A 142441-nucleotide genomic window follows, 5' to 3' on the forward strand; every position below is an offset into this window, starting at 1 on the left:
TGTTCAATTGCTTGCTGTTGATTTGGAGTGTTGCACAAAGAGAAGCTTTTCGAAATGTGGATGATTCCACTGAACCACCTCTGAAACTCTCCTTGGTTATCTCGTTCCTTGGAATGGGGAAGATGGGGCAAGAGTGGGATGTTCAGGGATTCTTTCCTTTCTCCAACCCTGCCCATCCTTGTGTTTTGTTTTATTTCTCTCACATGTGCATGGTGTTGGTAAGAGTGGATAAGATGCAGACTGCTGAATGTTGGCAGCTGTCATGTGTCAGGTATTTGGGCCATTTCCCACCAGTGTGGAGGATGTCTACTGTGCTCTACTGAGCTAAGTTACACTTTGAGAGAATGCCCTTAACTTTCAAGAGTACTTCCTTGCTCGTCGTGTGATAGAAGTGCGTAAGTCACACTGTGAACTCTCCAGTTTCTGCGGGAAAAGCAGAAACATTTGTTTCTGCCCCGCTTGCCCAGAAAAACGGATCATGCTAACCGAAAACATAATGTAAAATCAATACTTGTGTTCTCAAAAGATTTCATTTTCTGAAGATCAAATCAATGACGCTATAGGTAAGTCACTCACTCATAAAGTGGATGAATCTGAGGGATAGATATACTTTTACTCCTTTTCAGTTTGGATTGATTAAATATTGACTCTTGGATGAGCGCAGCACCACCGTCTGCACTTGTTCTTTTCCTGCTGATTCCAGGCACACCCTGAGTGTGTGACAGCCAGCAGGGATGGAGGAAGGAGCACAATCCATTTCGTGGAGTTGCTGTGTTTGGAGTCAAGGGGATGTTCTCAGTGAAAATGCTGTGGCTTTACCTTCATGGCTTCAGTCTGGCTTCGTGTCCGGCTGTTCATGCTGATGGAGCCGAGGCTTTTGGTGGGGACTCCTGCCCCTGGATACCGAGGTTCTTCAGGTATTGCCGTGACAGTACATGCCTTCCCAAAAGAGAAAGCAAGAGCTTAACATTTATTGTACAAGTAGAAGATGAGGCAGAAGGACAGCTCTTCATTGGCATATAGGAACAGTACTTGGAAGCTGTGGTTGCTTTTTCAGTATTCTGGGAGGATTTGGGCTCTTTGTAGTAGCCACACATGCACAAGTGTCTGGGGCCTCGATTTTCTTGGATTCTGTTCTTATGTAGGAGAGCTCTTCTCTGCCATATGGTGCGATGTGCACAGAAAGGACCAAAAGGAGAGAAGAAAAAGAAAGAGTAGGGAAGGATGGAAGGACGCATGAGTTTACTGATATGTCTCAGATGGTATCGCTGTACACAGAAAGGGAGGAGGGTTAGAAAAGGGGTTGTAAAAAAAATGAGAGAAGAAAGGAGGGAAAGAAAACTAAAGGAATGACAAGGAGGTAACTAAAGATGAAAGATGCAACGAGAAGGAAGAAAGGAACAGCAAAGGAGATGAGAAGTAGTTACTGACCTTACCTCTAATCGCTGGATGAAGTAAGTTCCCAACAACCTCTGCGTCGATTAGAACACTCTGCGGTGTGCCGTTTATGCTACAGAAGAAGTGTTGGAGGATGCGACTGGTGTTCTCTGCAATTGGGCGCCGGAAGCCACTTAACAGTTACCAAGACGATGAAGGAGGAGAGCAAAGAGAAAAGTACAAAGAATAAAATGAAAGATAATCAGGGTCGGAAGAGACTCCTGGAAGAGATGCTCATCTCGAGTCAAATACTCCGCTGGTATTGCGAGCAGTTTAGGGCGGCGGAGCAGCGCACGGTGTCGCTGCAGGCTCAGGAACGGCGTGTGGGCGGCTCCGCCCCGGTGCGGCGGAGAGCCCGGCTGTGAGCGCGGGGGGGCGGCGCGGGCCGGGCAGCAGAGCCGCTGCTGAGCTCCGGGCGGCGGCGGGGAGCCGTGCGGGGCCCGGGCCGGGGCCGGCAGGCACAGGCAGAGCGGCAGAGGCGAGAGCGGCGGCGGCAGGGATGGAGGAGCGCTGCTGTGCCGCGCTGCTGCGGCTGCTGGTGCTGCAGGCGGCCTGGGCGCTGGCGGGCGGGCAGGTGCGCTACTCGGTGCCGGAGGAAGCCAAGGCCGGCACGGTGGTGGGCCGTCTGGCGCAGGACCTGGGCCTGGAGGCGGGCGAGGCGGAGGCGCGGCGGCTGCGGCTGGTGGCGCAGGGCCGGCGGGCGAGCGTGGAGGTGAGCGGGGCGAGCGGCGCGCTGCTGGTGAGCTCGCGGCTCGACCGCGAGGAGCTGTGCGGCAAGAGCGCGCCGTGCGCGCTGCGCCTGGAGGTGCTGCTGGAGCGGCCGCTGCGCGTCTTCCATGTGCAGCTCGAGGTCACCGACATCAACGACAATGCCCCCGTCTTCCCCGCCGCCCGCAGAAACCTCAGCATTGCTGAACTGACCACCCTGCCGGGGTCTCGTTTCCCGCTGGAGGGCGCGTCGGATGCGGATATCGGAGCGAACGCGCAGCTCTCGTACACACTCAGCCCTAGCGAGCATTTTACACTCGAGGAAGAAAACATTAAATCTCGCAGTAAGTCCTTGTTTCTTGTACTCACGAAATCTCTGGACCGCGAGACGATTCCCGTGCACCGGTTGGTGCTGACGGCGACTGACGGGGGTCGGCCGTCTCTGACAGGCACCATGGAGCTGGTGATCTCGGTGCTGGATGCGAACGACAACGCGCCCCAGTTCAACCAGTCGGTGTATAATGTACAGTTGTCTGAGGACGCCATACAGGGCACGCTAGTTGTGCGTATGAATGCCACGGACCTGGACGAAGGAACTAACAGTGATGTGAAATATGAAATCGATACTGTTGTTCCTGCCTCTGCCTCCGATTTATTCAGCATTGATGCGAACACTGGGGAGATCAGATTGATGGGCGCCCTGGACTTTGAGGTAGTTAATTTATACGATCTAAATATTAAGGCAACAGACAAAGGAACACCCCCACTGTCAGGTCACTGCAGTGTGGAACTGGAGATTCTGGACGTGAACGACAACGCGCCGGAGGTGTGGGTGACGTCGCTGTCGGTGCCGGTGTCGGAGGACGCGTCGGTGGGGACGGTGGTGGCCCTGCTGAGCGTGTCGGACCGAGACTCGGGGGCGAACGGGCGCGTGCGCTGCTGGGTGTGGCCGGCGCTGCCGTTCGGGCTGGAGGCGACGTTCGCGGGCTCGTACTCGCTGGTGCTGCGCGAGGCGCTGGACCGGGAGCGGGTGTCGGAGTACGAGGTGGAGGTGCGTGCGGAGGACGGCGGGGCGCCGGCGCTGCGCGCCAGCCGCGGGCTGCGGCTGCCGGTGTCGGACGTGAACGACAACGCGCCCGCGTTCGCGCAGGCCGTGTACACGGTGCTGGCGCGGGAGAACAACGCGGCGGGCGCGGAGCTGGCGCGGCTGTGGGCGCGGGACCCGGACGAGGCGGGCAACGGGCGCGTCAGCTACTCGCTGTGGGAGGGCGGCGCGGGCGGCGGCGGGGCCGCGCCTTGGAGCGGCTGGCGGGCGGCGTCGAGCTACGTGGCGCTGGACGCGGAGAGCGGGCGCCTGTGGGCGCTGCAGCCCTTGGACTACGAGCAGCTGCAGGTGCTGCAGTTCGAGGTGCGCGCGGTGGACGCGGGGGAGCCGCCGCTCTGCGGCAACGCCACGGTGCAGCTCTTCGTGCTGGACGAGAACGACAACGCGCCGGCGCTGCTGCCGCCCGCGGGCTCGGCGGCGGAGGCGGGCGCCGTGGCGGCCGAGACAGCGGCGGCGGCGGCGGCGGCGGAGGCGGGGGCGTTGTCGGGGCCGGGCTCGGGCTCGGGCACGCTGTGGGCGTGGGCGGCGTGGGGGGCGCCGGCGGGCCAGGTGCTGGCCAAGATCCGCGCCGTGGACGCCGACTCGGGCTACAACGCGTGGCTGCGCTACGAGCTGTGGGAGCCGCGCGGCAAGGGCCCGTTCCGCGTGGGGCTCTACAGCGGCGAGGTGAGCACGGCGCGCCCGCTCGACGAGGCGGACGGCCCTCGCCACAGGCTGCTCATCGTCGTGCGCGACCACGGCGAGCCGGCGCGCTCGGCCACGGCCACGCTCAGCGTCTCGCTGCTCGAGCCCGCCGAGGCGGCGCTGGCCGCGGCCGCGGGATCCTCGGCGGCGGCGGCGGCGGCGGCGTCAGGCTCGCGGTCGGCGGCGGCCGTGGAGCTCGGCGCCGCTGCGGCCAGCGCGGCCACCAACGTGTGGCTGGTGGTGGCCATCTGCGCCGTGTCCAGCCTCTTCCTGCTGGCGCTGGTGCTCTACGGGGCGTCGCGCTGGGCGCCGCGGGCGGCCGTGCTCTCGGCGCCCGGGCCCACGACGCTCGTGTGCGCCAGCGAAGTGGGCAGCTGGTCCTACTCGCAGCGCCACAGCCGCAGCCTGTGCGTGGCGGACGGCGCGCCCAAGAGCGACCTCATGGTTTTCAGCCCCAACTTCCCTCCGCCGCCGCCCGGCCCCGCGCCCAAGGACACGCAGCCGGAGCCCTCCGCTCTCCTCGACACGGTCAGTGCTCCTTCCTTCCTTTCTTCCTTCCCTTCTCTGCTCTTTCTCAACCGTTCCCTTGGTAGCTGCTGTTTGAAGGCGGGCTCGGTTTCCACGGTTTATGCAAGCTGGGTACTTGGCGTGTGTTTCGGGATGGCAATGACACCTTTGCATCTGTCATCGTGTCCTTGCTCAAGTCCCCGTCTCTTTCTGGGAGGGGTCCAGGGTGTAGCTGTGGCAGCGTCCTCGAGCAGTTACTATAGGCTGCTGAGGTTTGGTGCTGTCGATGGGAATTGTTCTGCTCTAGAACTAAATTACTGTCCGGCGCAATAGGAGGTTTCCAGAGGCGTGAGATTTGGAGACAAGGTGCTTCTGGTGCTCATGTGTAGCATTTTCACTTGCTTTGGGTGAAGGAGTTTAAGACAGCCAGGCTGTGCTGGTGACAGTCTCGCAGGCGCTCTATTCCACCTCACTACCTTTGCAGGCTCTTTACCGTGCTGTTACTCGTTTGTCTTTTTCTTAAAATCTCCCCTCCTGCACTTTAATTGTGGTCATGTGAAAATATGATGCAAGATGAAAAGTAAATATAAAAATAAAAAAGTTTACTGCTATGAGACTCAATTGGTAAATAGGGTAGTCGTGGCAAAGATATCCTATGGTCTTCCCATGATCATTTTGTAAGTATCATGTTGTTCTCAGTAGTAGTATAAAGTATTTAGGGAGAAGAATGTGTGCTTCAAAAGGGAAATTCATAAGTTGTTTTGCCACTGCCGACGTTCCTACGGATTTGCAATTCTGACCTGAAACCTCGTGTGACTTACATTGTCCTTTTTTGATGTTGTTTCAAAAGTTACATTGTCGTATCAATAATCAAGTCTTCAAAGGGGTTTGTGAGGGAAAATCTACACTTCTGTAATGAAGGAACAAACAAACAAATATTCCCCACCCAAATTCAAAGAATCACCTTTCCCCATCAATTCTCAAAGAATATTCTCCTTTACAGGCAGAATCATGCGTTAGAGTGGTGTCCTCGCCACAGTTTTGGTTCTTATCTTGGAGCACAAAATCAATGCCATTGCTGTTTAGAGGTACGAACATCAGCTTTGGAAATAGTATTCCCTTTGAGCAGCATTAGAAAACATGAGGTGTCAGTAGCAGCAGAGAGAGCATCTGCCATACACTGTGTTGATGATACCACCCGTGGATTTTTATGGTGTTTCATTATTGGGAAGGATAAACAATAGTCACTTTGAATCTTGTGATTGGAAAGGAAAGTGTCATGTGTTGTATAGAGTAGGGCCTGGCCCTTTTCTGACCGGAGGGGTGACCATGAGCAGCAGAAAGACTTGTGTGGGGAAACTGAAAATCCTTGGGGAGACCATGGATCGTGTCGTAAGGAAAAATAACCAGATTATATATTTGTCTTTGGAACACATCTCAGAGAGGGGCAGGGAAGAATTTGTACAGGAAAGGGTGAGACAGGATGGGAGCAGAGTGTTCTTGCTGAGGATGCTTTCCTAGGTGCTAAGGGTCTGTACTGGGAGGCCTTCCTGATAATGAGACACTGTTTGAAAGTGAAATCTCCAAAATGTCCTTTGCAGTTACGAGTCTCTCCACCAGAGACTGTCTCTTCTGCTGCGTGCCTGGTGCAGGTCATGTGTTGGTAAGGGCTGGAGAGATGGAGAGTGCTGAATGTTGTCTGATGGAACAACTTTTTCATGGTCACGGTTTCAAGGTGTTGTGCGAGGGGAATGCTTGGACTTGCTCTCCTTGTCCTTGAGTGCCTGACAGGATCTGAAGGATATCAACAGCACCTTTGCATCTGCCATGGGTGGGAAATTGATGTAGTATGGGCTCTTGGATTAGTTCGGGTGTGAGGCTGAGGTTTGCTGGTCTGGGTGTGTGGTTCTGCCTTTGAGTGAGATCACTGCCCATTGCCCTGAGAAATACCCGGTGGTGTCGGTTTTGCAGACAATTATTTGGTTTTGCTTTCTAGTGTGTAGAGTTTCCACCCGAGCTTGCTTGAAGGGGTGCAAGAACACTCAGGCTATTGTGGTCACTGTCCCCCAGGCACCTCGTACCACTTTATTTCCCTTTCTATCTGCCAACTTTGTAATATGAGTCAGGGTTATTTTCGGAATCTTTCTCCTTTCTTTTCCCTCTGCAAAATATTTGTTGCGAGATGAACTAGAACTTCAAGAATATACTTCCCATTTTGGTTTCTTCAATGGCGTCAGAAAGAAAGTAAGGACAACAGGAGGAACATTTGCTATGTTCATTTTTTGAGGTATCTTCTTGCTTTGCTTAGTAGCATAAGATTTCAGGCAGAGGAATATGCCTCGAGCTAAGTGTTACAAAGGGGCAATTTCTTTTTGTGCTGCGTATGTTCCTCTGGTTGAAGACTGAGAAGTATCTTGAAAAGCACTGGTCTGTTTGATGTTATTGCAAAATTTCCATGGAGTGCCACATTGTTTCTAAAACGTAGTGAGGGTTCAGGACAGGCCAGAAAGCGCAAACCCAACTGTAGATGATTAAACACTGCTAAATGCAACCTCCTGCCTCTGGGACTCAAGAGCCCAAGGTAGTTTCCTCTAGTTTTAACCTGCAATGGTGGCCACACTAGCAGTGGGATGTTGTCTTGTTGTCACTGTGTTGAGATACGTGTATGTGCACGTGAAACCCTGCACAGCAGCACAGCCCTGGTGTTCTGTGCTAGAAACTCTCCCAGCCACCTGATATCTCTGTTGCTGTTGTGTATGGGCATTTGTTGTGGTTCTCTTGAATAATAAATCCACCTAGACTGGGATTAGACCTCACAGCTCTCATCACAGAATCTCAAAAAACTGGAATGTACAAGTCATATACAACTCGGTTGTATTTCCATGTGAGGTTGTTGAAAAGGCAAAATCATTCCAGGTGAAGCTCAAAAAGCAGCAGGAAAGTCTGCTTGCTAGACAGTGGGTGGCTGTGCAGGCTTCTTTATACTCCTAGTGCTGATCATGGGGGAAGATGAGGATATGCAAAGGCCTGGATCATGCTCACAGTGGGGTTTACAGCTGGAGCTTGATGTCAAGGTGGAGCAGTGTCTGAGTATTCTGGCAGTGGTCCTGCAAGTGGCACTGAGTAGCATCTGGAAATGCATCACAGGGAGAGTGACTATGAGTAGAGAACAGTCTGGAATGACTGGAATGGAGATTCTAGGTAGAATATGGTCTGCATCATTGGGGATAAAGTCGAGAACATTTCCTTAGATGTGGAGATGCCATTTCCCATGGCACGAGGTGCAGATCTACTGTAGAAGATCTCTGTAAGAGTCCCGCACACAAAGCTGCTTGCCCAGGATTCTGTCAGGACCTCCAGAAATTCTGCTTAATTTATGGTGCTCTTGTTCTTCATGGTATTGCTGTTTGAACATATCTGCCATTCTGCCTTCAATTAGTTGCTGTTGATTTGGAGTGTTGTTGCACAAAGAGAAGCTTTTCGAAATGTGGATGATGCTGCTGAATCACCCCTGAACCTCTCCTTGGTTATCTCTTCCTTGGGAATGGGGAAGATGAAGCAAGAGTGAGATGTTCAGGGATTCTTTCTCTCCTTTCTCCAACCGTGCCCATCCTTGTGTTTTGTTTTATTTCTCTCACATGTGCATGGTGTTGGTAAGAGTGGATAAGTTGCAGACTGCTGAATGTTGGCAGCTGTCATGTGTCAGGTATTTGGGCCATTTCCCACCAGTGTGGGGGATGTCTACTGTGCTCTACTGAGCTAAGTTTCACTTTGAGAGAATGCCCTTAAATTTCAAGCGTTCTTGCTTGCTTCTTCTGTGATAGAAATGCATAAGTCACACTGTGCACTGTCCAGTTCCTGCGGGAAATGTCAGAAATTTTAGTTTCTGTTCAGTTTGTTCAGAAAAATGGATCGTGTTGACTGAAAATATTATTTAAAATCAATACTCATGTTCTTAAATTATTGCATTTTTTTTGAAGAGCAAATCAATGATGCTACAGGTCAGTCACTCTCTCATAAAGTTGATGAATCCTGAGGATAGATGTACTTTTACTCCTTTTCAATTTGTATTGACCAAATAATTGACTCTCTTGGATGAGCGCAGCACCACCGTCTGCACTTGTTCTTTTGCTGCTGATTCCAGGCACACCCTGAGTGTGTGACAGCCAGCAGGGATGGAGGAAGGAGCACAGTCCATTTCGTGGAGTTGCTGTGTTTGGAGTCAAGGGGATGTTCTCAGTGAAAATGTTGTGATGTTACCTTCATGGCTTCAGTCCAGCTGTGTGTCAGGCTGTTCGTGCTGATGGAACCGAGGCGTTTGCTGGGAACACCTGCCCATGGATACCGAGGTTCTTGATGTGTTGTTGTGAGAGTGCATGCCTGCCTGAAAGGGGAAGCAAGAGCTTGACATTCATTGTACAAGTGGAAGATGAGGCAGAGGAATAGCTCTTCACTGAGATATAGGAAGAGGATTTGGAAGCTGTGATTGCTTTTTTAGTATTCTGGGAAGATATTTTGTATTAGCCATGTAGGCACAACTCTCTGTGGGCTCGATAGTATCGACCTCTGTTGTTATGTAGGAGAGCTCTTCTCAGCCATATGATGCTATGTGCACAGAGAGGAGGAAAAGGAGAAGAGGAAAGAGAAATGATAGGGAAGGACGGAAGGACGGTTGAGTTTACTGCCATGACTTAGTTGGTACGTCTCTACCCAGAAAAAGAGAAGGTAAGAACGGGGAACATAAAAGGAATGAGATAAGAGAAAAAAAAGCAAGGAGGAATTGCTATAAAGGAATTACACAAGGAGGTAAGTAAAGATGAAAAATGGCAACGAGAACGAAGAAAACAACAGCAAAGGAGATGAAAAGTACTCACTGACCTTAACTCTAATGGCTGGGCGGAGCTGATTCCCAACAACCTCCGTCTCGATTACAATACTCCGCAGAGTGCCCCTGATGCTATGGAAGAGGGGTTGGAGGATGCGACTGCATTGCTGTGCAATTGGGTGCCGGAAGAGACTTGCGAGTTACCAGGAGGACGAAGGAGGAGAAAAAGGAAAAAAAACAATAATAAAATGAAAGACATTCAGGGTCGGAAGACACGCCTGGAAGAGATGCTCATCTCGGATCTGATGCGCGGCCGGTATTGCGAGCAGTGTAGGGCGGCGGAGCAGCGCACGGTGTCGCTGCAGGCTCAGGAACGGCGTGTGGGCGGCTCCGCCCCGGTGCGGCGGAGAGCCCGGCTGTGAGCGCGGGGGGGCGGCGCGGGCCGGGCAGCAGAGCCGCTGCTGAGCTCCGGGCGGCGGCGGGGAGCCGTGCGGGGCCCGGGCCGGGGCCGGCAGGCACAGGCAGAGCGGCAGAGGCGAGAGCGGCGGCGGCAGGGATGGAGGAGCGCTGCTGTGCCGCGCTGCTGCGGCTGCTGGTGCTGCAGGCGGCCTGGGCGCTGGCGGGCGGGCAGGTGCGCTACTCGGTGCCGGAGGAAGCCAAGGCCGGCACGGTGGTGGGCCGTCTGGCGCAGGACCTGGGCCTGGAGGCGGGCGAGGCGGAGGCGCGGCGGCTGCGGCTGGTGGCGCAGGGCCGGCGGGCGAGCGTGGAGGTGAGCGGGGCGAGCGGCGCGCTGCTGGTGAGCTCGCGGCTCGACCGCGAGGAGCTGTGCGGCAAGAGCGCGCCGTGCGCGCTGCGCCTGGAGGTGCTGCTGGAGCGGCCGCTGCGCGTCTTCCATGTGCAGCTCGAGGTCACCGACATCAACGACAATGCCCCCGTCTTCCCCGCCGCCCGAAAAAACCTCAGCATCGCGGAATCATCTGTGCCGGGGTCTCGTTTCCCGCTGGAGGGCGCGTCGGATGCGGATATCGGAGCGAACGCGCAGCTCTCCTACACACTCAGCCCCAATGATCATTTTTCTCTGGATTTACATCGGAGTGAGGAATACCGAGAATCTCTGTTTCTTGTACTCACGAAATCTCTGGACCGCGAGACGATTCCCGTGCATCGGTTGGTGCTGTCGGCGACTGACGGGGGTCGGCCGCCTCTGACAGGCACGATGGAGCTGGTGATCTCGGTGCTGGATGCGAACGACAACGCGCCCCAGTTCAACCAGTCGGTGTATAAAGTACAGCTGCCCGAGAGTGCTGAGGTAGGGACGCTTGTGGCGCGGGTGAACGCAACGGATCCGGATTTGGGAAGTAACGGTGAATTGGCATTTAGTGTGAGCAATACTTTTCCGGAAAAAGGAGTAAACATTTTCCTTTTAAATGCGAGGACGGGTGAAATTCATCTGGCGGGTATGGTGGACTATGAAGATACTCCTTCATATGAGATACAAATCGAAGCGACGGATAAGGGTACACCTCCGCTGTCGGGTCACTGCAAGGTGGTGCTGGAGGTGCTGGACGTGAACGACAACGCGCCGGAGGTGTGGGTGACGTCGCTGTCGGTGCCGGTGTCGGAGGACGCGTCGGTGGGGACGGTGGTGGCCCTGCTGAGCGTGTCGGACCGAGACTCGGGGGCGAACGGGCGCGTGCGCTGCTGGGTGTGGCCGGCGCTGCCGTTCGGGCTGGAGGCGACGTTCGCGGGCTCGTACTCGCTGGTGCTGCGCGAGGCGCTGGACCGGGAGCGGGTGTCGGAGTACGAGGTGGAGGTGCGTGCGGAGGACGGCGGGGCGCCGGCGCTGCGCGCCAGCCGCGGGCTGCGGCTGCCGGTGTCGGACGTGAACGACAACGCGCCCGCGTTCGCGCAGGCCGTGTACACGGTGCTGGCGCGGGAGAACAACGCGGCGGGCGCGGAGCTGGCGCGGCTGTGGGCGCGGGACCCGGACGAGGCGGGCAACGGGCGCGTCAGCTACTCGCTGTGGGAGGGCGGCGCGGGCGGCGGCGGGGCCGCGCCTTGGAGCGGCTGGCGGGCGGCGTCGAGCTACGTGGCGCTGGACGCGGAGAGCGGGCGCCTGTGGGCGCTGCAGCCCTTGGACTACGAGCAGCTGCAGGTGCTGCAGTTCGAGGTGCGCGCGGTGGACGCGGGGGAGCCGCCGCTCTGCGGCAACGCCACGGTGCAGCTCTTCGTGCTGGACGAGAACGACAACGCGCCGGCGCTGCTGCCGCCCGCGGGCTCGGCGGCGGAGGCGGGCGCCGTGGCGGCCGAGACAGCGGCGGCGGCGGCGGAGGCGGGGGCGTTGTCGGGGCCGGGCTCGGGCTCGGGCACGCTGTGGGCGTGGGCGGCGTGGGGGGCGCCGGCGGGCCAGGTGCTGGCCAAGATCCGCGCCGTGGACGCCGACTCGGGCTACAACGCGTGGCTGCGCTACGAGCTGTGGGAGCCGCGCGGCAAGGGCCCGTTCCGCGTGGGGCTCTACAGCGGCGAGGTGAGCACGGCGCGCCCGCTCGACGAGGCGGACGGCCCTCGCCACAGGCTGCTCATCGTCGTGCGCGACCACGGCGAGCCGGCGCGCTCGGCCACGGCCACGCTCAGCGTCTCGCTGCTCGAGCCCGCCGAGGCGGCGCTGGCCGCGGCCGCGGGATCCTCGGCGGCGGCGGCGGCGGCGGCGGCGTCAGGCTCGCGGTCGGCGGCGGCCGTGGAGCTCAGCGCCGCTGCGGCCAGCGCGGCCACCAACGTGTGGCTGGTGGTGGCCATCTGCGCCGTGTCCAGCCTCTTCCTGCTGGCGCTGGTGCTCTACGGGGCGTCGCGCTGGGCGCCGCGGGCGGCCGTGCTCTCGGCGCCCGGGCCCACGACGCTCGTGTGCGCCAGCGAAGTGGGCAGCTGGTCCTACTCGCAGCGCCACAGCCGCAGCCTGTGCGTGGCGGACGGCGCGCCCAAGAGCGACCTCATGGTTTTCAGCCCCAACTTCCCTCCGCCGCCGCCCGGCCCCGCGCCCAAGGACACGCAGCCGGAGCCCTCCGCTCTCCTCGACACGGTCAGTGCCACTGCCTTGCTCATTCTCTTCCCCTCTCCTCCTCTGCCTCTCTTCTCCTCTACTCGTTCTCTCCCGCCCCCTGGGTAGTTCCTTCTTGTAGCGAGGCTCCGCCCTCGCAGTCTAAGGGCAGTGGGTGTTTAAGGGTGTTAAGGAGATATTTCCGTCTTCAGCCGTGTCGTATCCTGATTTTGCAATTTCTGTGATGTGCAAGTAGGGATAAGGTGTCACAGCACCGCTGAGACTCATCACCCCCAGCTGAGTTGGGCAGGAGTTGTACCCTAGAATTAAATCATTGCCTATTTCAGAGAGGTTACAGCTTTGCAGGCAACTTTCTTGCTTTTTTGTGTGTGGTGTTTCAGTGTGAGCTTGGTGCAAGAATACAAAACACGGTGTAGTGGTAGCAGTCTCCCAATCAATTTGGATTGACTAAATGCCTTTGCTGACTTGTGACCATGTTGGTATTTGATCTGGATTCTTATTGAAACCTGTTCTCTTTCATTTTCCTTGAAGAGATATGACACAAAGTTATAATTGGCACTTCAAATTTTTTGGCTGCCTCTGGAATCAAGAGTTCTGCCTTTAGGTTCTGTCATCAGACTCATTAAGAATGTAGGAGAGGCAGCATGGGCTTTTATTGTCATCTTTTTCCTTGCATCTTTCTTCCTTCGTTTACAAGAAGGAAACTGTAGCACGTTTATTTGAGTGTGGCAATGGCAGAGTAAGGCACGGATTTTTTTTTGTTTTATGTGACCTTGTGGAACGGGAAGAGTTACCTATGGAAGGTGGATTCATTGGGAAGGCCATGGGCCATGTCTTAAGACAGGAATGAGTGATGGTGTGGTTGTCTTTAGAGCTCATGTCCCAGAGTGATGAATGAAGGATACTTAGAGAAATCTGTGAGGCAGGAGGCACACGCAGTGCTTCTGCCTGGGATCATTTGCCAGGCTCTAAGGTCTGGAGTTGGAGGCTTTGTGAACCTTGAGGTGCTGTGTGGTGTTGAAATGTCCATAACTTTCTTGGAGGCAATGAATATCTCCCTCCAGAGGAAATAATTTCTGCTCATACATCATTATTTTACAAAATGTGAGGTTAAGAAGAAATGCAATGCTGAATATTGTTTGATGAACCACTTCCCTCCTCTTTTGAGAAAGGCATATTTGGAGGGTAGGAATTCAGCTTGCTGGAGTTCCTGTGCAGATATTCACGTCTATAGCAGCTTCCTCATCTCTTGGTTTTGAGACAGTGACTTCTTTCTCCTTGTCAAGTGGGATTTACAAGAGGATGTAATGAGGAGGAGGAGGGTATAATCTGTGTGCCACATTTCTCCAACTTGAGAACTTGCAGTATCAGCCTCAGTAGAAATGGGATGTCCCTTTGTCATGAGCAACCTGATACCTGCACAACCACTGAAACCTTCCAGAGCAGCCCAGCTCTGATATTATCATAGAAATTCTCCCCCACAATTGATATAGTGACTGTGTTCATGCTTCAGCATTTGGTGTGGTTCTCTCAAAACCAAATTAAGCTGGACCAGGATCAGAGCTGTTACTCTGATCGCAGAATTTTAAACACCTCTCATGTGTAATTCTGTTTTGAGAACACTTCAGTTCCATATGAGATTCCTGGAAAAGCATAGAACATTTAGGGTGAATTTCAGGAAGACATTCTGCAAGGTATTCTGTGGTTTTGCATCCCTTCATAAGATATTTGTGCAAATTGCAATGGAAGGTGGTTGTATGTGAAGGCCTGGATCGTGCTCTGAGTGGGTTTTATTGCTGGGCCAAGCTGTTGTGTTGGAGTACTTTGGCTGCTGCAGCTGCAATTCTCTGAGTGGCATGGAGTATTGCTTGGGCCCTCTGTCATGGGGAGGGTGACTTTGAGTGGAGAAGTTTCTTTTCTGAGGAAATGGAGATGCTGTGTAGAATAAGCGCTGTCATTGGGGAAGAAAGCTCCAACTGCTCAGCTGGAGATTCATTTCCCAGAGCTTGGGATAGAGGATTCCATTGGAAAACCTTTTAAAGATACCTGTCCCTTGGCTTTGCCTGTCTGATTAATCAGGGTACCTCCTGATGTCCTGTGTATCCTTAGTATTCTCCATGCTCTTCCTGCCAGATGTGAGGATTTCTTCGATACATACATACCTGGAGCACTTGCTTTTCAAAATAAGGTGTTGATGAAACAAGAGCATTTCCAAGTATCAGTCTTGCTTGCTCAGCCTTTTGTGAAGCTCTCCTTGTTTACATCTCTGCTCTTGTCTTGATAGGGAGTGGGAAAAGTTCTGTCCAGAATCAAGAAATTGCCAGACCTGGCATTTTGATATAGTGGAACGGGTTCTTGTAGTTTTTTTATCTCCATTTAGCAAAAACTTCCATCTTTTAAAATTTTTTATTTTTTTGCATTGGCAATGATTTGTTAACAGTGGATGAAATGCAGACTTCTGAATTTTGGCAGCTGTCAGGTAGCAGAGTTTCCATCAGTTGACCATCAGTATGAGGGGTGGTTTTTTCTAGTCTTCTCTAATCTGTGGTTGATGTTGGAGAACATCCTTAGATATGCAGGGTCTCTCCAACCTCATGTGTAATAAAAGTGCATGAAGAAGCTTTGTGATGTTCAGTGATTTAGATGCTTTTGCAGAATGTGGGTCATTTTCCCCATTCATCTTCTCCAGAAATTTCTGATTATATTAAAAGAAAATATGCTTCAGAAACAATTCCCTCCTTTGAAAGTAAATCTTTTCTGAAGAAGGAGCCAGGGATGCTTGAGGTAAGTTTCTGTTACCTAAAGATGAGTCTGAAAGACAGTTGTGCCATTATATACTTGTCTTTGGTCATGGATTCTTCATTTTGTATTGGCTAAATATGCCTGGATTTGGAGTTGGAGTCGATGATCCTTACGGGTTCAAGCCTTCCTGTTTGAGAAGTTCTAGGATTCCTTTACTGGATCAGCAGAGCACCACTGCCTCCTCTCATTTCTGTCTTCTTTGTCCAGACACAGTACAAGGAAACAGCTGAAGCACGGATACAGGTGGGACCCTAAAACATTTCTCAGGGTGGATATGTTGCAGTCAGGGGTGTGTTCCCAGAGAAATTGACAGAGATAAAATGACTTTGTTGTCCTGACCTTGTGGATCAGGCTACACAGAGGCATTCCATGGGGACTAATGGTCCTGGGGCTGGACATTCTCGCTTGTGTGTTTCTGACTGTGCTGGCCTGCCTGGAATATGAAGGCAGAAATTTCCATTCATCATGCAGATGGCAAATGAGGCCAGAAGAATAGTTCTTCACAGAGATATATGAAGAGTGTTTGGAGCTGTGGTTGTTCCGTATTTTTTCAGCGTTCAGAAAGGATTCATGTGCTGAGCTGTGCTGGGGTTGAATCCCTGAAGAAAAGATTGCCCTGGGTTGTTTGTGCTTATTGAATTCTGTTTGCACTAATGTCCAAGTACCTAATAATTTGACCTGTCAGTCTGTGTGCTGTGAATTCTCTCCCTGGAGAGGATGAGGCATGAACAATGTGGTTTCCTTGCAGAAGGTGAGTTGAAAGAGCGCTCTGTCAGCCTGGCAGAGGCTTGAAATGAGGAGGAAGTTTGTTCCTTGAGTGGAGATATGAGAGACGACAGCAGAGAGGAACGGGAACTGTTCCCTACGACATGTTTGTGCTTCATGGAGAGTGTGATGTAATCATGTGGAACAATACATTGATTAATGAGACAAAGAAGAAGCAAAGCAAGAAGACGAGAGGAGAGTGTGTGTGTTAGGACAGTGGAGAGAAGAAATGATTCCAGGAAGGATTCCAGAAAGGAAGGACGAGTTTACTGGTATGATTCTCACTGTACACAGGAAGGGAGGAGTGCAAGAATGGAGGACATAAAGGAGTGAGAGAAGAGAAAGAGAAATGATGCTATGAAGGAGGTAATTAAGAATTGAGGCTGTCAAAGAGGGGAAAGAAAAAAACAGCAAAGCGTTACACAACGATCTTACCTGTAATCGCTGGGTGAAGCTGGTTCTGAAGAGCCTCTGTCTCGATTAGAATATTCTGTGTTCCAACACTAATGCCAGGTAAGTCGAGCTGAGGGATCCGGGTTGTTTTTTCTCCTGTCTGGATCCGGAGCCTTTTGGCCAGTTACCCGAGGGGGTAAAGAGAAGAAAAAAAAAAAAAAAAAAAAAAGGAAGATGGAAGAATAAAAGGAAAGACCAGCGCGGTTGGAAGAGAAACCGCAGCGGACATGACCGTGCCGGACTGGAGGTAGAGGCGATGTGGCGGAGTGTGCGAGGCGGCGGAGCAGCGCACGGTGTCGCTGCAGGCTCAGGAACGGCGTGTGGGCGGCTCCGCCCCGGTGCGGCGGAGAGCCCGGCTGTGAGCGCGGGGGGGCGGCGCGGGCCGGGCAGCAGAGCCGCTGCTGAGCTCCGGGCGGCGGCGGGGAGCCGTGCGGGGCCCGGGCCGGGGCCGGCAGGCACAGGCAGAGCGGCAGAGGCGAGAGCGGCGGCGGCAGGGATGGAGGAGCGCTGCTGTGCCGCGCTGCTGCGGCTGCTGGTGCTGCAGGCGGCCTGGGCGCTGGCGGGCGGGCAGGTGCGCTACTCGGTGCCGGAGGAAGCCAAGGCCGGCACGGTGGTGGGCCGTCTGGCGCAGGACCTGGGCCTGGAGGCGGGCGAGGCGGAGGCGCGGCGGCTGCGGCTGGTGGCGCAGGGCCGGCGGGCGAGCGTGGAGGTGAGCGGGGCGAGCGGCGCGCTGCTGGTGAGCTCGCGGCTCGACCGCGAGGAGCTGTGCGGCAAGAGCGCGCCGTGCGCGCTGCGCCTGGAGGTGCTGCTGGAGCGGCCGCTGCGCGTCTTCCATGTGCAGCTCGAGGTCACCGACATCAACGACAATGCCCCCGTCTTCCCCGCCGCCTGCAGAAACCTCAGCATCGCGGAATTATCTGTATCTGGGTCTCGTTTCCCGCTGGAGGGCGCGTCGGATGCAGATATCGGAGCGAACGCGCAGCTCTCCTACACACTCAGCCCCAGCGAGCATTTCTCTCTGGATTTACAAAAATCAAATGAGCGAAATCTTATACCGGAGCTCGTATTAACGAAATCACTAGACCGCGAGACGATTCCCGTGCACCGGTTGGTGCTGACAGCGACTGACGGGGGCCGCCCTTCTCTGACAGGCACGATGGAGCTGGTGATCTCGGTGCTGGATGCGAACGACAACGCGCCCCAGTTCAACCAGTCAGTGTATAAAGTGCAGCTGCCGGAGAACGCTGCCGTGGGGACGATCGTGGCGCGGGTGAATGCCACTGATGCGGACGAGGGAATTAACAGTGAGGTGACCTATGCCGTGACGAGCTTCATTCCCCCGAGTGGAAGAGATGTGATTTCCGTTAATTCAAAGACAGGGGAGATTCACCTTACAGGAGGCCTGGACTACGAAGAAGTCAGTGTATTTGATTTTCGCATTGAGGCGAGAGACCAAGGGATACCTCCCTTATCCAGTCATTGCAGCATGGAGCTAGAAGTGCTGGACGTGAACGACAACGCGCCGGAGGTGTGGGTGACGTCGCTGTCGGTGCCGGTGTCGGAGGACGCGTCGGTGGGGACGGTGGTGGCCCTGCTGAGCGTGTCGGACCGAGACTCGGGGGCGAACGGGCGCGTGCGCTGCTGGGTGTGGCCGGCGCTGCCGTTCGGGCTGGAGGCGACGTTCGCGGGCTCGTACTCGCTGGTGCTGCGCGAGGCGCTGGACCGGGAGCGGGTGTCGGAGTACGAGGTGGAGGTGCGTGCGGAGGACGGCGGGGCGCCGGCGCTGCGCGCCAGCCGCGGGCTGCGGCTGCCGGTGTCGGACGTGAACGACAACGCGCCCGCGTTCGCGCAGGCCGTGTACACGGTGCTGGCGCGGGAGAACAACGCGGCGGGCGCGGAGCTGGCGCGGCTGTGGGCGCGGGACCCGGACGAGGCGGGCAACGGGCGCGTCAGCTACTCGCTGTGGGAGGGCGGCGCGGGCGGCGGCGGGGCCGCGCCTTGGAGCGGCTGGCGGGCGGCGTCGAGCTACGTGGCGCTGGACGCGGAGAGCGGGCGCCTGTGGGCGCTGCAGCCCTTGGACTACGAGCAGCTGCAGGTGCTGCAGTTCGAGGTGCGCGCGGTGGACGCGGGGGAGCCGCCGCTCTGCGGCAACGCCACGGTGCAGCTCTTCGTGCTGGACGAGAACGACAACGCGCCGGCGCTGCTGCCGCCCGCGGGCTCGGCGGCGGAGGCGGGCGCCGTGGCGGCCGAGACAGCGGCGGCGGCGGCGGCGGCGGAGGCGGGGGCGTTGTCGGGGCCGGGCTCGGGCTCGGGCACGCTGTGGGCGTGGGCGGCGTGGGGGGCGCCGGCGGGCCAGGTGCTGGCCAAGATCCGCGCCGTGGACGCCGACTCGGGCTACAACGCGTGGCTGCGCTACGAGCTGTGGGAGCCGCGCGGCAAGGGCCCGTTCCGCGTGGGGCTCTACAGCGGCGAGGTGAGCACGGCGCGCCCGCTCGACGAGGCGGACGGCCCTCGCCACAGGCTGCTCATCGTCGTGCGCGACCACGGCGAGCCGGCGCGCTCGGCCACGGCCACGCTCAGCGTCTCGCTGCTCGAGCCCGCCGAGGCGGCGCTGGCCGCGGCCGCGGGATCCTCGGCGGCGGCGGCGGCGTCAGGCTCGCGGTCGGCGGCGGCCGTGGAGCTCGGCGCCGCTGCGGCCAGCGCGGCCACCAACGTGTGGCTGGTGGTGGCCATCTGCGCCGTGTCCAGCCTCTTCCTGCTGGCGCTGGTGCTCTACGGGGCGTCGCGCTGGGCGCCGCGGGCGGCCGTGCTCTCGGCGCCCGGGCCCACGACGCTCGTGTGCGCCAGCGAAGTGGGCAGCTGGTCCTACTCGCAGCGCCACAGCCGCAGCCTGTGCGTGGCGGACGGCGCGCCCAAGAGCGACCTCATGGTTTTCAGCCCCAACTTCCCTCCGCCGCCGCCCGGCCCCGCGCCCAAGGACACGCAGCCGGAGCCCTCCGCTCTCCTCGACACGGTCAGTGCCACTGCTTTGCTCAGCTGTTCCCCTCTCCTCCTCTGCCTCTTTTCTCATCTGCTCTTTCTCTCCTGCCACCTGGGTAGTTCCTCCTTGCAGCGAGGCTCCGCCCCCGCAGTCTGAGGGCAGTGAGTTTTTAAGGGTGTTAAAGGGACATTTCCATCTTCAGCCTTGTCCTATCCTGATTTTGCAATTTCTCTGATGTGCAAGCAGGAATAAGGTATCATGGCACCGCAGAGCACTCATCATCTACAGCTAAGTGTTGATACGTGTGACAGAGTTGTATTCTAGAATGAAATCACTGTGTATTTCAGTAAGAGGTTACAGCTGTGCAGGCAACTTTCTTACTTCATTGCATGTAGTGTTTCAGTATGAGCTTTGTGCAGGAATACAAAACACGTTGTGGTGGTAACAGTCCCCCAGTCACTTTGATTATTTTTGAAAACTCTCCTCTTTCATTTTCCTTGTAAGAGATGTGACACAATCTTTCCATTGGTACTTCAAAATTTTGGCTGCCTCTGGAATCAACAGTTCTGCATTTAGGTTGTGTCAGCAGACTCATTAAAAAAGTAGGAAAGGCAGCATGGGCTTTTACTGTCATCCTTTTTCCTTGCATCATTTTTCCTTCTTTTACAAGAATGTAACTGTAGGATGTTTATTAAAATGGCAGTGATAGTGTAAGGCACAGATTTGATCTTGAGCAGATGGAACAGTTGCCCAGGAAAGTTGTGATTAATTGGGGAGACCATGGGCCATGCCTTAAGTCAAAAATGAGTGGTGATACGGTTTTCTTGGGAACACATTAACGAAGGATATTTATGGTGAATGAGCAATACCTAGAGAAATCTGTGAGGCAGGAGGCACATGCTGTGCTTCTTCCTGGAATCCTTTGCAAGGCTCTGAGGTTCTGGAGTTGGAGGCTTTGTGGACCTTGAGATGCTGTGTGGTGTTGGTGGCCACAAAGTCCTTTGGGGTGGTGAAGATACCCTTTTAGAGGAAATAATTTGTGCTGATACATCATTACTGTCCAAACTGTGTTGGTAAGAGGAAACACAACGCTGACTATTTGATGTAGTAGTTTGTAATAGTTTGACTAACTACTTCCCTCTTATTTTGAGAAAGGCATATTGGGAGGGTAGGAATTCAGCTTGCTGGAGTTCCTGTATAGGCATTCACGTCTATAGCAGCTTCCTCATCTCTTGGTTTTGAGATGGTGGCTCCTTTCCTCTTTGTCAAGTGGGATTTACAGGAGGATGTGATGATGAGGAGGATGGTATAATCTGTGTGTGCCACATTTCTCTGAATTGAGCACTTGCAGTATCAGCCTCAGGAGAAATGGGATATCCCATTGTCATGTTCAACCTTGATACCTGCACAGCCACTGAAACCTTCCAGAGCAGCCCTACTCTGATATTATCATAAAAATTCTCCCCCACGATTCATAATGTGACTGTGCTTGTGCTTCAGCATTTGGTGTGGTTCTCTCAAAGCAAAATTAGTCTTGATCAGGATCAGAGCTGTCACTCTGATCACAGAGTTTTAAACATCTCTCATGTGTAATTCTGAGGTAAGAACACATTAGTTGACATTTGAGATTGCTGGAAAAGCATAGAACGTTTAAGGTGAATTTTAGGGAGCCTGACAGAAATTCTGTGGTTTTGCATCCCTTCATAAGTTTTTTACACGAATTGTGAGGGAAGGTGTGGATGGGCAAAGGCCTGGATCATGCTCAGAGTGGGCTTTATTGCTCAGCCAAGCTGTTATGGTGGGGCACTTTGGCTGCTGCAGCTGCAATTCTCTTAGTGGCATGGAGTATTGCTTGGGCCCTCTGTCATGGGGAGGGTGACTTTGAGTGGAGAAGTTTCTTTTCTGAGGAAATGGAGATGCTGTGTAGCATTAGCACTGCCATTGGGGAAGAAAGCTCCAGCTGCTCATCTGGAGATTCATTTCCCAGAGCTTGGGATAGAGGATTCCACTGGAAAACCTTGTGAAGTCACCTGTCCCTTGAGGCTGTTTGCCTGGGATCCTCTCAGGTCCCTCTGATGTCCTGTGTGTCCTTGGTATTGTCCATGCTCTTCCTACCCAATGTGAGGTCATCTACCATACACAATTTGGTGCACTTGCTTCTGAAATTACAATGTTGGTGTTGATGAAACAAGAGCATTTCCAAGTATCAGTCTTGCTTGCTTATCTTTTGTGAAGCTCTCATTGTTTACATCTTGCTCTTGTCTTGGTAGGGAATGGGAAAAGTTCTGTCCATGATCAAGAAGTTGCCAGACCTGGCATCATTATTATATGGTGGAATAGGATCTTGTAGCTTTCTTCTCTCCTTTTACCAAAAAACCTCCATATTTCAAAATTTTTTCTTCTTTTGCATTGGCAATGTCGTGATAACAGTGGATGAAACGCAGATTGCTGAATTTTGGCAGCTGTCAGGAAGCAGAGTTTCCAGCAGCTGACCATCAGTATGAGGGGTGGATTTTCCAGTCTTCTCTACTTCCTGGTTGACATTTGGAGAATGTCCTTAAATTTGCAATGTGTCTCCTACCTCACATATAATAAAAGTGCATGAAGAAACATTGTGATGTTCAATGATTTAGAGGCTTTTGCAGTATGTGGGTCATTTTCCCCTATTCACCTTCTCCAGAATTCTCTGATAGCATCAAAAGAAAATGTGCTTCAGAAACAATTCCGTCCCTTGAAAGTAAATATTTTCTGAAGAAGGAGCCAGGGATGCTTGAGGTAAGTTGTTGTTTCCTAAAGATGAGTCTGAAAGACAGTTGTGCCATTATATACTTGTCTTTGGTCATGGATTCTTCATTTTGTATTGACCAAATGTGCCTGGATTTGGAGTTGGACTCGATCATCCTTATGGGTTCAAGCCTTCCTGTTTGAGAAGTTCTAGGATTCCTTTACTGGATCAGCAGAGCACCACTGCCTCCTCTCATTTCTGTCTTCTTTGTCCAGACACAGTACGAGCAACAGCTGAAGCAAGGATGCAGGAGGGACCCCAAAACATTTCTCAGGTTAGATTTGTAGGGAGTCGGGGGTTTTTTCCCAGAGCAAACAACACAGATAAAATTACTTTCTTCCCTTGACCCCGTGGATCAGGCTACACAGATGCATTCCAATGGGATTAATGGCCCTAGGGCTGGACATTCTCACTGTGTGTTTCTGACTGTGCTGGCCTGCCTGGAATATGAAGGCAGAAATTTCCATTCATCATGCAGGTGGCAAATGATGCCTGAAGGATAGTTCTTAATCGAGATATATGAAGAGTGTTTGGAGTTGTGGTTGTTCCGTATTTTTTCAGCGTTTAGGAAGGATTCGGGTGCTGGGCCATGGTGGGTTTGAATCCCTGAAGAAAAGATTGCCCTGGGTTGTTTGTGCTTAGTGAAGTCTGTTTGCACTAATTTCCAAGTTCCTAGGGATTTGGCCAGTGTTTCAGAGGGCTGTGAATTCTCTCCCTGGAGAGGATGGGGCATGAACAATGTGGTTTCCTTGCAGAAGGTGAGTTGAAAGAGCGCTCTGTCAGCCTGGCATAGGTTTGAAGTGAGCAGGAAGTTTGTTCCTTGAGTGGAGATATGAGAGACGACAGCAGAGAGGAACAGGAACTGTTCCCTACGACATGTTTGTGCTTCATGGAGAGTGTGATGTAATCATGTAGAACAATACATTGATTAATGCGACAAAGAAGATTCAAAGAGACAAGACGAGAGGAGAGTGTGTGCGCGTTATGACAGTGAAGAGAAGAAATAATTCCAGGAAGGATTCCAGAAAGGAAGGATGAGTTTGCTGGTATGCCATATATGTTCTCACTGTAGAAGAAAGGGAGGCAAGCAAGAAAGGAGCACATAAGAGGAGTGAGAGAAGGGAAAGATAGAAGATGCTATGAAGGAGGTAATTAAGAATGGAAGATGCCAAGGAGGAGGAAAAAAAAAACCAGGAAAACGTTACGCAACGATCTTACCTGTATTCGGTGGATGAAGCTGGTTCTCAAGAGCCTCCTTCTGGATTAGAATATACTGTGTTCCATCACTAATTCCAGGTAAGTCGAGTTCGTGGATCCGGCTTGTTTGTTCTGCTGTCTGGCTCCGGAGGCTTCTGTCGAGTTACCAGAAGGCATAAAGCTGAGGGGAAAACAGAAAAAAATAAGCAGACAGTATAATAAAATGAAAAACGAGCGCAGTTGGAAGAGAGAAAGCAACAGACGTGGCCATGCCGGAGCGGAAGCAGAGGCGATGTGGCGGAGCGTGCGAGCAGTGTAGGGCGGCGGAGCAGCGCACGGTGTCGCTGCAGGCTCAGGAACGGCGTGTGGGCGGCTCCGCCCCGGTGCGGCGGAGAGCCCGGCTGTGAGCGCGGGGGGGCGGCGCGGGCCGGGCAGCAGAGCCGCTGCTGAGCTCCGGGCGGCGGCGGGGAGCCGTGCGGGGCCCGGGCCGGGGCCGGCAGGCACAGGCAGAGCGGCAGAGGCGAGAGCGGCGGCGGCAGGGATGGAGGAGCGCTGCTGTGCCGCGCTGCTGCGGCTGCTGGTGCTGCAGGCGGCCTGGGCGCTGGCGGGCGGGCAGGTGCGCTACTCGGTGCCGGAGGAAGCCAAGGCCGGCACGGTGGTGGGCCGTCTGGCGCAGGACCTGGGCCTGGAGGCGGGCGAGGCGGAGGCGCGGCGGCTGCGGCTGGTGGCGCAGGGCCGGCGGGCGAGCGTGGAGGTGAGCGGGGCGAGCGGCGCGCTGCTGGTGAGCTCGCGGCTCGACCGCGAGGAGCTGTGCGGCAAGAGCGCGCCGTGCGCGCTGCGCCTGGAGGTGCTGCTGGAGCGGCCGCTGCGCGTCTTCCATGTGCAGCTCGAGGTCACCGACATCAACGACAATGCCCCCGTCTTCCCCGCCGCCCGAAAAAACCTCAGCATCGCGGAATTCACCACCCTGCCGGGGTCTCGTTTCCCGCTGGAGGGCGCGTCGGATGCGGATATCGGAGCGAACGCGCAGCTCTCCTACACACTCAGCGCAAGCGAACATTTTAGAATCGAGGAAGAAAACAGTAATTCTCGCAGTAAGTCCCTGTTTCTGGTACTCACGAAATCACTGGACCGCGAGGCGATTCCTGTGCACCAGTTGGTGCTGACAGCGACTGACGGGGGCCGGCCGTCTCTGACAGGCACCATGGAGCTGGTGATCTCGGTGCTGGATGTAAACGACAACGCACCCCAGTTCAATCAATCGGTGTATAACGTTGTTTTGCCAGAAAACGCATTAGAGGAGACTCTTGTATCGCGAGTGAATGCCACGGATGCGGACACAGGCATATACGGAGAAATAATATATGAAATCGATAGTATTGTTCCTCCCTCGTCCTCAGATTTATTCAGCGTCGATGCAAATAGTGGAGAGATCAGATTGAAAGGCGCCCTGGACTTCGAGTCAGTTACTTTATACGAACTTCATGTTAAAGGAACAGATAAGGGTACACCTCCGCTGTCGGGTCACTGCAAGGTGGTGCTGGAGGTGCTGGACGTGAACGACAACGCGCCGGAGGTGTGGGTGACGTCGCTGTCGGTGCCGGTGTCGGAGGACGCGTCGGTGGGGACGGTGGTGGCCCTGCTGAGCGTGTCGGACCGAGACTCGGGGGCGAACGGGCGCGTGCGCTGCTGGGTGTGGCCGGCGCTGCCGTTCGGGCTGGAGGCGACGTTCGCGGGGCTCGTACTCGCTGGTGCTGCGCGAGGCGCTGGACCGGGAGCGGGTGTCGGAGTACGAGGTGGAGGTGCGTGCGGAGGACGGCGGGGCGCCGGCGCTGCGCGCCAGCCGCGGGCTGCGGCTGCCGGTGTCGGACGTGAACGACAACGCGCCCGCGTTCGCGCAGGCCGTGTACACGGTGCTGGCGCGGGAGAACAACGCGGCGGGCGCGGAGCTGGCGCGGCTGTGGGCGCGGGACCCGGACGAGGCGGGCAACGGGCGCGTCAGCTACTCGCTGTGGGAGGGCGGCGCGGGCGGCGGCGGGGCCGCGCCTTGGAGCGGCTGGCGGGCGGCGTCGAGCTACGTGGCGCTGGACGCGGAGAGCGGGCGCCTGTGGGCGCTGCAGCCCTTGGACTACGAGCAGCTGCAGGTGCTGCAGTTCGAGGTGCGCGCGGTGGACGCGGGGGAGCCGCCGCTCTGCGGCAACGCCACGGTGCAGCTCTTCGTGCTGGACGAGAACGACAACGCGCCGGCGCTGCTGCCGCCCGCGGGCTCGGCGGCGGAGGCGGGCGCCGTGGCGGCCGAGGCGGCGGCGGCGGAGGCGGGGGCGTTGTCGGGGCCAGGCTCGGGCTCGGGCACGCTGTGGGCGTGGGCGGCGTGGGGGGCGCCGGCGGGCCAGGTGCTGGCCAAGATCCGCGCCGTGGACGCCGACTCGGGCTACAACGCGTGGCTGCGCTACGAGCTGTGGGAGCCGCGCGGCAAGGGCCCGTTCCGCGTGGGGCTCTACAGCGGCGAGGTGAGCACGGCGCGCCCGCTCGACGAGGCGGACGGCCCTCGCCACAGGCTGCTCATCGTCGTGCGCGACCACGGCGAGCCGGCGCGCTCGGCCACGGCCACGCTCAGCGTCTCGCTGCTCGAGCCCGCCGAGGCGGCGCTGGCCGCGGCCGCGGGATCCTCGGCGGCGGCGGCGGCGGCGGCGTCAGGCTCGCGGGCGGCGGCGGCCGTGGAGCTCGGCGCCGCTGCGGCCAGCGCGGCCACCAACGTGTGGCTGGTGGTGGCCATCTGCGCCGTGTCCAGCCTCTTCCTGCTGGCGCTGGTGCTCTACGGGGCGTCGCGCTGGGCGCCGCGGGCGGCCGTGCTCTCGGCGCCCGGGCCCACGACGCTCGTGTGCGCCAGCGAAGTGGGCAGCTGGTCCTACTCGCAGCGCCACAGCCGCAGCCTGTGCGTGGCGGACGGCGCGCCCAAGAGCGACCTCATGGTTTTCAGCCCCAACTTCCCTCCGCCGCCGCCCGGCCCCGCGCCCAAGGACACGCAGCCGGAGCCCTCCGCTCTCCTCGACACGGTCAGTGCCACTGCCTTGCTCAGCTTTTCCCCTCTCCTCCTCTGCCTCTTTTCTCATCTGCTCTTTCTCTCCTGCCACCTGGGTTGTTCCTCCTTGCAGCGAGGCTCCGCCCCCGCAGTCTGAGGGCAGTGAGTTTTTAATGGTGTTAAAGGGACATTTCCATCTTCAGCCTTGTCCTATCCTGATTTTGCAATTTCTCTGATGTGCAAGCAGGAATAAGGTATCATGGCACCGCAGAGCACTCATCATCTACAGCTAAGTGTTGATACGTGTGACAGAGTTGTATTCTAGAATGAAATCACTGCCTGTTTCAGTGAGAGGTTACAGCTGTGCAGGCAACTTTCTTACTTCATTGCATGTAGTGTTTCAGGGTGAGCTTTGTGTAGGAATACAAAACACGTTGTGGTGGTAACAGTCCCCCAGTCACTTTGATTATTTTTGAAAACTCTCCTCTTTCATTTTCCTTGTAAGAGATGTGACACAATCTTTCCATTGGTACTTCAAAATTTTGGCTGCCTCTGGAATCAACAGTTCTGCATTTAGGTTGTGTCAGCAGACTCATTAAAAAAGTAGGAAAGGCAGCATGGGCTTTTACTGTCATCCTTTTTCCTTGCATCATTTTTCCTTCTTTTACAAGAATGTAACTGTAGGATGTTTATTAAAATGGTAGTGATAGTGTAAGGCACAGATATGATCTTGAGCAGATGGAACAGTTGCCCAGGAAAGTTGTGATTAATTGGGGAGACCATGGGCCATGCCTTAAGTCAAAAATGAGTGGTGATACGGTTTTCTTGGGAACACATTAACGAAGGATATTTATGGTGAATGAGCAATACCTAGAGAAATCTGTGAGGCAGGAGGCACATGCTGTGCTTCTTTCTGGGATCCCTTGCAAGGCTCTGAGGTTCTGGAGTTGGAGGCTTTTTGGACCTTGAGATGCTGTGTGGTGTTGGTGGCCACAAAGTCCTTTGGGGTGGTGAAGATACCCTTCTAGAGGAAGTAATTTGTGCTGATAGATCATTACTGTTCAAACTGTGTTGGTAAGAGGAAACACCACGCTGACTATTTGATGTAGTAATTTGTAGTAGTTTGATGAAGCATTTCACTCTTATTTTGAGAAAGCCATATTGGGAGGGTAGGACTTCAGCTTGCTGGAGTTCCTGTATAGGCATTCACGTCTATAACAGCTTCCTCATCTCTTGGTTTTGAGATGGTGGCTCCTTTCCTCTTTGTCAAGTGGGATTTACAGGAGGATGTGATGAGGAGGAGGAGGGTATAATCTGTGTGTGCCACATTTCTCTGAACTGAGCACTTGCAGTATCAGCCTCAGGAGAAATGGGATATCCCATTGTCATCTTCAACCTTGATACCTGCACAGCCACTGAAACCTTCCAGAGCAGCCCTACTCTGATATTATCATAAAAATTCTCCCCCACGATTCATAATGTGACTGTGCTTGTGCTTCAGCATTTGGTGTGGTTCTCTCAAAGCAAAATTAGTCTTGATCAGGATCAGAGCTGTCACTCTGATCACAGAGTTTTAAACATCTCTCATGTGTAATTCTGAGGTAAGAACACATTAGTTGACATTTGAGATTGCTGGAAAAGCATAGAACGTTTAAGGTGAATTTTAGGGAGCCTGACAGAAATTCTGTGGTTTTGCATCCCTTCATAAGTTATTTACACAAATTGTGAGGGAAGGTGTGGATGAGCAAAGGCCTGGATTGTGCTCAGAGTGGGTTTTATTGCTGGGCCAAGCTGTTTTGTTGGGGCAGTTTGGCTGCTGCAGCTGCAATCCTCTGAGTGGCATGGAGTATTGCTTGGGCCCTCTGTCATGGGGAGGGTGACTTTGAGTGGAGAAGTTTCTTTTCTGAGGAAATGGAGATGCTGTGTAGCATAAGCGCTGTCATTGGAGAAGAAAGCTCCAGCTACTCAGCTGGAGATTCATTTCCCAGAGCTTGGGATAGAGGATTCCACTGGAAAGCCTTGTGAAGTCACCAGTCTCTTGAGGCTGTTTGCCTGGGATTCTCTCAGATCCCTCTGATGTCCTGTGTGTCCTTGGTATTGTCCATGCTCTTCCCACCCAATGTGAGGTCATCTACCATACACAATTCAGAGCACTTCCTTTTGAAAGTACAATGTTGGTGTAACAGGAGCATTTCCAAGTATCAGTCTTGCTTGCTTAGCCTTTTGTGAAGCTGGCCTTGTCTACATCTCTGCTTTTGTCTTGGTAGGGAGTGGGAAAAGTTCTGTCCATAATCAAGAAGTTGCCAGACCTGACATTTTGATATGGTGGAATGGGATCTAGCAACTTTCTTCTCTCCTTTTACCAGAAACTTCCATCTTTTAATATTTTTTCATTCATTTGCATTGGCAATATCGAGATAACTGTGGATGAAATGCAGATTGCTGAATTTTGGCAGCTGCCAGGTAGCAGAGTTTCCAGCTGTTGACCGTCAGTATGAGGGATGGATTTTCCACTCTTCTCTACTTCCTGGTTGACATTTGGAGAATGTCCTTAGATTTGCAATGTGTCTCCTACCTCACATATAATAAAAGTGCATGAAGAAACATTGTGATGTTCAATGATTTAGAGGCTTTTGCAGTATGTGGGTCATTTTCCCCTATTCACCTTCTCCAGAATTCTCTGATAGCATCAAAAGAAAATGTGCTTCAGAAACAATTCCGTCCCTTGAAAGTAAATATTTTCTGAAGAAGGAGCCAGGGATGCTTGAGGTAAGTTGTTGTTTCCTAAAGATGAGTCTGAAAGACAGTTGTACCATTATATACTTGTCTTTGGTCATGGATTCTTCATTTTGTATTGACCAAATGTGCCTGGATTTGGAGTTGGACTCGATCATCCTTATGGGTTCAAGCCTTCCTGTTTGAGAAGTTCTAGGATTCCTTTACTGGATCAGCAGAGCACCACTGCCTCCTCTCATTTCTGTCTTCTTTGTCCAGACACAGTACAAACAAACAGCTGAAGCAAGGATGCAGGAGGGACCCCAAAACATTTATCAGGTTGGATTTGTAGGGAGTGGGGGGTTTGTTCCCAGAGCAAACAACACAGATAAAATTACTTTCTTCCCTTGACCCCGTGGATCAGGCTACACAGATGCATTCCAATGGGATTAATGGCCCTAGGGCTGGACATTCTCACTGTGTGTTTCTGACTGTGCTGGCCTGCCTGGAATATGAAGGCAGAAATTTCCATTCATCATGCAGGTGGCAAATGATGCCTGAAGAAAAGTTCTTCATCGAGGTATATGAAGAGTGTTTGGAGCTGTGGTTGTTCCGTATTTTTTCAGCGTTTAGGAAGGATTCGGGTGCTGGGCCATGGTGGGTTTGAATCCCTGAAGAAAAGATTGCCCTGAGTTGTTTGTGCTTAGTGAAGTCTGTTTGCACTAATGTCCAAGTTCCTAGGGATTTGGCCAGTGTTTCAGAGGACTGTGAATTCTCTCCCTGGAGAGGATGGGGCATGAACAATGTGGTTTCCTTGCAGAAGGTGAGTTGAAAGAGCGCTCTGTCAGCCTGGCAGAGGCTTGACATGAGCAGGAAGTTTGTTCCTTGAGTGAAGATATGAGAGACAACAACAGAGAGGAACAGGAACTGTTCCCGACGGCATGTTCGTGCTTCATGGAGAGTGTGATGTAATCATGTGGAACAATACATTGATTAATGTATATATAATAAGAAGATTCAAAGAGACAAGACGAGAGGAGAGTGTGTGCGCATTAGGACAGTGAAGAGAAGAAATGATTCCAGGAAGGATTCCAGAAAGGAAGGATGAGTTTGCTGGCATGCCACATATGTTCTCACTGTAGAAGAAAGGGAGGCAAGCAAGAAAGGAGCACATAAGAGGAGTGAGAGAAGGGAAAGATAGAAGATGCTATGAAGGAGGTAATTAAGAATGGAAGATGACAAGGAGGACAAAAATAAAACAGGAAAACGTTGCGCAACGATCTTACCTGTAATCGCTGGGTGAGGCTGGTTCTCAAGAGCCTCCTTCTGGATTAGAATATACTGTGTTCCATCACTAATTCCAGGTAAGTCGAGTTCGTGGATCCGGCTTGTTTGTTCTGCTGTCTGGCTCCGGAGGCTTCTGTCGAGTTACCAGAAGGCATAAAGCTCAAGGGAAAACAGAAAAAAAAATAAACAGACAGTATTATAAAATGAAAAACGAGCGCAGTTGGAAGAGAGAAAGCAACGGACGTGGCCATGCCGGAGCGGAAGCAGCGGCGATGCGGCGGAGCGTGCGAGGCGGCGGAGCAGCGCACGGTGTCGCTGCAGGCTCAGGAACGGCGTGTGGGCGGCTCCGCCCCGGTGCGGCGGAGAGCCCGGCTGTGAGCGCGGGGGGGCGGCGCGGGCCGGGCAGCAGAGCCGCTGCTCAGCTCCGGGCGGCGGCGGGGAGCCGTGCGGGGCCCGGGCCGGGGCCGGCAGGCACAGGCAGAGCGGCAGAGGCGAGAGCGGCGGCGGCAGGGATGGAGGAGCGCTGCTGTGCCGCGCTGCTGCGGCTGCTGGTGCTGCAGGCGGCCTGGGCGCTGGCGGGCGGGCAGGTGCGCTACTCGGTGCCGGAGGAAGCCAAGGCCGGCACGGTGGTGGGCCGTCTGGCGCAGGACCTGGGCCTGGAGGCGGGCGAGGCGGAGGCGCGGCGGCTGCGGCTGGTGGCGCAGGGCCGGCGGGCGAGCGTGGAGGTGAGCGGGGCGAGCGGCGCGCTGCTGGTGAGCTCGCGGCTCGACCGCGAGGAGCTGTGCGGCAAGAGCGCGCCGTGCGCGCTGCGCCTGGAGGTGCTGCTGGAGCGGCCGCTGCGCGTCTTCCATGTGCAGCTCGAGGTCACCGACATCAACGACAATGCCCCCGTCTTCCCCGCCGCCCGCAGAAACATCAGCATCGCAGAACTGACCACACCGCCGGGGTCTCGTTTCCCGCTGGAGGGCGCGTCGGATGCGGATATCGGAGCGAACTCGGAGCTCTCCTACACACTCAGCCCCAGCGAGCATTTTACACTCGACATTAAATCTTCTGATGAAAACAGGAAGTCTCTATTTCTGGTACTCACGAAAACCTTGGACCGCGAGACGATTCCCGAGCACCGGTTGGTGCTGACAGCAACTGACGGGGGCCGGCCGTCTATGACAGGCACGATGGAGCTGGTGATCTCGGTGCTGGATGCGAACGACAACGCGCCCCAGTTCAACCAGTCGGTGTATAAAGTGCAGCTGCCGGAGAGTGCTAGAGAGGGGACGGTCGTAGCGCGTATGAATGCTACGGATCCCGACGAAGGAAGCAATAAGGAGTTTTTTTACAGTATCTTGAGTTCAATTCCTGTCGGAAAGAAAGAACTCTTTACCATTGACGCCAAGACGGGCGAAATCAGACTAGCGGGTCCTTTGGACTTCGAAGACGTTCGTTTACACGAGCTCCATATAGAAGCGACAGATAAAGGATCACCCCCACTGTCTGGTCACTGCAGCGTGGAGCTGGAGGTGCTGGACGTGAACGACAACGCTCCGGAGGTGTGGGTGACGTCGCTGTCGGTGCCGGTGTCGGAGGACGCGTCAGTGGGGACGGTGGTGGCCCTGCTGAGCGTGTCGGACCGAGACTCGGGGGCGAACGGGCGCGTGCGCTGCTGGGTGTGGCCGGCGCTGCCGTTCGGGCTGGAGGCGACGTTCGCGGGCTCGTACTCGCTGGTGCTGCGCGAGGCGCTGGACCGGGAGCGGGTGTCGGAGTACGAGGTGGAGGTGCGTGCGGAGGACGGCGGGGCGCCGGCGCTGCGCGCCAGCCGCGGGCTGCGGCTGCCGGTGTCGGACGTGAACGACAACGCGCCCGCGTTCGCGCAGGCCGTGTACACGGTGCTGGCGCGGGAGAACAACGCGGCGGGCGCGGAGCTGGCGCGGCTGTGGGCGCGGGACCCGGACGAGGCGGGCAACGGGCGCGTCAGCTACTCGCTGTGGGAGGGCGGCGCGGGCGGCGGCGGGGCCGCGCCTTGGAGCGGCTGGCGGGCGGCGTCGAGCTACGTGGCGCTGGACGCGGAGAGCGGGCGCCTGTGGGCGCTGCAGCCCTTGGACTACGAGCAGCTGCAGGTGCTGCAGTTCGAGGTGCGCGCGGTGGACGCGGGGGAGCCGCCGCTCTGCGGCAACGCCACGGTGCAGCTCTTCGTGCTGGACGAGAACGACAACGCGCCGGCGCTGCTGCCGCCCGCGGGCTCGGCGGCGGAGGCGGGCGCCGTGGCGGCCGAGACAGCGGCGGCGGCGGAGGCGGGGGCGTTGTCGGGGCCGGGCTCGGGCTCGGGCACGCTGTGGGCGTGGGCGGCGTGGGGGGCGCCGGCGGGCCAGGTGCTGGCCAAGATCCGCGCCGTGGACGCCGACTCGGGCTACAACGCGTGGCTGCGCTACGAGCTGTGGGAGCCGCGCGGCAAGGGCCCGTTCCGCGTGGGGCTCTACAGCGGCGAGGTGAGCACGGCGCGCCCGCTCGACGAGGCGGACGGCCCTCGCCACAGGCTGCTCATCGTCGTGCGCGACCACGGCGAGCCGGCGCGCTCGGCCACGGCCACGCTCAGCGTCTCGCTGCTCGAGCCCGCCGAGGCGGCGCTGGCCGCGGCCGCGGGATCCTCGGCGGCGGCGGCGGCGGCGGCGTCAGGCTCGCGGGCGGCGGCGGCCGTGGAGCTCGGCGCCGCTGCGGCCAGCGCGGCCACCAACGTGTGGCTGGTGGTGGCCATCTGCGCCGTGTCCAGCCTCTTCCTGCTGGCGCTGGTGCTCTACGGGGCGTCGCGCTGGGCGCCGCGGGCGGCCGTGCTCTCGGCGCCCGGGCCCACGACGCTCGTGTGCGCCAGCGAAGTGGGCAGCTGGTCCTACTCGCAGCGCCACAGCCGCAGCCTGTGCGTGGCGGACGGCGCGCCCAAGAGCGACCTCATGGTTTTCAGCCCCAACTTCCCTCCGCCGCCGCCTGGCCCCGCGCCCAAGGACACGCAGCCGGAGCCCTCCGCCCTCCTCGACACGGTCAGTGCCACTGCCTTTCTTGCTCCCTCACCCCTCCCCTGGGCTGTTGCTGCGTGGTGTTTGGCTCCGCCCTCGCGGCATTAGGGTGGTCCGTGTTTCACGCTCTTGTACCGTGTTACTGCTGGTTACATTATCCCTCTTCTTCATGGTCTGTAATGTGTTACATCGCAGCAGGTTTTTTTTAATGCCGCTCTGGTATTCTGTCTTCCTCTTACCGTGTTAAATAGGGAAGCTCTACAAAATACTTCGATTTTTATGCACTCTGTCTAAAGTTGAATGAAGTACGTATTTGTATTGTAGCATCTCATGAGTCTTGCGTTTCTGATGGCATTGAGAAATGGTGTTCATATACATGCCCCTTTCTTCTCTATTTTTTACTTTTAGGACCTTCATTGACTATTTTTGAATCAGTCACAGCCTGTCTTGAAGCCACATTTTTTCTTGTCTACTCACCTTTGTAGTCCTCTGCATTGAAAATATTTTGTCATTTTCCTGCCTTGGTGTTCATATTCATCAACTCTTTCTGCAGTTCTTTTCAGCAGACCTGTATTTGAACTCTGCTCCATTGGTTGATATCTCTTGTAATCTTTGATACATCACTGTCCATGAGTTTCTGAGATCTCCTCATGAGTTATTAAATGGAATAATTGTTGATAAAGGTCTCTCCTCCTCTACAGCGTTTACCTTATCTTACTGGTGTTATTAGATCTCGTTTTCTTTCATCTGTGGAATTAACTCTGAGTGCCTTTTTCAGTCTTTCATTTTGAATGGATTATCTTCACTTGCCCCCATTTACCTGTCTTACAGGTGAGGCAGTTCTAATGAATTTCTTCTTTTGACTGCTGTCAGTTGCTGGTTTCCAGTTTTCTCTTACTCAGAATTCTGCCTTCCTTTTTGATTCGCCTCTGAAACAGAAATCTATATATAAAATTCTTGCCTTTTCACCGTGCGTGGCATATATTAGTTTGTGAAGTACTACAGAATTTCTATGGACTTGGAAAGACAGATGCCCTTCACGTTTCCCCCTTCTAAGTATGATTGAAATGCAGTTTCTAGTGTAACTTTCTTAATTGCAGAAGAACATGAACAGAAGTAGATGTCAAAATGTGCAGGTGTAGTGCTAGACCAAGCAGGACATATTGGTAGAGGACTGGGTTTTTTGTGGATTAACGTATTTGTAGAAGCAGCTCAGTTTGGTTTCTGACTTGGATAGTCACATGTACCCAGCGGTCATAGGCATTGTATTTCTAGGATGTTGTGGGGTTTTAACATTATCTTATTCCTACTTGTGTTTAATTAATTTTATTTTTCCCTTCCCTGAGAATACATTTTAAAATAAACTGATTTTTTTTTTGTCTCATTGTGTGCTTGCCTTATGATGATCATGGGAATACGAAGATGGATGAGGCTTGAAATCCCCGAGTTCCACACAGAGTGACTTAGCTTGACTTTATCAAGAGATGTGTTGGCAATTGTGGGTGAAAGCCATGCTACCAAATAGTGCTCTTTATTTCATAGTCTGTGCCCCTTCCCATCACCATGGTTCACTGTCTTGTAGTTTCTTGAGGTCAATTTTACTTCGAGAGAAAGCTGTGAAGCTTCTGGTTTCGTTTGTTTCTGCTTTCACTGAAACGGGTACAAAAATGCTGGCAATACAGAGGAGATTTGAGAGGATGGAAAAAAGCCTGTTTGTGTTTTCAGCTCTGCTTCCCTGAAATTTTGGACAGTGATCCTTGAACACAGGCCTGACAATGGAGACCTAAAAATAAATCAAGACAACAGTGAGAATAGCAACAGCTGTAACTAAAAATACCTATTGAGGGACGTACATGGATATTTTTAGCATTTTGTATGTTCCTTTTTTGTTGTTGTTTTTTTTACCTCCGGGTGCATGCATCGTTGATTCTTCCAGCTACCCATTATTCTGTGAAATTACCTGGTTTATGTCACTGTCTGGCCTACACGGCAGGGCAGCAGAAAGTGCTGTAGTTGCATAGAGAAGAGGCTTTGGTGTATTTATGTCAGTAGATGAGGTGGGAGCCTGGGAAGATGTTATGAGATGAACTGTGCCTTGCCAGAACAGTGGTGCAAGCAGTTTATCCTGTCTTCAGGTGTGTCATGGTTGTATGATTCTGCTGTGTCCTGCAGCAGCTCATCTCCATCAGTACCAGGCACATTGTTTTGCCAGACTGTGAGTTTCTACTTGCCTAAAAATGAGAACCAAGACCATGACCTTTATTTTGCAGCTACACTTGGGGGATAAAACTTACAGAAAATATTTTACTGATGCATAAAGATGAGAGAGTTCTGGTTCTCTGAGCTATTTCACCCTTTTAAGAGGATTTCTGCTCTGTTATGTTTAGAGCGTAGACTTAAGGAGTCGCTGATGGAGTAGAAAGTCTTTGGAATTGGTATGTGCTGATGCTTTATCGGCTGGAAATATATTTCAGAAGGCAAAACAACTCTGCTATGGACAGACATAGGTATTCTTTGTAATATGATGGATTTGCTGTATTATTTACTCTATAAAAAAACAAGGAGACTGTGTGGAATTGCTCGGCTACATCCCTGTCACAAAGCCATGAAAAGGTAAGCAACTTTTGTTTGTTTCTATCATTCCTGGACTAGACCAATTACATTACATGTGAATGTATGTCTTCTGAATACCTGAGTACATTCTATGGATGGAAGATCAAGGATACAATCTTCTTGTGTAAAGGAAACAGCTGAAATATCTTCCAGAAGAAAACATAAATGAGAAAATTGAATTATGCCTCCTCAGGCAGAAGAGAAGACGAAGTCCGGAGACCAGAATTGGGGAAGGCTTTATGCAGTGAAGATATTCCTAGGTACGACTCCTAGGTAAATATGGGCATTCAATTACATGTACATTTTGGTAAGTGTACTTTTTAATTAAACTGCCTTAAAGGAGGAGAAGAGGAAGAGAAGAAGAACAAGGGGAGGAGACAAAAACCCAACTATTACCGTTCGGGAAGGAAATCGCGGAGCGCGTCAGCCGAGCGGGCGGAGCTACGGCAGGTCCATCCCCGCGCGGAGCCGCTGCGGCAGCGGGAGGAGGGCAGCAGAGGAAGGCTCGGATCACGGAAGGAGCCGCGGTCGGACACCAGGTGCCGCTGTTGGCCGCGAAGGCGCCGGGAGACACGGGCTGGCGGCAGCTCCTCCCCGAGCCTCAGTCACGGTGCTGTCAGCGGGAGGAAGGATGCGGCGGACCGGCCCAGGCGGGGCGCAGAGAAATTGGAGCTGCGTGCGGCTACTCTCAGGGAGACCCTAAGGTGGACGTCAGGACAGTGGTGGAGAGCCGGTCAGGCGAGAGAAAGGGACGGAGGCGAGAGCGGCGGCGGCAGGGATGGAGGAGCGCTGCTGTGCCGCGCTGCTGCGGCTGCTGGTGCTGCAGGCGGCCTGGGCGCTGGCGGGCGGGCAGGTGCGCTACTCGGTGCCGGAGGAAGCCAAGGCCGGCACGGTGGTGGGCCGTCTGGCGCAGGACCTGGGCCTGGAGGCGGGCGAGGCGGAGGCGCGGCGGCTGCGGCTGGTGGCGCAGGGCCGGCGGGCGAGCGTGGAGGTGAGCGGGGCGAGCGGCGCGCTGCTGGTGAGCTCGCGGCTCGACCGCGAGGAGCTGTGCGGCAAGAGCGCGCCGTGCGCGCTGCGCCTGGAGGTGCTGCTGGAGCGGCCGCTGCGCGTCTTCCATGTGCAGCTCGAGGTCACCGACATCAACGACAATGCCCCCGTCTTCCGTGTGGACGAAGAAACCCTTAACATTGCGGAATCATCTGTGCCGGGGTCTCGTTTCCCGCTGGAGGGCGCGTCGGATGCTGATATCGGATCGAACGCGCAGCTCTCCTACACACTCAGTCCCAGCGACTATTTCAGTTTGGAACATCAGGGGAATAATGACCAGAGTGCGTCTTTGGGTCTTATTTTAACGAAATCTCTGGACCGCGAGACGATTCCTGTGCACCGGTTGGTGCTGACGGCGATTGACGGGGGCCGCCCGTCTCTGACAGGCACCATGGAGCTGGTGATCTCGGTGCTGGATGCGAACGACAACGCGCCCCAGTTCAACCAGTCGGTGTATAAAGTTAAAGTCTTAGAAGGTTCAGAGCGTGGGACTCTATTAATCACGCTTAGTGCCACAGATCCTGACGAAGGGATCAATAGTGATATTACATATTTATTTAGTAGGCGTGTTAGTACAAATGTTAAGGACATGTTCACTATCGACGAAAACACAGGAGAAATCAAACTTCAAGGCAAATTAGATTATGAAGAGATAGGTAGTTACGAGATCCCTGTAGAGGCAAGGGACAAAGGCTCCCCACCACTGTCGGGTCACTGCAAGGTGGTGCTGGAGGTGCTGGACGTGAACGACAACGCGCCGGAGGTGTGGGTGACGTCGCTGTCGGTGCCGGTGTCGGAGGACGCGTCGGTGGGGACGGTGGTGGCCCTGCTGAGCGTGTCGGACCGAGACTCGGGGGCGAACGGGCGCGTGCGCTGCTGGGTGTGGCCGGCGCTGCCGTTCGGGCTGGAGGCGACGTTCGCGGGCTCGTACTCGCTGGTGCTGCGCGAGGCGCTGGACCGGGAGCGGGTGTCGGAGTACGAGGTGGAGGTGCGTGCGGAGGACGGCGGGGCGCCGGCGCTGCGCGCCAGCCGCGGGCTGCGGCTGCCGGTGTCGGACGTGAACGACAACGCGCCCGCGTTCGCGCAGGCCGTGTACACGGTGCTGGCGCGGGAGAACAACGCGGCGGGCGCGGAGCTGGCGCGGCTGTGGGCGCGGGACCCGGACGAGGCGGGCAACGGGCGCGTCAGCTACTCGCTGTGGGAGGGCGGCGCGGGCGGCGGCGGGGCCGCGCCTTGGAGCGGCTGGCGGGCGGCGTCGAGCTACGTGGCGCTGGACGCGGAGAGCGGGCGCCTGTGGGCGCTGCAGCCCTTGGACTACGAGCAGCTGCAGGTGCTGCAGTTCGAGGTGCGCGCGGTGGACGCGGGGGAGCCGCCGCTCTGCGGCAACGCCACGGTGCAGCTCTTCGTGCTGGACGAGAACGACAACGCGCCGGCGCTGCTGCCGCCCGCGGGCTCGGCGGCGGAGGCGGGCGCCGTGGCGGCCGAGACAGCGGCGGCGGCGGCGGCAGAGGCGGAGGCGGGGGCGTTGTCGGGGCCGGGCTCGGGCTCGGGCACGCTGTGGGCGTGGGCGGCGTGGGGGGCGCCGGCGGGCCAGGTGCTGGCCAAGATCCGCGCCGTGGACGCCGACTCGGGCTACAACGCGTGGCTGCGCTACGAGCTGTGGGAGCCGCGCGGCAAGGGCCCGTTCCGCGTGGGGCTCTACAGCGGCGAGGTGAGCACGGCGCGCCCGCTCGACGAGGCGGACGGCCCTCGCCACAGGCTGCTCATCGTCGTGCGCGACCACGGCGAGCCGGCGCGCTCGGCCACGGCCACGCTCAGCGTCTCGCTGCTCGAGCCCGCCGAGGCGGCGCTGGCCGCGGCCGCGGGATCCTCGGCGGCGGCGGCGGCGGCGGCGTCAGGCTCGCGGTCGGCGGCGGCCGTGGAGCTCGGCGCCGCTGCGGCCAGCGCGGCCACCAACGTGTGGCTGGTGGTGGCCATCTGCGCCGTGTCCAGCCTCTTCCTGCTGGCGCTGGTGCTCTACGGGGCGTCGCGCTGGGCGCCGCGGGCGGCCGTGCTCTCGGCGCCCGGGCCCACGACGCTCGTGTGCGCCAGCGAAGTGGGCAGCTGGTCCTACTCGCAGCGCCACAGCCGCAGCCTGTGCGTGGCGGACGGCGCGCCCAAGAGCGACCTCATGGTTTTCAGCCCCAACTTCCCTCCGCCGCCGCCCGGTTCTGCTGCAGAAAACGGTTCTGCTGGGAACGGCCCATCTCTCTCCCCTCTTGCTTCAGGCGCGGTAAGAGTCTTTGAAATCCTACATTCTCTCTCTCTCTCTTTGGTAGTACCATTACTTAATATATGAATCTTCGGTGTATTAAAACATGTGTTCTGTGATATGCGTTTTAGAATGATGCCCTTTTCGATGCGTTGCGTTTAGAAGTGATGTTCCGCCTTAGACGTGTGTGTTTGTATTCGGAAATTTCATTTAATCATTCTTGTCTGCCCCTTAAATTTCCATGTTTCCTTTTCCTCTTTCATTACGAAAAAAAAAATCTTGAATAGGACGTTTTTTTAATCGTGGGGATTGTAATTTTTTTTCTGCCTACTTGGAGTCAAATTGCGGTACTAGGTGTTAGTGAATATTTAATTTTCCTGTTTAAAGGCCTTTCAACCTGTGAGTTGTTCAGTAGTTTGATATCTCCTTGAAGATGAATGTAATTGTGTTTTTGGACAAGGTGCGTTTATGCTTATTTGATGTCTGTTGTCAGTCAAGCGCCAAGACTCCCTCGTGATTTTTTTTATTTCGAATCTTTCTGATTATTGCGATTCGCCACTCTTGAGAAGCTGAATGAAATACATTTGGTGATAATTTTGGGGCGAACAGAGCGGATGAAATGTTGGTTAAGGTTGTGAGCGTTACTCTGTCTCTGGAAGTCCGTCGAAAATGCGTGCATGTGATAGGGTGGAGTGAATTAAAATCCAGGATGCTTTGTGGAAAAATTAAGAACTGTTTAAAGAGAGGCGGTGGTAATGTGCCATTTTCCACGACCTGATCTCACCCTTGGTAGTGATATGGTCTCTCTTTTATCCCTTCCGTAGTGAAACGAGTTGTGGAAAGAAGAGTCTAAATTTGGTGGGAGTGGAGAGATGCGGGAAATTGTTTAAGGGGAAATTATAAGGCAAAATTTCAGCGTGCGGTGTTCGGATGGTAGGTCGAAAGCTTTTGGCTCTCTTAGCAGTAGACGAAGAATTTCGAAATCGAAAAACATTTGATTTTCTCTTTTATTCTCTTAGATCGCTTAGTACCGGCTTTAAATTTGAGGTTTTTGTGTATTCGCTGGGGACTGTTTATTTAGTCTGCTTTGATCGTGCACGGGCGTCGCGTGCGGAAGGGGCGTGGGAAATCATCACTTAACTGTGCGTGAACTGCCTTCACTTGTGAACAGCAAGGTTTACCCAGCTCTGTAGAACTGTCACTTCTTTCCTTTACTCACGTGGATGCGATGGAACCACGATTTTTCTAAAGGAGAAACGTTTATCTTAAGCTTATAAGCAGATTTAACTACCCCCGTAGAAGATGGAGAAGCAGCATTTGCGCACAGGTGTGGGAAGCCACTTTAGGTTATAATTAAAGGCGATGTGGGGTCTCAGTGCCGATCGTTTGGGGCAGGGGAGGATTTGGCTTCGGTTCCATTCGGTTCCTCTGACTGTAGTGTGTTGAAGACCTTATCGGAGTTTGTTATAGACGTACAATGTCAAGAAAATATTTCAATATTTCTGTTAGAAACATAAAGCAATCCTAACTTTAGAAACAGCTCGTGGATGCTTTTACTTCGTGGAATGGTCTGGGCAGGACTCGTTAGCAGAAGGCTGTAGGATACCCGTCAGTGTTTTGAATAAACGGTGCCAATTTCGCGCAGAGCTGTCAGTCGCTGCAAACCCAGGCTTCTTCTTCACTTCTGGAGAGCGATGCTGATTAAGGCGATGTTATCAGGCACAGCGCAATCCTGGCAGCCGGGAGCGCTGCCGAGCGTTTCTGCGGGCGGCTCCGGCAGCCGGAGAAGCGGAGAGGAAGCGGCTGCAGCGCCTGCTGCGCCGTGGTGGCCGGAGGGTGTTTTGCAGCTTCCAAACGAGATTTTACAGGCAGGGAAAAGCCCGGCACGGCTGCGTCGGAGTTGTGAGACTCCGAGTGCTCGGCTCGAAACCGCTCCTGCCGCACAAGCGGGACCGAGCCCCCGCAGCTGCTGTCGCTGGTGTCCTCCCCGGCAGCTTCCGTCAAGTCCGGTGGTCTCTGACTGGGGGTCAACAGACCGATCTGTGTCCTCGTCTTAAATCTTGCCTGCGATGTACTGAACAGCATGTAGTGGGTCCCTGTTTCTGTGCCTGGATGCGGGTAATGAGGATTTTCGCGGAAGTCTAGAAATCCTCTGCATATGAGATTGTTATTCCGGGCTCCTGATAGCTAAAGGTTATCTCTGCTCCCGCGTCCCCAAGGAGCAGCTGCGAGCTTTTTGAAGGGCATCCTGACACCGCTGCCCGCTCTGCCAGCAGGCACAGCCTGCCTTGACAAAAAAGAGGAGCTCAGAGCAGATCAGCCTGGAGATACTGCCAAAAATTCTGTCCGCCCCATCCGCCGGGAGAAGCGCGGGGCTGAGAGTGAGCCTGGGCTGGGGGGCTCCCAAAGGGTTCAGCGTGGGCTCCTCCACGCCTCCCGAGCAGGAGCAGCCCGGTGTTCGGGTCGCCGGGGCACCACCGTCCTGCCTCTGGTGTGAAAGGTGATAGCGGGGTCCTTGCAGCTCTGCAGGCAGCTCCGCGCTGGCGATTTGGGCTCGCTCCGAGGTCCTGTCGTCCTTGGTTCGCAGGCAGACCCTATGCACTGCTGGGTTCCCATTATTGTGGGAGCTTTTCATGTGCTCCTTTCGGGCGGCGGTGAGGGCTGGAGCTGCCCTCCGGGGACAGCAGCCGCACAGAGCTTTCCTTGGGAGGAGAAACAACAGAGCTGTTGCTCCATCTGTTCTCCTTCACAGATTCCCCTGCTGTCTCCCGCTGAAGTTCAGTGCCCTAATTTAGCACCAATGGGCACCCCTCAGTACTGGTGAGCGCCCCTGCAAATCTCCATCGAAGGCACCCCCTCTGGTGGGTGCACAGCCCGCGGAAATGGCGATTTTAAATCATCGCTGATGCTCAAACACGGGTCTCCCTTCGTGTGGTGCTCCACAGCCACGGTTTTACTCTTCGCCTTTATCTTTTGCCTTTGTTGTTTGCCTTTGTTGTTCTTCTGGCAGCACCACTGTTCTGAGCACAACGTGCGTGGCTGGACCAGTGACGTCTGATGGCAGGAAAATGGGAGGATTGGCTGAAAATGTGGAACAGGGAGGGAGGAGTGCCCTCCGAGGCCGTGTAAGGGCGAGCACCTGGCAGGAAGGGGAAAGTGGAGGAAGAGCTCTCTGAACACATCGGGGAGTGAGACATGAGTGATACCTCAGAAGGTTCACAAAGATGAATTCCTCCATGAGTCAGGTCAAATGGGCTCTAAAAATTGGTCCAGCAGAGAGAAAGGAGTAGGGAATGGTTTGGATATGGCAAACTGAAGGCAAACGTAAGATGAGGGGATTTAAACAGAGGTTAAATTGTCTTCTGTGATACCAAGGGAAGTGTCTGTGTTAAAGGTGTTTAATACAACTTAATTCTTTAATACAGGGAACTGAAATGGAGAAGAGACCTCTGAGACTGTAGACCCTGAAAAGAAGGATTAGGTGGAAGGGTGGCCCAAAAACACTGAGTAGGGACACTGTGTATAAGGTCACACTTGAGATTGCCTTGAGCTGGATGGGGAAGGGAAAGCACAAACAGGTGGGAGGAACATGCCTGGGACTCAGCCAAGCAGAGCAGTGGCTTCACACAACCAGCAAGGCTGGATTCTGTCCCCTTGGCACTATTGTGTTATTCTCTTCATGGCAGCATGTCTGTGCTGTATCTGGCCCTCGATATTTAATATTATTAAGCACTGGATCTTGGCTGTGACCCAGAGCTGTTTACCTGAGTGTTGTGAGGATCAGACACTTGTGTGCTGGATTGGGAAAGCAGCCTGATAGGTTCTGGGTGCTGAGATGGTGATGGCAACAAACAGGTGAGCAAAGCTGCCTGACACATCACTGTCCACTGGAAAATAGCAATAGGACAAGCTGTACCAAAACACTAAAGCAGGGTGGTGAGGTTTGAAAATAATGTTAAAAATAAGTGAAGACAAATTCACTTAGTGTCCTGCAAACAACCACTGGGCAATGCTGCAAAATTAGAGATGTAGCAGAAAGATGAACTTATTTCATGGTTAATGAGTAGTAAATGAATGGAATAAAGGCTAATCATTGTAGGCTTCCAGACACTTCTCAAAAAGTGAGTACATCTGAGAGGCAAATGTGCAATTACTTTGATTTTGGCCATTCATTAACCAGTTTCTGCTAGCACTGCTAGTATTTCAGGCACCAGCATGAATAACTACAGCTTGTAATTCCATTATTATATTTGAGGAAAATCTGCCTTTGATGGGGTGTTTCTGCTGAACTGGAGGATGTTGAGCCCAAAAATCCTTGGGTTTCTTCATTGTAAACTGAGTCACAGAGGGGTGGCTAGAGGCTGTGTGTTTTACCTGTGAGGGTGTCAATATGTGGGTTTTCAGCTCTTCCCGGACAGATGAATTTATCTGTGCTGCAGATTAATATTAAGGAAATAATCTGTCTTTCCTGTGGCTTTTAAAGGTGTTATTTCATTGGTTCAGAGAGTTCAGAACTGTGTAAACCCAGCAGCTTCTCACATATTGTGGATGACATCCTTGCAGAAGAGGAATCTAGGGCACATTGGGAGTGGGGGGAGTCAGGGTGACAATTCTGTAGTGATTAGGTAGGAATTCGGGATTTCTGCATTTAACAATCAAGGAAAAAAAAAGGGTAAGCAGCAAACCATGAGTACTTGCATTGCATACTGTGTGCAAGGGGTTATTGAACAGATTTGTGTCCTCTGGGAATTGAGGTGGATGCACAGCAGTAGCTCTGTAGATTTCTCTCAGCCTTCTGCTGCCACCCCTGCTTCCCCTCGAGCTGTAAGAGATTCGGCAGCATCAGTGCAGCAGAAGTAAAATGCAACATTCAGGTACTGCCAGGGCCTCCTGGAGTTAAAAAAAATCACATCTGCAGCCAGCTGTGCTAGAGCAGACCAAGATCTGTGTGCCAGGATGAGACTCTCTTTGTGAGGCTTTGCTGAGTTGTGAAAATGCAAACAGATGTATTGATTTTTTTTACATTTAATTTAATTTAATTTAATGTACAACTTTTGGCTGTGCTCCAGCTTTTCTCCCTTTTTGAAAGACCCTATGTATCCTATATATAATTGAAATGTTTTGTTTTGCTTGCCTGGAAATTCTCAGCTGCAGAAAGAAACACAATGAATATGAGAAGAGTTAAGATCTATCCTTGTCACACATTTACAGCCTCTTGCTTTTGATCGATCAGGATCTCATCATAACAAGCTCTCACAGAAAGAAGCTGAGTGGAGGTGCTGCCAGGGTCCATCTGTATAAAATGCTGCTGAAGATCATTCCAGGAAGGCTTCCCAGAAGGATATTTTGAAATACTGTTCTTCCTCTCACGCCTGCTTTGGGGTGTAGTTAGTAACCATTCCCTCTGTGTGGAAAGTTGGGGAAGCAGAGAGCTTTGATGTTATTTTCTTTCCACTCATGAGCTACAGTCTCTGTGTGGTATCAGCTCTCTGCTGTGCCTCTCATCACAATTCCTGGGCATGTCCTAAATGCAAAACCTCTTTGGTGCTGATATTTATTTCTATATGAGTAATTGAACTGCTGCAGCCTCCCAATTTCCCCTGCCACCCGAGCCACCCCCATCCTGCTTTGGGAGGCTGGATGGGAGCTCGTCTGTGGCTGGGGGATGATCTGACTGTCAGAGCAGAGACCCTTCTCTCCAGTAATTCCTGTTTATTTCAGTTGTTCAGAAGGTGAAGTAGGGAAGACCCTTTTTCTTTTCCTTTTTTCAAATTCTTTTTTTTTCCCTCCCCGCTTTTTTCTTTCTTATTTTTTTGCCCCGTAAACTTTAACAGGAGCAGAGCCGGCTGCCTCCTTTAATTGCGCTCTCAAAACCCCTCTGGGAAATGTTGTGCTCAGCCGGAGCGTGCCTGGGCTGTGCTGACCCATGTTTAGCCGATGCCTGTCACTTCTCATCCACCTTTCCCTTCCACCGCTGCTCTCTGACAGCATCCTCTCGCTGCCTCTCCCGCAAGGAGCGGAGGGAGGAGGGGGCTCTGCAAAGCATCTCTTTTTCACGGAAACACATCCATGACGCGCGCATCCCCCCGCTCCATCTCCGTCGGGGAGTTAAAAAAAAAAAAAAAAAAGGAAGGGGAGGGAGGAGAAGCAGCCGCCGGCCGGCGGGACAGCGGCGGCGGGGGGAGCGCTGCCCCCTCCCCGGTGGCGCCGGTGTCGCCGCGGCCTCTGGGTGGCGCCGCCGCCGCTGCGCGCCCGAGACCCGCGCGGGGCCGGTCACAGCGAGCGGCGGCGGCGGGCGCAGCGCTGCGGAGCTGCCGCGGAGCCTCCCCTCGCCTCTCCTCTCCTCGCCCAGCGCGGCGGCCGGCGGCACGGCCCGGGGAGGGGGGAGCGGAGCCGCCGCGGAGCCTCCCGCGCCCGCACGGAACTTGTCGCCTCGCCGCCGGCGCGCCCCGTTCGCTTCGCGCCGGGAACTCGGGGTGTTCGCTGAAATTCTGGATTATGTTCCTGCTGAGCCGGTCTGCGGGGAGCTGAGCCAGGGGAGGAAGCATGCGGGGCTATTTAATGGTTTTCTGCCTTATTTGCTGCACCGCGGAGGGGCAAATAGTGTATTCCATCGCCGAGGAAACAGAGCGTGGAGCGTCTGTTGGGAACATAGCAAAGGATTTAGGAATAGATGCAGCTACACTTTCAGCTCGGAAATTTCGCATGATCACCGGTTCAAGTAAGCAATATTTTAATATAAATGCCAGCACAGGGGCTTTGTCTGTTAACGAGCCCATAGACAGAGAACAGCTTTGTGAATTAAAGTCTGTCTGTCTTCTGAATTATGAACTCGTGTTAGAAAACCCTCTAGAGCTTTATAGGATGGAATTCAAAGTCTTGGACATAAATGACAACTCCCCCAGCTTTCCCTTAAGAGAATATCATATAAACATGCCTGAGTTCCTGTCACCTGGGGCACGGTTTACACTCCCCAACGCCCAGGATCTCGATGAAGGTGCTAACAGTGTCCAGAATTACACTCTGAGCCCTGACGAACATTTCTATTTGGAAATGCAGATACGCGGGGATGGGAGTAAATATCCTGAACTGGTGCTGAAGAAAGCCTTAGACAGGGAGCAGCAAGCCACTCACAGACTTGTGCTTACAGCCAAAGATGGTGGGAACCCTCCAAAGTCTGGTGATGTCCCGGTCATTGTGACTGTGCTGGATACCAATGACAATGCACCAGAATTTGAGCACTCGGTCTACAGGGCGAGTATCTTGGAAAACTCCCCCAGTGGCACTTTGGTAGCCCAAGTGCACGCCACGGACTTGGATGAAGGTCCAAATGGAGAGGTCAGGTATTCCTTTAGCAATACAACTTCTGCTGACCTACAGCAGATGTTCTCAGTTCACCCCCACACCGGGGAGGTGACAGTCAATGGCGTTTTAGCTGTTCAGAGACCCCTTCTCGAGATGCTCATTGAGGCAAGGGACAATGGGGCATTTGGCATGTCCAGCACAGCGAAGCTGCTGGTGGAAATCACAGATGTGAACAATCACGGCCCAGAGATTACAATTACATCCCTTTCCAGTCCCATTCCTGAGGATGCTACTCCTGGCACAGTGATAGCTCTGCTGAGTATTTTGGATAAGGATCCTGGGGAGAATGGGAAAGTAACCTGCCAGATCTCTGAAAACCTTCCATTCCAGTTAAAGCCTTCCCTTCAAAACTACTACAGCCTTGTCACCAGTGAGCTTCTGGACCGAGAGCTGATCAGCGAGTACAACATCACCATTACTGCCACAGACTTGGGTTCTCCTCCTCTCACCACTCAGAAGACTGTTTGGGTGCAGATTTCTGATGTGAATGATAACCCCCCCATCTTCAGTGCTGATGCATTTGATGTGTTTGTGGAGGAGAACAATCCACTTGGTGCTTTTCTCTATCAGGTCTCTGCATCTGACCCTGATATAGGGGAGAATGGACGGGTCTCTTACACGCTCAGGAATTCCACAGTTGCAGGCAGTGCCCTGACCAGCTTTTTGTCTATGAACTTGGCCAATGGGAGCATCTATGCAAAACGTGCCTTTGATTTTGAGCAGCTTAGGAGCTTCCATTTCCAGGTGGAAGCCAAGGACAATGGGTCACCAGCCTTGAGTGCTGCCATTACAGTGAATGTTTACATCTCAGACCAGAATGACAACGCCCCGGCCATCCTGTACCCCACCAGCCACAACGGCTCGGTAGCTGTGGAGGTCGTGCCCCGCCTGGCTGACGAGGACTACCTGGTGACCAAAGTGGTGGCAGACGACGAGGACAATGCACAGAATGCTTGGCTTTCCTACCACCTCAGCCACGCCTCCGACTCCACGCTGTTCCAGCTGTCGCCGCACACGGGCGAGCTGCGCACCACGCGCTCCCTGCGCTCCACCGACCTCCTCAAGCACAAGGTGGTGGTGGTGGTGCGGGACCACGGGGAGCCCCCGCTCTCCTCCACCGTCACCGTGGGCATCCTGCTGGCTGACACCCTGCCCCAGGCACTGCCGGATTTCGATGACAGCGGGGAGGCGCCGCCGCTGCTCAACGCTACGAACGTCTACTTGATCGTTTCGCTTGCCTGCGTCTCGTTCATCTTCGCGGCGTTCATCTTCTTCCTCGCCATCGTCCGCCTGTGCCGCTGCCGGGCGTGCTGCTGCTGCTGCCCGGCTGATGACTACAAGAAGTATTGCTACAGTGTGCACATGCTTCCCAGCTCCCACCTCCCGCCGGACATGCTGGAGGTCACTGGTGTGGGCAAACTCACTCACACCTACTTGTACAGGGCATCTGTAGGTCTTGGGCCTGGCAACAGCAGCATCCCAAATGGAGATGCTGGGAATGTTGCCAGTGGCTCGAGGTTACAAGTGCCAGGACCCTGCATCCAAGTGCAGCAGGTCCAAAGTGACCGGTCGAGTGTTGTCCTCGTGGTAAGTGCTTCTTCCTTTCGCTCCTTTCCTCCCAAGCACGTGGCCTTGTGTCTGCACTAGGCTGCTCAGTGCAGAACATACTGAGGGCATTTGCAGGAGAACAGGTGTCGATTCATGTCATCTGGAGGAAATATAAGTTTCTTTTATGTGTTTCCTAAAGCCAAGAATCTCTTTGGCTGAAATATTGTCATGGAATGAAAAAAGAGATTTTTTTTTTTTTTCCCGCTGTAAACATTAAGGACCTTCAGACACAACTGAAGGTAAAGCTGTAAGTGAAAATGAAATGCATTGTGAGCCAAGCCATTGTCTTCAGGGAGCTAACCAGGGGCATGATAAGAGTCTGTGCAAGTTTCTAATCAATGGGTGGTTTTAAGGTGCACTGGGTAGAGTCTGTCTTTTTTTTTTCTTTAATTTTTTTATCCTTGCCTTGATATTCCTGAGATTTTTTTCATTGAGGGGGAGCAGTTTGTTGAGCCAATACACAGGTTTGCAATTACTAAGGTAACTCTTTGTGGAATAGCTGTAATTCCGTATCAGCACCTCTTTAGGAAATGTGACTTGTAGTGCTCACCTCACTTTCCAAGCAGTCCATAGATTTTGTGAATCTAAAATAATTCTCTTCTGGACCTCTGACCAAGCTTTTCTCAGTAGTGTGATTGATTTTGCAGGAGAAAATATCTTCCTGTGATCACAGTGTAGGGCTACAAGGTGGGCTATGTCTGCAGGCCTAATCTGCTGGGTGTTGCTGAGTTATTTGTCCAAGGTTCAGTTGTCTTATATCTATTTTCAATAGGTCCCTTGAGTGGTCTTTATATTTTTATGGAGTTTTGAGATGTTTTGCCTGCAGACTGTCAAATTCCTTGGTGTGTAACTTACCATGGTTGGGTCTGTCCAGGCCAGTACTCTGTGTCTGCTGAGAGCCACTCCAGATGTTTCTCAGGGAAATGTAGAAATTCAGGTTACACAGACATGGTGTAATCTGCTTCCTGATATTGTTTTTTATTTTACTTTACAATAATTAGAGGCTGTCTTAAATCTAGCCATTATGTTTACTTTCACCTTTGAAATCTTTATTCTACCTTTAAATATGTGAATGCCCAGCCTCTTTTTGAACTTTGATGTAAGGGTAGTTTTGATAATTTATTTGGATAATCAAGTATACATTCAACTATATAATATTTTGGTTTATAACTCTTAAATTTCCAAGTAGTGAATTTTTGTAAATATTCCCTTCTGGAAAGGTTCCAGTTTGCTCTTAACTATACAATTAATTCATCATGCCTTCCCTCATTTATGTGTTAACCAGATTTGATTTACACATGATGGTTTTCCTAGTATTTAATCAGCCATAATTAGTTTTAAATTCTGTTCTGTGTAGCAGCAGAGGGTTGCAGATGTTGTGGGTTTCTCATTGCTCAAAGAGGGGTGTGTGGAATACACAAAAACAGGTCTTGCAAAAACAGAAGACCTTCCTTAAGAAACTGTAGTCTAGGAAAATAGCAGTTGGCAGCATGTAAAGAAGGATCTGTACCTAATGCACTGGATACTTTGGGAATATAATTGATTATTCGAGGATCTGAAAAATAAAAAATTTGAGTTAGAACCTTTGTAAAGGGGAAATAAAAAGTGTTTTGGCACTATCTTGACTCAGAAGGTGTCTGCAAGAACCCTGACAGTGTCTGGGGGGTGTAACTTTGGCTGGAGAGTAGTTCACAATTGCAAAACTAATAATAGAGATGACATATATATTGCAACAACAACAACAACAACAAAAAAAACCCAAACTAAAACCCTCAAAAAACTGTCACAACTCATTTCTTTGTTTCAGCTGAGCAAGATCTCAGGTTACAAACTCAGGTTGCCAACACATTAAACAACTAAAAATTAATAAAAATGCCCAATTATCCCTAATCTCCATAATCAGAACAACTGTAATGTGTCTCATTGCATCTGCTGTATTTCAGTCATTCAGGTCAATTTTTAAACTTGTACCATGAAAAGCCTTTTTGCAGCTTTTGATAGTGAGCAAAATAAATCCCAGATGTCAGCTTCATCAATTTTATTCCCTTTCTTCTAATGCTCAGAGATGGGCAACCATAGATGTGGCTTGTGTGGAAACTCCAAAGGCTTTACATTAATTGAGCTGAGTAGGGGAGAAGAGGCAGAGCCTGAAAAAATCCATCTAGCCTTGAAGCCAAAACCATGCTGGTTATTATTAATTTGGGGCTGATCATTCCAATGGCATTTGAGCTGGAGAATTAACTATACATATATATATATATGCACTATTAGAAAATTCGGTTTAAAAATTGAAAATTTAATTTTGGATATTGACTAAATGCAGTCTGGAAGTGCTTTCAGACTGATTCATTTGGAGTTAAAAACATAAACCTATGTGACCCATTGAGCTTTTGAGGAGGGGCGATTGTATTGCTCCCTAAGAATATAAATGTAACAAAAAGAAAACAACAAATATTTAAAAAGCACTTAAAAGGAGCAACTTCATGCTTATCATTCAGAGCACTGAAAAGTATTTAAAAGTCACAATTTTAGCAGAACTTCAATAGACCTGATATTTATTTTGTTTTTCAATTGAGAAGGCGATTACAATTTTCAGTTCATGTAGGATAGAAAAAGGTCTGCATATATGAAAATTTAATTGAATTTCCAGAAATTAGGTGTATTCTCAAAGTTTAGGTTGATTTCTTTATTCTGGTTCTGCTTTTGTTACTGAATTAAACAACAGTCTTGAATGTTTTTACACATGTAGACGCATTTGTGCTTTTATGTTTTCTATTTGGGTTAAAGCTATAAATAGCTCTGTGTATGGCCATAACAGCAGTAGAGTAAACTGCAATTGTATCTCTTTCAATATTTTGTTGTGCCTTTCTGCAGGATGGCATAAATGGCAGCTAAGTGAAAAGCTGGGTAGGAGAGACAAAGGCTCGAGTGGTTACTAAAGTAAGCAGTGGTTCCCTGACTGATTTCTGGGATTGTGATGTAGCCATGGATTGCTCCAGTTCTTTTGTTTGCTTGTGTTGGCCATTGTGCTACACAAAAGGCCTGTGAGATATTTCTGCATTCAGAGTGTGCTGCCCTCTCTGTGACTTGGCATTCGATATTTAGGTTATACCCAAAAATAGACCTTGCAATGGAGAATTTTTCTCGCTAAACTGTAATGGGAGTGGAATAATTTTGCACAACATGGCATGAATTTCCTGTGACAAAAATGGATCCACTTCCATTGAGACAGGCTGGCAATTGAGGCTGAACTGCTGCAGGCTAAGCATCAGTGGCTTCCTCACACAAGTGAAGAGCAGATGTGTGTGCAAGCCCTCCCTGTGGCTCGTTCTGATGGGAATAACACAGGCAAATGTAAGAGAGAATTCCTTCCCAATTCCTCCTGTCAGGGCTGGTAACAGCCTGTGTAGAACCAGCAGTCTTATGTCCACATTACAAGAATTCAGTTTTTAGGAAGATTTCTTGGCTGTGAAAGTTACTCTTGGGATCAGGCCAAGAAAATCCTAGAAGGAGTGATGATCAAAGAAAATTCAGGGAGGAAAAGTGTCTCCCTCTAACCACTCCAATTCTTTCACAAAGAAGGATGTGTTCAGCAAAAGAACACTGAGTCTTGTAAACCCTACAAATGGGCTGAAACTTTTCCTGTCTGATGCCTGCCTTGGAGTGTTATTTTTAAAAGTAGGGGAAGGGAGAGTGGCAGGAGGAGTTGGTTGAGCCAAAAGGCTTGAGGGGATGTGGAGAGTAATATGATTGTGTTTGGAGATGGACAAGGGGAAGGAAAGGATGAGGTTGAATGGTGATGTGGGCTGAGGAAGGGTAATCCTTGTATGAAAGCATAACACCAGAAAACATAATTTAGATCAAGTCCAGTCCTTTCCTGTATCAGTCAGAGTTTCATCTTAAATATTGACATTCAAATATTTAGATTTTAGTTGTAAAAATAATAATTTTAATTACAAAATTCACTAGGTTGTACCCATTATCCTTATTGGAAAGTTATTCCTCTAAGTCTTTGAAATGCTCTTCTGACATCCTGCCAACTGTTCTTTGCTATGAGTTTGTAGAGTTTTGATTTCGTGCCAGCAATTCCCTTTTAATATGAGTAGTTCTTTCCCTCTTTGCCTCTTGCTTTATCCACAGCTTAGAAAGCAACCACATCCTTTCTAGCTTTTTTTGCTAAGCTAAACAAGTTGATCTCTTTCAGCCTTTTTTCCTGTGATCACCTCTGCACTCATCTGATTATGCTGATATCCCTTCTCAGCATCAGTTTTAAATTTTTGGATATATATTTCCTGCTTTTCTTGCAAATATGTGACCAGACTTATATATGCTTCAGAGGCAGGACTTCCTATGTAGACAGGAATAATTCCTTTACCAGTTCACAGGGAATTCATCAGCTGATTCTTCTTGGGAGGCCAATTGCCTCCTCCACAGTTTTAATAAGTTGATTAATCACATAAGTATTATTGCAGAACTTCTTTGAGTGTAGAGATGTAAAGGTTAAGGTTAATTCCCAAGATGGTTCTTCTGCCCAGATTCATCCATCTAAATGTTTGATGTTTGAGCCTTAGATGTTAAAAAGTCTTAGTCACCTGCTCAGAACAAATCATCCTATTCATCTTTGCTCTGTGAGTTTATACAAAGCCTACAGACAGCACTGAGAGTAAATGAATGACTTTTATCTCAACAGATCTCCAGATTTTGAAGTGAATGATTCCATATGATTGTCCTGTGGAACTGTTAGAATAGCCCAACTTCTTGTGTCTTTTCAGTGCTGCACTGTATTCAATGTTTTACTAAAATCAGTATAGATAGATGAATTTCAGTTTGTTTCTATTGAAGAGAATTGCAAACCAGTCTAGCAAATGGCTGTCTTTGATAAACCTATGGCTATTTTCCTTCATTTTTAGTGTATCTTCATTTCTTCTTTGGTCCTGCCTTCAAATTTGTATCCAGACAAACAATGTCTGCAGTTGTTTTTCTTCAATGAGATTCTTCTACTTCAGACCTGACAGGTTTATATTAAAAAAAAAAAAAAAGCCAAAACAAATTCTCTTCACTCCCATGCTTTTATTTATCAGTTCTTTAGAAACCTGTGATGGAAATCAGGTAGTGGGGAATTGAGGATTTTTAACTCTCAGTGTTTTGGTTCTTCCTTGGTGACAGCAATTTCCGTTCCCTTGAGTGACTTGTCACATATTTAATGTCACACTCAAGATACTGAAAACAGAGGAAAATACAGATTACTTGTCACAAAATGGGATGCCATATTTTTGTACCCATGGCCTGTGCATCCTCTGCTGCCCATTGGAGCTGCTGGATTTTAGTGTGGCTCAATGTAACTGTGTTAATGCTGTGTATTTCTGGGGTTACAGCTTGCTTGTTTCAAAATAACAAAAGGAGCTGTGACTTGCTGAAGATTATTTAAAAATTCCAATTAATCAAGAGAATGGCAACAAAATCCAGCATCCAAAGTAAAAAGGGGTCAAGCAGGCACATGGGAATGAAGGTATTTAGTTGAGAATTTGTAAGGCAAAGAAACAGGCAGGGCAATGGCTCAAAGGTTTGGTGCTATCAGAGGTATTTGGAGAATAAAAGCAAATTTGACCAATAAGGCAAATGGAAGTTAAATATCATAAAAAGAAGATACATAAAAAAAAAAAAAAAAAAAAAAAAAAAAAGAGAAAAAAGAAAAGTTTGAAACCTCTAATATCAGGAAAATGAACATATTTTTGTTCTTTGGATTCTTTCTTCTCCAAAGGAATGATTTTTACATTTTGATCTCTTAGTTCTTCCATCTCCCCCATGGCTGGTCCCAGTCTGATGGGTCTTGACACTGTTTTTAATGGCTTTTTACTTCTTTCTTACTTTGCAAAAGTCAAACATCTTTTCTCCACTGGCCTGCAAAATCAAAGTTTATGATGTTCACTCACAAAACCCGAAGGTACTGAATCCAAAAGGTTCTGTGGTGTTACTTCTCAACCTTTTCCAATCCCTTTGTTGGGGTCAGAAGTGAGGAAGCAGGGAAATCTTACAGCTGAGTGGGCTCTTCATCTTTTGAACTACACAGCTGTTGGCTCTGTGTCTTGGGAATGTTTTAGACACTTTTAGGTTCTGCTTTGTATCCTGAAATTATCTGGAGATTGGTGCAATGTCCTTGTGGTTAAAGCAGTTTTCATTACATGGTATTAAATGTGCAGGATTGTGATCATACCTGTAGTATGAAGACATTTCAAGAAAAGCTTGAATTCAGTCTTTCAGCTTTGTGATTTCAAGGGAAGACAGATGTGGAGCTACTGGAGACAGGCCAGTGGTGGCCTCTAAGATAACAAAGGGACTGAAGCAGTTCTCATAAGAGGGAAGACAGAGACTGGGAATTTTTATCTCATAGAAGAGAAGGCTGTGGGGTTGGGGGGATCTCATTTCTGTGTGAAAATTGAGCCAGGCCCTTTCCAAGCGTGCCCAGTGAGAAGAAAAGAGGAGGATGCTCTGTCTAAGCTTAAGTCATTTGTTTTGTTGGTTGGGGTTTTTTCCACTGTGAGGATGCTGAGCACTGGCACAGGTTGCCCAGGGAGATTGTGAAGTCTCCATCCTTGCAGATATTCCAAAGCCCTCTGGACCTGGCCCCAGACAACCTGCTTTGCTTGACCCTGCTTAGGAAGTGGGGTTGGACAAGACAATCTCCAGAGATCCCTTCCAACCTCAACCAGTCTGTGATTCTGTGTTGGCCTTCATGGAGAAATTGACTCAGTTTTCTTCTTTCTAGAAAAATAATCTTGTGGAATATGGGCCATGTCAATTCTGTTATCTATATATATTCCTCCTTCACTGAGTGGAACTTGTTTGGATTTGTTTTATTATTGTGTGTATGTTTGATTTTTTTTTTATTCACGGATACCCTAAAGATAATCAATCTTTAAAGCTATTTGTTTTCAATATCATATTGCTTGGGAGGAGGTTTGGTGAAAAAAGGAAGTGATTTCTTCCCTGAAGTCAGAGGAGATATAACTGCTACCTTCTATAACCTTTTTGGGGCTGGAGAAGTAAAATCACCCCAGCAAATGGCTTGTGTAGTCCAAGTTGCCAACTGGAATAGCTTCAAAGGCTCTGGGGTTGTTGGTTTAGGACTGCTATTTGCACTTTCATCTTTGTTTTAATCTTATTATATATTTGTCTAGGGATTAGAATTAGCAAGTTCCTGTCTTCTCTTTTACAGCACTGTGCTTCTCCACGAGGCATTCCACTTCTTAAATGCCTCTCACCTTATCTTAAAAACTACAGGAAAAATTAACCCAAGCTAATACAGAACATGGAAAGATGCCAGCTTGATTATGGTCAGAATAGAGCTGCAGAATACAAATGTGCACTGGAAAATATTATCACTTTTACCATTGTCATGTCATGTTTTATGAAAAAAGGTTTTCTTCACTCAGCCTGCTCAGAGAGAATCCAGATGGTTTTGAATAAAATCCAAACCCATCAAGCTGTCCCCATTCTATGAATTAATAGCTCAGCACCAAATGTTTCTCTTCTGTTTTGTTTGTATTCTCATTTAGGATGGGAGGCAAGTGTGGGTAATATAGGTAGTTGAGGTTCCTGGAAAATTGTAAAACTGACAGAATTGGATTAAACTTGATTGGGTGAAAAAAAACAAAACATAGTGACTGCCCAAGACATTTTAAAAGCCAAAAATGAGTTTAAAGGTCTCTACTCCCTCCTAACAGTTTTTGCAGAACAGAGATTGTGTTAGAACAGAAGTGGAACAAGGATGGAGTTACAATAGCTATAATTTTGTTGTAGGTTTTATCCCCTCTGAAAACACTGGCACATTTTTTCTCCTTTGTAAAAAAAATATATTGGCTCTAAATTAATCAGTCTTGGCAAAACTGTTTCATATGTGCAGTCTGGAAAATCTCCATAATTTGTGGCCATTTCAAACACATTAACAATCCCAAACAGATGTATATTGCCTTATCTCATAATTTATTACATCCTTGTACCCAGGGTTTCCAGTCACCTCAAAGGTAGCAGAATTATTCTATTTATCAATGTGTTAATGCTGTATATTTAGTTCCAAGTCTATATTTGGCTACTTCTAATGCCCAAGCCTGGTTTGCTTCCAATAAAGCTGGTAGAATTTTATATATAAAAGAGTTCTGCCTGAAAAACGCTTTTTAGTTACTATTATAAATAGTGCTGAGTCACTTAATATCATGCATTTTTAATGTAGCAATAATTCTTTCCAAAAGGATTGTTTTTCAAAATACTTTAACAGAGGAAAAATAGACCAGCAATTACTGTCAGCAGTAGCAACTTGTATCCAAAGATCCAATCTAAATTTTCTTCAGGACCAAATCTATGTTGTTTATAGGAGGATGTTTTGCTTAAAACAAAGGAAAGGTTAATGTGCCATCTGAGGAGAACTCCCACCTCAGTAACAGATGAAATGAAGTCAGTGTGAGCAATTTTAAATCTGTTCTATTTCATTTAATGAAAGCAATTGCAACTGGTGGTCTTGGAGCTACAGACTTCTGCATTTTCAGCTCTGTCCACTAATGAATGAACAAAACCTTTTCAGTATTTTAGGTTGTGTTATCATTGCTTACTACAGAAATGGTCTGATGCATAGAAACTCTCACCACAGAACCCTCAGGTGTCTCAGGGTGGTGATAGGAACTGGGCATTACCTGTTAGACAGTTTGCCTGCACAGTTTGGTCGTTTCTCAGACTGGTTGTTCCAAGTCTCATCCAACCTGGCCCTGGGCACCCCCAGGGATCCAGGGGCAGCCACAGCTTGTCTGGGCACCCTGCTGCCAGAGTCTCACCTCCCTCCTGAGGAACAATTCCTTCTCAATATCCCATCCATCCCTGCCTCTGGCAGTGGAATCCATTCCTTTTGTTCTATAACTCCATACTCTCCCAAATAGTCTCTCTTCAACTTCCTTGAGATGCCCTTAGGTACTGGAAGGTTGCAGCGAGGTCATCCTGCAGCTTCTCTCCTCTGGGCTGAACAACCCCAATTCTCTCAGCCTTTCCTCTCAGGAGAGGTGCTCCATCCTCTGATCAGCTTGGTGGCCTCCTCTGGACTCACTCCAGCAGGTCCCTGACCCTCCTGTGCTGGGGCCTCAAGGGCTGGAGGCAGCTCTGCTGGTGGGGTCCCACCAGAGACAAGAAAAGAGGCACAATCCCTTCCTTTGACCTGCTGCCCACGCTGCTTTTGATGTGGAATGTGTCTGATCTTCCCTTGAAATGCCTTGCTGAAGTATGTTTTGGAAAAAGGACTTGGTATTTGTTGCAAAGTGGTTTTTGTGTCATGCTTGATAGCCATTAAGAGCTGCTAAGGTTGGCTGAGTTACAAACTTTTGAGAAATTGTTGTTCACTCTACTTGGTAGATAATCACAAGAGCTGGAAAGCTCAGCTGCCTCTGAGTCCTGCCAGCAGAGAGCCCTGATCCAGCCAAGGGCTGGCAGGACCTTCTGATAATTGCAGTTGTATGATTGTGGCCCAGACCAAAATTGAGGCTGGGGCTGGAACAAAGGACAGAGGATTGGGAGGTAAAAAAAAAAAAACAAAAATGAACACAGTGCCCAGCCCAGGACCAGGGTGCAGGGAAGAGGAGGGTCCCTAATTTCATAGAAATGTGAGTCCTGCACATGGGTGCTGTTGAAGGCAGCACCTTTTCTGTGGCAGCCTGTTTCACAGTGTCACTAAAAAAATATTCAGGGAGTGTAAGGAACTGAGAGAACTGAACAAATAAGTATCCAAGATGAACATAAATAGACAGATTTATTGCATGATGCAACAGGATCATAATTAAACAGATGTATCATAATGGAGGATAATAGATTAAATATTTTATACCTCAGAAATCTAATAGCTATTTTATTCTAATACTTCTCACTGGGGTAAAGATGCTTTGTTTCAGAGAGATTCTAGCAAGGCTGAAGATTGTACAGGCTTTTGTACTTCAGCAGTATATGAAGACCAGAAAATAACTCCTTAGGGTTAAAATTTGGCAGACTTCCCATTGTGGGTGAATTTAAGTGCCAGAATTCTTGAATGAAGGATTAAAGGAGAACTGAAAGCCTTTGGTGAAAATACAATGTTGAGATTGCTCCCAGTGTAGGTACAGCAGAAGGGTAACTATGTTGTTCATGGTTAAAAGATCAAGTACCCAGATGACATCAGTATGGATTGGTTTGTCCTCCCTGTCTTTCAAAAACTCTTTTCCCCTCTGTTTTTATTTTGTCCTCCCCTATGCTTGTCTCTTTTTCCTTACCTTCTCCTAATGTCTAGTTCCTACCCTCAGAAATGTTTTCACATTTCACTCTGACTTTAAAATACATAAACCCCTGAGGGAGGGACCAGACCCAGCCTCCTGTTCTCAGTGAACCAGCAGACAGAACCACACTGCTTTTTGTGTTCCTATAAACCCTGACTTTGACTGCCTCTGTTTCCACAGAAATGCCTCCCCTGACCACCCTGGGACTGCCTTGGGGGAGTTCCTTCTCAGTGAACTGGATTTGAAGGGCTCTGAACACTGTCTTTAAACAATATTCAGAGTGATAAAGAAACCCAGCAGGTACACTGGTGTTGCTGGACATTATTTTAGTTTTTTCCTAGCCATGTGGCCAGTAGTAGTTGGGTATCCCAAATGCACAATCCTAAAATCTGTCTCCAAAGAGCACAGTTTGTAAGGAATATGAAATGCAAGGAGTCATGCTGAGACACTGCAGCTTTATCTGCTTGTGGAGGACAATGTTTTGATTAGTACAAGGAGAGGGGATTGATTTCAGTGGGTACATTTGGTATCATCATCCCTGCTTATCACTCAGAGTCTCACATGTCCTGCTGTGGTTCTCTGTCCAACAATGAATATGCTGAGCTCAGCTGAGCTGTTAAAAGCTGGAAGTCTGGTGTCATTTGAGGTGTTCCAGGGCTAGAGATGTATTCTGTAAGGCTGGGAGATCTGTGCCCTTCTGGAAGGAGCAGCTGAGGACTGGCAGGACACCCTGTCCCCTGCATCCCACAGCCTCTGCCTGCTGCTTCAGGAACTGGTACAGTGTGGGTTTCCCTCAGTACACAAAAATATTTGGTTTTGCCACGTCTATGATCCATGCAAAATGCATAAGGTAATTCTGCATTAATGCTACAGCACTAACTCATGCTAAACACCAGATATAGTCCAGCTTTTAAAGGAATGTTTCATTAGGTCAGTCACTCTGATCTATTCAGTAAGAGCTCTTGTGCTCAAGGAAACAAATATTGAAGTCTTACTAGATCCAAACCATAAATATTTTGTGTCACTGAGGTTTTAAGAATTCCAAAGGGAAGTTTGAAAACCGATATTGCTTAATGTTTACTTAAAAATCCCCAAACACTTATCTCCCTTCAGCACCTAGTGCAAATAATAAATTATACATGTGCATATGTACCTTATTGCTTGAGACTCCCCAAGTATCCTTTGCAGCAGTGCTTTAAACCTTGCTGTGGCCATTTGAGCCCAGACATTGCTGACATCTTAGGAACCAATTAAGATACTTGCCAAAAGTCATGAAGTCCCTGATGTAAAGTGAACAGAACCCAGCTCCCCTGACTTCCTGCTTTTATGGTGTGTGATCAACTGCCTCTGCCTCCACCTCACTTTTGTCTTGTCTTGATTTCTGAAGCCCCAGGGTACCTCTTTTCCCCTTCCTTTTCCTCCATGAGTGCCACTGCTTCTCAGGCCTTCCTCTGGGCTTCTGACCATAATCTGCCCCACCTCAGACTTTACATCTCCCTTTTTCTTTGCTTCCCTTTCCAAGAACTCTCAGATGCTGTAAATCAGAGCTGTGCTTGTTGCTCTGGTGAATCTGACAGAGCTGTCACAGTGTTGAAGCTGGGCATACAGGTCCTGAACTGGACAGCTGTGATCAGTGGCTTTCCACCACTCATCTTAATACCTTGGCCACTGTACTCAGCCTGTACAACACAGGATAGTTTTCATGCCATGCAGCCAAATCCTTTTTTAATATGGTGTTTGATATTACAGCTCTTGTATTCTGCTCCCTGCTGCCTCATTCTCTGCTGCTGTACTCATCCAGGGACAGAGCTGAGAGATGTTGCTGACTGCTCCCATCTCATTTACCTCCCACTCTGCTGCTTGCAACCCCTCCATCTGCTGAAGCTGGTCCTGTTCTCCAGCAGCAATAGCAGCAGTGGGTGCCAGAGACTGAGGAATGCTGAGGAAGGATGCAGGAGTGGTGTCTGTGAGTAGACAGGGAAGTGGATGTGGAGCAGAGACCTCACAGCTGTGCCTCATCCCTTTCCTAAAGTCTCTCTGGGTTGTAAAAACCATTCTTGCTTTTCCTTCTCTGGGACCCTCCACCCAGTGCTTGTCTTTGTTTTTGTTTTAACTTGGTTGCTCACAGCATCTGCTGGCATCAGTCTCATCCTTTCAGGTTGAACTCTTACCCCTCTCAGGGTCTGTGCAAACTGAGTCTGGCACAGAAGAATCTGGAATTTATGTTAGAAAATCAGATTGCAGAAGTGAGTGTAAGATCTTGTGGCAGGGAAAAGTGATTTTATTCTGCAAATCCCTGAAGTTTCCCACTCTCACTCATTTTCTTACTGGATTTTGCACACTCACACCCACATCAGTGCCTGATGGTCTCTGGTGACCAGGATCACTTGTGTGCAGAGCTTTGGGACAAGGGACATTGGCTCACACATCATAGCTCACAGTTGTGACAAGAGACTGATCTGGGACTTGTCATTGATGCCCTTTAGCAGTGGGAGCTGGCTGGGATCTTTTGCATCAGTGTTTTTCATTTCACCTTTTATAGTCTTAAGTAAAATTCCTTAATTTCACAGTTCTCTTGTATCCCCCACTGTGCATCTTAAGTTCTCTTCTCCATCTTCTTTACACTTTATTTTAGATAATTTTTCTCCTCTTCATTCATTTGGATTAAAACCTCATATAGGGTCCTCTGTAGCAATTAATGCATTATTTTCTTGTTACTCCTTGTTTTGTATTTTCTTTGTGTGCTTGAACATTTGCACACATTTAGAGTCATACTGCCTTTATACTAATCCTAAATAAATGTATTTCTTTGCAAATCTCTGCATGCAAAAGGAAAGAAAGTAAATGGGTGGAAGTCATGGATTAAAGGCAGGAAAAATTCAAATTAGTTTCACTGTAATGAACTCAAACTACTGATAAAGTGCTCACAAGAAATGAGGAAGCTAAATTGTTGCTGGGGCTTCTTTTTTTTTTGCATAGAATTATTATCAGATTATTTTGGTACATTATCAGGAACTACTTGGAAGTGCACAGCTGGAATCCAATCCTCTGTGCTGTTCTGATAACCTTATTAAATATGAATGAGATTGTAAAGTACAGTAAAGGGCATAAAATGGCTGGAATATAGATTCCAAGTCAACAGAGAAAAAAAAAACCCAAGCTTTTGTGTGTCTATTTAGAAGAGAGTTGGGAGCAAGCAGGGTGTGGAATCCCACTGTGTGCCAGCACCCTGCAGAGAAACACAAATATAAACCAAAATCATTTAGCAGAGAGTGTAGGTCAGGGTGAAATGCTGCTCCTGGTTTTGCTGAGTAAGGAAATCAATGGGATGTGTCCTGAGGTCAGATAATATCAGCAGAATCTGCAGTATTAACATTTTGCCCATCATATACGTGGCCATAGGTTATAAATAGTCCAAGAACAGCACAGTTTGGGCAGGAGGATTTTTTGTAATAGGATTTGAAGTAAAAATCTTCTCAGCTCAGAAATGCCTGCTGAGAATTAGCAAACAAAATAAAATATTTTCCTGTCCTACTTTCCTTGCTTAGCCATTCCCATGCAGACACATGAAATACAGAAAGCTTTGGAACAGAATGCTGGTCTTATGAAAAAATCCTCACATATTCAGTATGTTTTATGGAGTCTGTACTCTAATCCCCTCCTGCCTCCTTTATGGCTCTCAGCTGCTCTTTAAAACAGTTGAAGGGGTTTAATTTTCTGTCTGGCTGCATGAGATGTGGTATCAGAACTGCAGAAGACCTGCAGCTGAAAGTGCAGCTGCCAGGGGGTAAGAGCAGGGAGTTCTTGGGTGTTTGCCTGTGCTGCTCAGCAAAGCCTTTCCCATTTGTGCTAAAAGCTGTGATGGAGATTTTCCCCAAGAGGAGACTGAGGGCAGAGACCTCAGAGCAGTCTGCAATTTCCTTATGAAATTCCTTCTCTGCTCTCTGGTGACCAGTGACAGGGCAGGTCACCCTGCAGGGCAGGTTTAGGAAAATTTTCTTCACCCAGGGGGTGGTTGGGCACTGGAATTGGCTCCCAGGGCAGTGCTTGAGGCACCTGCCAGAATTCAAGGAGTGTTTGACAACACTCAGGCACAGGATGGGATTGTTGAGGTGTCCTGTGCAGGGCCAGGAGCTGAACTTCAATGACAGGGTATTCTGTGATTCTATTTGTCCTTGAGGTCAAGTTCCTTCCTTCCTTCCCACCACATAGAAAATTACAAATCTAAACCATGACTAATCCTGAGCCCACCAAGGCTGGAACCAGACATGCAGAAGTTCACACCATATCTTGTCTGTCCTGGCAGGTGTGGTGGAAACACCCTGTAGCCAACCTGTGTTTGTGCTGGTGAGCTCTGGAAGCCCAGAGCACCACCTTCATTGTTCCTTTGGTTGTTCATCCCTTCTGCAGCAAGGAATTTCCATGATATATCAGCAGCTCTGCCTTCTCTGCCTTGGTGATGGCTGAGCCTCTGGCTGCAGAAAGCTTGGGGCTTGTCTGACTGCACCAGCCAGAGGTGGAGGTCATGATTTCCTTCACTTCTGTTTTAAAAAGCATAGCAGTAATGATTTAATTTCTGGTAAAGCTGACATTGACTTTGTGCCAACATCAAGAAAAGAGAAATCAAGCAGTTAATTCTAAAATATAACCTTGAAAGGGAAAGTCGTTTCTACACTTTTAAGTCTGATTAAGTAGAACTTGTTCTATTAATTTGAGAAATTTAGGGCAGCTCTGTACAACTCAGTATAAGAGCATTTTGGGTCTGATTTTAGATTGAGGAGATCTGTCCATCACTTCTCTGCTGCTTTTTTACATATTTAACTTCAGGAGCAAGTTGTAGCTTGGTGCTGTGTAAGGATATCCCTTACCCTTGTAGTTCAGAGCTAACCTCCCATAAAACTTTGGAGTAGAGATGTGGAGAGAGGAGGAAGAAATTCTTCCTTGTGAGAGTGATGAGGCCCTGAGGTTGCCCAGAGAAGCTGTGGCTGCCCCTGGATCCCTGGCAGTGTCCAAGGCCAGGTTGGATGGGGCTTGGAGCACCCTGGGATAGTGGAAGGTGTTCCTGCCATAGCAGGGGCTGAAATGAGAAGAGCTTTACAGTTCCTTCCAACCCAAACCATTTTAAGTGTCACAGGGAAAGAAAGGACTAGAAACAATTTTGAACAGCATGAACACAGCTTGGATTGGATAATCCAACCATATTCCAGTTTTGCATCTGAGCTTTCTGCTTGTGTCTTGGGCTGCCTGGAGTGCCTTCAGTGAGTGTGTATTGGAAAGGATTCCTGTCTAGGGAATAAGCACAAAACACTTAAGTCCCATTTAATTTGTCACATGGGACTGAAGTTGCAGGTAGGTGTGCTTTGGTGAGAGAATGCACCTGATATTCCAGCACAGTTATAGGTTAATAGGTTAATTCCTGCTTCAGCCAGTATTTGGAAAATACCAGGAGGCAGAGTGGCAGCACTCTGTGAGTGTGAGACTGGTGAGGCTGGGCTGGGCTCTCTCTCCCTCTCACTGAAAGGTCTGCAACATTTTAGAAGTGTTAAGGATGGATTAGGCAGGCTTGTAAAAGGGAGTTGCAGTGAAGGTATCTGTGAATAACAAAAGCATGAGTTAACCTTTCAGTACAAGATATAATCCTGTTAGTTCCTTAGCAGGGCAGATGCTGAGGAAAGCAGATTTTCACACTGTTGTTTTGTGGCTCTGAACTGAATATGATTGCCCAAATACAGCTCTCAATAAATTAGGCATTGAAGTAAAAACTTAAGATATGCTTTTATGATTTAAGTTTACAATTCTGCTGCTTGATGTACTTTCACTGAGCTAAGAGAATTCATGGAGATATTATTAGGAAATACAACAAACCTGGAAAAGTCATTAGTGAGCAGGAGAGCAAGAAAGAAAAAGTGCAAATGAAGGTGGAGAAAATTCCAACCTCCCAAAAAGCAAAATCTGATCCAGCACAAGGTGTGCAGGTTACAGTCAGGGCATTGTCAGTCAATACTTCCAACAGACTCAAAGGCAAACTCAGGTCAGCATTAAAACACTGTGGTTTCAAAGCTGCCAAATTGCCTGTTCCTTGTTAGATCCAAACCAGGCAGATTCAGGTTTAGGCTGTTAACTTCTAAGAGACACTTTAGGAGTAAGCAAGGAGTATAAACAAAGCTGATAGATGTAACTCAGCATGTGTTTTCAAGAGAGGGGAATCCAGAGCACTTGGGTACTTGTACAGTCTTTAATAATACAAACCTGGTTTCCTTTCCCTATTAAAGAGAGGCACTGACAGCTCTGAAGAAAATGCCTTTGGTCTTTCTCAGCAGTGAAGAAGGTGACTGTTCCTCATATTACTCCTTGCCTGTACTTTTGATTCTTGCCCTCTATTTTTATACCTAGGTCTCCATTTCCATTGGTTCTGTGCCACTGTTTGGTGCTTAGCTTCCTACTTTATCTGAATTGTGTAGACAAAAATGAGGGGAAAAGGAGACCTCAGCATCATTTTGGAACACTGTGTATTCCTTGTATAGCCACAAGGACAAATGCAAAGCTCCCTAGGATGTTGAGGGGAGAGAAATAGTGCAGAATTAAAACAAAGGGAGAAAGTGAGAGGATATCCTGTGGCTTATGATGAAGGCATTTCTTAGGGAATTGAGCACAGAAGTGGTCCTTAAAGCAGAAAACTAAGCTGAGTGTTCAGTTTCCAGGCAAATGCTTACTCATTTATGAATTCATATGTTCATATTCAATTAAGCATTCAGAGACTAGTTTCAGAGGGGTCAGAGCTACCTCATAACCTTATCCCAGTTCTCAAACTCTAAAGAGGGATGTGCAACACACATAAATATCAGTATGGAGCAAAGCAGTAGCCAGAGCTGAGAAACAAATCAAATTATAATCATCTGGAAGAAACTTGTTTGACTCCAGTGTGTCTCACAACCTGTTGAAATTTGGTGGTGATTGTTTGAGCTGGAGAATCACAGCCTGCATGGGCAAGTGGTAAAGACTGTCTCCAAAGAGAGACAATGGTGATAAAGGAAAACACGTCAACTAAAACCTTCAGGAAAATATTTAGCAGTAGAAGTAACACTTGCTGGCTTGATGGTGACTTTAGAAAGGTGAAAAGTAATTTTGTTGGTGTCCATGTTAATGTCCCTCCATTTAAAATGGCCCAGTGTGTGACATTATGTGCAATAAATTACAAAAGCATTCTGAAGTCATCAGGAAAATATAGCAGAAGACAAACAGAATGAGTCAGACATTTCCATCCTTAAAATTTAGACTAGAAGTGAGAAATGATTGAATGTATCTGGTGATCAGGAGAAGAAAAGGAATTTTTTTTCTATGTATCTTTGTGGTTTATCTCAATTGAAATTTATAACACCAACCCCTCTCCATATCCCAAACCCAATTTCTTTACATGACACTTTCTAGAACAAGCAAGTTACATTATTGCAAAGAAATTGTGACCTAAATACAAACAGGATTTTTTCTGGCTGTTTAGCAGCCTTGGTTCCCATAACAGCAATGTTTTAAATAGCCTGGCTTCAGATGCTTGTGATACAAAAAGAAATTCTCACCAGTTAGATTCCTACCAATGGGAAAATTGATTTAAGGAAAGACATGAAAGAACAGAGCCAATCCAACTGAGCAATTTGGCACAGGGATCTGTCTATTTCAGACATGAGAGAGGCAGGTTCCAAATGAAAAGACAACTTGTCAACAAGTAATTCAAGACATAAGAAGATTGGGTGTAGAAATAAGTAGTTCATATTCCCTCAGGGAGGCATTTTGCTGCATTTTTAGGAAAAGTGGGAATCCCACATCCCCAAGAAATTCCATCCTAGAATGCAGATCTTTGTGTTGCCATATTTCTAGGCAGTATCTTCCTGCTCACATAGTCCTTGAGGCATGGGAATCTCCAGAAAAAAACCCTGTAGTTTCATTCAGAGAACAGTGCAGGGGAGTCCTCACTGAAGGAAGCAGGGTTGCAGAAGATTGCAGGAACCCTAAGAACATGAAGTGGGGTTGAACTGAAGAAGTAGCCCACTTAAAATGCCAAAATGGTTTTTATTCCCATAGACTTCATGAGTACCCAATGACTAGAAGATGGTGCTCACAGGAAAAAACTGTATAAGAAACTGCACAAACTCATCATTCCCTTACAATTTATTGGTAATGTTTTCCACTTTGGTTGATGTAATCTGGCCTATGACTGATGGATGTTCCTTTCTCTGGACTTGATTTAATTCTAAGTAATGCAGACAAATTGCAGGCACCAAATACAAGCAGGCACATAGAGGAAATCTAGTTTTTTCCTGGAGAATGACACCAATTACCTGTTTGTTAATGGCTAAACTATGGATTTTGTGGACTTGTCTCCATATTTTTTGCACACAGTTGTATCAGTAGGCTGAAACCATGTCTGTTTTCATACAGTACTCAAGCAATCTCATTGCTACTAAAAGTCAATGTGCTGGGAAATATGTGCAGAAATCTGCAGTCTAGTGCTTGGAGCTGGTGTCTTCCCAGCAGTTTAGAAAGGACACTGAGTCATTGAATCTGGTGTTTAAGGGATATGAGTTACTGAAAGTGAAATTATTTACAAAGAAGTGAAATGTCTTTTCAGATGTCAAAACACCTTGGAGTTTTTAGATTTACATGTTGTACATTCACATCTTTCTGGTTTCTAGGATGTCTTTCTCTCTCCTTTGCTGTATGAGACTCAGAAATAGCCAGAGAAGAGACTTTGCCTATTGTTCTGCAATGAAGCAAATTAAACACAAATTTATTGCTGCCCAAGCAAGTTTATGAGATCCCTGTTAGAACTTTATGGAAAAAAAAAATTACTTGTGTGAATGTGATTTGAAATGGATGCACTTTTCAAGGGCCTAAATACCTACAGAAGTGTATCTGTGTATAATTGTATCATTACCAAGAGAAAAATCTGCAGACATGTTTCTGTGGCACTGCATCAGCCTGCTTCTAATTCAGGCATATTCTATATTCTAGAACTGTTCCAAGGAAGACTTGCAGAGAAATGTGAGGATTTTCCATACTAAAATAGTTATATTGCTATTCTTGCTGGGGTATATATGTATTAATGCATAACCAGCTCGAGATAGACTCAATTTTCTTGTGCAGGACTTGATAAAATCAGTATTCTTTGCTCCACCTTGTATGTTTGTACTTGTGCCATTTAATTTAGCCAAGCTAATTAAAGCAGTGCAGTTTTTGTATGTCAGCAAAAGCAGAGGCCTGTGTATACAGATACTGCATGCAGGCAGTGTCCAGTCACTCCAGGGTTAGCAGGTTTATCAGCTGGTCTTGCTGCAGGGATGGATTCTGATTCTCCTGCTCATGTGAATTGTTCTGAACTCAATGGGTACATTTTTCTTTAGTGAGATTTGAAGGCGTTTCAAAATTTTAATACTTAGATGAAATTTCAAGAAATTACTGAAAAGCAAAACTCTGGAAAGAAGAAAATTAGGAAGCCCCTAAGCCTTGATTCGATTGAAACTGAAATTACATTTTTCTGTGTTTCAATTTTTGTATATTACTAGAAAAATCAATATTACTACAGAACACATACTGAAGTGTTTTCTCAATTGAAGTTTTTCCTGAATTAAAATCACAGCCTGCAGGACTGACTCAGCATTAACACTGAAGCTGATAGAAATACTTACAATTATTATGACCATTGATGAATTTTATATGGATTTAAAAGGACCTGGGGAACATTTAATCAGAACAGAACACATTTTGGTATATCACTTATCCACTCTGTAGTCAGCATTAGCTTCATAAAGCAAGTTTTTTGGGAAAGACTGTGACATTTGTGCAGTGCTACTGTAAATATGCCAAGCTATAGTATCAATTTATACAATGATTATCAGAGTAATATTTTATTGGTGCTATAAAACTCACAAAAAAGGCAAGAAGCCAGGCAATCCTAGATCTTACAGTTCTGGAAGCAGGAGAAAAAAATTCTAAGAACTTGAGGTTGTGAGACAAGTTTGATGGGAATGAAAATATTCAGGAATATTTGCATTATTTCTGTTCAGTGTTGTGTTCTGTGGTGTTTTGCAAAACTTTGGCTGTGCACAGTCTGAGCTGACCACTGAGACACAGGGTGTGAGAAAAGATGAACCAAGTTAATGTGTAAATATTGAGCTGGGCCAGGGTTTGAGGGTTCATGAGGACTTAAGGGTTCATCAGCCCTTTCTTATTAAAATACAACAGAGCAGAGCCTGAATATCTATCACAGGTAACTAACTAAGATCCAAAAACAGTGTGAGATTCCTTGCTGGTATTAAACCCCCTGGGTGTGTGAATGATGTTTCATTCACACAGAGTAAAGTTAGCTTGTGGTTAAAAGCTATTGAATGCAGAGATGAGATTTATCTTCCCACCACCTCCTAGCCATGGGCATTGGCCATTTCCTGGAGAGTTTTCATTAATATGTTCTTTAAGGCAGGGCCTTAGATGTTGCCAATATTGCTGGGGCTTTTTTTTATTGTTCTTTTGTATGTTTTTTAGAGGACTCTGTGGGTGTGTGCACCTGGAGGTGTGGGGCAGAGATCATCTGTGGACTGTCTGGTGAAATCACTGTGTGATTTTTGGAAAACTGAGGGTGTGTCTCTTCAGGTCTGTCTTACATGATGGCTGCAAGTTGGTTTGACACATGGCTGTATAGTCCATGTGTATTAGTGCTGCTATAACTTTTATTTTCATTGCATTCAGCAGCATACTGTTCTTTGATGGGTGGGGGTTTCTTCTGTTTTGGTGGTTTGGTACTTTTTTTTTTGTTGTCAAAGTATTTTGTTCTGAATCAGTGAATATAGTGATCTTGAAGGTGGGTGCCTCGCCAAAAAGTTGAAGTTAATTTTTTTCTAAGTGTCTGGCTCCTGGCAACTGGTTGAAATGGGCAATTTTCCAGGTGTTCTAGGCACTTGGCATCTCTAGCTGCTCTTGTTGGTCTGCACAGACCTACATTTATCCTACTTAAAGGTATAAACAGGGTTGGGTGGCTTGACAGCAGTAATTGCTGATACTGGGCACATCAGAATAAATATGAGGACAAATATTTGAGCCACAAAAATGGGCTGAGGATAAAGGAACCATCAGCCAAAATGGGGTAATGTTGTCTCTTCTGGTAAAGGTGGCCATAGATAAAAGCTGAGAGATTGGTAGCAGTTCTTAGTGGTGCTGAGTCAGAGTGAGGGCAGTTGTGCTCCAGGGTTTGTGCATCAGATACATTAGAGAAAAATCTTCAGAGATTTATAGTGTTCTCATGGGGAGGGGTGCCCAGGCCAACAAAGGGCAGTGAAAGAGGTTTCAGCTAAATGTTGGGGTCACCCATCCCCTTGACAGACCAGCCCAATCAAGAGAGGATTTTTTGGATGTTCCAAAAAATGGGGAAAGAAAGCAGGAAAAAAAACCAACAGGGAAAGAAACTTGTAGAGAAAAAGTTTCTGCATTGTAGGTGCAACATAGCTGCACACCTGGAGAACTACAGCTTATGATTTGTCTCATCAAATGTCTTATCTTAGGTGGTGTATGAATGGAGTTTAAGTTTATTGTCTTTGCTGGGACTTTTGACATTGGGGTAAAAGTAATTGCAGATGCAGCATCTCCACCCCCACTGCTGAGTTTGCTCAATTTCGTGCTTGTTTTTTGTCAGTCCTCTGTCACAAGGGGAGAGGAGGAAAAAACTGTAACTGGAAATCAGATCATGTTCCACCTTCTCTGCGGCTGCACCTGCTCACCTTGAGCCTGGGTGAGAAACTGAGGCTCACCTTAAATGCTCATAACTCACGGGTGTGACTTGCAGAATCCTGGGGTGGAAGCAGCGCAGGGGCTGCCCGTAGGGGCTGGGCAGGGGGATGATGCTGCAGCAAGGATGAATCTCCGAGGGAGCAGAGGGGCAGGTCTCCAAGAAGGAGGTCGTCAAACCCACTGCAGCAGCACACAAACGGCACCAGACCTGGCTGGAAGCCCATTTTCTTGGGCGCTCTGCGCTGATTTAACCCTCTCAGGCGGATGTACTTCAGCGCTGCAGCAGCAGCAGCGGGTCCACAAGCGAGCTGCCAGCTCCCCGCGCCCCCAAAGCTTCAGCAGCGAGGCCGGGGCGGAGACGAGGAGCGGCGGGGGCGGCACAGGAGCCGCGCCCCTCGGGCTGGGCGAGCACCGGCGCCGCGGAGCTCCGGGGCCGCAACACGTGTGCGCGGGGCCGGGCCGGGCCGGGCGGGGCCGTGCCGCTGTTCCCGGCCCAGGTGCTGAACCGGCGCCAGCCGCGGCTTAGCGCCCACCCCCGCCTCCTCCCGCGCAGCAGCTGGAGCAGGAGAAAGCGGATCCGGCGAGTCCCGGTCCCTCCTCCTTCCTCCTCATCCTCCTCATCCTCCTGAGAGCCGGCGGAGGGGAGAGGTCGGAGCGGCCGCCTGGCGCAGCCGGCAGCATGGAGCGGGCGGCGGCGGGGCCGGAGGCGGCCGGGGGCCGCTGCTGCTGCTCGCCGCTTGCATGAGGCGGCCGGGCGGCGGCGGGGAGTGAGGCCGGGCCGGGCCGGGCTCGGCGGCTCCGCTGCTCCCGCAGCCACCCCCCGCCCCGGCCATGGCGGCGGCGGTGCTGGGCCCGCTGCTGCTGCTGGGGCTGTGCGCCGGGCGGGCGGCGGGCGGGCCGCTCCGCTACTCGGTGCGGGAGGAGCTGCCGCACGGCGCCTTCGTGGGCAGCGTGGCGGGCGACCTGGGCGTGGATCCGCGGCGGCTGGCGGCGAGGGGAGCGCGGATCACCTCGGGCAGCGGGCGGCAGTACCTGGAGCTGGAGCTGGGCCGCGGGGCGCTGCTGGTGCGGGAGCGCATGGACCGCGAGGCGCTCTGCGAGCTGAGCCCGTCCTGCTTCCTCAGCCTGGAGCTGGTCATCGAGCAGCCCATCGAGGTGCACAACGTGGAGGTGGAGGTGCTGGACATCAATGACAACGCGCCGCGGTTCCCCCGCCAGGATTACCGGCTGGAGATCAGTGAGTCTGCCGTGCCCGGGGCTCGTTTCCACATCGAGAGTGCCCAGGACCCTGATGTGGGCACCAACTCCGTGCAGAACTATCTGCTCAGCCCCAGTCGCCACTTTGCCCTGGACCTTAAAGGCTTCCAGAGTGGCAGCAAACTCCTGGAGCTGGTGCTGCAGCAGCCACTGGACCGGGAGCAGAGCGCCCTGCAGCAGCTGGTGCTGACTGCTGTGGATGGGGGGGATCCCCCCAAATCCGGCACAGCCCAGATCTCCGTGCGAGTTGTGGATACCAATGACAACCCACCTGCCTTTGACCGCTCCACCTACACCGTGAGCCTTCTGGAGAACTCCCTGCCTGGCACGCTAGTGGTCAAACTGAATGCCTCAGACCCGGATGAGGGCTCTAATGGGGATGTCATCTACTCCTTCGGCAGCTACACCCCCCAGAAGGTGAGACAGCTCTTTAGCGTGGACCCCCATTCAGGGGAGGTGAGGGTTAATGGCACTTTGGACTATGAGGAGGCATCCTCCTATGAGATCTATGTGCAAGCCACTGATCAGGGCCCTGTCTCTATGGCTGGGCACTGCAAGGTGCTGGTCAACATTGTGGATGCCAATGATAATGCTCCTGAAGTGGAGCTGACCTCCCTGTACAGCCCAGTGCCGGAGGATGCAAGGTCAGGAACTGTGGTGGCCCTGATGAGTGTCACCGACCAGGACTCAGGGCTGAACAAGCAGGTGAGCCTGCGCATCCCCCCTGGCCTCCCCTTCACTCTCAACTCCTTCAAGAACTCCTACACCTTGGTCACCCAGGGCAAACTGGACCACGAGAAAGCAGCAGCCTACAACATCACAGTTACTGCTACTGATTCTGGGAGCCCCCCTCTGTCCTCCCAGAAGGTGATCCACGTGGAGATCTCCGACATCAATGACAATCCCCCACGCTTTGAGGAGCCTGTGTACTCAGTTTACATCCCTGAGAACAACCTCATTGGAGCCTTCCTGTGCACTATTAAAGCCACTGACCCAGATGTCGCCAAAAATGCCCATGTGTCCTATTCTCTACTCGATGGGGAGATTGAAGGGCTGCCAGCTGCTTCCTATGTCTCCATTAAATCTGATAGTGGCAACATGTATGCTGTCAGGTCCTTTGACTATGAGACTCTGAGGGAGTTCCAGGTGATTGTCCAGGCTCAGGATGCTGGGATCCCACCACTGAGCAGCACTGTCACTGTCTACATCTACGTGGTGGATGAGAATGACCATGCTCCACAGATTCTGTATCCTACCTCAACCAACACTTCAGTAGCCCTGGAGATGATCCCACGCTCGGCATATGCTGGATATTTGGTAACCAAAATTATAGCCATTGATGGGGACTCAGGACAAAATGCCTGGTTGTTCTTCTCCCTGGTGCAAACCTCAGATCCGGGTTTGTTCAGGATAGAGCTCCACACTGGGGAGATCAGGACTACTCGCAAACTAGGGGAGGACAGCACTCCTACTTTCAACCTGACGGTGGAGGTGAGGGACAATGGAGAGCCATCGATGTCCTCATCAGTATCCATCACTATTGCTGTGGTGGACAGAGTTTCCAAAATCATCCCTGATAGAAGAAGACACTTTAAAAGCCCAAGCAATTACTCAGAGGTCACTCTTTATCTCATTATCGCATTGAGCGCCATCTCCTTCGTTTTCCTTTTCACAATCATTGGGCTTTCTATTATCAAGTGCTACAGATACAGTCTGTATGGGAGCTCCTGCTGTGCAGGGTGCTGTACTGTCAGAGAAAGGAGCCCTGCTGAATTGTACAAGCAGGCCAACAACAACATTGATGCTAGATTGCCCCAAGGTTTAAAAGTGCAGCCCCATTTCATTGAAGTGAGGGGCAATGGGTCTCTCACTAAGACCTACTGCTATAAGGCCTGCCTGACTGCAGGATCAGGAAGTGACACTTTCATGTTTTACAATACCTGTGGCCCAACAGGAACTACTGGTCCCTCTGCAGTGGTGACTGAGAGGCATCTGACAGGACAAAGTGGGCAGAGTGCACAAAACCTGATCATACTTAGAAATGACTCCATTACTCCTAATGAGGTGAGGCTACCTTGGTAAATGGTCTGCACAGTGCTCTGAGCAAATCTCAGGCAGAGGTTCCAGCTGGAAAACTCAGATGAAACATATTCCCTTAGGGGCTTGCTGACACTCAGCTCTGAAACTTGGTTATAATGAATCTAATCTATGCCATATTTTATTTCTAGGTAAATACTGAGACTTTCAGGGCCCAGTTGGTAAGTTCAGTGTATGCGTCTGCTCGAGATTCACTCAGCATATGCTGTACTGAGTACTGCATCCTTCCCTGTCTAAAATTGACTGCTGCTACAGAGTGCTAGGAAATGACTCATCTCTGTCATTTTTGATGGGAATTTTGATGTGAGTTTTGATGGGAAAACTCATATTGGGGAGAAAAAATAATGAGTGATTAGCCTTGAAATCAAAAGGTTACTTTATGGCAGTTATGGATGTTTGCTGCTTTCATACCTAAGTAAATCTGTTCAATTCAGAAAAGCATATTATTACAAGGATCTTACTAATGTTTCAGTTGTCTGAAAACTGCAATCCCTCCTCTGATAATGTTTGTTCTACCTAGTGCTGCATTTTATGCCTTCTGGCCTGTGACACCCCACACCTTTGCAGAGAATTACAGCAAGTCATTAAGTTACAGAGTGACAACTTTGAACCTGCTGGGTTGCTATTGAAAATTGTTTAATACCTATGGTTTGACCAGCTGTGTATTAACCTTTGTAATATTTTCCCACAGTGAAGAATTAATGGTTGCTTTATGCTGGTGTGCAGTTGCTGTGTGGTTTGCATGATCTGTGCAGTTTCCTTTTTACACATGTTGGGACTGAACTCAGAAGCACTCACAGGAGAGACTCATTCTGGTGCACAAAAGGAAAATATTGCCATTACTGTGTGTTGTTTGTACCCTATAATTGTGGCAGGTGTAAGATCAGTGCATCAATGTGTGCTATGCCCCAGAAAGTCAGGTAAATAACTGGTGGGATAGAAAGGAGCTTGACTTGTGTATTCTTGCCACAGAAATAGAACTCATTTATTTATTTATTTATTCTTTTTCATATATGGAGATTAGCATCTTTAGCAACTCTTTTCGTTGAGTAAAGATGCCCATATCTTAAAGGCCAGCAAGTCTTCCACAAAAATGCTTTTAGGGACTAATGACCATCCATTCAACATTAATCTATTTTAAATTAATGCACTGTTTTTCTGTGGCAGGGTACAGGGGAAGTACTTTGTCTCTTTCTCTGCAGTTTTTGTATCTTAAATTTTTTCTAAGTCTAATAAAATGCCTGGGATCTGTTTGATATAGGAGGGAATATGAGACATGTTCTGTAAACTTGTATGCTGAGGAATCAAAGAGTGGAGTACACACTTTATAGGTGATTTTTGGGGTGGAGGGGTGTGCAAGAAGAAAAGCACTAACTGCAAATGGCTTCACTTTGGATGCAAGCCAAGTAGGAAATCAGTTTAACAAAGAGATTCCTATCACATTTTGAGACTCACTCCATCAAATGCAGTGAATTAGCAAGTCTTGATTACCAGCACAGATCAGGCAGTGGCAGCAAAGCCAGCCCAAACTTGGAGCACAAAAGCAGAGAAATGTAAAGAACAAACCAATGAATGCTGCCTGTGTGGGGTTGTCATCCAAAATGGGAATCAATTATTCAACTCATTCTGTGTGATTTAAACAGAGGTGAAGTTCTGACAAATTTTACTCATCACAAGTTCTTTGCTTTCTGCTTCTTAACCTGTCCTGTGGTAGGACATTCTATGAAGGTGCATCGAGGCCATGTGCACATGAGGAAATGGCTGAATGTAATGGCACTCACTAATTACTGTTCCTAGTTAATTACACACTAAAAGTCACATTATTCCCCTGTTTCAAGCTCAGCTTTTGCACTGAAGATGCCATCAATTGCTTAGCAACACTGAATTCTACATTTTAAGGATAATGATCTTTGTATTATTAGATTTTCAGGGAACTGTGTTTCTCTTTTTAGTTAAAGTGAACTTTGAATCAGCCTTTGAGAGCCTGTGCCTTCACTTGTGATGCATAGCAAGGCAGGATTGTCCTTGCACCAATTTACAAAGTCAGTCTCTGATCTGTGTGTTACTTTTGGATAATGTGAACAGGTCCTTTATTTCTTTTCTTCCACACAGTTTATGGAAATGAATTTTCTAGTGAGTGTTCATTGATAAGGATGGGACTGGGTGAATGGGTTTGCTCTGCACAGATAATCATACCTCGGGTTTTACAGTGGCTAAAATTTTGAAAATGTTGTTTATACAGTGAGAGGAAAAATATTTCCAAGTTATCTGGGATTAATCTCAGTAACACTTGGGGCAATAAGTCTTACTTTTGTTCATATTTGCTGGTAAGGTCAAAGATGCTAATAATTACACTAAGTTGTGACTGACTTTATTGGGTCATTAGAATGATGCAGTAGAAGTGCAGTAAGATTAGGGAGGGGCTTTTTTGTCCCTGGTGAAGTTCTGACTCCTGTGTGGCTGTTCCTTTTTTACTGCCAGTGTTGTGATGGTGGGATGGAAGCTTGTTTCTGTGAGGTAGCTGCTTCTTCTGCACTCACCCTGCTTACCTGCACAGTCCTTTATGGATTTATAGGTATGACTCAGACCAAGGGTGTTTCGTAAAAGAAGAAATGTAATGCAGCTGCACAGAAAACCTTGGACATGGTTATTGCTGTCAGGAGGCTGGTGATAAGGGCAGCAGTGTGGGGTTAATGGATATTGCTCTCTCATCAGATAACTACTGCAGAGGGACCAGGCAGGCAGTGCAGGCAAAATAAAGGGATAAAAAACATACTGTGGCTTCATTTCTGGTGCTGTGTGGGTTATGGGCAGCTTGGACTCCTGGCTTTCCAAAGAAGGATGCACACACTGAAGAGGTTGTGTGTGGAGTTGTGATTTTGTTACTGGGCACTGCTGCAGTGAGGATCTGTCATTCTCAGGAAGGCTTTCAGTGCTTTAGTCTGGAGTCTGTTTCCTCAGATTCCTGTGAAGATGCTGAATGATGTCTGGGTAGTGTCTGGTCCTTGGTTTTTCTTTTCATCTTTCCTGTTTTGTTCTTATATCCTGTGCAGTTAAGCTCATTTCTCTTGTCTTGCATCTCATGACAGCCTTTTCCCTTCAGTGCAGGAAATAACAATCAAACCAAAATGTTTCAACAGGAGTTTTCTGTCCCAGGAGGCAGCCTGGCACATTCCTGATGAGGAGTGGGCAGTTGGGATACTTGATAGAAACAAACTCTTTTATATTATATATTTCCTTGTACCCTTTTTTGTGTGGTGATACATGTGGATGAAAAAATATGATGTTTTATGTGATGGTCAGAAACAGAGCATGTTTATCTATAGACACTTTTAAAGAGAATGAAAGAACTGCACATTGATGGTGGTAAGACCCAGGAGATCCACTTGAGTTTTACAGCTGTTTGCTCTGCTTTTGTCTCTTTCTCTGTGTTTTTCACTTCAAAACCAGCTTGCTAAACATGTGGAAAAAAGAAAGCTACTCTTGAATTGAACATATTTTGATACTGCTTTAAATGCAAGCATGTTTTGAAGTGTCTAAACCTAGTAACCCCACCGTGTTGTTTGTAGCAGTCTGTCCAGGAGATTTCTCTCAGAGGATTTAAAGGTATTAATGGTGCAATGTCTTACAATCTCAGTTCAAGAACTTAAGCCTCTAAGAAATTCTCCAGCCCTGCTGACATTGAAAAGGTTAACTATAAATGTTTGTTCTTTTGTTTAATGGCAGTGTCTGAACCTGCTCAGCTAAGCAGGGACAGTGCTCTGTGCTTCAGGACAGTCAGCCTTGGTTTGAGGCTTCTGCTGTGCCAGCAGAAATCTGCATCCAAGATTGAGCAGAGGTGTTTTCCTCCTCTTGGAACTCACTAAATGTACTTTACAGAAGCATTTGTCTGTTCCCTTCACCACAGGTTTCTCTGAGTTAGGAACGAAAATAAACATTCCCAGACTTTGGGCTTTTGAATCCCACCCTTTTCTAGTTTTCTTTTTGATTTCTGGAATGATAAACATATATTTAAATAGCTTGTTCTCCACATCAAGCTAATTCTAAACATTTACAGAAGGAAAGCAGGAATAGAAGCCTCTGTTTCCTCATACCTGTCAGCATTGTCTCAGTGGAAAATAAGCAGACCCTTTAGCCATCAAAAGGCTTTTATTATTGCTTCAAAGCAGATACATTTGATAAATATACCTTATGTCATTCTGTTGTGCATTTGTGTGGAAATCAGAATGAAGCAGGATGTTTTTAGGAGTCTCAGCATCTGGCAACTGTTTGTAAATATTTGATTCAGGCTTCTCTACCTCAAGCATGTTTTGTTCTAGCAAGCACTGAAGTGAAAGGTAGTGTTTGCATTGATCTGTTGAATATGGGATCAGGACAATATTTTTAAAAATTAAAATTTCTCCCACCCAAGGGAGAAATTCTTTCTGTATTAGGTAAAAAAGAGAGGCTGAGGGAAATGTTTGTAACAGCACATTTTCAGCTAAATTTATTCTCCAGAGAAAAATGAAACAATTTTTCAGTTAACCCACTTGAGGACAACTGTGGGACATTTTGCATGAGCTTTCCTGCTCCCAAGATGGCTCTGTTTCACATGATACATTCCCATTATCAGATTTCCCAATGGGGCTGGTTGTTTATGGCCAGTGTCACTCATACCTGTGGTTATGTGCTTGGCAGAATGTGAGCCTGGAAGAAGCAGCAGGAGCAAACTGGTGGCATGAGGTGTTCATCTGGTGCAGTGACAACCACTTCTCTAGGCACCTGGGTAGATTTTGACTGGATTGATTTTGATGATGTGCTGTAACTGAATCAGTAGAAGAAGCTGATGGGGAAAAAAGGGGATGGTTGATTACTTCTGTGCTGGATCGTGGGATTTCTTTCACTTGCTGACAGGACTGCTGGACTTGCTACACAACTTTCAAAAATCTCTGAGGGAAGTGTCAAGCTAAAATTACCTTCAGCTAGTAGAATGTGCTGGATTGTGCCAAACAGAGTCTTATAATGAGCTGGGGAGGCAAAAGAAGCAATACTGTCTTCATCAGCATTGTGTGACATAGTGAGAATGTGGGGATTTCCAGCTGGGAGCCCTCCAGAGCCTGCATTCCTCTTTGTGTTCCCTCTCTGTCCTCTCTGCTGCTCAGCTGTACCTTGTCCTGGTGGTTTGGGACTCACTGCTCTTCTCTCAGCCAAATCTGTGGCAGGGCTCTGCAGAAGAGCCCAGGGAGAGCTGCTGTGCAGCCCCTGGGACTGCCTGAGGACTCAGCTGTGCTTTGGGATGTTGTCCTGGCACAGTGACTGTGCTGTGCCACACCTGGACGTGTGGCAGGTTTCAGGGAGGGCCTGGTGAAGGTGGACTGTTCTTAACCAGAGATATAAACCAGCCAAAGCTTGTAGGCTCTGAATTCCTGGTGGATTTATAAGAAGCAGCACTACATCTGAGATGGGGAGAGAAATTTCTGAGTAGTTTTGCTTCTTCTTCTGTTTTGCTTCTTCACTTCTGTTACTGGTCATGCTTTATTGCTTTTCTAGTCCAGTCTCATTTAGAGATGTATTGAAACAACTTCTCACTTATGGCCAGAGAAACTGAAAGAATTGCAGCCTGTAGCAGAACAAAAGGAGAAGCCAGTTATGCTGACAGAACAGAAATGTCACTGATTTTGTCAGTTGCAGGACATTGACCCGTGGTAACACAAGTGTGGGACAAATGTGCCTCTTGCTGAGCTCTGGAATGACCCAGTCAAGCAGCAAGTTCATGGTAAAACTGGCTGAAAAAAGGTCTGCACAAAGGCAGGCTGCTGCCCAGCTGCCTTGTGCTCTCATTCTTCCTGTAATGACTTCAAAAAGAAGTCACAGATATTGATTTTTTTCAAGTTAAAAAAAATCCCCAGCCTTTGATGGTCAGCTGTGACCATAGTTCCACCTCCAGAGTACATTTTGCTCATCTTGTTCACTCCTTCCTTCTTCTGCTCCTCTGGGAACAGCACTGCAGCCCTACTTAGAGTCATAGCAAAGAAAGAACTGTTTGGGAATAGCCACAAGATGCCAGAGCTTCTGGATAGTAACCCTTGAAAATATCAGTTTCCTAATTTCTCTTATATTGACATGAAGAATCTTGGTGTGTGCATGTGAGGTGAATAAATGATGAATTTCTAATTAATTAGTTTCTCCTTCCACCATCACTCACTTAAGATCAGATGTCCCATTGCAAACAGAACATAGATTTTTGTTTTCTAGCCAAGAGTTGGAAAGCTCTCATCCAAAAATCAAAAATCTATGTACTGTGAGTGAGTGGTCATTTTCCTCTTTTCTTACTCCTGCCCAACTTGTGTCAGACTTTTTCAGTGCTTTCATGTAATCTCACTTTATCTGTGTTTTCCCTGGGACTGGGGTAAGATTCCTCCTCCTCACATTGCCTAGAAGACTGTACAAGTCAGTAACCTGCACCTCCCAGATAACAAAATAGAGCAGAAGTCCAGCAGTTCCCCTGCTGTAAAAAAAACCCCAGCAGAAGAAAAGACAAATCTTCTGGTGTCAGCACCCTTGTTACTCAAGAAAGGGAAGCTCAGGAGAGAATCTGATCAGTGTGTGTTGGTTTCTATCCTCTTTCATTGACTGTTACTACATGGGTGACTTTAGAGTTGCTTTGACATCCCTGGGACTGGGGCCAAAATGGAATTAATCAGAAAAGACTAGAACCATGCATAATGGGCTTCTTGTCAAACCACCTTCTGCTAAACTCAGCAGAACCTGAGCATGACAGAGAACAGGGGGCTAGATGGGAAGGAAATTGCTAGCACAGATGTTTAATGTGTGGTTGCAAACAGCAGCCTCCTCCTCTTTGTGTAACTCACCATAAAGAATACTCATGTGTGCATCATCCAAGGGCATCTGAGTTTTGAGTGATGCTGGACCTGGGAAGTGTGGTGATAGAGCAATACTGTAAGTTGTAATTGCTCCATTTTTGTTTGAATAAAACCTATTGATCCAGGGAAAAGCATAAGCCAAACCTCAAGAGGAAAGACAGAGTTGGCTTTAAATAATTCAGAACATTCAACACTTTCTTTTTCCCTTCCAAGTAATGGGGTCAAATTCATTTCTGATCTGCCTCCAATAATTTGAAGAGAATTAAACCATTACTGTCATTTATTATTTGTGTGATTGGCACTGTGCAAGACACATCAGGAATGAATGTAGTCCATTATGTTTTTGGATATAAGTTCTGTCTTTGAATTCCAGTGCCTGAACTTAAACACCCACTACACTATGACCTACAGAATCATGTTTTCAGTATCCTGAGAAATAACCTTGGTGTGTCCTCAGGGTTTAATTTAAGGGACCTGAGCTTGCACTCATTGGTTGTAGTTGAAAATTAAGTAATGGTCCCCTGACAATGCAAAAATTATTTTCTGGAGCAATTTTTGATCAACGGAGGATTTCTTAATTATCTCCTTATTTAGCAAGTCATGCTGCAGCACATCAGCATATGCTGAGGTTTGTTGGTCAAAGGATGCTGCTGGCTGTTTTCCCCTTCTACCTTTTATACCCTCTCATGAATATGGAGAATCTAATAGGTTTTGGTATTATGGCCATGTCTGTCCTTAATAAAAGACTTGCTGCAGTCTGCACATCTGATACCATCCATTGCAGTCCTCTGCAGCACACTGAACTCCAGCAGAACATCACTGCCCCAAGTTCCCCTCACTGGCAGCTACATTTATACACCCTCAGGCAGATAATATTCAGTACAGGAGTTTGAATTTCCTCACCTTATCAGGTAAATAACCACCATATTTTCTGGATTTCTTGATGGGGATTTTTTTTATCCTATGCCCAAAATATTGATGAATGTATGAAATAACCTTCCACCAGTTTGCAGCATTAAATATTGTTCCCCAGAGGTCATCTCTAAGCAGAGGCCTTGGCATGCAGACAAGTTTATTATAGAGACACTCCCTGTGTGCCTATTTGAAAGTTTCTTTAAAATTTGTAAAAAGATTTGGCAATTCACAAAAATTGAGTATATCCATTTAGTCTTTTCTGACAAAATGAGCCAGATGCAGATGCTTTTGATCATGTTGTACTGACACTAACAGCATTGTCCTGGGCTTTTGTTTCTACAGCCAAAACACCCCAATCCGGACTGGCGCTACTCTGCATCCCTGAGGGCAGGAATGCAAAGGTATGTGTGGTGTACCCCAGAAAAGGGGGATTCTGTCTTTTTCCTCTGTGAAAAGGACAGAGTATCTTCTGATGATATCTGTGCTGAGATGGAAAGCACCTGAGTTCTGCTGCTGTCACTTCCAATCTCCACGTGCTACAGATTCAGTCTGACTTGCATCTTATGCTGTTATTGCAGTGCTGTAGAGCTGTGCTGTTCTTTCTCTTTACCTTCTGCTTTTGTATCCATTGACTGTCAAGGCATAATTGTTCCAATTATTGAATCATGTAATTGTCATTATATACTTTTTGTTTATTTTCAAGCTCCCTGTAATCATCAGTGCTGATGTTTCAATAGGCAGTCTGCATTTCCATCTTCTTTTTCTCATTACCATAAAAGTAGCTGCTCCTGCAGCAGGTTTATTAACCACATGGTGCAATCAAGAAGATTAATACAGTTGAAAGGACTTTTTGAAGATGTGAGATGGATTTTCAAAGAAGGAAAAGTGAGGCTTTTGTCCAAATCTCTTTAGACATCTTTGAAAATCCACTGCCTAATACCACAAGCAGTCTCTGCTATAATTTTCTACTCAGTGCACTTGGAAAAAGGGAATTATACTAAAATTGCTTCTGTAGAGCCTAAATCAAACAGTATCATTACTCTCCCTGAGCAGACTAGAAAACTGGTTCTATGCTCAGGTGATTAATAAATTCCTGTACAGGTGTAGATGCAGTTACAAAGCTGCAGTCATTCCTAGTGGCATCACAAAGTGCAGGATTCTGTGGGTTTCTCAGAATTGTTGGTGCAGTGGTGCTGTGCCTTTATCCATTATCCACAGGGCTGAAGAGTCAGTATGAGACTGAAATCCCAAATTCAGAGTCACACTGAGCTTCTTGTGGGTGACACAGAGTGGCTCCCAATGACTTTGAGTCAAGTCATTAAACCTCAAGGACCAAAAGCAAAGGAAGACAGAGCAAGCTTGACTTTGTGGCCCACTGGGCAAGCTGTTTTCTTTATTTTATATTCCTGCTATGACTTGTAATCCATAACTGCAAAATCAATGAACAGTCTGGGCAGCAGGATCCTGAAGAAGGAATTCTGCCTACCTGAGCACCTTGCCTCCTGGTCCTGAGTCAGGCATGCTCTTGTGGATCCACATTCCTTTCTATACAAAGTTCAAGATTTTATCTGAAGCTACTTGAATAATTAATGAAAAGTAAGAATTTATTTTAATCCCACAAGACTAATGGGGCCTTGCTGGGAAATTGTACATGTTCCTTTGCTCCCTCATATCAGCAGCTCCTGTCCTTACCTTAAATCTCAGGTTCTGAGCCTGTGTGTCCTGCCCATGCTGATTTTTCATAAAACTTGCAGAAATTTGGTGCCCTTGATATCTGCCACATGTGGATGAAAGTAGCCCTTAGGCTCAGCTGGAAGTGTGAAAGGGAGTGTGAAGCCAATGAGCAGAGACAGGGACACAGCCACAGATTTCTGTTTCTCTTAAGAGACAGCATCTAAATATCAGGCTTAGTTTTGTATTAAAAATAGCAGATTTTTTCTTTTCTTCCCATCAAAATTGGTGCTTTTGATGCCCAGTGCTGATGATGTGACACTATAAAAATTGTTGTATTAGTTTTTATATTTGAGAAAATGCGTTTCTCTTCCTGAATTCCTCACAAGAAAAGTGCAGTAACCCAGGAAGTGGGATTTGTTAAAATGGCATAATGACAGAACCTCAGAATTAACTCCACCAACTTTTTAATCATTTGCCTAATGTTGCTACATCCTGACAGCAAAGATGTGTCACTTCCATATTAATGACTCCCAGTCAATGAGGGAGGAGTGTCCTGCAGGTGTGTTTGTTTTATAAGTTATTCCATGACTGTGCTTTAGTAAATAATCAAAGGTATTTTTTTGCAAGTCCAAACAGCTGCTTCTCATGCTGCTAACATTGTGCAATACTGTAGGAGTAGCTGCACAGTGATAAATAGTTATGAGCTTTGAAGAGTGGCAGGAAAGGGAGATGCTGAGAAGTCCAGGGCAGGAGGGAATTGTATAACCCAACTGTGATATTTGCTCACCCAGTGCTGTGCATATGGAGGAGGCAGGAGTCCTGCGTGGAGGACCAGCAGGGCCTGATCAGCAGTGGCCAACAGTCTCCAGTGCTACAGCAGGTAAGCATGTGAAAATCCAGAATATTTGTGAAGAAGTTATGTTAACTGCAGGTGTCCTGATGCTTCTGCTTAATTCTTCCTCTGTTTTATATCTCTGAGTGAATTTTTCCTCTGTTTGATATCTCTGAGTGAAGACCCTGAGCTGGTCAGAGCATGGTGCTAATAACCCCAAGGCTGTGGGTTCAGTCCCTGTGTGGGATATGAGCCCCAAGGCTGTGGGTTCAGTCCCTGTATGAGACAGGAGCCCCAAGGCTGTGGGTTCAGTCCCTGTGTGAGAAAGGAGCCATTCACTTCAGACTTGGACTTGATGATCCTTGTGGGTCCCTTCCAACTCAGAACCTTCTGAAATCTGGATATAAAGTTCTTGCCAGTTAATCTGTGGAATCTAAATAGAGTGGAACAAAAAGCATAAACCACATCTTTTTTACTCAGTCTCAGATGAGCACTGGAGATGAGAGTCCCTGATCCCAGCTTTCACCTTGCTTTTGGAGGTTACTGGTTTGTGTAATGGAATAATGGAATAATGGTTCAGTTCTGATGTGTGTATTCAGGTGTGTGTATTCCAGAGCTGGTCTGCCCTCCATTTCAAAAGAACAGTAAATCTGGGGTAGGTGCTTATCAGTTTTCCCTTTGTTATTTTTACAAAGCCAGTAAGACTCTTTGAATGTCTCTTCTCATTTTACTTTTCTGTGGTGAAATCAGATCTAATTTTTTGCTAGCTGCTTTCATTCACTAATACGTGACAATAGAAACTAAAATGTTAATTATTTGTCAAAATTATGACAAAAAGCATGGTCTAGAATGTAGCTTCATTGGCACTGTCACTGACTGATGACTTCACAGCAGTCAATAAGAACTGGCAGAAGGTTCTCATGGAGTTTAGAAAAAAGATCACCTGGATGTTTTGCAATGTAGACAAAAAAATATTCTCTTTTGATTTTGAAGCATGAATAATAGAGAGGCATAGAGGAGCAGTCAGTCACTGTTTTCAGCCACATTCAAAGTATAGTGTAAACTCAGTGGTAGGGTATGTAGGGTGGTGAGCTCTGTGTGGCAGCTCTGTGAGCACTGTCAGTCAGGAATTAAAGTGAGGAGTGATGCTTATATCACAGAGGTAGCTCAAGTGCTGGAAAGTGGGGTCTCCAGCAGCAAAAATAATAATTATTTCATTTAATCTTTCTTGGTGCAAACCTTTCTTTATATTTAAATGGGAATTTCACCTGGATAAAGGGCTGAGGAACAGCCTGAGGATTTGCAGTCACAGCTACAACATCCATAAGTTAATGGTGCTGTACTGATTGCAGAAGGGCTGTTTGCAGAAGCAGAATTGGAAATTAATTTAATATATAATGGGGCCCTAGGCTATGGCCAGCTGGGGTTTGTGTGCCCTTCCTTCTGCTGCAGGCTTTTCAGGAAGACACAGCCTTTGCAGAATGTGAAGGGTGTGGGACTGTTGAGCTTGCATTTGAAAATGTCACCACAAGAACAGTGTAACCTTTGCGAGGGCTTCCCTCAGGCTTTTGGCTGTGCTGCTCATCCTTGACTGAGCACTCTGTGCATTGCCTTATCCCCACCTCAGTATGGATACAAACCTTGGCCCAGATGTTTTCTTGCTGCTCCTGCCAGTTTCCAAGCACCTGAATGTAAGTGCAAAGGTAGGATGGCTCTGTCATCTGAGCAGGTCTGGTGGCATTTGGATCCCAGAGCCCTGTTCCTCTATCTGGAGTCCTGCTTGCTGTTCTATTTTGGGTCTTATCATTTCAGACTTGCTTTGGGAACCTGAACATCTTTTTGTTTGTGCTGCAGTAACCCTTGGCTCTTATTGCTGCTTTCTCCCATGACTTGTGAGGCACTTGTGCAGTGACTGCATCCCAGCACAAAGAAGATTATTTTGTTTTGTCTTTTGTCCACTCCCAAGGGATTAGTGACCCTGATATTACATTAATTAGACTTTTTTCTTTTTCTTTTTCTTTTTTTTTTTTTTTGTAGAGGGTTTCAGATAATATTCTTCTCATTTCTTTGTAACCAAAAGCTTTAGGTGTCCCTGATCCTTTATAGCAAGCAGGTGTTTCATGGAGAAATCTCAGGATTAATGGTTGTGTTAACTTTTATAGCCTCAGTATACCACATATTTAGCAAATTACTGCCACTGCTTTAGAATCCTGCCTATAGTTTCCCAGAGATATCTCTTTCACTTCTTCTTTCCTTTTTTTTTTTTTTTAATTTAGGTTCAAGACCTGTAATAACAAGTCAAGTGTTAGATGAGTAACCCCTTAATTCCTGATATATAGCTGAACTCGAACATCATTGCACATTTTTCAGAAAATATCTGTTGCCCAAGCAAAACCTGGTCCTTATTTGACTGACCTGTTGACTTTATTGAATATTTCATCCATGCAAAGAGCAGTGAATCTGGATGTAGATTTTTTAAATTGTGTTTGCATCTTCTTAGGCACCAGTCCAATCAATTGTAGGATTGCAGTCTGGAAAATTCTGGGTGAGGTGGGATGAGGAGGTTCAAACTCCTTCTGGCTTGGAGTTTTGATCTCTGGGGCATTTTGTTAGTCCCCCACATGCTATATAGTGAGATCAGGGAGTGAAAACAGATTTCTGATTTCTGCTCTATGTCCTTTGGTAGTTTTTGCAATTCTGTCAGACTTCAGATGACCACTGATCTGGGTGTACTCTGTTTTTTTGATAATTAAACTCAGAATAAATGGATCTTGATTGGCAAAAATGATGAGAGCTCATAACAGAAACTAAGATGAACAGAAATTTTGCTCTAGACATAAAACACTGCTGATTTCTGAATAAACCAGACTTATGAATAATTCAGAGCTTAGAGTTAGTAGGCATTAGACCAATCTATGTGTATTTCTCTGTGCTGCTGGTTGCAATCTACAAAACAGAACTGGTATAATACAAATGCTTCACAAAAAGTCTAAAGATACTTTCATAGCAGATGTAAGACTCAGGAGAACAATGAGGATTTGAGATGAAAAACAGTCATGAGAAATTTCAAATCCTGTATTCAATGTAGACTTTATATGTGTGCAGTAAACAAGGCACTGGGCCACACATCATAGGTAGAGAGGGGAAAATAAAAGACTTTAATTCAAGCAGCTCTGTAAAAGATGAAAGGATCTCATGATAAAATCTGCATCTGAAATTTCTAAGTGTGTAGGTGAAGCTGTGGGTGAAATACTGGCATCTCTGAAGTCCATGTCAAATAGCTCATGGACTTTCAGGAAATCAGGATTTCAGTGCCTACCCTTATAAATATGCACAAGGGACTGAACTAAGATTGCCTAGGCAAAAGTCATCCTAAAATACACTAATTTTGTGCTTCTGATTTTGCTGTGATAACGTTCTTCTAAATATATCTGCTACTTCTTTTCCTTTTCTCAGGGAATTAGCTGGGCAGGAGAGGTGGTAATGCTGATTTTTAAAGCTCCAACAGGTCAATGTCCTTCCTGTGCTGGGGTCACAGAGTTGGATGCAGTGCAGTTATTTTAACAGAGCCTGTCTGCATTGCTGGGCTCTCCCAAGGACAGGACAGCAGACAGACCATCATGGACTGGTTGGGAGCACTGCAGGAAGAAATCTTTCTCTGTGAGGGTGCCCAGAGAAGCTGTGGCTGCCCCTGGATCCCTGGAAGTGTCCAAGGCCAGGTTGGATGGGGCTTGGAGCACCCTGGGCTAGTGGAAGGTGTCCCATGGCAGGAGGGTGGAACAAGATGATAAATAAGGTGCCTTTATACAAAACTCTTTGCATCTCATCACCCCAAATCTGAATCTCTGAAATTTGTGTCTCACAACTTTCCTGGTTTTATTCTGTTTTTTCTGCTGCTCCTTACTTCCTGCCTATGACCACCTCACATGTGTCATGCTAGGTAAGGATATTCCTTGCCCACATACTCTAGGCTGCCCTGGGTTTACACTGGGAGCTACAGTTCCCCTGGAATAAATTTGTGCTGCTCTCAGAGGAAGGTTGCTGCTGCAATCACCTGGAATGCAGACAAGGCCCATTGATAGGGCATGATATGCAGAATAAGTGATGAATTCAGAAAACTAAATGGGAAACAACTGTAAATATGTCAAATAAGAAAAATTTTCTGAAAAGTAAAGTCAGTCTTCCTAGTGAGTTTTGTACTGCTGGTTTGGGGTAGGGTGTTGTGAACAGAATGTGGAAAAACTGAAGAAAGGACAGGGGTTCTTAAGTGGATTTTAAGAAAAATGTCCAAGAATGCCTTGATAGGGAAAGAAATTTTAATTATCCACTGTTAGTTGTGGCATTCCCAATTCTCTGTTTCATAGATTAATTTGGATGTCAAGCAGGTAAATACAACCTGAATATTTTAGCTGAAGGAGATATTTAATTCCAATGCAACTGTGAGAAGGGCCCAGATGAGATCCAGGATGATAGTGCAAGAAGGAGAGACCTGAGCAGAGGGCATCAGAGGGAACACCAGTAAAAATCTTGTATGGAAAGGTGAGCACAGAGGATCTGGCAGAGAGAAACAATTGGAAGAGATGCTGGAAGGTCTGCAGGAGGCAGGTAGCCCTGGGAATGGCACAGGTCGATTTTTAAGTGACTACTGAGCATAGGTCACTGGAAAGAGATTGTCACCCTGGGGCTGGTAATAGGTTGTGGTGAGTGGGACAGAAAGCTGCACTGCAGTTGTTCTTTTCATGGAATAACCATTTGACATTGTCTGCATCTTGGAGTCCATGTAACATCAGTACAGAAGGAATGAAAAGTGTGTGGGGAATTGAGTCTCACTGTTGGAACAGACACTGGTGTTGAAATCAGGCAGGCATTACAGGGTCCCACAGTACTGTCACAAAGCTCTTAGCCACTCAATTAGTCTTCTAAAAATCCTAAAAATTCTTAAAGTTATAGGGAAAGAGCCTAAGAAAATAACTCAGAGAGTGATGAGACCTAAATTGCAACATATTTCATATGATATAGCTTCACACTGTGGCTGTAAGTGGAGGAGAATTTCTTCCTGAAATGTCAGTGAATTTCTATTCTCCTTCTTCAAATGACCTTCCTCATCTACAGAAAAAGGGTCTGATTAAGACTCATCAAGCAGTCACTGCAAAGAATGTGCAGGAGCTGAAAGTGCTGTTTCTTTGAGACTGTGAAAGGTTAATTTGCAAATAAACCTGCTCTGGCTTAGCTTTAGCAGTTCATTGATTAAAGCTATAAAAGATAATGACTAATTAGCAACCCAGAATACAAAACTGGGTTCTTGGTTTGTTGCAGAATGCTGCAGCTGTTTAAAATGGAAGGAGCTAGAAAATGCTGCTGTGCATATCTGCAGCCTCTATTTTTTAAATTAATAACCAGTTTTCTATGGAATGTCATAATTCCAACCTTCAAAACCAGAAATGTATAGAAAGCCAAATATCAACCCTAAAATTTGTATCTTTAGTGGTCTAAGAAATACTGTGATAATATGTGTAATATTTAAAATACCAGAATAGGGGAAATACAGAACAGCCTAGTTATTTATGTTTCTCATGAAAATTAGTCTTCAAATCAGTGGTTTAATAAATTCCCAAAATGAAAGTCCTAAGCAGTTCTTAAGAATGTAGGAAAGTATCACAGATTTTTGGTTCACAGGCTCTTGAATCATGCAAAAAAATCATGCCCTTAAAGCACACTGAAGGAATTATTTGAAGCTGCAGTATCTATCAGCTCAGTGGAGTCTGGGGAAGGAAATCATGCCAGCTTACTTGTGTGGATGCAGTGCAATGACCTAAACTGAAATAGAAATAATCTGCAAGGGCTATATAAGGTTAAATCCCTTTCTTCTATTTTATGTTTAGATTTTGGTTATTGAGTTCTCAAGTCAATTCCAGCCAGTTGCTGAGACCTTCAACATGGTGTGCAGCCCTCAGTTTTGCCCCTTCTCCCAGAACATTTTATTCCCAGGACATTGCCTGCACCCTTCCTGCTTTTTGACTTTCCACTTCTGTTTACTCCATTTTCACTCCTTTCTTGTTACCTGTTTGGTTTGCCAGGTATGTACCTCTCTCTCTCTATTTTTTCTTGTTTTTTCCTTTCATCTAATGACTTTGGTCTCTTCCTGCTCACCTGTCCACTGTCTGCCTTCTGTATTCTTATTTCAGGGATTTTGAAATGTAGGTCAGCAGCTTGGCCCCACATCACCTTTTCAATATTTCATACTGAACTAAGAATTTTCAGGGATAAATGCTTCTCATTTTGACAGCCTGATGGAAGCTGGAGAGGACTGAGAATTTCAAATGCTACATGGACTGAAAAAAACCCAAACATTTGGAAATCAAAAGGACTTTTTCAAAAGAACATGTCAAAAATACATATTTTTATGACAGATGCATCTTGACATACTGATCATTATTTTTTAAAAGCTGATGACTGTTATGACCAGGAGCTCATCTCCTTCACCCCATCCAACCTGTGGTTGAACCAGCACGTTGGGCTTTCAATATTTGGAGCCAGGACTGGGTAAATTAATAGGTTTGTTTAAATTTCTGTTCAGCTGAGGGAGCAAAGAGAGGAGAGGATGATAGATGAAATTATACAGAAACTGCAGTCATGACTTGGCTAAAGTTAAATTTACTTTCTATTAATTTATTTTCCTCTTAGGTGCAAAACCCTCTTGACTGACCTGAAATAGTGTTTGTGATCTTTATCAAGGGGTCCATTATTTTTCAGCAGGGTGTACCAAGTAAATGAGATTACATGGATGAGAGATTTAATACCTTAGTCCTTGAGGGCTCAGTGTAAGGAAAAAAGGATGGGACTCATCAGAATTTGGAAAAGGCTAATGCTGGAAACTTCCAAATTGTGTGGTCTCTGACTTTATATATTTGAATAGGACTTTGTGTTAATTTTGACTGTCAAAGAGAATGGTATTAGAAGACTTTATGTCTTCATGTACTATGGCAAATTGTTGATTTCACCTGCTGCAAATATTTGTGAGAAGAATTTCCCTTTCTCATCAGGCCCAGGATGCTTTTGTGCATCTCATCATTCAGTCCAGTCTGTGTATGTGCATCTTTCCATTTGGATTAGGACACATTCATCCCTGACTGGAGCCAGTTGTTAAATTTTCCCAACTGGAGATCAAGTTCAATTTCTGATCCCCACATGGGGTGATTTTTTCAATGCAGGTTTCTTAAAGGTAGGACTGATAGCTCCAGCTGAGATGGGGACCAGCAAAATTCCTGAAACCAGGAATGAAGTAAAAGCAAAGGGGACAAAAGGCTAGAGATTTTTTTGTGACTGAATAACATGAAAAAAGTCTTCTGAAATTGTGGACAAAAGCTGCTGCAGCTCCAGACTTCATCATTTTAAGAAGTGATAAAGAGATTTTATGTAAGCAGTTTATCTGGCTATAATTTCTATATTTAGGCACTGGGAGAAAGTTTAATAGCAATAACTCCTTGTCTGCTTAATTCATCCTTTCCTGTAATAATCTTTTGGCTTCCTCAAAATGGAGGTTAAATTTGCACTTAAAAAATTAAAATATTTCTCATAACTGAGCCAAAAAATAAAAGGGGGGAGGCAGATATAACATTTGCCAGATGATGTGATTAGTTCTTAGACATCTGGTAGGAAATTATTTTATAAATGTAATAAAGTCAGATTTTCAAATCTAAGCAACTTTTTCACTGTCCATTGCTTTAGGCATGTGGTTCTTCATAACAATACCAGTGAGTTTGCCTTGTCTGCCTACTGGTAATATTTTGTAGCTACACAGAAGACATGGATTTTGATTCCTGTCTTTATTATTTTCTCAGCAGTTTCAATTAATAAATAGAAAAATCTCTCCCTTGCCTCTGTACTACCTTGGGTTGTGATCTTGTCAGAACTTATAAACTAAACAAGTGTTTATCTGGTCAGTACTTCAGGGAATTGATGGTAATCAAATTGTTTCCACTTGAGGTTACAGCTGTTTTATTTTTTCCCTGTTGTGCCTCGCTTTTGTGTGCATGGTTTGGGGGTTGTTTTTTTCTTTTCTCTACTGCTGTGGGCTTAATTTTATTCTGTTTTGTTTTTTTTTAAAGAAAATATACTCAAGTAAATTTTAAAACAACTGATGATATTTATGATGCCAGATGAAGTTTAACCCTGTTATCCCTTGCAACATACAATTCACTATCTGATAGAAAAGAGATGGCTAAAAGAAGGATGTTTCTAAGTAAGACTAAAAAATCGTGAATGTATTTGTATTGTGAGTGGTAGAAGAAGAAAAGAGGCTGAGGGAGTCCAGACCACTCTGTGATATTGAATCTTCTCATAATGGATGTCTGCCTGTGTGCAGCACTTTGCTGTACACAAGGGTCATAAATGTATTTTTCATGTGTTTATTTTTGTGAGCAGGCACTGCTGTTAATGTTGCAGGGAGGCAGTGCCTCGCAGGTCAGATGGTGCTGCACAAAGCCCATGCAAACAGCAAAAGACAAGCCTTGCCTTGAGGAACTTGCCACTGACATGAGCAGGGCAGACAAAGTCTGGGAACACAAGGGAAAGGGCATGCTCATTATCCTGGTTTAAAAAGAGGAAAAACAGGAAAATTAAAATTATTCTTATCACAGAGTGCTGTATGGGGATGTTGATCAGCATCCACCTGGCCCAAAATGTTCTCCCTGCAGGAGTGAATGAAGAATAACAGCACTGTGAGACTGATCCTTCCCTGCTCCTTTCCAGCCTGCTCAGAGCCCATTGGGCCAGGGCTTCCTGAGCACTGTGCAGTTATTGCCTCAGCCCTCCTGGGTCACTGCACTGCTCACACTCCCTTTAAAAGCCTGGCAACTCTGACCTCTGCTTTGAAAGAGGCAGGGAGAGGCTGCTCCCTGCTCCTCTGGGCCACTGAAGACAGACTTTCTACAAGAGGACAGAGTGACAGGACAAGAATTGGCTTCACAATGTTTAGATTAGGTATTAGGAAGAAATTCTTTCCTTTGAGGGTGGTGAGCCACTGGACAAAATGCCCAGGGAAATTGTAAATCCCCATCCTTGGAGTGTTCAAGGCCAGGTTGGATGGAGCTTGGAGCAACCTGGGATAGTGGAAGATGTCCCTGCTGATGGCAGAGGGTTAGAATGAGATGGTCTTTAAGGCTCTGGAGTGTTTTAGATTTGTTAATTTTAATACATTTATTTCTTATTGTGAGATAGGATTAAAAGTAAGGCAAGCTTAAAATTTAAAGGGTGTAAAGAAAAATTTTATTAATAACATATTATAATATACAGAAATATTTTAGTTATTAAATTAAGAATAATTTTTTTTAGGGAGAGGAGTCTTTTTTGTTGGGTTATAGGGACTTTTTTACAAGAGGAAAAAACCAGGGTTTTTTGTGGTTTTATTCTTTATGAATAGTAGTTGCCTGGGAATTTGTAATTGTGAAACTAATTAATGCAAAACCAGCACAAGCCCTTTTCCAACCCAAGCCATTCCATGATTCTCTATTGATGTTTCTCTCTGCTGAACCTCTCTGATCTCTTGGCTGTACCCTGGTTTTGTTGAGACTCCAGAGCAGAGCAGAGAAAGCAATATGTGCATGTTTTTCCAGCACATTTCTGGCTATTTATGTAACATTGACCTAGAGATGCTGATTTTACTTCAAGAGCTAAACCCTGAAATCATTCAGTTGTTACTTGTGTGCACTTGGAGGGTGTAATGAGAGATGTAAAACAGCAAGAGCAGCACACAAAGGCTTCCCCTTCATTATGGGGATTTAATTCTCAGAAAATCAAGACTCTGGCTGTGGAGGAAATGAATCTGAGTGCAGCTTCTCTGCTCTTGTCTTATATAATTACAGTCAGCCATCCCTAAAAGCATCCCCTCTTAGCATGCACATGCAACTAGCAAAATAAATGGGTTGATTAGGAAGGAAAAAAACCACACCAGAAACCCTTTGTGGTCTTGTGGAAATTGTTATTATGTATTTATGCTGAGAAAAAGAGTGTGCAGCTTCTGTTTGCACAGGTGGGTAAAACAGATTCAGAGAACACAGAGGAGACTTGGAGCAGCCTGGATGTTCCCACTCAGCAGTGCTGGGGTCAGACACCAAGAGTGACCAGAACAAACCAGTGAAGAGCAGCAGGTCATCCCACAGCAGAGCTGTGCAGGCTGGAGCTAGAACAGAACTGACTGAGAGGGGTTTGAATGTGATGGCATTAAATTTTTTATATTTTTATTGAGTTGGTTATAGGAACAGGACAAGTGGTTCAAAAGAATGAGGGAGTGGAGTGACAGGACAAGGGAGATTGGCTTCAAACTCAAAGAGAGTAGGTTTAGGTTGGGTGTTAAGAAGAAATTCTTCCCTGAGAGGGTGGTGAGGTACTGGCACAGGTTGCCCAGAGAAGCTGTGGCTGCCCCATCCCTGGAAGTGTCCAAGGCCAGGTTGGACAGGGCTTGGAGCAGCCTGGGACAGTGGAAGGTGTCCCTGCCATGGAATTAAGTGAGCTTTAAGGTCCCTTCCACCCCAAGCCCTTCTACCATTTGCTGTTTGTATCCCAGTTCTGTCTCATGCCTGCCTTGCATGACTTCTTTTTGGGCTGTTCTGAGAAGGAGTTTTTGGAAAAGCAAGATTTGTTTCCTGACAAGCAAATCCTGTGCTGGTGGATTCACAGCCTCCCTTGTGGTGTGGGTGCTATCCTGTGGCACAGAGTGAGGTGGATTTGAGGGGCTGCAAAGGGAGTTCAAACACCATTTATAGGTCAGACCTCGATGTATAATACTGGAGCACAAGGAAACAGGCTGCTGTGGTGGCTGGGAGTGGCACTAATTAGATCCCTAATTGTGCAGCTAATCTCCTTAGGCTCACTTAGACAATTAAGGGCAAGAGAGATCCTCTGCCCTTCCCTCCCTGCATTTGTCCCTGTGCTTGCTTGAGCTGGCCAAGGGATTTTGCCTTAGGTTATTCTTTCTTATCCTGTAACCACACCTCCCTAGCTTAGTGCCTGGGCCTTTGGATAACTTTTTCTAGCTAAATTATTCAAACCTTGAAAAAGAAACAGTTGTTTCCGAGATGCAAACTCTGATTTTCAAGTCATTTCAGCAGTTTTTTCATATGCAGATTTTTAATGCATTGAGAGACACTTGAAAATCCAGAACACAGATTATGAACAACCAGGAAAGCCATGAGCCTTCTTTAGTTCCTTTGATTAAATTTTCTGATATTTTTGTTCCACATAATCCATTGGATATGGTAGCTGAGTTTAAAGGAAGAATGTTTTAAGACAGAATAAAACTTTTTGACCAAAGGCAGTGAGTGAAAAATGGCAAAATAAATATTGAACGTATTGTCATAATACTGAAAAATGCAGAACAAACTATTCTTCCCCCAACTTTCCTTCAAACCTTGCATGTAGACCTTACAACTTTGCTTTTAAGAAGCAAAATCCAAACTGAATTTTTTTTTTTTTTACCAAGGAACACTATACATTAAACTTTAAAATTAAAATTTGGGATTTATGATGGCAAAGTTCTCTTCCGTCCTGCTCTCTGCTTTTCACCACTTTGTGCTGCATTTGTGATCCAGAATGTTCCCAGGAGCAAGACATTGTCATTTTGGTAGTAAATTAACTTGCACACTCATAGTGGTGGTAAAGTGGTCATAATTAATAACTCCAGCAGCTGAACTGCCCACACTGTACCATTTCAGACTGCTCCTATTGTCATCTCTGAATAGGAGCAGACAGACCCTCATGGTATCAGTGTCCTTTCCAAATGCCTGGAGTCAAAAGTCTTCAGTCTGTGAAAAACAAGGTTCACCTTCCTGGTAAAATTTAAAAAGTTTAACAAAAGACAAACAATAAAGCAAAAGGTTGTACAGCTGAGTTCTTGGCCTTCAGCCAAGAGCACACACTAACTCAGAAAACACTTCTATAAATGCATCGACCTGTTGCATATTCATAAACCTTCATGCATTATTCAAAATCATTCCCCCTTCAACCTAAATCAATAATTTTTTAATTTCTCCTTGTAGCTCCATCCTGTCAGTATTCCCTGATAACAGAAGATCAATAAATTCTTTCCCTGGGATTCTGGTGTCCATCAGCAATAATCCAAGAATGTGAAGAATTTCCTGATTATCTTTTTTACCATTCTCTGAGTTAGTCACATGAACAAAAGCTTTTTACATCACCATGTTATAGTCCAGGAAAAAGATATATTTATCACACTACTATTTCTAAATTTTGTTAATAGCAGAACTAAAAGAAACTATATTCATACAGCAAAGTTTTCCAACATTATACATATAGCATTCATTTTAATATTTGCAAAAAGCCAATAATATAATATGTACTTTTAACAAGTCACAGGTAGAGGATATTATAATATAAATTCTCTCAAAGACCCTGTGACTGCAGGATGCACAGACTATCAGCAAGAGGAGTGGGCCAGCACCACCCTGCTGAATCACTTTCCAGGTGATTTGTTCTCTCTAGTTACCATGTATAATGTCATCTCTTCGCAGGGAAAATTATCTGTTCTCAGTAGATTATTATCTTGCTGCAAATTTATGCTAAGTAGGTAGCAGAGTCTCCCACATGTGTAGCTGCAAACCAAAGAATTAAAATAAATTAATTACATTAGTGTCAGATTATCTGCTTCATTTATTCCCAGACTTCAGCTAGGAGAAATAAAGCACCATGAGGAACATCACCTTTTGCTTTTAATTGAACTGAGGCAAGAAAGGTGACAGAGTTTCTCAAGGACCACACATGCTCTGGGTCCTGCCTTTTCCCCCCTGAAGAGTGCAGGTGCAATTAGACAGGAAAACTATTTTCAGCAGGGAAGTCTGGAGACAGAACAAAGCACATTTCTGTTCCACACTGTAAATCAGAGCATCCATCCTGGTGCACAGGCTTTCAGACTGCAGCTGAAGCTGTGCAGAAGAGCTGGAAATGGAAAAGAGAACTGCTTTACTTCTGGGCTGACAGGCAAAGTAATTTGGTGATCTTAATCCAGTTCCCCACAGGCAATTCGCCACATCTCAGAAAACATTATCACAAGTGAAACTAATGGGCAGCCCCAGCAGGGAGGCCAGTGGGTCCTGCAGACTAAATCCATGCAGGTCAACTTCTGATCTTCTCTGAGGCATCTTGGCTAGACAGTGTGATGGAAAGCTTGGAGCATTTCTGCCAGCTTTGGAGCTCTTCTCAGTTGAAAATATATTCCCAGCCATAAATACTGATGCTCCCAGTGTTTATTTCTTGATGCATTTTTATGAATCTTGAAATTATGTGCCAAATAGAATTTTAAAAGCTTAGTGCTCATCAAGGTGTAGAATTAACCTCGTTATTCTTGCCTGGTTTTTTTCCTTTTACCATTCACAGATGGCAAGATTTTGTAACAGACATTGGAGAAACTGCATCTGGGTCCTTCATAGCTATGATATGTGAGGTCAGCTCTGGCTTTGATCTTCTTTGATGATAGCTTCATTTTAATCTGCAGATTTGCCTTTCCATTTGTTCATTTCCCCTGACCAATTTGATTAAATACTAGTTCAAGAGCTCTTCACCATTTTTTCATGTGAAATTAAAAAATCATCAGAGGATGGAATGTAGGTAAAAGTAAAACATAGGTGTTGCTAATCTACCAGTCAGCCTAAAATTGCACTTTATTTGTGCATTAAAGGGGAGAAGGAGGCAGTTAAAGATTCTGAAATCTCTCTGTGAAAAGAGCTGAAGCAACCCTGTATCTGGTGCTCAGTATAAAATCACTGAATTGGCCTTCAGAGTTGCTAGGAAACCAAAATACAAATCCCTAGTCTGTAAAGCACAGATATCATGAGCATGACAGATTTTTGCTGCTGTTCCTCTTCATTTTTTTCCTTCCCTGGTGGAGGATGGAGAGAAGCTGCACAAACCAGTTTGAAGAAAACATTAGAAAGCTGATTTCAGTCCTGATGTCTGTTGTCTTACCTGCAAGTAATTTGAATTTTTAGGAAGAGCTGTGTTTCAACTTTAGGAAGAGCTTGCATGCATTTCAGGGAGATTATGTGTACTCAATGAATGGCTTTATGTAGTTCCCTGTCAGCTTTTACCTGCCTTGGTCTCTTGTTCCAGGCCAGGTTGGATGGGGCTTGGAGCAATCTGATGTAGTGGAGATGTCCCTGCCCATGGCACAGGTTTGGAATGAGATGAAATTTAAGGTCCCTTCCAGTCCAAGCTATTGTATGAAATCTTGGGATTTTTTTCTTTTGCTTTTTCTTTTAGTTCTTGCCATATATTCCAGTCCTTTATCAGATCTCCTCTGGCTGTAGAATTGACTAGTTCAGGGAGCCCTAATTCTGGAGAGGCTTGTGTAGGCTGGGTTTTAAACTCAATTAGCTGCTGCTGGGAACTCAAACTGGCACAAAAGGGGGTAGGGATACCACAGACTAAATGCCTGGAACTGCATATTCAGAACAAGGACTGTGCTTGCAGAGAATCACACTTGTGAAGACAAGGCAAAAAGAGGAAAGAAAAACTGATCTTGTTTAGAGTTGATCAGACCAGATAATGAAAAGCATTATCTGAGTGAGTAAAACACAAACAGTGAATGAGATACTATGTCCAAGAATAATAAAGAATTTGATAAGGGGTTTGAGAAGTATAGTAACTCCCTGAAAATATTATTTCTTCTAAAATTTGTTGGGTCTGAAGTGTATTTATGAACTAGAACGTTGAATAAAAATCTGCTTGAAGAATATAGAACTGCAGCACTCGATACATCAAATTTAGAAATTACAGGGGAAATGCAGATGAGTTACAGCTGTGCTGTAATAAGTTAGACAAGTAAGAAACTAAAATAATAATAAAAAAAAAAAAAAGATGAGTTTTTGGTTGACTTTTAGTCTCCTGTGATGTCAATGATAGATAGCATCCCAGTTGGTCAGACAAACTTGTGAGCTCCAAATTCTGGTAGAGAGAAGTGATGTGTTACATTTAATTTGTCATTTCCTTGAGCAGGTAATTAAAGAAATCAGCTGAACTATATTCACCAAGTTCCTTTTTCACTGTTATTGGAGTAGTTTTATCATCACTACTGGAAATGCTGTTTTGCAGCTGTAAAAGAAAGTACCCAGACCCATAACTATAACCTTTGCCCTTTTCTGGGAAAGACAAGCAGTGATACTGGGTATGGAAAAATATTTACTCCAGGTCTGGATACAGCAGCCATCCAGTCTTAAACAAACCAGAATCCACCTGGTAGTGTGGAAATGCAGGATGAAGATGACACCCATGGCACGATTTTGCAGACCCAGCCAGCCTCAGCAGATATCCTCCCCACAAATTGCTGCCAGGCACTCAGCTGCCATCTGGGCAGCCTGATCAATGACCAGTTCCATCTCAGATGGATTGTGCTGCCAGCTGCAGTGCAAGCAGCAATGCTGATGTATCAAATGAAGCAATACCAGCTTGGAGAATGTGACCCAATGCTGTATTAATGTTTAATGGCTGGTGAGCAATTGCAGGCTGTGGGGAACAAACCCACTAACCATGAGACTCTGGTATTTGGAATTGATCCCAGTGGGCAGAGTCACTCTTGCATGTGGCTGCAGTGTTGCCTGAGCATATCCACAAGAGAGAAGGGAGAACTCTTTTGTGCTCTTCCTTCCCTTCCCACAACCTCTAAGAATTTTTCTAAGAGCAAGCTGAAGTCAAAACAGAGTCCACTGTTCATGAAACTACTGAAATGCAATGGCCATCAGATCCAGTAATACCAGTGTAGAAAGAACAGAGTGAAGGAAGGGAAGTGTTATCTCTGTTAAAATTAGGAAACAAATCCACAATTAAATAATTATTTTAAAATGTCTGGGTAAGCTGAGAATCATCATTGGCAACCCACTGATAAAAATGTCAGCTGTTTCCACCATCTGAGGACAAAGTGACCTGGCCAAGGCAGCATTTCCTGACTGGTGCCAGGACTCTGTTCTGTCACGCAGAACTGTCTGTCTGTCTTGCCTCAGCTTTCAGGAGGCATTTCTGGGAGTAAATGCTTAACAACATTAGGGCTTGACAAAAAATCATTGATATATGCAGACAGTAGAGGAACTAGACATCTAAATAGCACCCAATGTCACTGAATTAGCACTTATTTGGAAAGATAGCAAGCCCAGAGAAAAATCCTCATATCATACTCTAGAAGTGGGTGTAGGGGTATGTAGCCAACTGGAGTCCTGAGAATGAGGAAAAATCTCCCATGAATGTTTATCCAGTGCTTTCCATGCAAAGTGAGGCTGCTCAAGAAGGGATTGTTCTCTCCTTACATGGGCTGATCAGTCATCCTCTACCTGCACCTGCTCCTGTTAAAAAACTGAAATACTGAGGTTGTGGTGAAGAGACTCTTAATTGGAGACCCCAATTATCTGTATCTTTTAAAATTTTGTTTTTAGCTCAATCACCCAACCTAGTTATGTCTTCCCAAAATGATACACAGTGCCTAGAAAGCCAAAGATTTTTTTTTTTTTTTTTTCCCAAACATTTCATCAGTCTTTGATACTGCTGCTTGGGATTTAGGTAATATGCTGATGGATTCTGGCTAAAGTGGACAAGGTTGCATTGGGTTCTACTTCGGAGTTGGAGAAAACAGAAATTAAATATTTGCTCTACCATTTTGAGTTCATGGCAATAACCTGTCCTTTGAGCTGTGCAGAGCATTGTACTTGAGAAGAGCCTTCAAAAGTAATTATTACCATCCCCATGTACAGAGCTCAGTAGTTAAAGATCATCTAATTTTTTAAAAATTAAACTTCTTATTTAGTTTTCTACATCTTTAGACTTGTGATTATTTTTTTTCTTCCTTCCCCCACCTTGCCCAGCTTTTTCTAAAGCCATAGAGATTATAGATTTGATTTTGTTTAATTCTGTGATTATGTAATGGTGGAGCAGCTTTTGAGCCTTCAAAAACTCCAGCAGCCATCATGTAGCTGCACAAAATGAGAGAACTGAGCTTCAGAGTAATTACTGGGGAAAAGTGGAGCTGTGCTAATTCTGTGGCATTAATTTTTGTGAACATGTTGTGACTTTTGGAAGCACAACTACTCACATCCTGTGGTAGATTAATGGCTAAGGTCAGCTCAGATATTCAGTGTGTTACTCTTGGAATTGGCAAATAATTGTTCTTGTGGAGCAGAGCTTGCTTTCTGCTCTGCCATATGCTGAGTTTTTGGCTTTCTGGTCTGCAGACAAAGTTCTACTTTCCCAGGGAAGCTGAGGAAACGAGATGATTTTGGTTTGAATGGCCTTTATTTGGTCTGCAAAGTGGCAGCTGTTGCACGGGGTTTTTTTTTCCATACAGAAGATGAGATCAGAGACTTTGCAATTCTCATGGCAAATATAACAAACATACAACATGAATTAAGATAAGTGGAATTTTTGGGTGTTGAGGTCAATTCAGGATTTATGAAAGGGAGTAAATGCTTGCACCTGGCAGTGAGGTCTCCTGTCTGCTGTACAGAAGAGGTGCTGGGCAGAAATTCCACCTCCTTTGCAGATCTGCTTCATCTGAAAGAATCCAGGCTAGCAGCCAGTGGCTAATTCTTATTTAGGTGTTAATAAATCTTTCTTTCTCTGCTGAAGTTGGCACCACTTGACAGAGACTCATCACTTCTTAACAGGTGTGCTGGGAGAAATAAGGTGCAGCAGATTTTGGAATCTGGAAGTGAAAGCTTCCAAATCATGCCAATAACTATAGGTTTTGAAATACAGACAGTGTCACACATCTGGGTTTTCAGAATAGCTCCAGTACACCTTTATGCTGAGACAACAATTTGAATGTACAAATAGAGTTTCCAGATGAGAATGTCACTGCCTAATCGGGAGAAGCATATTCAGGTCAAGTGCCAGATAGAGTTATGCAGGATAACAGTGTTGGTCCACACAGCCTTTAGGGAAGCTGCATAATCCTGAAACACTGAAAAGGAATCCAGAATCTGGGGCACAGCTTTGAAGGAAGCCATCAGAAGGTATTTTTCTGTCTTGCAGACCATGATTATTGATTACGCAGGTCTGTGATTCTCAGACACAAACTCTTCATTGACTGGAATGAGATTTATGAAGGCAGTTCCTTTCTCTGCAGCATGTTCTGTTTGTCACAGATGCCTGGCTAAGGGAAAGCACCTGTTATTAAATGCATGATGGTGTGGAGAACAGGATGGGTAAACAGACCATGAAATTGCATTGGGTCAGTCCTGTGCTGCCAATCCCAGATATTCAAAATTTAAGCCCCAAGTGACTTTTGCCTTCTGGTGTGCTAACAGCCAAAATTTGCTTTTTTAAGGTTTGGAGCTTCTTTATTCCCATGTGAAACCTGAGATTCTCACAAAACTGCTGATACTTTTAAAATAAAGTCACCTTCAAGGTTGAATGGGTATGACATGATTCCACATTGCAAAAGCTGGAGACACTAAAATCTCACATGGAACTTTCTACCCCACATGGGGAGAAAAAAAACTACATGAGAAAATCCAGCCTGTAATTTATACTCTTTCATTATTTAATTGTGTTTAAAATACAACAGCCACGAGGGAACAAGCTTGATTCCTTTCTCTGTGTGTTAGGCTATGGTAGTGCCACCTGCTCAGCATTTTTCCATCTTAATGTGGCTTTTCTTACTGAGCCCAAAGCAGAATTACCTGGAGGAGCAGCAGAAAACCTGCAGAGCTTTGTGACAGAGTGAGGATTAGGAGGCAGGAAATGGGTGATTCACTCTGGCTTCTGAGGACAAGCATGAAATCAAAGCTGCAGGCAGGAGTGGGAAGGATATTTGGGAGGAGTATGAACGGATTCCGAAGTTATTTATAGAGGGGGAAGAGTGGGTTTTGCCCTAAGAAAGCTCTGCAGGTTTGGGTGCAGTTGCAGACATATTTGTACAAACAGGAGACTTTGGGTGGAAGCAGGAACAGAAGATTTCTACAATGTCCATGGATTAATGAGTTTACCTGAGCTTCCTCAGAAGCCACCCCACTTAGCACCATTGGTTTATTTTGGTGAAAGTCTGAGGCCCTGAAGAGAGCAGCTGAGCAATTAACACAATATTTTCAGTAGTTGCAAACCCTTGTTCTGTTATCATATTGTTGGTTTTCCCTCTCACTTCTTTTTTTAAGTTGTATCTCTAAAAAACATGTGCCAAGGGAAAGCTCTGGCCCCTGCAAAAAGAGAATAATGCCATCATAATTATTTTTTGTGAATTGATTCTCTCCAATACTAAAAGACTCGTATCAGTAGAAGCATAGAATCACAGGATGGTTTGGGTTGGAAGGGACCTTAAAGATCATCTTGTCTCCCCCCCTGCCATGAGCAGAGACATCTTCCACTATCCCAGGATGCTCCAAGCCCCATCCAGCCTGGCCTTGGGCACTGCCAGGGATCCAGGGGCTGCCACAGCTTCTCTGGGCACCTGTGCCAGGGCCTCCCCACCCTCCCAGGGAAGAATTTCTCCTGTAACCTAAATTTCCCCTATTTCAGTTTGAATCCATTCCCCTTGTCCTATCACTACAGTTCCTAATGAAGAGTCTCTCTCTGGTATTTGCTCTTAAGCCTAAATATTTTTCCTCTCTCCAGGTATTGTCCCTGCCTGCAGACTGACACTTTAAGCTTTAAGCAATTGGCAGATCTGCTCAAGCACAGAGATAAAAATCTGTTTGCCTGTTCACTGAGTTGTTTCACTAGACATGCAAATTGGATGATTGCTGAGGCAAAAATGGTCCATAGCTGCTTCTGGAAGATCTGCAGGCATGATTATCTTGTTTTTGCAAGAAGTGGTATTAAATATTCGTGCTAGTTTCAGGAAATATGCACACATGTTTTTGAATATCAAATTGTGAGTCTCCCTGGTGAGTAGAATGAATTAGATCAACCAGAGCATTTCAAAGCATCCTTTTGCTGTCTCTCCTCCTCAGTACAGAGAATATCTGCTTTGACTGCACTTCCTCGAGCCTTAAAGCTGCTCCATGCAGAAATTCCAGCCACTGAGCAGCTGTGTGTATGCTTGAATGAAGTGTGTGCTGCTCCATGTGTCAGCAGAAGGGATATAAATAGAGCTTTTTCCTCCTTGTTGTCATGGTCTGTGCTTCCACTGGCTACCCCAAGCTATTTCTTCTTCAGGTCTGGTATCGAGGGAATACATTTAAGTGATGTTTGGTGCTGCAGTTGTGGATCATAGAGGGCATAGGAAACGATTTAAGGGTTGCAGCCATCTACACCTAGTGCTTAGTGGGGCAGGGCACATCAGGATTAATGAATGGCAGCTCTTGCTGCTGGCCAGGCAACTGGAATTTGGCTGCAGAAGTTGTTTTTTTCTTTTTCCCTTCCTTTTCCTGTGAGGGAATACACTGAAATAGTTGAAAAAAATCCCTTTTCATGGAACTGTCAGGTTGCACAGTGTGAGGATGAAGCATTTTTGACTTTGTGCTCCCCTTCTGACACATGCTGGTCTCACACTTTGCAGTGAAGGGATGCCAACTCATACACCAAAGCTGACACATGACTCCACAGTCCAGGAAAGACAAGGAGCCACTGGAGAGGGTCCAGTGGAGGCCACAAAGATGATGAAGGGTCTGGAGCATGACTTTTATGAGGAGAGACTGCATGAGACTGAGAAGGGATCTCATCAATGCATATAAATATCTGCAGGGGGTGTCAGAGGATGGTGCCAGACTCTTTTCAGTGGTGCTCAGTGACAGGACAAGGAGCAATGGCCATAAAGTAAAACACAACAAGTTCCAGCTCAACACGGGGAAGAAGTTGAAGTGAAACATCTCCAGAGGTTCCTTCTAATCCTAAAAATTCTGTGTATAGTAGGTTTAGTTGTACTACTTAATTAGTGGCTTGTCTTTATATTTTTCTGCCTTTGCTCAGATTTAAGATTAAAAACACCCAGGAGCTGAATTTCTCATTTGGACCTGGCTGTTTATTCAATCTTATCTAAATTGCAGAGAGTTCTGCAACACTTTTAGCTACCAGCTAAAAGCAAGCATAGTGGAGCTGAATTTAGTTAGAATTTAGCAACAAGGTTTTTTAAAACTAAACAGTCTCATGAAGAGCTAACACTTATATTATTTATACTTTTGACCTAATAACCAAACACCTGTGACCCACAGTGTAACACTAACTATTTAATCAAAAATTACTACCTGAAACTCATGAAGAAGAAGGAAGAGGAAGGAACAAGAAAAGGAAGATGGGGTGATGCCCAAGAACTTCCATCTTGTCCCATACCTATTACTATATTCTAAAAACCCCAAATTCCAAACCTTTCACCATGTGAAATTACACACTTCTAATTACACAACAGTGATTTTAACTCCATCACTCAAATTTGGAAGTATTTTCCAAGGCCTCAGGTCAAAAGCAGTGCTCTCCTGGGGGTCAGAAAGTTCAAAACTCCCAAGCTTCAGGGCTCCAACATGACAGCACCCACTCAGCTGAGTTGAAAATATAAGAAGCTCTTTCCTCCATGGCATGACCTGGTACTGCTGGGACTGAAATAGATGCTGGGAAAGTAGACTCTGAAATATTAGTGTAAAAATTTAGAAGTCAGTCAGACCTCAAGAATTGCAGAAGCTCAAAACAAATGACCCAGTTTTATATTAATGTGGACATGTATAATACACACAATTTCAACAGGAAAATGAAAGTGTAAAATTTAATTCAGTGTTAAAATAATTTTAAAATATTCTACATGTGGATTCCACCAGATGGCAAATTAAAATTCCTTTTGAAGTGAAGGATTCAAGAAGCAATAACATCACCTTTTAGCCTTTATGAACACTAAGATCTTTTAAATGTTTCTATTCTTTGACAGCTTGTCCTAGTTACCTGAGCTTATGACACATTTCCTGGAAGGAAAATAACTATGCTATCAATCCAGATACAGTCTGTCCTTGATTTATTTCCCTGCCTATTTATTTAAAGGGATCAGAAGTAAAAGAAATTTTATCCAATTGAATTAGGTTAGGATTTTTTCTGAAGTGAGCCTCCATTAAGCAATAATATGGACACAAAGTTAATTTCCCCTTCTTTGGTCTCAGATACCCATTTTACATCCATTACAATCTATGTGGAATAATTAATTTCCCAGATTTGATCTTCCTGTTTGTTTCAAGCCAGTTCTTCCATTTTTAATATTTCCTACAGAAAAGTGAAATGGCAGGAATATTAAATAAATAAGTTTTGGGTGTTTTACTACAATTATTTGAGCCTTTCTTGAAAGAGTGGTCATTAACAAATGAGCAGTTCCTGAGTATAAGGTAAAGCATCATTTTATGTGGAAGGACAAGTCTGAGCCATTTCTCCAATTGTTCCATTGAGGGAGCAATTCTTGGCTTGAAGCATGCCTGGGGCTATAAAAGTAAAATCAAAATATTGAAATACAAAGCATATAATCTACTAACTCTTACTGTGAGATTATGAGTGGTCTATTCTGAAATGGTTATATTATCAAGTGAGATAGCTCTACCCACTTTCTGTGTGTTAGACTTCAAAGAGCTTCCCAGAATTAATTTTCACCATGTGATGAGTATTTAAGAAAGTGTAGTCTGAGAAAAGTCACAAGGGCAGCTGCCACTGTTAAAGTGCCTTTTGCAAAGTGCTGCTTTAGCTTTACTTAGGTAAACATACCTTAATATTCCCTAGCTGTGTATTATTCCCCCTTGAGTTATCTGTTTGTTAAGTTTATTTTGTTTCAGTGTTATGTGGCTTTTACAGCACCTCACCTAGCAGTTTGTGATTGCAGTTTGTGTGGCCAAGTAGAATAAAGCACTGGCCAAGCTGGGAGGTTCATAAACACATTTAAATGGGATTTAAACAGCCATCCAGAACTGGGGTTTGATATTTGCTAGATCTGCATGCAGAATTACACCTATAAAATCCTTTGAAAATCTAATTTATCATAAGGCTCAGTTTTGAGAGGACACCTTTAGCTGCAGCAGAAGACAAACAGAAAGTTCGGCTCCATGATCCAGAGCAGTCAGGCAGGTTCATCTTATCAGCACCAAAAAAATCTGCTTTAGAGAGAGTTAAAGACCTGGATGACTCTCAATAATCATAACACCTGGATTTACCTACACCCTGAGAAAAAATCCTCCAAATGTGGGCCTTGCAAGTATTCAAAAGAGCAAAACTATTTCTGCAGTAGGAGAAAGGATGTAGGAAGTCTTTGCAAGGTCAGCTCCATTTTCTTCTTGAAGAATGTTTAAAGGATTCTGAAAAACAGAGAAATTCTGTGGCATGCTTATCCAGGGGGCTTATCATATTGTATTAGCACTTACTCATCACATTTAATTACGATTCCTTTTTAACTGATGTGGAATATTATTAGCTTCATTCATCCCATATCAGTGAAAAGGAATAATAATGGGATGTGATCCTAACAGGAGATGATAGGAAGCTGCTAATGTGACATATATATATATTTCATGGAAGGGAAAGAGTGCCAGAGTCTGTTGTGAGGCCTTTGATGTCTTCAGTTTTACAGCCCCATTTTGTGGAAGGTATTACAGTGACAGATGTCTTTTAGGGCAGGTTGCTGGCTAAGACCCACATTGGAAAGAATCAAAATAGACATTGGTTAGTGTTTAGTTAATTGGCTTTCAGAGGAGGAGAACTTTGCAGAGGTTTAGTGATAAACTAGTCAAAGTAGGTCAGCTGAAGGATTTTCTAGGTCTAAATTAATTTTATGTACCTGTATGATATTGTTGATTTTTAATATTATTAAATCAGTTTGGGATAACAAAATCAAACTAAATTAAACATTAATTCTACCCTTTCTTCCCCTTCACGAATAGAGAAAAGGCCAGTTTCAGGTTTCATCTATAAAACACTGGTAAAATTATCCCTTTATTTGTGATCAGAGCCAGAGGGAGCCAGGGAACAGGTATCAGCTCTGAGGTTCAGAGCCAGCTCCAGCCTCTGAGAGACAAGGAACTGCATTTCCCACTGTCTGAAGCTTTGTGTGTTTGGGGTTTTTTAAAGAATATCCAAGCAGAAAGCTTTACCCTGTAATCATCTGGCCTGGAGATTGCAATGGTTTGGGCTACTGGGGTGAGAGCCCAGGAGGAATGGTTAAAGTCTGTAACTAAACACAGATGATGAAGAAAGACAGAAAAAAATTATCTCTAAGACCATTTCTCCTGTGTCCCTGCTCCATTACTCTCCTCTCCTCTCTAAATGGTGAGGCTCACACATTCATTCATGTTTAAAATAGATGCCTCTAAGAGCACTGACAAAAATGTGTCGCCCTTTTTCTTTCACTAGCTCTTCAAGTACCCAATTAGTTGGTTAAAATTAGATTCTGCCTTGAAAGGCTAAAATTGATGCTTCAAGTTTCCATAGTTACTGTCTTTCTATTAATTGTGCTCAGTTAAACAGAGGGGATTCTCTCTTGCTACCCCACTGGGTTTTGTGCTGGACTCTTTGCTCTTTTTGCAGTAGTCATGTGGATTGTGCTCAGGTAATGTGGAAGGTTTTCAGAGCTGTAGAGACTGGTAATGGATAAAGTTTTGTTGAGGGGAAGCAGAAGGGAGGGACTGAATTGAGGTCAATTCTCTTAGCAGTGTTCACTCCAAGATGGACATAAGTTAAACATAGAAAACAGGAAAACACAGAATCACAGAATTATGGAATTGCCTGGATTGGAAAGGACCTTAAAGATCTTGTTTCCACCCCTCTGCCATGGACAGAGACACTTTCCACTGTCCCAGGATGTTCAGAACTCCATCCAGCCTGGCCTTGGGCACTGCCAGGGATCCAGGGGCAGCCACAGCTGCTCTGGGCACCTGTGCCAGGGTCTCTCCACCTTCACAGTAAAGGATTTTCTTCTAATATCTAATCTAAACCTATTCTCTGAAGCTGTTCCCTTGTCCTGCTGCTCCAGGCCCTCGTAAATAGAAATCCAATATTAGAACATTTAATCCTTCCTTCCCTTTAAGAAAATTTTCCTCCTTTGGGGGTCAGTCACAGCCAGGCTTTGAGATGGGTGCTGAGGCAGAAGGAGGCTGTAGATAGAAATCCAGGGGGATCCTGTATCACCCCTGGAAGCAGAGTGGCCTCCAGTGGCAGGAGATGCCTGGAAAGAACACATTCTGTGCTTTGGCTTCGGTTCAAGCTCATCCAGCAGAGAGCAAGGGAAGGAGGGGGTGGCTGGCTGCAGGGCACTGTTACAGGCTCCAGCAGCAGCCAGGAAATGCTTCCTCCTTTTCACCTTCACAGCAGGATTTATGAGCCTGTTGTGTCTCACATAAAAAGGGCTTTTGTGTTAGAATAAAATTATTTTTGTATTTAAATTTGACAGCCGACAGTAACCAGAATTGGCTTTCCATAATATAGATTAAACAGTGCACAGCTGTTCTGTCCACCTGACATTCAGGGCTTTGCCTTCTGCAGTGACTTTTGCTCTCTTTGCAATATTTCATGTCCTTATATAACAGAGGCAAACCCCACCCACAGCAACAGCCTCCTGAAAATGGTTCGAGTGCCATCCCCACTCCTGGTCACATACAAAAGATGTGAGCTACAAAGCTCAAAATGTTTTAAAGATCTGACTCAAAGTCCACCTTTTTGGGATGTGTTACCAAGCACGCCTAAAATCAGCCTCCAGCAGAGCTCTGGGTAGCTGCTTGCTGCTCTAGTCAATCAATTCAGGGCATTTAAGGCCATTTAATTGGGGCATTTAGGCTACATAGCACCTGGTTTGACATGAAAGCAAAGAAAAGCTTTTCCTTTGTGGACCAACCCACCGCAGCTCTTCAGGGAAACATTGTTCTCAGCCACTGCCCACTCCCTTCCCAGCTACTGAAGGGCAGAGCAGTCCCACAGCTCCGGTTTCAATTTTCTTGCACTATTCACTGCTCTTTACTTTACTCTTTGCATTAAAACAAAAGCAGAATGGCTGGTGCAGTAACTGCCCACACTGCATTAAAAACATATTTTTAAGATGAAAATCATTTGAGGGGTTTGTTTGGTTGGTTTGTTTGGGTTTGGATTTTTTTTTGGGGGGGAATGTCTGTTTTCAGCTATGAACTTTTAAAAACAGGCGCTGTGAGCCTGCAGACATAGGGAAATGCCTCCCAAAAATATTTTTTCTCATATTGCAGGAGTGATGTCTCTCCAATCACATCTTTATGTGACACAAACATTCAGTGCTGCATCCCCCGAGGTCCAACATTTGATTAGAGCTGAAAAGATTATGAGGAGCATCCTGGATGTGTGCACATGCAGTCTCAGGGATGCAGCAGATTAACCCTGAGTTTGGGGAGGAAAGAGTTAAAATTCAACCTGTGGGAGCAGGACTGGGCACAAGTACAGCACTAAAAGGATATTACCTGAAAAAGTCCATATTTTTATGGGAAGAAAAGCATCTCTTAGCCAAAGAGGAGTGAGAGGAGCTGCAGAGCCCGTGTCTGTTTGCTCCTTCAGCAGCTGTGAGAATCCATTCACCCTGGGTGTGCTCTGGCCACAGCAGGCTGTGGTACCAAGCAAACCAAATGATGCTGTCACATCTCTCAGAATATGCTGGCAGAGCTATTTGATGGCTGAGACAATTCCTTTAATACACAGACACCTAAGACTGGTTTTTTATAATGAGGCAAATAATCTCCAGCTAAATTAATTGTCTGTGTCAGCGTGGACAGTAACCTGAGAGTGAGCTGGAAGTGACCTCGGTGCCCCCCCCTGCTTTGTGCCTGGATGTTGGAGCAGTGGGGGGTTACAAATCTCCCACAACATGTGTGCTATAATTACCCTGTTTAATGGTTCTGAATTTAAACCCAAGCCCTGGATTAAAGCTACAGGCTCCTGGTGGGGAGAAGTTTCCATTTTGTTCACTCCTCCTCATTCATTAGAGCAGAACAGGTCAAAGAGATGGGAGGGCAGGGAGTGAGAATTATTTGGGTTTTTGTTTAATTTGATGAAATCATTAGAGATGCTGGGGTTTGGCAAAGTGATAGTTAAACTGCTTCAGATTTGTTCTGATTGAATAGTTTTTCTGTCTTTCAGTTCTATTTCTGTCATTTTATCATGCTGATGATGGATTTTTTTTCGCTTTCTTTTTTTTGTGGGTTTGAGTTTTTGATTTGTTTTGGTTTTCAGTAAAAAAGAGAAAGATTAAATGAGCTTTTTAATCCCAAAAAGGCTTAGGGATGATCAGTGGAGCCAGAATGTCCGCAGAGATCCTCCAAATGACACGGAGAGGGTTTTTCAGTGCATGCTGCTTGCAGGGGATGTGCTGTTTCAGACTCTTTATCATGGTGAATATTCATTAAGCCTGCCAGAGGCAGAAGCTGCAGTCAGAACAGCGTCAGTGGAGGAGGCAGGGAGGAGAGAAATCAGGTTAATGACTAGCTTTCCCTGCAATTTGCTTCCTGCTTATTGCCTGATCTCAGGTTTAAATAAATTCATTTAATTAATGTGTTTTGCTACTTTGACCTGCAGACAGAAGGGGCTGTGATTAGTGATGGGATATTCCAAATCTTGCAGTGGCTTTAGCCCTCATGTTCTGCTGTCTAGAAAAAGAATGTTGAAAACTATTTCCTTTAAATTTAATATTAATAGAAGTTTTGATTGAAAGCTTTTATCTAAATTTTTTTTCTTATTCCACGAGCTACCAAATTTTTAAAGACAGGACCAAAGTGGTGAGTGGGGAGGGGTGGAACAGACTGAAAACAAGCTGCTGTCTTGGCTGAGCATGTCACACAGTCAAAGATGTCTCTGCAGGGAGACAGAGCTGCACAGAAATGCTTTCCTCTTGTCCCCCTTGAGCAGGGACACATCTGTTCTAACATGAGTTAGCCCTCTTCTGACAAAGGCTCTTGAAGAAAGCAGCAGAGGCATAGGAGGTAGAGAAGATGCTCCTGACACTCAGGATCTAAGGGCAGCTCTCATTATGGGAAGTGAGCACCACCTGTTCTCAGCAAACACCAGATTGGAGCTGTGGGGCTACAGAGGGTCAGGGAAAAGCCATGTGGCCTCCCCAAAAGCGAGAAAAATGTCACTGAGATAGAAACTGCAGGCCTGATGGGATAGCCCAGACCCGATGGGATATTGATTCCTGGGCTGAGTGATGATCTGTTCTGCCAGCAGACATTTTGCCCTAAATTCAGGAGACATCTCAATTTCAGGCTGTTTGTACCCATCACTCAGCATTACCTTTCAGCTTAGATGGTTTTACAAGCTGATGGAAGCCAACCCTTCAATGGAGTGCACTTGCAAATTCCACATCTGAAAAGACAGCACCTTAAATCTCAGTGACAGACCTGCACTTGGGAGTTGTGCACCACAGGTTCTGGTGCTGCTGTCATTGCTGTCACAACTGAAATGTGGCTTTTTAAGGGGTGGAAATGGGGCAACCTTAAGAACATGGCTGTGCTCTCTCAGGCATTTTTGGACAGAAGAGGCCAATGCCTACCTAAGTGAAAATCCCTGAAAGGATTAGGGCTGAGGAAGTTGCAAACAGTTGCACAGGATTTTTTGTGGCTGCCACAGTTAAAGAGATTAGTTTCAAACTTGTTTTTTTTCTGAAATATTCTGGCATGGTCATTAGTACAACACCCACCAGAGCCATGGTACTGCTTACCTGGAACCTGAGGGTAGATTCAGCTCCTTTCTCATTAACTACCCAAAAGTTGGCTGTCTCCAGCAGAGAGGAGAGGAACAAAGAAAATTTGGATTTTTTTTTTTAACAGAATCATTTAGGTTGGAAAGCACCTCCAAGATCATCAAGTCCAACCTTGGACTGATCAACCAGACCAGAGCACTGAGTGCCATGTCCAGTCACTTCCTGAACACCACCAGGAATGGTGGCTCCACCACCTCTCTGAGCAGCTCCTCCCAATCCTTGACAACCCTTTCTGTGAAGAAATTCTTCCTGATGTCCAACCTGAATCTCTCCTGGTGCAGCTTGAGGCCATGTCCTCTTGTCCTGCTAGAGAGGAGGCTGATCCCAACCTGGCTACAACCTCCTGTCAGGGAGCTGTAGAAAGCAAAAAAAGTCTCCAAACAGAGTGATAAGGTCTCCAATTCAGTACCTCTTAAACCAAGCATTTAAACCAGGCTTGAACTGCCTTCTGAGGGTGCCTGTCTGTTTATGGACCATAGCATGAATTAAATTGGATGCGGTAGATTGGATGCCCAAATTCCTGGTGGCTGGATTTAACAAAAGGGTGTTTAACTCCCTAAGAAAAAGAAATATATGTACCTACAGTTATTTCAGCTTAAATTTTAGGGACCTGGCTCCCTGTAGGTGTCCAAGCTTCCTGCACAGACCATGGGTACCTGTGAAAAACCTGTGTGCTGAGAGCAGGACTGCCTGGAGCTTGCAGGAGAGGATCAGTGAGGGAACACAGCTCATCTGCAGCCTGGTGCCTTTCTGGAGTCTTGGAGGCTCTGACATCCACACAGAATCCTGAAATGGTTTGGGTTGGAAGAGACCTAAAAGCTCATCCAGTTCCATCCCCTGCCATGGGTGGGGACACCTTCCACCATCCCAGGCTGCTCCCAGCCTCATCCAACCTGGCCTTGGACACTTCCAGGGATCCAGGGCAGCCACAGCTTCTCCAGGCAGACCTGACCCTCTGTATCTGACATTGTGTAGGAAATCAGGTGTTTCAGAGCAATTGGGCTTGTTGAACCAGTGCCTGTTGACCAGGGTTTTTATGTTTTTCAGGTCCTGTGAGAGGTAGAGGGCTACAATACACGACCATTAAATGCTTCTGGAAGAGAAAAAAACATTATCTCTGCACCATACCCTATTCCCTGCAGCTTTCAGCTAGGTGATTTGAGGATATGGGGGTTTTTTCTGTGTAAGTCTGCCTGTGCAGACAGCAGTCACGGGATGGGAAAAGAAATATTTTGAAAGACAGCTTAGAAGTCCTTTCATGCCAGCTAAATATGTGACCTACTCAACTGCAGAGTCTCTGCTCTCTGGGTTCTATTTAAAGTCTACTGAGACATTTGTATTTCGGTGAGAGTAGGAAAGGGATGGGGTGAAAAGTTCATCTCCTGTTTTAGCTTGCAGACACACAGGCAAAGAAGCATCAGGACCTGCAGGTGCAGCCTAGATTTCGAGTTCTGCTGCATGCAAGCATTTAAAAATTTAATTATTTGGTCATTGAACATGAAGTCTGAAGTAATCCTTGAGAATAAAAGAAAAGGTCCAAAGTAATCCCATAAATTACCCCAGGAAATGACCAGACTCTGAGCTTTTATGTATGAACTCTGGCAACCCCTCCCCTCTAGCTGCAGGAAGAAAAGAAGTGCAATGTTTTAAATTAAGTGTTATAAATATAACCAAGGGGTATGTTTTATTTAGATTTTCCTCTAAGTTTAATAAACAAATTTGAAGCATTCAATTAAAGATGAAGAAAATATGCAAGAGAAGTACAACTAATCCCATTAATTGTAAAATGTCACATAAGTGGAAAGATTTTGTTGTTGAATCCTTGCTGATAAGAAACAGAAAATATGTTTAAGGAAGCCTTGTAAACTAGGTAGTAAATGACATTTATCCTTGATCTGATAAGTCAAAACACACAGCTTTGTTAGTACAGCTGAACTGTGACCTTCCAGGCTGCCAATACAGATAAACACACATGTTTTCAGGTAAATCACGCAGAAGAGAAATTTCCTGAGGACTGGAGAAGCCCCACTTGCAGGAAATGATGGCTGTTAACTCATTAGATTCTCTATGTCTCTTTTTGTATGCATGCTCTCCACACAGCAGTAAGGATAATTAGTTTCCTTTGGCTTAGTGAGTATTAAGGAGTATTAAAATGCTTGGCTTTTATGGATAACAAACATATTCAGGGGCTGGGATAAAACCAGACATAAGTGCAAGCAAATGCTCACAGTCTGATCGAATCCTGATTCCAGGGTAGGTGTGATGGCTTTGTTGTGTTTGGATGCATGAGGTCAGATGTTTTTTGGACAGATGTTACTGATTTCATCTGGTGTGTTGATTTGCCTAGTCAGAACCAGATTAAAGGGTCCTTTTCCTGCTCTGAATTAGATTTCAGTAGTGCAGATGTGCATGTGCACCCCATTAGTCTGGCAAGAGATTCCATGCAGGAGATTCTCTACCTCAGGGATGCTCTGGATTCTTACACATTACTGTGTTTGTGTGGTAACATGGATAACATGAAGCCACTGTCATTGTCCCAGCCCAAGAAGTCGAGCAGAGGACTGGAGCACCTCTCCAGGAAAGGCTGAGAGATTTGGGATTGCTCAGCCTGGAGAGGAGAAGCTTCAGGGTGACTTTACTGCCTCTTTCACTTCCTGAAACAAGAAAGATGGAGGGAGACTATTTAGAAGGGCCTGGAGTGACAGAACAAGAGGAATGGTTTCAAATCCACAGAGTAGGTTTAGATTAGATATTAGGAAGAATATAAATTAAGTGGTGAGGCCCTGGCACAGGGCACAGGTTTCCCAGAGAAGCTGTGGCTGCCCCATCCCTGGCAGGTTGGATGGGACTTGGAGCCACCTGGTCTAGTGGGAGGTGTCCCTGCCCATAGCAGGGCACTGGAACTGGATGATATTTGGAGTCCCTTCCATCTCAGGCCATTCTGTCATTTTATGTTTCTGTGCTGACATCAGAATGGCACGGCCATGCACTCCAGTCCCAGCTGGGCTGTGGTGGCCCTGCAGCCCACAGGGCTCACCCTGTACTCTTCAAAGTTATTATTCTTTTATTCTCTGCTACAAGGTTGTCCCCAGCCAGAGCAGGGGTGGGTCAGACATGATTTGAGGTCACCTTCAGCTGTCTTTGTCCTGCCAGGAACAGAAAAAGAACCAATGTTTGGAATACATGTTGGGTCTGGGCCAATGTTTGGAATGCATATTGTGTGGGCTTATTGGGAGAAGGAGGATTTATTTGTCAAATAGGGCTTAATTTATTATGTGCAATATGAAAGTTCACGTATTTTGTATTGCAGCAGAAAGACAATTGATTAATAATTTGGAAAAAGGCCAAGACACACATTTTCCACCTTTGTAATTTATCATCTCAGAAAAACAAAAGTGATAAAAAGTTACCTGAATGAAATAATTTATTAAGCAGGAATGAAACAATTTATTAAGCAGAAATGAAAGCTGGTTCATATGAATTCATTTATTGTGAAAGGACTTTCTAGGACATTGTTGTTACTTGTAAAAACATGTAAAAAATGTGAAGCTGATACTAAAGACCATAGAAAATCCACAGAAAAGCTACAACTGATAGAATAGAGGAACTTTTACATTAATAATAACTTCAGAAAAGCTATTTGAGACTTGAGAAGTTAAGGTCACTGAAACAACATCAGCAGCTCCTGAAAAGAACATAAAGTCAAAGCTTCTTCATCATTAAATATATTCTTAGGGGGAAAAGAAATGTGCAGTGTCTTCTAGTTCTTGATTAAATATCACATTTTAAAAGCAATCATGTCATGTCCATGTGCTGTGGAGGTTCAGAGATGCCAAAAATTTGATGTACCAAACCTGTCACATAGATGGGTTCAGAGATGGTTCTGATGACTTTTGTGTGCACATTTCTTGGGCTTTGTAACATGGACCTGCTGCATCACTACAGAAAAGCTTAAAAAAAGAATCCTGCTTCCCAACCTTGATAGTTTTGCTGCCAGGGTTGTCAAGCAGCAAAATATATTGTTTCAGTTTTTGAACCTAAAAGGAGAGCCTTATGTCTGCATGCACCACACACCATTTATTCCATAAAGCAGAAAATGGTACAAACAGCAGAAGATGAAGAATCATTAAAGAATAAGAATCACAGGAGCTGCTGCAGTTAATGCAGCATTCTTCATGATGGCTGCAGGGGTACAGAGCAGCCAGTACCAGAGTTTTTCTGACAAAACACTGGGGATCCCCCTCTAGATTGTCTGGTTTGTTTTTCTGTCCCCTTTAACCAGCAGTTCTCAGTTTCTTCTCCCCCATCCAGTGTCCTCATCTTCTCTTCCAAGGGACATGGAATCCCTCTGAAATGGTTTTCCAACACAGTTCCCACCTCCTTCTTTATCCCAAATATCTTTGACTCTTCAGCTGGACAGCTCTGATACACAATGCTAAGGTTTAATCAGATCAGTTGTATTGGAATTGTTTGTGTGGTATTGGGAGGATCTGTGTGTGGCTAGGAGCATTACAAGGGTGAGTGTCCCATGTTTTGTTACTGCACTTTTAGGGTGAAGATAAGAAAGTTTTCCTCTGATTTGAGGGTTTTAGCTTCAGTGCAGAAACATTGAGCTTTCCCCTGATCACAGTTGTTTAAACACTTAGCATGATGCATTAAAATAGATATGCTGTTCCTATTCAAAACTGAGAGTTATGTAAATGATAACAAATGTTCAAAGTATAAAAGGAAAGAAAACAACCAAGTCTTAAGGCTTTCTCTCATAGGAAAACCTAATTCTGTTGCATTTTATTATGCTAGAAAATTGTCCTTGTCAGTGCAACATATGTAAACATTTCAATCTGATTAACTCAATATAATCAAAATAATGGAAAAAAAATTAAAACTTGCTTCATCCCACAAGCCTAAAACTGGGGCTAGGACTTCATTTTACATTTGCCTGTATAAAATACTGTGATCTAGAGAGAATACCAGGATATTCTGTGATTCTGTGAAGACCATGAATATTTCTGAGACCAGACTGTGCACCCTGATGGAAGCAATCCTGCAGTATCTCTGCCCTGGTTTTGCTCTGGGGCTGTGTCTGCTGCTCAGCCACATTGCATCCATACCTACATATAAACCCCCGTGCTGGGTGCCCTCAGGTTCCTCTCTGGGATGCACCAGCTCAGAATCTCACAATGGGTCAGCTTGGAAGGGACCTCACAGCTCATCTGGTCCAGCCTGCCTGTTCTGTCAGAGCACACAGCACAGGATTGCATCCAGATGGTTCTGGAATATCTCCAGTGAGGGGAACCCCACAGCCTCTCTGGGCAATCTGTTCAGTGCTGAGTCACTGCACAGGAAATAAGTTCTTCCTCCTGTTCAGGTGGAACTTTCTGGCATATCCATTCCTGTTACCTCTTGTGCTGTTGGCTTGGCACCACCAAGCAGAGCCTGGCTCCATTCCACCCTCTTGACACTCTCCCTTCTTTCCCTGCATGAGGATTCCTGGACACATCCACCCCAGGATGGTTTGCTAAAATACCCACCTGGATGTGCACAATGCCATGGCTGTCACCCCTGCCCTGGCCCAAAAGCCTCAGCAGCCTCAAACACCCTTTTGCCATGCAATGCATGTGCTTGTGTTCCCTGCTATAAAACACTACAGTGGGCTGCATCACAGTGATCTCTTACTCCAAACACTTCAAATCCAAAAGAACCAAATGGGATCCCGAGCCTGTTGCACCCAGCAGCACATGGAGTGGGTCAGTGCATGCAAACCCTGAGCAGGCTGGACAAGCACCAGTGGGTAACCCCCAGATGAGCAGCCAGGCAAGTGAGAGTCGCTGTAGGCTGAAGCCAGAGCTTCCAAACAGAAAGCTGAGCTGCTGCTCACTGAGTGCCTGTGTTTAAAGATGCTTTAAGCTTTTCTTGCTGTTTTGACTTTTTCAGAACCTGAGGCGGGAGAGGTGTCCCCCCCAGTGGGAGCTGGTGTGAACAGCAACAGCTGGACCTTTAAATTTGGACCCGGCAATTCCAAACAAGGTGGTCCTGGTGAGTTGCCAGACAAATTCATTATCCCAGGATCTCCTGCAATCATCTCCATCCGGCAGGAGCCACCAAACAGCCAAATTGACAAAAGTGACTTCATAACCTTTGGCAAGAAAGAAGAGACCAAGAAAAAGAAGAAAAAGAAGAAGGGAAACAAGACTCAGGAGAAAAAGGAAAAGGGCAACAGCACCACTGAGAACAGTGACCAGTGAGGGAGTTATACTGAGAAAACCCTCTTAGCCAGTTTTTGTAATAATGGCAGATTTCTCCTATGTAGCAAATCCCAACTTCTTCCTACTGTTAACAAATTTCCTGTATGTACAGACTTGAGAAAATCAGCAGGAAATTCAGTGTCTGTCTAAATTGCTTAACAGGTTTTGTCTTAAAAGCTTTATTAAGTATGGTGTTAACTCTTTTTCTCCACTCTGGCTTGTTTTCAGAATCTAAAAAGCAGACACAAGTTTCCTTTCTCCTACGCCGAAAAGGAGAATCTTCACAGTACAGCCAGTGAGAGGTTGGACTCTGCACTGTGGTTCCTGTGCTCCTGTCTTGATGACACTTACAGGACAGGTTTAAAAGTTTAATGTTAATGTTGTGCACCCTCTATCTGATTGGAAATTTTTGTGTGCAGATGTCAGCTAGGTGATATGAGATCAGATTATAAAATGCAAGAAGAGCTGGTAAATATGCAACAGAGGAAACACCTGATGAACACAAATGTTGAAAGATGTTCAGGCTGGGGAGAAAATGTCTGAAAGGAGATTGAGCAGACTTGTCAAATCCTGAGAAGTCACTGTGTGGAAATACTGACTCCTATACATGACGTATTGTACACACTGCTTCAAATGAAACCTCACATTTACAGCTCTTTAAGACACCATCAATTATATCTCTTTACCAAGCAAGCCATTGGAAAAATTGTCCCTTAAAGCCCTGCATTACCCTGGTAAGGCTAGCCCTCAGAGAGTAAGAGGGCTGAGCTGACATCCCAGGAATGTAACTGTGATGCTGTGTGTCCCTATTTCCACATTATTTTGCACATTATGTCTCTGAAAAGGTCAGAGTTTTTCCACGACACTTATGCAAAAGAGAGAAAAAAAGTAACATTAACTATGCTATTTGTTATTTGAGATATTTATTTATAAAGAAATATAGCTGTAAATGTTAAAGAAATATGATGCCCTTTAACCCAAACAGAAGTCAATCTAGAGCCATTATAAATTACAATTGCTGCTATTAAAGTGCTTTAGAAAAATTGCCTGAAACATCTGTATTATATCGGCCGCTTGCCAATAACAGCTTTATTCTGTCGGGTGATTTGGGGGCTGCCTCTTGCATGTATTAATAAATACAAGAATATCTTCTCTTTTCTTTTTTTTTTGCATTATTCTGCACTTTGAATACACCTTTGCAAACAAACTGTCCTAAATATGAAGAAGCAGAAGCAAACTCCTCACACAAATGGATTTACTAACCTGCTAGCTCTGTGCAGTACCTTGGTGTTACCTCCCACACGACCTTTTCTGATTTTAGTTTTACTTTTCTATGAGATTATGAATTTCTGATCCTACTAACACTCCTTATGTAAAATTCAAGTACTGTATGTATGCTGTATGCTCTTATAAGAATCCTGAAATATTTATTCTGTGCTTGTGTATGTGAATGTCAATGCAACTATTATTAGAGTGGACTTTAAGCTTTACCGTTGAATGTAAATTCATTATTTCTTTTTTGTACACTTGTGAAAAAGTGGAGTAGTGTTAATTTTTTAAGCCACTGTTGATTATCAGTTTTTTTTGTGTATGAAACACAAGTAAAATATCTTTCTTAAACCAAGCCATGCATGCATTTTGGGATTTATTGGTAAGAATCTGTGAAGCTGAAGTTCTGTGAATTACTAAACCTGAGGGTATAAATGGAGTACTGAATGTGGCTGAGGATGTTGATATAAAACCAATACATGTATTTTTAAATAGAATATAGCTGATGAGGGAATTCCAAGGAGTTTTCTACATTATTGTACATTCACAGAATAAAGCTCAAGTGTCGTGTTAATTGGAACTGTGTAAGAAACTACATAGCTCTGAAATTTCTAAAGGCCCTTTAATCTAGGATCAAAGAGAACAACTGGATTTCTTGAGACATGTCCTGGATGTTTTAAGTTTCCAAACTGCTGACAGTTCAGAATAGAACAATTCCTATTCATTTTTAAGAACCTGCAGCAAGTCTTAAAACATCACAGCAAAGCTCTAATAAAAGAATTCATATCTCAAAGCATGAACCACCAATGGCCTCATGTGGTCTATTTAGAGTTTTCTTTTGTTACCAGTCTTGTTTTACTGGCAATAAAAAGGTGCTACTCAAGAGAGAGAATCCTTGATTCACTTTTAAAGGCTAGACAAGAGGAAAAAAGCTTTGGGGAGGGAACTGTTCTTTTATGCAAATGTGCTATGCAAGTATGGGTTGTTTTTTTTATTTGGTGACTAATCCAACAGCTCCCAAAACTTTCATCAAGTGTAGTTACAGTGGTAGCTTAAACACATAGCAAAATACTGTTGTTTGGTATTCATCATAAAATAGCTCTCTCAAAGCCTCTGGCAAAATTTCAGTACAAAGATTTGATTCTTACAGGAATCTTCTACACTTGATTATTTTTAGATTTTAATTGAATATTGTTTTTTCTTTTGAATGCTTGCATTTTCTCCTATGCAAGCCAGTCTGATTCATTCATTTTTCATCAGTGGCCATACACAGCTGCTTTTCCAAGGCTTGCATCTATCAGAATGAACCAAGAGCTGCAGAATGTCTCCAGCTTGCTGGTTTGAACACAAAATTACATTTACCAATGCTGCCTTTGCTGCAGGTGCTTAGACTCTGTGCTTGCATGCCTTGGGAGACAAAACATAATCTGAGGATAATCATTCCAGCATGATTATCAATGATGATGATCATTCCTGTATGGAGAACTGACAGAACAGAGAAAAAGCTCTCAGAGGAGAGGAGGAGCTCTTGCTGGAATTGTTTGAAAGGAGGCTTGCTTGCACTAGGAGTTCCTCCATCCCACACACTTGCTGTGTTTTCAGAAGACTGAATCAGGCACCTCATCAGATTTTATAAAGATTTTTCCTTATTTGGACCCTCTGGGACAGCTGGAATGCTGAGATGTCCACAGTGAGATTTGGCTATTTCATAACTAATATACAAATGATACCATTGACATCCTTGATTTTGGGTGTCCAGGAGGAGGAGAAACCCTCAGCAGGAATTTTGTTTGGAGGACCAGGGCTAGGTGGGGGCAGAACCTGCACATTCCACCACAGTTTTAACACCACACAACAATGGAAATTGAAAACCAGAGGTGGCCAATAGTACCACAAATTAAGAAAAAAAAAAAATCTTTAATCCTCCTGCTGACAAGGAAATGAGCATGACAAAATACACTGCAGAGTTTGCTAACAAGAAAATTACAGTCTTGGGGCCTTTTACCACTCAAGTAATTTATGTCTTTCAGAATCCATATATACTTTCTGTGAGCATATTGTCTTTGAAAGTCTGGTTCTATGCATACAAGATCAGTGATGAAAACTTTTGGGCTTTTATAACAATAAACCTGAGCTATGTTGTATATTAATTACATCCTGTCATTAAAAAATTTCTCATTTTACATTAGGCTTCTAAGAATTAGTCTTGTGCAGTTTCTTTCTGCTCAGTGCGTGGGTCATTGCATATCATTAAAAGTTTTCCAGTCTCACAACAGGGAAAGAACATAGAACCCAAAATACATTTCCCAAATTTCATATATAAAGATCAGTCATGAAATTAATTACAGATAGTTTTGATACCTTTTAGAGTAATTTTTGCTTCTACTTCACACATTCAAGACCTGCTTGTGTCAACAACTGGGTAAAATAAATCAGGTACAATTTTCCTTCCAAATCCAGTTCTCCCCTAGCAGCAGTTTTGTGGATTTTGTGTAAGACAAATATTAAGGAAGGAACTGAGCCATTTTCCTCATTTGAGTCCTAAAAAATGAGCAGGTTCCTCAGTTTTGCTGTGATTTGATTGCTTAGAAATTACTGACTGTTCCTCAACACCTTTTTAAGGCAGTGCCAAGAGTCCTGTGTTCTATGGCTCCTGTAAATATGCAGAAATATCACTTGAACCAAAAGTTTGGTAAGTGAGTGTATCCTGAAGTCCTTTGCTTTCCTCCTCTACAAGTCTCTGGAGGAGAAAAGAGTGAACAGCTGGGCAATGTTTTGATATCACACAAAGCTGGATCTGCATGAAGCAAATAGATATTCTGGAAAGTAGAGCTGAGGGCTCCAAGCCCAGCAATAATAAATCCTGGATGTGAAGGGTTTCGTGGGGTGGCTGGAATCATAATTAGGCTCACACATGCCTGAGTGGCTGGCTTGGCTGCACCAAAACTGCACAGACAGAATGCACAGCACAGCTCTGACAGAATAAATGCTTTATCACATTGAACTGACCTTGTGCAGCACGCTATGGAATCAATATTGATAGCACATACATTAATTTTCCATTAGCTCTGGATATGGGGATGCTGTACTCTCTACTCTCCTGGGCTCATTCTCCTCTCTGGGGATCCCTAGAGGGATCCCTGGAGGATCCAGTGTCACCACTCTGCATTTGCAGGGTGGAGGGGGGAGGTTTGTATCCAAGCATTTACAGAGAAAAATAGCCCTGTCCTGGGCTCATCCCAGAGTGTGGCCATCAAGGGAGGGAGGATTGTGCCCCTGTGCTCAGGTGAGACCCCACCTGCAGAGCTGCCCCAGCACAGGGAGGAGCTGGAGCTGCTGCAGCCAGGCCAGAGGAGGCTCCAGGATGGGCAGAGGATGGAGCAGCTCTGCTGGGAGAGCTGGGATTGTTCACCTGGGCAGGAGAAGCTTTGGGGTCACCTCAGTGTGGCCTTGCAGGAGGGAGCTGAAGGGAGCTGACAAGAAAGATGGAGAGACACAATTTACAAGGGCCTGGAGTCACAGGACAAGGAAAATGGCTTCAAACTAAGAAGTTGTCAGTTTACATGATATGTCAGGAAAAAAATCTTTCCCTGTGAGCCTGGCATGGGCTGGAAGGGATTTGGAGAACCTGGTCTAGTGGAATGTGTCCCTGCCCATAACAGAGGGGTGGAACTAGATCATATTTAAGGCCCCTTCCAACCCAAACCATTCTATGATTCTATATATAAGACTCTGGAACATGGTTATGTTGTTGTATAGAATACTTCAATATCCACTCTCAGTGATAATACTTCTTATGTATCATGAAAATCTGATTTTTCAAAGTGATTCTACTCTGGTGACATTAGGCACCTACTTCTAGAATATTTGTAGTTCAGGTGCCTTAGGCTGGCTTAGAGAACTAATGAATGAAATCCTTCAGCATGAAGTGCCACAGAATTCCCTCTGCCACACGGTGAGAAGAGCAGATCTTACACTGCACCATGGATTCCCTTTCACATCCCAGGACAGCCTCCATGAAATCACTCTGACACAGGTATTAACATCAAAAGATGACAGAGATGTGGTGAAGTAAACATCTCTCAGAACACCACACAGCTTGAAAATATTAAAAGTGTTTGCCTGCCAGTGGTGCCCAGAGCTGTGTCACTGTTGTCTGCAAAAACACAGCAAGTGACTCATCCACATTTAGGAACTGATGTCTGAAGCACATTACAAAGCAGACATGCTAGGCTTGAAAACTAGATTTTAAAACCTTGACAGAGGGTCAGAAATACTGAGCTGGCCTTCACAGCAAATAGAGCAGCCCTAAGTCTGTGTCACTCTCACTCCTCACCTCCCTTGTTCCTTCATTATGGTGGGAAGCAGGAATCCTGAAGAGATAATCCCATTTATGCTGCCAGGTGGGAAATGTTATCCTGCAGGCACACCATGGCAACAGGCTCAGGAATGGGGTGTTGGGCACACCTATGGGCACAGGGTTGGGTGAAGAGTGACAATATCAGCACATGCCACCCCAGCAGGAGCCACACTGAACCTGAAGCACATGTGAGCCCTGCAGGGCTCCCTGGGAGCTCAGCCGTGGGTGCTGCATCAGGGCCAGGGCATTGCCTGTGGTTTGAGGCTGAGCACTGAGATGGGGCAACTTCAGAGCTGGCCCTGGCAGCCCCGTTCCAGCTCCTTTAGCAATATTTTATGGACATCTCAAGGGTCTTGGCACCACCTGAGCTGCACTGAGGAGAATTAGAAAGTCCTTGCCTATGAATTACAGGAATGATGCTGCACTACAAGGCTGACAAGATGTAGTAATTGTTAAAACACATCAGTCACAGCCATGCCAGACTTTTAATCCCTCAATAGTTTTCCTGTTAGATAAATCCTTCAGCTCTTCTGTGACTCAAATTCTACTTAGTGCAGCTTCAGTGGGAGTTATGTGTGTGGTTCTGGGGGAAGCTAGACTGAAAATATCATAACTAAGCCCCTAGTGTATCTTAGCCCCCATCAAGGGAAGCATGAATCACTCCCTACCTTGAAGAACTTTCTTCTCTAGGTGTTTAAAAGAATCCTGCCTGAAGTCTCTTAGCTGTGATGTGCTGAGCAATTACAAATCAAATCAACTCTATATACTAGGACTCAAAGCCTTCCATACATTCCCACATGTATCCCCAAATTATCTACACTGTTCAAGCCTTTACTGACTGATGTCCAACTTCCTCATCTTCACCTGTGGTGCAAACAGCCTTAGGCTCAGTGAGGACCCAGGATCTTGTTCCATGGGCTGGCACAAGAGGCTCAGGACCTGTCTAGAGCAGCTTTTTGAACCTGGCTCTTCCCAGATGCTCTGAACTCCAGCTGTGAGCAGTTTCATCCAGCACCAGGGCCACATGGTGACAGGATAAGGGGCTTAACTCTGCTGAACTTGCTCTCACCCTTCACCTTCAGTAGAGAAGTTTCCTGAGGTGTATGCTAGATAAGAGAAAAGCCTAAAATAATGAAAAATCTAGCCTAAAATCTGCTTGTCTTCTTACATGCTTAAAAGGGGATTATGCAACACTTGGGTACTGACATGGGAGGAAATGATCCACAAAGCTCCTGACGGGTGTTTACACAATAAAGAGGATCTGCCAAACCCCAAGGGTGTGTAAATTGTGTTAGCCCAGCTACTTGTAGACTCAGAAAGTTCTTTGTACAAATATAAGCAGCCACCAAGCATCACAAAAGCTACCTTAATCTTTCCAAAGCCACATGTAACAATCTCTTGTTAATCTACTTTAGTGCAGCCACAATATAAATACAATCCTGAAGATGAGCTGCATCTTTCCCTGAAGAGTGACTGCATTGAAAATGGCAGGCACAAGTACCTCCTTCTGTTCTCAAGGAACAAATGACACAAAAAGGTGAAACCAGTTTTATTTTATCCTCAGGCTCCCTTCACATGCACAGAGTGGGTCTCAGCTGGCCACATTGAGTCAGATTCTGACCAGCAGCACGAACAAAGAGATATTTATTGGCTAGAAAGTGATAAAAGGGTTATTCTTTCACAACATTAGAAGGTACCAGAGATTCAAAGTGTGACAGGTCAGTCCAGGTCACTAAATGCACTTACTTTCAGTCATAAGGAGTGGCTGGTCTGCTTACAGAGCTGGCTAATGGCCCCCTGGGTCAAGCAGGCTTTCACAGATGCACAGCCCATAACATCTTTAAAGCTGTCAAATATGCTCTTGGGCTCATGGCAGGAACTGCTGACCTGTGAGCTGTATTGCTCCATTTTTTTTAGTATCTAAGAAAAATTAAAATTCCTATGAAGCATCTTAACTTAGGCCCTTATTGTGCCCTGCTGGGCTCCTCTGTGAACCGTGTAGGTTCATTCATTAATTAATATGCACACAGGCTCCTGCAAAGCAGCCTGGAAGTAACAGGATATTGCAGTGCTGTGATGCCCAAGCCTTCCCAGCCTGATCAATATTGATGGTGCAGTTAGCTCTGCACTGATCAGCTCCCAGAGCAGAGCCCCCACAGCAAGAGAGTTCTGTGGTGAAGCAGTGCTGCCACCGTGGCTGCCAGAACTGTGCAGATGTGAGATCACAAATAGGTCACAGGCAGACTGCAGGTGTGTGTGCAGCCCAGGTGTTGCACCGTGCAGTGAGCACCTCCAGGAGGGCTGCACACCCCACTGGGCAATTTCTGTTATGCAAAGTCTTGTCCTTCCCCTGCACAGAGGTTTGTACAAAAATCTCTTAAACCCCAGGGGCGTTATCCATGCTCCCTGACCCCAGTGTGTGAGGACATGTGTGCACTGCTCCATATGTGTTTATATTGTTGGGCTTTGGGCTGCTGGTACCTGCTCTGTGTGAAGCCACAGGGCTGGCTCCAAAATCCATACATGCAGCTAATCAATGGCAGCATTATGGTGGCAAATGGGAGAGATGACCTGATGCCTTGAGTTTTAGCTTTTATATTTTTCACATTCTCTGCTGCTTGGGGTGTGACTCTGAAAGTCCATACTGGGTGTTGGTGGGTTCTCCTTGTAGGGTTGGACAGGACAGTCCCTTCCCAGCTAAAGAATCAAGACAGCCAGTGCCCAAAAAGCAGGAACAACTGCAAAGGGAAGGGGGCAAGCTAGAGGGCTGAGACTTCATAGCCTGGGGCTGTGGTTGGATAATTGACCCCAATGTGGAGATGAACCAAAACTGATAAAAGTGTAAAACTGGTGCCCAGGATCCATCTGGGATTTGATTTGGGTGCAGCTCCAGCCAGCCTCTTGCACTGCCCAAGGAGTTTTCTTTCAAAAAATAAAATTTTATTCCTTTTGCTCTGTCTAGTCTCTGTTCCAGGTCAGCATCAACAGGGCAAATAATGATTTGGTTCATCCCATTCTGAAAGATCCCAAGTTTCCTCCCACCTGTGCAGCTGGGTGAGGGCATTTCCTCTGCTCTGGTAAGTTAGCTCAACCATGAGTCCTGTGGACTTTTTTAAATACAGGGAGGAAACTCCACCTTCCTGTATTTTCTGTGTACTTCCTTCTCCTCCCTTGGTCCAGCTCCCCCAAAGGGCATATTCAGCAAGACTGGATTTCTGCCCATGTCTAGACACACATTTAAAATGAAAAAACTGTGCAAACACTTCCTGTCTATGCCCATCAGGTTGGCTTCTCTTCTGCTCTTCTTCCCACCCACCTCCCCCAAGTTCTGCTCCAGAAAACTCATTAAAATGCTTTGAAATGCCATGTCCCTCCTTCCTGGCAACAGATGGCTCATGGATTTTTAGCCATTTGTGAATCTGAGTGGCCAATGGCTGACACAAAACAAGTCAAACATCCCTAAACTCCTCTAACGAGTGTCCCAATCCTTCCCTAGCAACACTTACACATCCAGGACAATCCCAGCTGACATGCTCAGCATAAGCTCCCGTGGTTCATTCAGTGCCTGGTCCAAAGCCCTTTCCAATCCCTGGCTGTTATGGATGTGATTCCTCTAGTCAGACCCATGACCTACATTCCTGATCAAGTAAAATAATGCCTTTGGATGTCATAGAGGAGATGTGTCTCAGTTCTTTCCACCTTCCAAACCAGTTGAGCCCAGTCTGTGTGATTGACCCAAGTGTCTCATTTCTGATAGTATGTCCCATCTGCATGTTTTCCCTTAAATAATTTTATATCTTCTTATACAGTGGCCATTTAGCAGTGTTTGGTGAAGAAGAAATCCCCTGCAGACTTCAGAAGATCCCCAAAATTCACACTGGTCACATTCTATCTGTTGTAAGATATTTTGCAGGCAGAATCTTTCAATGACCCTGTGGGTGCCATCCAACTCAGGATATTCAATGATTCTTTGATTACAGGTTTATTATATATATTTATCATCACTGTTGTGGAAAACTAAGGCACAGAAATTGGTTGGGTTTTTTGTTAGCACACTTTTCTATATAAATCAGGCCAATGAGTAATTAAAAATTGCATTGCATTTATTTGACAAGACTCATTTTTCATAAAACCATGGTTTTGCTTTTTACTGTTCACTTACCATTCAAGTATTTTCTTTTTTTTTTTTTTCTTTTTTTTTTAATGACACAATTTCAGCCTCTTTGCCTGCTAATTTAGCAAAGTGGCTTGGTGTCTTTCACAGGTCTCTCTCCAGGGTTCCAAGAGGTGTTAAAAACACTCAGTCACTGAAGGGACCTGAGCCAATTCTCATATTGTACTTGAATGAAGATAAAGAATCATAGAACAGAATCACAGAATGGTTTGTGTTGGAAGGAACCTTAAAGCTCATCCAGTTCCAAATCCCTGCCATGGCAGGGACACCTCCCACCATCCCAGGCTGCTCCAGCCCCAGTGTCCAGCCTGGCCTTGGGCACTGCCAGGGATCCAGGGGCAGCCACAGCTGCTCTGGGCACCTGTGCCAGCCCTGCCCACCCTGCCAGGGAGGAATTTCTTTCATCTAACCTAAATTTCCCCACTTTCGGTTTGAACCCACTCTTTATTGTCAGGTTCTGATGTAGAATCCCTCCCTGGATTCCTTTAGACCCTTTCTCACATTGGATGGCTGCTGTAAGATTTCCATGCATCCTTCTCCAGGCTGAACAGCCCCAAATTTCTCAGCTTTTCATTTCACCAAAGGTCTATTTTGTACTTCACAAAGAAGAACAACCATTTTAGGTGAAGCCCATGGGCCAATACTTTGATAAAATAACAATCACTACTGAAAATCCATGCACAGCACATAAGAAACCTGTCTAGAAATGTTCTCATTTCTTGCAGTCATTTTTGGCAGATACTTATCTAGCAATTTCTCATTCCCTTCAATGTTCTCACAGCTTCTCAGGGCCTGTTTCTTATCTCATAAAATCACCCTTTTATTAACAGTGGGGTGCACTGAAGCTTGGACTCTGATGAAATCTTTTACTTGGGCCACACTGGCGTGTAATGATCAAAATAATGCCACTGAAAAGTGCAGTTTAGTGTAAGATAGGGAAATGTCACAGATTTAATTGTCAAGGCCATGTACAAACAGAGTCCTAAATCCTACTTTCAAGCAGCTCCTTCCACAGTTCCCTGGTGCAAAAGACTAGAAATTTTGCAGTGGTTTCTTTTTCAATTGCTCACATAATCAGTACAGTTCTTCTGAACTGTTTCCTTTAATAAGAAATTGCATACATGACACACTTTCTCTTTTTTTCTCTAGAGCCCTGATTGTCCTATTCTCAGAAAATAGTCTCAGAGAAAGTGTCAAAAATAATTAGAAAAGAATTGGAGCTTTTGGCACATGAAAAAATGTGGGAGAGAATTGTAGATAAAGGAGCTTTTCTGTAAAAATGGAAGAGTTAAAGGTATTGATTTTTGAACTATGAATGTTTCATTTCACCATTTTCAGCTCTTTGAGATGTGGCAGTTCACATTTTTCTGGCTGACTGGCAACTTAGGACAACCCCCTCAAAATGGAGACACGCTGTCAAGTTCATCTGTGTGACAAGGACAAGCAGGAAATAAAACAGAAATAAAACAGGAATTTGATCATGCAGTGGGAAAAAGGCACAAGGTCTTTCATCAACCTCTAGTTTTTAACAGTAATTAAATGTAGCATGCCACTATAAAAGCTGGGGGCAAGTCTGTCTTTGCTGACAAGTTTTGGAAAAAGTGGATTATTTTATACACTTCTTTTTGCTGTCAGTACAAGACATTTTCTGCTGCAGCCACATAGCTGAGCTTCTTCCTCAAATACATCCAACAAGGTCACTGTGACCATTCTTTTCCTCTGCTAAAATGTGAATATGGGTAATAAATATAAGTATAAATATACAAATATAAATAAATATAAATAATATTATTATAAATACAAATAAATAAGTATTCAGATGAGCCTGTGAATAAGGCATTATTCTCAAGGCATTAGCAGGCACTACTCCTTTTCCAGCTGAGTAATTTTAATAACAAAGTGTTTGTTCTTTGGATATTCCTGCTTGGGCAGTGACCACACCAGATCCTACAAGTGCTGTTACTGCTGTTAGAGAAATTGTCCAGAACTGGAAAATTTTGGTAGCTGTCTGCTTAAGAAGTCCAGAAGATTGAGTGTGGGGCCTGATTTAACCATATCCTTACAGCTGGAAAAGTATTTAGGGTTTCTTTGTTGCATTGGAGATGCTCTCTCATTTTTTAGGAGTGCTGGCCTTTTCTGTCCTTTATTCCTTTTGATTCTAATTTTTCCCAGTAATGACTCAGAGAATTCTTACCAATAAAGCACCAACACTCTGATGCAGAAAAAAATCAAGAAGTGTTTGGTGTTAATTATGATCCTTATTAAGCAAAATTTATTTCCTCCAAGAAATCAGTTGTTTTCTTTCCTTGTGAAAAATTTTAGGAAAGCATTTCTAAGGTGGGACCTCACATAGATGGATGTTGGTCTAAATGCTGGCTTTGGAGCTCTTTTTTTCCTGAACAGTACTAGGTAAGAAAATCTTAGATGTTTTTAAAGATTGAGTGTAAAAGAAAATCTCTGGTTTTCAAATATGTGAAATGTCATCCATGTTTTCTTAGTCCCCAGTGCTGCAAATTGTCATGAATAGTTTTACTCCAAAACACAAGTGTGAAATTATGCTGTTGAAGACTTAGCAGACATTCCAGATGAGGCTCTTCATTTTTTTCTGTAACAGTCTTGTTTAAACACCACTGAACTTTTATGCTCATTTTTAAAGCAAAGACAGAAGTCTCACTGAAAAAATGAGTGGACTAAGAGCCACTAATCCAAACAGAGCAGCTGGAAGAATTAAGTTTTTAAAATTGTAAATAAGGCTACAGTTTCTTCATTAGTATAATGAGTACTTGTATTTTTGGACAAGGCTCTTTCTGAAGAAGATGAGACTCTTAAAAAATTCTGTACCAAGTTGGAAACCTGTTGCACCCCTGGAAGTAGGAATTCCATAGGCAGGATATAATTAATACCACTTTATTTTGAATTTAAACACGAAGACATTCATATTGCACAACCATCAAACAGTGGATAAACATTTTTGTGCTTGGTGTCCCAGTAAAAGCAATAATGGCACTGCCAGGAACAGGTCACAGGCTTTATATGAATTGTGCCAGACTGCAATCCCTCCTACAAGAAACTTGTGTGAACTTCAGCTGGGATCTTCAGCTAAATACACAATTACAACATAAGATAGCACTGAAGGTCTGGAAAAACTTGAAGCAGAGCCCCCAGCAATAAACTGGGGGTTTATTTTTGATCATTGCTGGTCAGACACTGGTGATTAAACACAGCCTGAAAAACTGGGAAAGGGTTGCTGCTGTCAGGAGGTGGTGGGGGCAGCAAGTGCAGCAGTTGATCAAGAGATTAAAAAAGAATAAAAACCACATAAAGGCTAACTCCAACCAAGAAACAAATCACAGGCCAAGACACATTTCGTAGCCTGGGGAAGTCACACCCCCAGCACGCTGCAGTGAGCAAGTGAATGGCTTACAACTGCCTAGAAAATTAAACACTTAGAAAAGGAGAAAATATTGAATTTGTGGGTTGTGAAGAAAGGGGGGATTATTTCTGAAAACTGATCACCACCTCATGGACTGAGATCCTCAAGAGCTGAAGCTCTTTGCCCTGCTTATGTGACACCCTGTCCATGGCACTGACCACTTACAGCTAAATCAGAATAAGGTCATTAAAGTAACCTATGTGATTATGTGGTGATGGGTATTTATGGTAAGTACCCACAAATATTCATTTTGTATGTTGTTAACATCTAACAAATCAAGTGGGGTTGATTTTTGGAATTTAAAGCTGCCTTTGTTTTCTTGCCCTCTCAATGTTCCTGTGGCAACAGTCTCCTTTTCCCTAATTAGTACAGTTGTAGTCAGATACAGCATGGTAAGGCACCTACTAAGGAATTTTATTATTATTAGAGAAGGAATAAAATAGCTAATATTTAATATTATATCTAGTGTTAATGTATTTAATGTTGGACAGGAGAAATGGGAAGTGTATGGACAAGATTTACAAAGTCTAGTGAGACTCATCTCACCTAATCTGAAAAGTCTGCATCACAGATATCTGCATCTGATCTGATCTTCAAGTCTCCTTTCATATCCATTGGAGGGAAGTAAATTCTTCTGAAATTCTAGTCATTTGTCCTATCTCTGAGTGAGATGAGGTGACCCTTGAAAGGCCTATTTCTGTCTCTTTGTGAAGAGAGCCCAGACAGTGAGCTCCAAGGTGACAGTCTGCACCACGAACATCTCCATTGTGACAGGGAATCTCACCCTTTGGCTATTAGGGATGTCTGCTCCTGCAAGCTTGTCTAGCCAGAGGTTCCTCTTCTGTCTTTTCACAGGGGAAAGCTACTAAAATATTGATGTAGACAGAGCAAGAAAGCCCAGCAAAATTACTTTTTGTCATTTCTGGTCTTCTTCAAGCAGTTCAGTTTTTGGAGTCAAGTAGATATTGATTAGTCATTAATAAGTCCTGAGTGAGTAAGTTAAATGAGTTGTGGGGTTTTTTCCCAGTCTCCCTTCTCCCTAAGCCTTGCCACACCCTGCTCTGCTCCCCAGTTTGAATCCCATGAGATTATTGTTTGAGTGTGGGAGGAATGCAGGTTTCTAGGTTGATGAAAAGATTAACAGGTTATTGTTAACATCAAGCAAATCAAGTGAGATTGATTTTTAGAATTTAAAGCTTCCCTTGTTGCTTTGGATTCCTAATTCTAAAACTAGAAATATTCTGGGGAGCAAGGGATGATGACAACACAATTTTTACAGGGTAAAGGGAGAGGATGACTAATCCAGGCTCTTTTAGAGATCACTATCTTATAATGTAGGACAAATAGGCACAGAAAGAGGCAGAGCTGGAGAATTGGTTGTAGGGATTCAGGGAACAATGGAAAAGCCAGAAATGAGGCAGTGTGACTCCTGAGCCTGAGATTTCCTTTCCTCATGATTGAAAAGAAATTTCTGACTGAACAGGCTGGACCTCAAGAGATGCAGACAGGAAGATTGCAGTGGAGAAAACCTGCAGTAAGTCTGATCTCTGGAACAGGTCTTGTTCCTTTCCCTGGATCTTTTGGCTGCTGTGAGATCAGCACCACCCTAAATTCTACAAAGCTGCTGCACCCAAGGCTTTATTCCACAGAAGATGATTTGGGAAGCAGTGGGGAAAAGGATCAGCTGGCCAAATAATACTCAAAAGACAAAAAATACACTGAAAAGAAAAATATTTGCCACCAGCTTCAAGCCTGTTGGAAGAAGACAACACAGATATGTAGGAGTGTACCTGTCATGGTGGCTGCTCTTGGGAGCACATGTGCTTGCATTTGCACTAAAATAGCTCCCAGACAGAGGAAGAAATAAATTTAAAGTGACAGCTGCTCGAATTCAAGGTCTAGTAAAGACTCTAGGGATGTATTCTTCTACAGACTGCAGACAGATTAAAGGCATGGAACAAACACGAGTGGTTTACACTGGCTGCATGTTGCTGACTCAATGGAAAAAAAAAAAAAGTTGTGTCCCTTTTGCATGTATTTCAGCACCACCACTATCTCCCCAACCTGCTGGACAAATTAGGAGCATGGTTCAAAATGCCCCTATTTGCTTTAAATCCAAATTATGGTAAGTGTGACATGAAGGTACAGGTAGTAAAAGACACAAAATACTGTAGAACATTTTCTGCCTCCTTCTTTTTTCCTCTCAGTCACCAGGCTGTGGATTCCCTGAGCAATTCCAGCTCCTGGAGCAATGTCCCAGTCTGCCTTTCCCAGGACACCTGAGCTAAATCCACAGATTTGTGCAGATCTGTGTTCTTCTGCTCTTATCTTGCAAATGCACTGTGGCTCTGTTATCATGTCAGAGAGAAAAGAGCACATCCCAACCTGTCCCACACTTATTTCTGAGATTCTGCTGGGTTTCTCTGAATTGATAGTTTTAAATACAAGGTGAAAGTGGAAAACTTTGGGGTGGAACCAAGTGATTGTTCCTTGATGTAATAAAGTTGGCTACCTGGCTAGTCCAGCATTTTTTTTTGGTTGGTTGGTTGGGTTTTTGTTTGTTTGGGGTTTTTTGCTGTTATTGTTTAGGTTTTTTTGCAGTAGTAGGGGAAAAGCATTTTTATTTGCTTCTCTCCTACTGGATATCTGAGACCTTTGAAAGCACCTGATGGGGTACCCTTCTCACAAGCTTAAACCAATGGAGACAGATAAAATTCTGAGCTACTCAGTTATTGACTGCTACAGCAATTTAACTGGCTTATGTTTGGGCCAGCTTGTTCTAGAATATTTTATGCACCTTTAGTTCAGGTTGCTTCACTTTGTAATTCTTGGGATTTGGGTTTTGTTCCCTCATAGATCTGTTTTATTATAAGTCTTAAGTCTGCATTAACAATATTTTCTTGCATCTCTATCCCAGTGTAATAATAACTGGTGGGTGTTATTTCTTGCCTATTATCTCCCAGATTTTGTGTTTTGGTCACTGGATCATGTGTTCATTGGAGGTACAGGTCTCTCACCTTGAAATCTTAAAATAATGCACAAAAATGAGAAGGGGTTTTGAAAGGAGTTCAAGCAATTATTAATCCTTCAGAAAGAAAACATTATTGATCCTTCAGAAGGAAATATATTTTGAAATATATATATATATATATAATTTTGTAATATATTTTGAAATTCTAACTTTTACAGGCATGAAACAACACAAGACCCAGAAACAGACAAGTGAAAGATTATGAAAATTTTAAAATGCAAAGTCATGATCACAGCTCAGTATAAGCATATTATTTATCTGTTTATTTAAATTTAATTTACTCAAAGCACTTAACTTGGGTCACTGGACAGTTTTATAAGTTTGTTAAATGTAAAATTCCAGCAAACTTTCTGCCCTAAAAAATACCTTATTCTTCTTCAAATCTAAAGCTCCTAAGCTCAGTGTAATTAAACCCACTAATCACATTATATGTTGACAGATTGCATTATGTCTTTTCATATCTAGGAAGGAGGTGAATTCAACATGCTTGTCACCAAAAGAAAATATCAGGCTAATATCAGGGTTTCTGTCATTTGAAAAGGTTGTTATGTGCCAAAGCAGCTCAGGAGTCAGGAATTCACTCAGTGTCACGTGGGGAGAAAGAAGATTTACAAGGAAAAAACACAAAGTGATCTTTATAATAAAAAGCAATGTATTGAAATTTTCAAATGGGAAAACTTTGCACTTCAGAATTCAGGTATACTGTGGTCTTTGGGTAATACCTGACAAAAGAATTTTGGAAATTAGTGAAGCCCAGTGTCAAAAATCCTGTAACAATCTGCTGACAGTCACAGGCTGCCCTAGGAGGATCTGTCCTGTAATAATTTACTTTTGTATTCTGTTCTGGTCCATAATGAAATGTTGTCATCAAACAGTGCTGCTAATGACCCTTGTCAGCATGTGTGTAAATAACAAATTATATTAGAGATGGTTGGAATGCATCTTGATATAAATCAGCAAACACTTCAGCAGGCCTCTCACAGGAATTCCTGCTAAGTCTGCAGTGGAAATGCTGATCAGGGTGAGCTCAGAGGCACAGCCTGGTCCAGCAGCAGAGCATACAGAGTGTGTGTAAAAATGGCAGTGAAGATGCAAGAGATGACCAAATGTTTTTCTACCTCACCTGAAATTTAAATCCATGCAAATCCTACCCCTGACACACCAGGTAAAACTGTTCTTAAAGGGATGTTAGTAACTCTCCAGTTAGCCTCTTCCAGAGCTTTACCATGCTTAGAGTGGCAAGTGCTTCTGGGGTGTAATGTAAATCCTCTTTGCTGCAAATTAAGCAGATTAGTTCTTGTCCTCCTCCAGAGGACACAGAAAAATTGATCACTGTCTTTGTTGCAATAAACTTTATAAAAGGGAAGGCTCTTCTCACCTTTCCCCAGCCTCCTTATGTATCATCTAAACACATCTTCAGGACTGTGATTTTGGGGGAAAACCTTCTCTTTCTTGCTCTCTGTTGGATATTCTTTATGTTCTTGCTTCTTTAAATGCAGTACTCACAGCAGGAACCAAGCTCTCACTAGTAACAAGTAGAGCAGAATAATTACCTCCCTTGTCTTACACACAGCACTTCTGGTAATATACTCCAGAATGAGATTTTCTGGTTTTTTGAAAGTGTCATCTTATGGTCTGTGAACCACTATAACCCCAGATATTTTCTGCAGTACTGCTCACTCATTTAATTCCTCATTTTGCTCTATTTGTTCTGCCCTTCTCAACTGTACCTTTTTGAATGTATCATTATGAAATTTTATCTTATTTCAAACTCTCCCTCCCAAATTGACAAGGTTCTTTTGAATTGCAGAAAGCTTCCCTATTTCCATCTCCTAGTTTGGCATCAGCCAAGATTTTGTGTGCATGGCAGTAGCATATAAGGTGCTAGTAAAATAATTTTGTAGAGCTGGATGCATGACAGATCCCTGTAGGAGTATGCATGAAATGTCATCCCAGTTGACAGAAACCATAGTTTGAACACTGGATTTGGGTTTTTGGGTTATTTTTTTAGAGCCAGTTGTTTATCAGCATCGTGGTGATTTAATCCACACCATTTCTAGGATGTAACCAGGTTGTTTCTTGAAATCTGTCTACAAATTTAAGTATTTAAAATTTAAATTTCAGTTTGAGAAGAGGAGAAGGAAGAAGGCAGAGTTGGAGGAAAAGGTCATTAAAAAGACTGTTGACCTACATGGTCAACAAAAGAGAAGAAAAGAAAGTGTACTGGAGAACAGGAAGATGAGGCCAGGCACAAGGATTCACAAAGATTTTCTGGAAGAAGAGGAACAGAGGAATATTAGCAGACAGGTAACAGACATATTATAGATTGAGAAGTAAATGTGAAAAAAGACACACTTTTCTTTAGTCAGGAGTGGGCCAGATTTGAAGAACAAAATTAATTTGGAAAGCAGATGGATCATGTCACCAAAAGACAAATTCTTGCAGAATTGCTAAACATCATGAGCTAAAGCAGGAGTGTGTTTGGGATGCAGACTCCAAATTTTGCTTGTGGAAACAACTCCCTTTTGGATGGAAGGAGAACAAAGAAAACAGAGCAGTAACCTCAGTGATAGGGCAGGAGGGGGTTCTAAGAAGAGATTAAAAATGTAGAGGCAGGTAAACAGCCAGATGAGGGGAAAGAGCAGTAAGATATAAGAGATACTTGTTTATCTTCTCCAAAAATAGATGTTGCTCACTATAGCAAACATGGGAATTGAGATGGATTATGCACAGTACAAGCTTAACTCACTTAAATTTTTCAAAGCTGTCTTGCTGAACCATGGAGATTTTAAGGATTTAACCCTTGAAGAGGCTGTATTTGATTTACCACTTTGTCAAGAGCCCAATCAGCATCGATTCCAGCAGAGGTGTTTAAAGTTGTATGGATGTGTAAAGGATCAAAAACTTACTGGGTAACCACTCCTTGTGATGTGAGCCCCTCCTTTGTGTGCCACCTTTCAGTGCCAGAGCAGTCTGGGATTTCCCTGTACATTTCCTGTCACTTAAATTCTGTGTAACCCAGGGTGACAGCACAGTGGGGTGAGCAAACCCACTGGTGCCCAGGTATTGGATGTTCCTGTGCACAAAAAGCACCTTTTGCTGCACAGTGCCCCTCAGGTGTGAACCATTCTGTTCTGCTCGTGCTTCCTTCACTCTGCATTGCTTTGTTGCTCAATGGAGTTTTTTTCTTACGTAAAGAAATTTAAATCCTCCTTCCTTTTGATGCTTTGCTGTAGTTCAGCTGTGTTTGAGAGCTGAAATGTAAAGGGTGGTATTTGCAGCACTTAATCAGTGGCTTGTCTGCAGTTTCTCCTGTCTTCACTCAGAGTCAGGATTAAAAACATGAAGGATACAAATTTTCTCATGTTTGGGTTTGGTTGTTTATTAAATTTCATCTAAAGTACAGAGAGTTCTGCAACACCTCTAGCTACCAGCTGAAAGTGAGCAAAAATGAGGTGAATTTAGCTAGTTGCAAGGTCTCTTAAAGGTAAATAGTCCCATAGAGAATGAACATCTATATTATTTATGCTTTTGACCCAATAACCAAACATCTGTGACCCTCAGTGCAGCACTGACTGTCCAACCAGAAACTTCATGGAGAAGAAGGAAGAAGAGCACTGAAAGGAGACAACACCCAAAAACTTCCATCTTGTCCCATACCTATTATTACATTATAAAAACCTCAAATTTAAAACCCTTCGCCATGTGAAATCACACACTTCTATTTAACTACACACCAGTGATTTTAACTCCATCACTCAAATTTTGAAACCTTTTCCAAAGCCTCAGGTCAAAAGCAGTGCTCTCCTGGGGGTCAGTGCCAGAAAGCACAGAAAGCTCAAAAGTTCCAGGTTTCTGGGATCCAACACTGAAAGAGTTGAATCTTAATTTCAACTCACTGAAGCCTACCTTTAGGTTGTATTTGCCTGATTTCTGGGGCACCAGTCAGCAGAAACTCAGTCTCTGTGCATAAGTAAGTAGCTGTAGGAAATGTAGGTGCACTTCAGACACACACACAAGGCACACAAGGTTCTTTAAGAAGAGGGAAATAAGGAAGGGAGGCTGAGGTCAGACCTCACCAGTGTCTGCAATGTGAGCAGAGACAGAGCCCAAGGGAGTGGCTGGAGCTGTGTCAGGGGAGGGTTAGGCTGGATATCAGGAAAAGATTCTTTTCCCACAGAGTGGTTGGGCACTGCCCAGGCTCCCCAGGGAGTGGGCACAGCCCCAAGGCTGCCAGAGCTCCAGGAGCATTTGGACAATTCCCTCAGGCACAGAGCCAGGAGCTGGACTTCCATGATCCCTGTGTATCCCTCCCAGCTCAGGGGATTCCATGATGCAGGGATGTGATGCAGCTTTCACAACATGTATCCTGCATGTTAGTTATCCTAACTAAATGCCTCACCAGAGTGTGGGTTATAAAATGTATGAAATGGCTATGAAAATACAGGACTCAACTTCCCAGACATGTCTTAACTTAGATATGTTATTTCATTTTATTGGTAAGAAGCTCACCATCTTCTTCTCTTTCTTTTCTTTTGTCTATGAAATAACCACAGTATCAGCCTGACAGTGATAAATGTTGCCAGACTGAGAGTTCTGAGAGTCTGCAAACTGAATGTTATTATAGAGAATCAATATGTGTGGCCCTAGTTCTGATTTTCAAAACAGATAACTGTCAAGGCCTGCATTTAATTTCCTTCCAAATATTAGGCTGTTTTAGAGTGATCTTTGTAACAGATTACATTGCTGTAAATATTACTGGGTAAAATAAATGAGTCATTCTTTAACTTTACCATTCTTTGTTATTTTCATGATATTATCTGGAATGACTGCCTTCAACCCTAAACTTTTATCCAGAAACATTGTGGACTTGCACAAATAACTTCAGCTTAGCTAAGTACAATTTCAGGGCCAAAATCACCAAACTTTTCATTCTTAGCCAAGCAGGGAGCTTAGGAGCATTGACTAAATTTTTTTCAGCAAGCAATGGTTTGGAGTTCTAAAATCATTTTCTGGGTCCAGAGAGGCTGTGGACTCCTCATCCTGGGAGTGTTCAAGAGCAGATGGAATGGGTCCATGAGTAACCTGGTCCCTTCCAAACTATTCTGTGATATTTGCTGAAAAAGCAACAGAGTAGGCTGCAAGTAAGCCAGAAAGTTTTTGGAGTGCCCTAATGGTAACTCCCTGATACAGGGGATTGAGGAATCAAGAAGAGATTTTTTTTTTTGTTGGACCTGATGCTTATTGACAAGAAAATCTGGCCTGGAGTATAAAGGCTGGGTCAGCCTTGGATTTAGGGATCATGTAATGGAGGAGAGGATTTTGGGAGGAGGGAGCTGGGCAGAAAGAGCCTCTGAACCTCAGAGCAACTTCCCAGGTTTCAGCAGAGTAGCATTTGGCCAGTTCAGGAACTGCTGTAAGAACCATGCAGAAGATGGTTCTGAAGAGGAATTCTTCAGATTTCAGAGTTTTACCTTCTCCAAGCTCCAGAATGTAGAGAAAAATCAGATGAGAGTGGCAGAAAGCCTGCAAGGATGATCAAAAATCTCCTGGCTCAACTCTAATATCTAAAATAAGTATACAGAAGGTGAAAGAAGGGACAAGTGACCCCACAGGAATGCAGGGAAGCTGTTCAATGGGACAGCAGGATAAGGAAGCCAAATCTCAGCTGGAGTTGAATGTAATGAAGGATGGGAAAAGCAATGTGTGCTGGCAGCAAGAGGAAGACAAACTGAATGACATGAGGGAGGTGGTGACAAAGAGCAAGGTGGTAAAGAGGAGGATCTGCAGAACCAGAGCTCCTTAAATTCACCTCAGCCCCTGGGAGGATGCAAACAACCCATTTTGAACCATATGAGGGACTTGTGAGCAGTAAGGATGATTTTATGGAGGGGAAATCATGTTTGATAAACCTGATGTCTTTCTACAATTACAACTAAATCACTGGAGGAGGGAAGAGCAGTGGGTTTTGTTTATCCTGACCTGAGTAAGGCTTTCAGTGCTTACTCCTGTACCACTCCTACAGACAAATGGATGGATTACAGCCTGGATTAGTGGATACTGAAGTGAACTGAGATCCAGGTAAACTGCCAGACTTAAAGGATTGTGACAAGAGGCAGGAAGTTCTACTGGAGACCACTTGGCATTCAAAGGAAATGCTCAGAGTGCTGGTAGGGCTTACCCTAGAGAAGAGAAGAATAGGGGGAACTAAAAATCAATCAAATCAGGTAGTAAAGAGGGAGTAAAGCAGACAGGCTGTCCAACAGGACAATACATTAAATTCAGGTCTAAATATAAGGAAAAAGCTTTCATGCTTTGATGGAAGTTGACCATAGATCTCCATTCATGGATATATTCAAAACTCAACTGGCTGAGAACCTGAACAACCTGCTCTAATTTACTCAGGATTAGGGGGGTGGAGGGAATGGGTGGGATGTGGTGATGATCTCCAGAGGGTCCATTCTAACCTCAATAATTCTTTGGCTCTGTGAATTATAGGAAAAAACAGTTCTTAATAAAGGCACTTGACAGTGAGCTGCTAGGACAAAAAGGCAAGACTGGAATCCAAGAAAGAACTCATCACATTTAGATAATAGACAATTTATGCATCTTTAGGTAGAAGATGGGAATTCATGTTTTGCTGGAAGTGGTGTATTATGCCCCTATGCTTAGTTGACCAAAAGATATTAGGAGTAGGCTGATACATGTAATTTGATGAAGCTGAATGAATCAAAATGTGGTCTACACTGTATCTTTTTAGTTCATGTATTAGATTTCAAAGTCAGCTCTTTCCTTTTACAAGCCTTTCATGCTGCATATACCCTAATCATTAACTTTCTAATTTAGCAGTGTGCAGTACAGTGTCAAATTGGTTTTATGTCCACAGCTTCCCTCTGTGATATGTTACCACTGTGAAAAATTCCGTCAGATTTGATAGGAGGACTCTCCCATGTGTGAATCCCACTGAGTGAAACCCTCCTTAATTAAATCATAACAGTCCAGCTGGCCTGCTCCATCTCTCCTTAATGCTGTCCTCTCTTACCCTCTCTGCATTTTTTTAGTCTTGTATTTTCCTTAGCACAAAAGACAGGTATTACACATGAATCTTTCTAAACACGTCCTTGCTTCCAGAAGTGTGCTGAATGCATATGCTAATATTGGCCCATTTTTTGGTACTTGCCTCAGGATGCTCCAAAGGAGGTTTTCTCCTTTTGCACACTTGCTTAATCTTCAAATGCTCTAATTTTTTCTTTTATTATCTTCTTCTTTTCTTTTCTTTTTAAGTACCAAATCTGGCAAGATTCCAGTTCCCTTCAGCAAGTTTTGTTTTCTAAAATAACAACAGCTGTTCCTGGGAAAAGTGGCTTGT

At 46.0% G+C, this 142441-nt stretch overlaps 6 protein-coding genes across 13 annotated transcripts in view; all 6 read left to right on the top strand.

Annotated features, from left to right (window-relative positions):
* Positions 1–445, top strand: part of LOC130258574 (protocadherin alpha-2-like) — a 5016-nt gene extending 4571 nt beyond the window's left edge. Inside the window, exon 1 of the mRNA XM_056502056.1 lies at positions 1–445. This exon is cut by the window's left edge and continues 4571 nt beyond it. The gene's annotated coding sequence lies outside the window, so the exon portion shown is untranslated.
* A 1406-nt stretch (positions 446–1851) lies between these two features.
* On the top strand, positions 1852–9688 carry LOC130258950 (protocadherin alpha-6-like). Its single transcript, XM_056502701.1, has 2 exons — positions 1852–4573; positions 9386–9688. Exons 1-2 carry the CDS (start codon positions 1937–1939, stop codon positions 9686–9688), a joined length of 2940 nt encoding a protein of 979 aa, XP_056358676.1. The 5' UTR covers positions 1852–1936.
* Positions 7291–12491, top strand: LOC130258575 (protocadherin alpha-13-like). Its single transcript, XM_056502057.1, has one exon. It carries the CDS (start codon positions 9823–9825, stop codon positions 12427–12429), a length of 2607 nt encoding a protein of 868 aa, XP_056358032.1. The 5' UTR covers positions 7291–9822; the 3' UTR covers positions 12430–12491.
* Positions 12492–16753: 4262 nt separating this feature from the next.
* Positions 16754–21553, top strand: LOC130258576 (protocadherin alpha-8-like). Its single transcript, XM_056502058.1, is given in 2 exon segments — positions 16754–19378; positions 19381–21553. Coding segments are annotated over 2 exon segments (2601 nt in total). The 5' UTR covers positions 16754–16837; the 3' UTR covers positions 19441–21553.
* A 599-nt stretch (positions 21554–22152) lies between these two features.
* On the top strand, positions 22153–30299 carry LOC130258578 (protocadherin alpha-13-like). Its single transcript, XM_056502068.1, is given in 2 exon segments — positions 22153–25038; positions 25040–30299. Coding segments are annotated over 2 exon segments (2637 nt in total). The 5' UTR covers positions 22153–23844; the 3' UTR covers positions 26483–30299.
* Positions 30300–30530: 231 nt separating this feature from the next.
* On the top strand, positions 30531–120429 carry LOC130258577 (protocadherin alpha-C2-like). Of its 8 annotated transcripts, none has more exons than XM_056502060.1 (5): positions 30531–33356; positions 81746–81804; positions 83869–83957; positions 118495–118596; positions 119034–120429. In XM_056502060.1, the coding sequence occupies exons 1-5, from the start codon at positions 30531–30533 to the stop codon at positions 119102–119104; spliced, it is 3147 nt and encodes a 1048-aa protein (XP_056358035.1). In that variant the 3' UTR covers positions 119105–120429. The 8 variants fall into 8 exon arrangements, with proteins under 8 accessions (XP_056358035.1, XP_056358034.1, XP_056358036.1 ...); XM_056502063.1 differs by lacking the exon at positions 30531–33356 and adding exons at positions 70707–73592; positions 73757–73786 and having other exon boundaries at positions 118495–120429; XM_056502065.1 differs by lacking the exon at positions 30531–33356 and adding an exon at positions 70707–73592.
* The last annotated feature ends 22012 nt before the right edge of the window (positions 120430–142441 follow it).

Source organism: Oenanthe melanoleuca, chromosome 13 (assembly GCF_029582105.1).
Source record: "Oenanthe melanoleuca isolate GR-GAL-2019-014 chromosome 13, OMel1.0, whole genome shotgun sequence".
In the NCBI taxonomy this organism is placed as follows: Eukaryota; Metazoa; Chordata; class Aves; order Passeriformes; family Muscicapidae; genus Oenanthe; species Oenanthe melanoleuca.

Excerpts from the sequence above, each read along its gene's own strand:
- LOC130258950 (XM_056502701.1), top strand. The coding sequence starts at position 1,937 with ATGGAGGAGCGCTGCTGTGCCGCGCTGCTGCGGCTGCTGGTGCTGCAG. Across the intron at positions 4,574-9,385 it reads CCACGGTTTATGCAAGCTGG|AGTGCCCCTGATGCTATGGA; the intron begins GTACTTGGCGTG and ends AATACTCCGCAG.
- LOC130258577 (XM_056502059.1), top strand. The coding sequence starts at position 30,531 with ATGAAAAACGAGCGCAGTTGGAAGAGAGAAAGCAACGGACGTGGCCAT. Across the intron at positions 81,805-83,868 it reads CTGAGGGCAGGAATGCAAAG|TGCTGTGCATATGGAGGAGG; the intron begins GTATGTGTGGTG and ends TTGCTCACCCAG. Across the intron at positions 83,958-118,494 it reads AGTCTCCAGTGCTACAGCAG|AACCTGAGGCGGGAGAGGTG; the intron begins GTAAGCATGTGA and ends TGACTTTTTCAG.
- LOC130258575 (XM_056502057.1), top strand. The coding sequence starts at position 9,823 with ATGGAGGAGCGCTGCTGTGCCGCGCTGCTGCGGCTGCTGGTGCTGCAG.